This window comes from Lampetra fluviatilis, chromosome 7 (genome assembly GCF_964198595.1).
Source record: "Lampetra fluviatilis chromosome 7, kcLamFluv1.1, whole genome shotgun sequence".
NCBI lineage: Eukaryota > Metazoa > Chordata > Hyperoartia > Petromyzontiformes > Petromyzontidae > Lampetra > Lampetra fluviatilis.
Window position 1 is genome coordinate 5,743,967 of NC_136281.1, and position 126,246 is coordinate 5,870,212.

The 126,246-nt window shown below is 45.8% G+C and overlaps 1 protein-coding gene across 2 annotated transcripts; it reads right to left on the minus strand.

Annotated features, from left to right (window-relative positions):
* Window positions 1-32,512: 32,512 nt before the first annotated feature.
* CRIM1 (cysteine rich transmembrane BMP regulator 1) lies at window positions 32,513-108,413 on the minus strand. Of its 2 annotated transcripts, none has more exons than XM_078858288.1 (17): window positions 106,645-108,413; window positions 97,670-97,846; window positions 72,611-72,853; window positions 66,391-66,517; window positions 65,232-65,353; window positions 64,278-64,460; window positions 63,334-63,531; window positions 60,244-60,372; window positions 57,859-58,018; window positions 57,116-57,237; window positions 55,454-55,672; window positions 54,505-54,723; window positions 43,194-43,421; window positions 40,046-40,237; window positions 38,528-38,644; window positions 37,031-37,224; window positions 32,513-35,984 (listed from the first exon to the last, which is right to left on the minus strand). In XM_078858288.1, the coding sequence occupies exons 1-17, from the start codon at window positions 107,066-107,068 to the stop codon at window positions 35,772-35,774; spliced, it is 3,267 nt and encodes a 1,088-aa protein (XP_078714414.1). In that variant the 5' UTR covers window positions 107,069-108,413; the 3' UTR covers window positions 32,513-35,771. The 2 variants fall into 2 exon arrangements, with proteins under 2 accessions (XP_078714414.1, XP_078714413.1); XM_078858287.1 differs by having other exon boundaries at window positions 97,670-97,849.
* Window positions 108,414-126,246: the final 17,833 nt, after the last annotated feature.

Here is a 126,246-nt window from a genome sequence, read left to right on the forward strand (position 1 = left end):
AGTCGAGTCGCAAGTCATCAAATTCATGACTCGAGTCTGACTCGAGTCCAAGTCACATGACTCGAGTCCACATCTCATAGGTGGGACAAAGTCATTGTTATGCAAGTCCAAGTCGAGTCGCAAGTCATCAAATTCATGACTCGAGTCTGACTCGAGTCCAAGTCTGCTTGAAACACCAATGGAAGTAGCCCAATAATTATATTGCATGATGGTCTATGATAGTGGTGCCCAATTTTTTCGAGTGTGCGAACCTCCTTTCAACCTCCAAACATGGTGTGGACCACCATATGCTACTACTGTAGTTTTTTTTACTCTTATATATATGGAAATCGAACGAAATAACAACGAAATAATATGCACTCAGTAATAATTTGTAATGCACACACCTGAAATTGTGAAATTCGTATGCATTACCTCGACAAATACATTTGTGAAGCGTAGCAATATATGTACAACGACGTATTTATATTGGGGAACTTAATGAGATGGATGGTGCTGTTTCGCTGACTTCAAGGACAGGGTGTCAGGTTAGAGCGACGACAGTTTTAGCCTTAAATATGATGCCACATTTAGCCTACTTCGGCACTGATTTTAATGCAACAAGCGTGGAAAATCCATTTTCACGCGCACACACACACACATACGTGTGCTGTGGCAAAAGAGCATCAGCTACTTCCCTGCCTTGTCGGACAATTCTGGGTACTTTGAAAGCAACGTGTAGCCAGAAGCCAGTCATGTACTTTTGTGTGAAGACCAGCTTCAAAGAGTTGTCACACGAAAGTTCAGTTCGGCTGTCTTGCTCTTGTGTGTCCACACCCCCCTCCCCCCACCTCCAAAAAAACCTTCAATAATTAAAAACAATGCTATATCAGCATACTTGTAAAATAAATAACAGTAGTAGGTCCATAGTCTTGGTTCTTTCGGTAAAGTCACGTAGATAGAAAATAAAAATCAAATTACAAATTATAAATAAAAAGAATACATTCAAAACAATAAAAGCAAAAAACCCCACGGCGTTTCGATCGCAACACAAGCGGTCTTCATCAGGCGGACCGCTGCTATGAATTTCTGCAGTCACGAAAGTTTTAAGTCAAAATTTTACAGTAGTAGGGATTTTAGAAATGATATGATTATTTTTAAAATCTGAAATTGTATATTCTGGTTATTTCAGTAGTCACGGAGATGAAAAAAATAAAAAATTAAAAGAAAATAACTAAATTAAATCACGAGGTTTCGAAGGCAACACAAGCTTGTGTCATCAAGTGGAACAGCCACAGCAAAATTACAGTAATTTCCACCTGATGACGGAAGCTTGTGTTGCCTCCGAAACGTCGTGATTAAATTTAGTTATTTTCGTTGTATTATTTTTATTATTATTTTTCTTTTTCACCTACGTGACTTTACCAAAAGAACCAAAGAGTATGGATCCTTGCAGTCACGAAAACTTCAAATCTATAATCTGAAATTGTATATTTCCTTGGCGAGGATGTTATTATTATATTTTGCGCGGTCCAGTTGTAGTAGCCTCGATAACCGCCAGGGGGCCACGGACCACAGGTTGGGAACAGCTGCTCTCTGGACCCGTGAGATTAGATTTCAACTGTTTGGAAGTGGCATTGTTTGAAATTGACATCGCGACAATTCATTAGGATCGCTTTCTCTTCAACATGTGCGCTAATGCACTGGGAGAACGATTTAGTTTCCGTGACACAGTTGACAGTTGCTGCCCCAACGGTCTGGAACGCCATCACCCCTCTGCACATTCGCAGGATCACCTCAATCGTCTCCTTCAAGAGACACTTTAAAACTCACCTCTACAACCACGTGCTTCCGAGTGACTCTGAGCTTGGCTCCGCGCCTCTGAGTTGCCGCCGTTATGTCCGCAAATTTGCGCGCGTTATAAATTGCATTATTATTATTGTTGACTCACATTCCACTGAGCTGATTGATACATTATACAAATGCAGTGAAGCGTCTGATGCAGTCTGTGTCAAAGATAATACTGCGATAATTTATGGTGGGAAAAATCCAGTAAAAGGCTATCAACAGGAAAATGCTAAAAACGGAATGTGTAAAATCTAGTTTAAATATTATTGGATGTTGTGGTACGTTTGGAAAGGCACGTGGGTGGATTGGCTCGAAAACGAGTAGAATTATAATTAATCCCAACCTGTCTCTTTGGGGACTTCAGGATGTTATTAAAGAGCAGTCAGAAAGGTGATGCAGGAATAAGATAGATAACACTATCCTGGAGCCACCTGGTAAAAATTGTGTTTATTTTTCTAATAAAATGTGGTTTATAGCGCAATAGACACGTGGGAATGAACGTCAAGTTGTGATGCCAGTTGGCACGTCCATAGAAATCTGGAAAACTTTCGAAGTCGTCTTTTAATCATGCACAAAAGGAGATTTTTTTTATGAATGGGAAAATGTAAAGACAGGGAAGAGCCTGGCTAAACATTCCGCTTGTTAAACGGTTTTATGAAAGCCAAAGTCGTGCTGCATGAGTTTGAATCACAACAGCTCTCCGATGTATTTTCAGGCTGTGTTGTTTTGCTGCACGATGTTGCCAGCAACTGAAGATGAAGCTCCCAGCATGTGGAGCGAAACGTCAGACATCACGCCAAAACCACCTGCGCTAACAACCCGCAAACACACCGAGACAGCCGTACGGCACAACTGCGCAAAATCCACACAGTAGCATTGATCCACGATTCTCTTTTATACGGAGGTGACATTAACTCTGCTTTCCAATGCCACGTGAGGTGGCATCTGTAGCCCTAACGAATGCCAGTCGCCCCTCAGATGCACGTGGTGTCTCTGCGTGAGAGAGACACACACAGGGCTCTGTTTCTTCCAAAGTACACGCCTGCTTTGATTTACTGCGAGTGGCAGGCGTGTGTTTTTGATCGCAGCCTCAACAGGAATGCTTATAGCATGGATTTGTATTATTCAAGGCTTATGGAATACATTTTTTAAATGGTTATATTCGGAATTGTCATTAATCAAAACTGGCTTGGCTTGTAACTTGGACTGAAGAAAATGATGTGCTGTGTTTAATAAACTACTCATTCGAGTGAATGTGCCTGCTTTTTCTAGTTGCCTTCCAGGCTGCTAAAAAACAAACCTGACCACATCGCTAGGCATCCCTGCCATCAAGTACTGGGAACGCTGTCCACCATCCTGAATAGTCTCTTAGAAGCGAATTTTAATACAATTACAGCAAACTAATACACAAGGTAACAAAAAAAAGAAACTCGGGGGGGGGGGGGGTACGATGCTCAGATACGATTCGCTAGTGTGGAAACAATGCGCTACGTGCACGTAGACAGAAGGAGACCTTGATAACCGTACGCGCCTCTGCTCGATGTCACGTACGATAATAAAAAAAAGAACCCCTCAAAAAAATGTTCGTCACCACCTTATCTTGCTCACACGACACGGAGACATAAAAGGAGATTTTCTGAGAGCAAATGTTTGGATGTGAACCCATAACGGAGCATTCCGGACCACAAGAGGGACCCTCATATAGCGCCCCCCACCCCCTCTCCCGTGCCGGCGTTCAGATCCGCGGCACATTCAGAGAGGCCAGCTTAAGCGCAATCCCTCACTCGCACTTATCGTCCCGTGCGTGTGGGGGCATCCTTTTCATCTCTGTCACCGTCTGCGTGTTGCCTCACGCCGACCGCCAGGACAACACCGTAGCTTTGTGAATATAATATTTCAGACAAACCTCCCCCACTACCCCCCTCTGTCGCTGTCTGGTTATACATGCCAGGGCTTTTGCCCCTTTGTGCTCAACGATGCTGTGGCAAAAGTTTATTTTAGATGAAAACCGTATGCACAGCCGTTCTTTAAAATAGCTCTTTGCTGTGAATTATAATATAAAGGAATGCTTTTGGTGGGCCTTTTTTGTGGCTTTTGGTATGTTTTTGTTAGAATTTGTTCCCCGCTCTTTAAAGAATACGCTCAATCATGACTCTGTTGAAAGCAAAATTGCAAGACGTTCGAAAATTGCGAAATGAAAAAAAAATAGTTTTTTACTTTTTCACACAGTTGCCTCACCACACACCCACTCCAGCTTTCACCCCTCCCCCCCACCCCTTATTTTTGATACACATAGCTTGAATTTTCGTACGAGATATTTTTTTTGTCGTTGGACAAAAAAAATATATTAAGATAGAAATTCGACTTTTCCTGATTCCCACTTTTTAACTTGGCCATGAAAATGTCCTAGTGGATCTGTCATTACGAAAAAACATTGATGTCACCGTGCCCCAGAATAAAAATTGAGAGTGCACATACATGTTCATTACTTTGAACCAATTATACATTTTTCGCAAGAAAATGTTATCACTGCTACGTGCGGTTAGCAGTGTTGCGGGCTTCAGCTGACCTAACCTCATTTGATTTGTTTATTTATCTCAGTTACAAAATTGTCTGTTCACAAATATACTACCGTTTTCAATGTTTTTCGGAGAGCCAAAAATGGATGTTTTACGTCTTAATCATTCAATCTCAAATAGTATAAACACGACAGTTCGGAGCTCGCATCGGTCGTCTGATCGTGTTTGGGTTTAAATGTGCAGCTGTTCTCTTGTAAAGCCCACACTAATCAATGCTGGAGATCTGTGTTTTCAGCATGCAGGCTCACTGGACCTGCCAGGATATTTTTACAGAAGATTGCGGTGATTAAAAAACATCCACGTTGGCTCCGATATATGCCCCGCAGCCCTACGGAGGCCAAAAATGTAATCTGCCAGTAACAAAGTTGGAGTATTGTGCAGTGCGCATAGGCCAAGAGCTTTAACAAGTGTGTTTTTAACTTCTCGACATTGTTTCTATTTGTATCAGTTGGGGGAAATATAAGCAATCAGATGATATATCGCTACTGTGTGTGTATCAGAATCACAGAAGCCATACGGGGCATGAATGAACCACAGCCCTTTCTCCGGCCACGGGACCCATCGTGAAGATGTCGAATTGTGGTGCTTGATAGGATTCTGGAACAATGTCCAGACCCAAAGAATATGAATTCCTGTAGTCACGAAAGCTTTAAGTCAAGAATGTCCATCCATTTAGGGTTGGAGGCCTATTAAAAGCTAAACATTGGTGTAACTGATAAACTTTAACGTTATTAATAGGATCATAGATATGAACATGATTTTATTCTAATCAGGTGAAACAGAATTATTTACTTTCTGGAAAGTAAAATGGACGGCCCCTCTCAACCCACTGCTTGATTAAGGCATTCGGAGCGTTTGACCATACTTCACCACACAGGTTGTCAGTGGTGATTGGTGGAATTTCTCGCCACTGATGTCACCTATAACTGGGACTAAAACTCAGGCCACCGGGTTCATAGTACACTGCACCATCGCTCCACACAATTTATTTACCTATAATTTCTTGACAGTGATGTGAAGTGAAGATGACTGCTAGAGAGTGACCTTGGCAGATGTAGTGTATGTGAATTAGGAAAGCCTCAAGTTCTTTTCAGGGGTGATTGGCATGTTTGGCTAATTCCTTGTTACGGAGCATTTTGCATCACGCTCAAATGGTCCTGAGAGAAAGCTCCTAAAGACCGTCCGGCATGGCGTAGCTTTGTTGCGGCCTTATGCTCCACAGGGATTGAAGAGAAGTAAGTCAAATGGCCCATACACACCAGGCGTTGCGGGTCCATTTGCTGTCCTCCCATCTCCTGGTCACGTTGCAGGGCAGGGGGGTTCGAAAGCCTCGCCAATCGGCGCGATCCATCTACCCTTGACTTGAGTGATACAATGCCCGACGCAATGCCCGATCCATACACACATGAAGGAGACATCACAGCGACACACTCCGCTGCGCCTTACGCGGCTGTCTGGCTCGACCGCCTGCCATGTGAGATTGTAGTCGTTGCTGACTTGAGCGCATGGCCACATGATGGCACCAGAGACACGGGGCAGTGCCGCCCCACCGCTGTGACCAACACTACTCTGCTGACCATCCCATTTGCCCAGTCCACGCCGCTGCAGCTGAGGCAAAGCTACACTGCGTCCAAAACAAACCCCCAAAAGCCGCGTAGGTTAAACATCCATTCTAGATTTGAAGCTTTCGTGACTGCAAGTATTCATATTCTTAGGTTTTTTCGGTAAAAGTCACGTGGGTAATAAATCAAAATTAAAAAAGTAAAATAAAAATCAACTCCGAAACGTCGTGATTTTTATTTTATTTTTATTTTACTTTTATTAATTTTGATTTTTTACCTACGTGACTTTACCGAAAAAAACCTAAGAATATGTTAAACATCCAGTTGCACGTCATATGACAAATGCTTATTAACACGTGCTACATTCTCCGGATGATGACGCACACTACCTCACACCCCCCTCCGCTTGAGAACAGACGGTTGTTTGCGACCAGATGTTTCTTTTTTTTTAAATGACTTTAATGCTACCGAGCGCAAGGTTGGGGTGCGTCTTGCTATAATCGTCAGAATGTGGTGACCGCGACTCCGCTCGACTTCCGTGCACACACGAGAAAGTGTGAATTGCTGTCCGCGTGGCTGCTGCCTTCGTGCGAGAGGTGTCGCGTTTGCCGTTGCGATTGAGCGAGGACGCCTGAGCCATACGTGCACGGGCCCTATTGTGTCTCGCGACTCAGCGATGTTGACGGTGCATCCGAATAAAGCTAGAACAAATCTGGTCACACACGTACACGTACCTGATAGCAGTTTATTGTAGTGCCACATCTCAAAACTAGAGATGCGATGAGTCACCCTGCAAGGTGATTTTAATGAATCGTCATGCTTCAGGGTCAAGATTCGATTCGAAATACAGGATATTATAATGATCAATTATTTTTTCTTTGCACCGTGGTAAATGTAACATGGCCTCACTTGCGCAGCACACACTGATTGACAAATGAAGATTATTCCGGAGTGATTCAATGCATCTATCGTGAGCCGAAGAGTTGATCAATATTATCGACGAATCGACGGATCGTTACACTCCTTAATTTTAACGTGTCTTGTGTGCAATGCTGGCTCACTAATGGGGGTTGGAGTGGCGGGGGGCCTGCGATGCTCTGAGTTATCGGTGCAGAGTGAGCCGTTGTCCAACGCCCTCACACCTTCACTACAGGACACTGGGATTGCTGTTAAAGAATACGTTAGTTGTACTTCGACATTAACCTAAGGCTCTTAGTTTGAATTGCCAACAAGTGTTGACCAGACCTTTGGTACTCGGGCTCTTGGGAAAAAAAAAACCCGTACCCGTTCAAGCCCGAGGGCTCTGTCGTCATTGAGCCTTGCTTATTTGGGTGCTTGTGCTTCTGGCGCGATAAGGCGAAGTGACTGTTTTCTTTATTCGCCGTATTTTCTCCACAAATCTGTCCTGGCCGAGGTGAAGTGCCCATTCCGATCTCCCCGCGGAGGAGTGGAACTTTTCGTGTTTAAGATCGGCCCATGGAAGTGGATGTCACAACCGCCGCCAAAATCCATCCAGGTGACCTCATGTTCACAACGTAGGGGAGGTAACGCTTTCCAATCCGCTGTGCCACTGGGTGTGCTGTTTGTCGCATGACGGTGAATCCAAAATGTCTCATTCTCAGGGATGGATTTTATTCAAACCGAGTACAGAACCAAATGTACTTGAAACAACGTCAGCAGAGGTTCAAAGGTTAAAATAAACTGGACCCCACCATCGGAATGTGGAATTTCAAAGTGCAGCTCAGAATCAAGAAAGTATGTAACGGTGCCTTCGTGTATTGTATAGCGACATCATGCTTGATGGAGTACACATATGCAAATGGAAAAATTGGCAGCTTAAGTGACATGATATAGTTCTACTATAACATAAGCAAATGCCATAGGTTTCATAATTGTCAAAGGGATCACAATCACTTTGAAGTATTCCTGTCCTGGAAAATAAATCCGTGCAGATGACGTGCCCCACTGCCGGGGAGCACACTGACCACGAGCGTCACCTCTCGTGTGTAGCGAGCACGTGGTTAGCAGCTTGGATTTCATGGGGGCTTCTCAGGAGATAAGTTCATTTGGCACAGCATTAAAACCATCCTGTCCAGTTAATGATGATGACGATAAATGGTTTTAGTGCGTTGATATATGTAAAAAAAACGATTCAGGTAAGTCACTGATGGGTTATTTAATTCAGACAGACATCCTTTACCTCGAACAGGTGAGAGCCCGTTGAGATTAAAAGTTGATTGTTCAAGAGAGACTTGGGCCATGGAATCAGTGCAGTATATGCGTGCATTATAGGGTCAAAACAATGCCCAGGATCAGACTGCAAAGCATAAAAACCGTAATGCAAACTATGAATCAAAATCAAAGCCTCATGCTTTTATATTAAGTTTGAAGTCAAGTTTCAATTGTGTTATGTTTAATCAGGATATGTTATTTGCAGGATTGGCCTGGATCACGACAAATTGCAAAAAAACAAAATAAAGTACAAACAGATATCAGGACAACCATGTAAATCAAGTTCACATTTTAGTAAAATACTTAAAAAATATATATAAGGCATAGTTCGTAAGGACTTGACATTCTTATTGTTAAGGACGGCAGGGTGTCAGAGTGTTAACACTTGTGCCTCACAGTAATAAGGGTCTCAGATTCTCGACTTGGGCGCCTTTCCGTGTGAGTTTGTGTGTTCTCCCCCTGTTCTACATGGGTTTCCTCTGGCTTTTCTGGTTTCCTCTTATAGCAAAAAACAATTAATCTAACTGGTATTGGCCAAAAAATCCCAATGCAGAAATATTGCCTGCAAATTACTCAGTTGGGACTACACACAGAGCAGCAACATTGCTCACTGCTGAGACAACTTGGCAAGACCCTCCTGAAACATAGTCTTGAGCTTCAATGAGGCTTTTAATGGCTAAACAAGTATAATAATAAGAACATTTACTAAACAACAGAGCTATTTGTCATTTCAATCTAAGTAATGTGCAATATCGTTCCATGTGTAGAGAATATTGCTGTCGAAAAACGTTTCAGCGTTTGTTGTAGAACTGTGTGCTTAGTAAGGATTCACTAGAGTCTGGTTTATTGCAGCAAGCTTTGCCATTTTCTAAACCCGCTTCTGGGGAGCTGCAGTCCAGTGGCATAGCTACTGAGAGTGCAGGTTGAGAAGCTGCACTGGGGCCTATGGGCCGGAGGGGCCCAGGCACCAGGCTCTGAAGAGGGTGGAAATTGAACAGGGGCCCCCCATTTTATATTCACCATGGACCATGCCAATCACGCTGCGCTGCGCCACTGTTGCTGCCCCCCTGCCTACCCTGCTGCGGTGATTGAGGCAGCCTGGAATGGCCCTGGGTCCGCTGGCTGAGCAAGGTATTGCTCCGTCCCAAATACGGAGCTCTGCTGGCGCACCGGCATAACATCCACTCGCTCTTGGGCCCCAAAAATAGCGCCGTTACTGGGCGCTTTGCCTGTGAACTAAGTTACATCAGTTGGGAAGTGACTTAACTTTCATGTCATCATTCCAAAGCAATTTCCGCAGCCAAACCTGGCTTCTCTCACCAGCAGCAGATTGCAGTACATATTTGGGCAGCGTTTACTTTTTTTTACGTTTCATATTAATGGGCACGATGATGTTGCCATTAGAAGTGATCCAGCAATGCATCTTCCTAACTGCCGCTAAGGTATGGTGTCCGATCGGTCCCTTTGAAACGACAGGAGAGCGCACGCACCCGATCGCTGCAGGGCTGTTTGTATAATTGCAGCAGCGTCTACGATGCACCCCTTTAGACCACAGCTGTGTGCAAGGTGAAGAATAAAGGCAGCATGTGGACTCGTAGCCACGGCTGTAAGCGGACGGTGTGTTTGCGGTGTTTTATGTGCAGCAGAGCCTTTTCTCCACTTGCCAAATAGAGAAATATTGCGAGCGTGGGAGGGACGAACATAAGGTTCAGTAAAATTTCTAAATAACCGGTCGTATTATTTATTCATAAAACGTATCCCCCCCCCCCCCTCCTGGAAAGCTGTTTAGGAAATTTTCTAAGAATGAAGGGAAGAAAATAATACCCAGCTTGTTAACGGCCACAGCCTTATTCTAAATTAAACGTGTAGCTTAATGATGTTGGAGGGTTTTTATTTACACTCTTGTTTTTGATGTCTAAACTTAAATGGAATCCAAAGTGCGAGTTAAATCCCAGAGGGATATTTGTTGTCATTTACACCTGCTCAGTGGGAGAGCCCTGATGATACCGTGTCTCAGGACGACGAATTATGCGCAAGCCCGGTGCGCTGATTCTAAATTGGGCTGATGTGCACCGACGGCAACGGAGCATTTTTTCTCGAGCATAACCGCCAGCCAACAATTTGAAAAGCTTAAATTACTCCTCGCGCTTCCTGTCATTAATAGGCTGGGAACATCACGTTGACACATCGTCGTTCAACACACCAAGATTCCACACCTCTGATTATTATTGAAGTGTCAGTATTTGGATATACAGTAGTAGTTTGTTTGTTTTTTTAAGCCGAGACCGTTTATCAACAGCAACATTTGGAAACTCTGGCTGGAATGCCGTGGCTGAATGATAAAGATGGCCATGTGAATTTAAGTGGTCGGTTATAGAAGGAGTTGTCTTGCGTTTAAACCGGTGGGGGCTGTTGGCTCTCTTCCAAGGTCCTTTCGCTGTGAGGGCCTTTGCATTTGGCCAGTGGCGTATCTCGCTAGTGTGTGTACAGGTGGTTCAACTGCATTGGGGCCCAAGGGCCGGTTGTGCTCCTACAGGCCTAATGTGCTCAGGCGCCAGGCTACAAATATGATGGAATTTGGACAGGGTAGCCCCATTTCGTTCTTGGCATCATCGGAAATGCCAACCATGCTCCTGCACCTAACGCTTTTGTAGTACCAGCCTCATCCTGTGTGGTGCACTGCAATCCAGACTGGAAGCCCCCAGAGATGAGCTCTGCATTGCAATCAATAGTCGTCGTCGTTTTATTAATCAGAGACGACCAGCGCTTGTTTCCCCCTCCGTGTGAACCGGTGTAAGCGATGCAAATTCCTTAGAGTAAAGGTTACGGTGATAGGATAACAGCAACGTTTATGGTATTGATGATGATGAAATCTGAATTAATGAATAAAGCATTTTAATTGCTGAAGGACATCGTGCACACATATTAGCTCAATTTATGTCCAGGTGAGCCGTTTGAGATAAGATAATTTTTTTCAAGTGAGACACCTGGGGTGCAAAGTACAGTCCAACATATCTCAGTGCAAGAAAAAAAACCCCCAATAAAACCGTGTTGATATATTGGCGAAAGTGACTTCTGCTTGTGCTGTCGGTTGTCTCACGCGATGCATAGAGATGGAGCATTACAACATTTACACCTACCAATACATCAATATTAATGTTACATACATAAACAAACACTAAACAATTTTTTTGTATTTTACCAGTTAAGGCCCACTGAGGTATACAGCTCTTTTTCAGAAGCGACATGGCCACAAACGAAGTGGCTTATGTGGAAATATATAGAATCCAAATACTCTAAACGCACGATTCTAAATGTGGAGGGAAAAACCGGAGGACCCGGAAAAAAGTCCACGTGACCACTGGAAGAACATGCAAACTCCAAATATACAGGCGTCAGGGTCGGGATCGAACCTACGACCATCCTGTATAGCAGGCGAGGTAGTTAACATCTCGCCACTATTGCACCCCGGCCATATTAGTGTTGTAGAGATGGCAGTAGACACACCACTTTTATCAAATGAATCTGCAGTCAGTTACATCATTTTCAAAAATAAAATAAAAATCACGACGTTTCGGAGGCAACACAAGCTTCCGAAACGTCGTGATTTGTATTTTATTTTTATTTTACTTTTATTAATATAATTTTTTTACCTACGTGACTTTACCGAAAAAACCTAAGAATATGAATCCTTGCAGTCACGAAAGCTTCAAATCTAAAACCTACTTGTCATTTAATAGTGGAAAAATATAATCCTTAAATATTATATTTAAGTAACTTATTTGAGGTGTACGGATGTCTACATTTTCAGAAGGTAATGTGATGGGAGTGGACTGTGTCTCCGTGTTTTTTTTTCCTGTGGGTCTGAGTTCTGTGGCGAGCGGTTAGCACGCTGCGCTTAGAACCCGGCAACTCAAATTCGATTCCCGCTCATGGCCAACACCAGTAACCATGATCTGACCCGGTCTTGGGCCTCCCCTAGGCCGACTCAGCCTCAAATGAGTACCTGGTGCGGTGTCCACATTGCCACAAGGGATACAAAGGCGGTCGGGCGTGGCCATCGCCGCTCACTCACTCGTGTGCCGTGAGGGCATTCATAGGCGCTCGCTAACAGCACTCGCTCCAACAGTCTGTTACAGGGGAATCTTTGTCTTTGTTTGTGAGTACAGTGGAGAGCAGTGGCGTGACAAAGCCGGCAATCAATCGAGGTTCAATACCTGCTAAGTGCCAATACCAGTAACAAATATCTGAACCATGTCTGGGCCTCTCCTAGGTTGACTCAGCATAAAAACGAGTACCTGGTGTTGTGTGTAAACATATGCATCGGGGGAGACAAAGCTGGCCAGCCGTGGATCCTGGAAACACCACCCCTCCCTCGTGCGCCGTTCTGGCCTTGATAGGTGCTCGCTAACAGCATTTGTCTCAACACGTTATCTAGGCTCAACGTGGAATCTTCGTCTTTGTTGGGTATGGGTCCGGAATGGGTTTGCGTGCACACAGTGGCCTGGATTTTGTCCTTGCCAAGTTCCTTCAATAACTTCCGTCTCCGGCCCCCCTCCAGCTGATGCTCGGAGCACGTGTGTCTCTTCGGAAATCTCGGCTGCACCTGCCGTGGCCTTTAAATAAGTTGGACGATTCCTTGTGCAACTTTCTGGGAAAACAACTCGCTTCAAACTATACTCGTGCTCAATGGTTGCCATTGATTTATATCGGTAGGGTTATGTCTAGGAGATACGGAGGCGTTGTAAAATATATATTTTTTTATCGATACAAATATTCAGTTTACCACGATATATGTTTTATGTTTTTACACGTTAGTTTTTTATGCTGGTAAATATGTGGCGGTCTCCCGTAACTCTATGATTAGCACGCGGCATCTATTTAAAAACAAGGTGCAAAATGTACAAGCAGTCAGTGGAATAACATGCACACGCAATTGTTAGGTGAGGCTATTGCCTAAGAAAAAGACGGGATTGTAAATGCAATAAATGCATTGTGGCACAGTGGTTTAGAATTCATATTTAAACGATTAAAATAATGTGCTAATTGCAATGCCAAAACTACTATACTAACAATAGTAACACTGTAGTTTAGAAATAGTTTTGTATGGATTGAGTTTAGAAAGTTAATTTGACTTATTTAATGCGTCTGATTGTGACATCTGTCACGGATCGTGAAGTTAATTGGGGCCCTGCCATGCGCTTGTTTGAGTGGGGAACCACTTCAAATCCGTTAGCCACGACTGCTGTGTTGGCAATTCCAACACAAAACAATCACACGGGACGATGTGTATATTACCAGCAAGAATGTAACGATGCATACAATCGTTGTGATGATCGTGGGAGCCAGGTCTGCAGTCCCAAATTGACGATTGTTTCGTGAGTTATAGCGTTGCTGCTGCTGCTGCTACAGGGAGCCAGCAGGATACGATGTCACTCACTCACAAGATACAGCTGGGTGGCTGGATGGCACGGTGGTAACACTTGCGCCTCATTGAAAAACTAAAAAAAAAGTACCTGGGCTCGATTCCCGACTCGGGCACCTGTCTGCGTGGGGTTTGCATGTTCTTTCCCTGTTCTGCATTGGTTTTCTTCCGGGTTCTCCTTTTTATCCCCCTAGTTATAAGCATCCAATGTCATCGGTGCTGGACTAACAGTCTAATGCAGGACCTTCCTGAAAAAATAATCTTCTGACTCCGTTTGGCTTTCCTGGGTAACGAAGTCATTATTGTTATACAGCTGAACATGCAAATGAGTAGCAGCACGAAAAGATGGTGGTGGTGCTTGAGTGAGTGCCTTTCGCTGGTGGTGCTGACCCATTCTGGGCCCTAAGCAGACGTTTTTTTTGGAGGTTCACCAGTTAACTTTTATAAACCCTCGTGAGATGACAGAAGAGATTTAGACAAGAGGTATCGATCTAGCGAGATGAGATAAATGTAAACAAAAATAGAGACGTTGTGAAGTGACAAAAAAAAAGAGTTGCAGACTAGATATTAAATAAGAGAGATGAACTGACTTGTTTATGTTAATTCGCGTGTTGAGTTTATGTGGATAAATATTGTGTATGTTGAGCTTCTTTCGCAACGTGCGTAGCCAACCGTGCTAAACAAAGGTGCGGGGGGAAGGACAACAAACGAAACACAAAATCCAGTTCTAAAGAAATTAGTTTTCAATCGAGATGCAAAAGTACATACCACCAGTGACTTCCTAATATCGGAAGGAAGAGCGTTCCAGACGGACGCAGAAGCTCAACCGAAAGCGCGTGACGCTTGATTGCACCCATATTTTTCTCTACCCCACGCAAAATCTCCTTCAGCTACTTGGGCTTCTACGCATTGACTTGGTTTGGTTGACGCTGAGTACCGCCGTTGGCTCCTTCCTCCCTGCGGGACGCGTGGCGAGGGCACAGCGGCTCGCCTTTGTCACACGCATCGCTCGCAATTGCGGGGCCAGTCGAGTGATCCGAAATAATAAACTCAATCGCCGTGGCTGGGAAAACACTTAAAAAAAAAACCTACTATTAATGACCCTCCAAACTTGGACGAATTCGTGCTCGAGCTTGCGCACAAGAAAAGAAAACCCCTCTGAAAAAAATGAAAAGTAAAAGAACGCAGAACAGAGAGCTGAATAGCATTGTTGGAAAAAGGCTGGCATTCCAAGTATGCGAAATCTGTCAATGGTGGGTTACAGTGTCTGTGGCAGCTCTGATTGTCCTCATTGTCTTCCAGGGTAATCAAAGTCTCTGGGGCTGGCAGTCAAACAATCCCCTGTCTTGTTTAGTTGGCGTGGCAGCTTGCATGGGAATAAAATGCTAATCACCCGCTCAGCCCAACGGCCATAGTAAAAGCCCTCTGTCCAAGGAATAGTGGACAAATTAGACAACAACTTGGCCTCCCTTTCTTTGTCTGCAAAGCAGTGGGAGCCCGAGATGGCTGGACAATTGAAAACTTGAGCAGGTTTTGTGCCTGCGTGCAGTGCTCTAGAATTTAAGAATTAAAGAAAAAGGGATTTAATTCTATGCAAGGGCTTTTACCCAGTTGCAAAATAGCGCTTAGACCTTCTTCCCCGTTGTCTTGGAGGTTGTAGTTTTTGTTGTTGTTGTTGTTGTTGTATTTGTCTGCCCCGAAAGTGCTTGCTCAGGCTTGGCTACAAAGAATGGCTCCATCTGTACCTGGTGAATGTGTAATACTTGCAGTCTCATGAATTCGCCATCATGCTCCACTTGAACAGCTTCATGGAAGTCTTTATATATTTCTCTCGACTGCGTGCCACTGTTAATTTGATCAAAGTCGAAGGAATTTGTATTCAAATTGTTAATATGTCAGATAGAATAGTTTTTTTAAGATTGATTATTCTGCTGTGTGCCTTAAATCTGGTTATGTCAGAGTAGAAAAATTAAGGTAGATTTTAAAGGTGACAGTAATTGTTGGAGCCTGTTTAGCACGTAGCTCACATATTTATATATATATTTTTAATATAGCATTTATCAAACGTCTTAAAATGTTCAGTATTTTAAACACAATGCTGCCAGTATGATATTTTCTATTGTTCGTTGCTCGAGAGGCTATATTTGGGCACCCATTTTATATGAAAGTAATGAGTGTGTTCCCTCGTTAATGTCTGCCGTGCAAAGAGTTATTTTAACCCGGATAAATGTAAAGCACACATCATATAAATGTTTTTAAAATTACTCAATTTGGATTACACATACTAGCAATTATCGCCTTCGACTGGCGAAGTAACGCTTGCCTGCACGCGAGGTGCTGAGTCATGTTGTTCCGCAAAGTGACAGCTGTTGCTGGGGGTGCCCTTTCCAACGTGTTGAGATGAGAAGCAATGTAATTCGCGCATTGCGTGCAAAGCGCTCTGAAACGCCCCGGTGTAACGAAGAAGTGCTCTATCACAAACCATTATTATTATGGTGGTGGTAGCGCGTTTTCCGCTCGTTTCAAAACGCCACGGTTGGAATCCAGCGGCCGCCCTGGTCATTACTGCGGGTGTATAATGAGCATAGTAATAACTACCACGCGTCGTCACTTCACGGTGGGCGTTAGAAATCCCCTGACGTCATTCACAAGAGTAGGAGGCCATTGTGTGCCGGCGTCACGGTCCAAATTTGCCAAATTCGAAAATTACCTGTGAATGGCTCAATTGGCGCTGTATTATTGTATCGTAATCATCGCCCCCTACTGGCAGAATAATGCTCCAGGTCACTCTTGAAAACGAGACTAGTCTGGTCTCTGGGGCTCTCACTTGGTTAAATAACACACCTTGAAGTAATATTGCTCTCTCGCTATGCACTAGAGGGAGACGTGATGCATCGGTTCCATCATTACGCTCAGGATACATCCACCAAACCGAGTGTAAAATAACACTTATTTGTTTTTGTTTGGTACTATACTCTTATATGTTGTATGTAATGAGTTCGTATGTCAGCCCTGCAGCCGTAACAGGCGCTGCTATTTCCTGAAATGATTGCAAACATAATCGAATATTGAATTGATCCCCGACCCTGAATCTCGATAATCCATGAAGTCGTTGGTGGAGTAACTCGAGGAAAATGTTTTAGACGAGGCAACATTTGGTTTCTAATTTTTGCGCGGTCAGCAGTCACCTGTCGTTACCTTCCAAAGTCGTTCCGAGCACAGTCAAGGGATATACGGCTACTGAGGTCGTAGCATGATCAATGTTTCGCATCAACTAAGGGGTGGCTCGACAAATCTTATTTGAACGTCCGATTGGGCACTCATTTAGGAAATGGTTTCCCCATCCGATTGATCATCAGCCTCACGGTCAATAATTATTTACATGAATGCCTCCCTCCCATGTGTTACATCTTGAGCTGTGGTGAACAGTGGCGATTTTCCCAGCGTTTCCAGAGTGCGCGTTCAGTGTGATTAAATTTTGACTTAAAACTTTCGTGACTGCAGGAATTCATATTCTTTGGTTCTTTCGGTAAAGTCACGTAGATGAAAAAAAATTAAGTGAATAAAAATATTATAAATAAAAAAAATAATAAAAAAAACACTAATGTAGACTGTAGCCTGGTTCTTAACCTCGGTGAGTTATTTCAGTAATATATTTTTTTTAATAACAAAAACACTACGTTTCGATTGCAACACAAGCAGTCGCCATCAGGAAAAGGGGGGTTAGCCTCTAAAGGCAAATTGTTTATAAAGGTTTAGAGATGGGCGTAGCCCAAGTGTGTCAACAGCATGGGCGGGGCAGCTAATGTTAATGTAGGAGAAAAAACAACACTAACGCAGCAGGTCTCCACCAATCAAAGGACCGCCAGGCAATCATTGCACCTCGCTCCACACACCCACACTGCTAACGGATGGAGGTTGACAAGAAAACACAAATCAAGCCATGACCCAAAGTGCTTGATGACATCTTTCCAATGATTGCTGAGTTTATAACCCTCCTCTCGGTTGAAATTGTGTCTGTGTCTGTATATTTGGATGGCTTAATGAACAAATATTTGTTGATAGCCAGTAGGCTTGCAAAGTACCATCGTCTTAGAGAAATCAATTTCGTGTGAGCCAGCCGCATTAAAATAATGATCAGTCATGGCAGAAGTATTGGTCCTACCATGTTTCAAATCTGCCTTATGCTCACGAACACGGTCCGAGACATGTCGCTTAGTTTCCCCATTGTAACTGCTGCCGCAGATACAGCTTAGTTTGTAGACGCCGGGATATTGCATGTCAGGAATTGTGTCCTTCACAGATGGGATCAGATCACGAATTTTCTGTACTGTATTAAATCGGACCTGGATGTTGTGTTTGTTCATGATTTTGGAAATATTTTTGGTTACCCCTGCTCTGTATGGCAGGGTGATGGTTTTGATTGGATCCTCAGACGGCTCCTTCCTCACGGTTGGGGTGATGGCTTTGTGGATTGTGTAGTCAGAATATCCATTCGCCTTGAGAGCTTGGTGTACATGTTTGAGTTCACTGGATAGGTGTTCATGGTTGGAGATACATTGAGCTCTGTGGTGTAGTGTTTTGATGAGGGAATTCTTCTGGGATGGATGGTGGTGGGAATCAAGTTTTAGGTAGGCGTCAGTATGGGTTACTTTCCTGTAGACAGAATGGCTCATTGAGCCATCTGGTCTCTTTTTGATTAGGACATCCAAGAAAGGTAGCATGCCATCCTTTTCTATCTCCATGGTGAATTTGATGGCTGGGTGTATGGAATTGATGTGGTTGAGGAATTTGTTCAGAGCTGGTCGGCCATGTGGCCAGATGACAAACGTGTCATCTACGTATTTTTTTTTATTCACTTTGTTTTTTTCTATATACGTGACTTTACCGAAAGAACCAAATAATATTCAGTGTGAACTGTGGTGTATCAGGGGTTCGGTGTGGTGGTGAACCCTGACTGAATCTTCTTTCCCTAACGGTGCCCCCTGCTTCCTGGTGAACTTGGCCTGGGCTCCATATCGAGCTCTGACTTTGGCCGCTCAAACGGGATCGCCACCTTAATTTGCAAGAGGGAACATTTGCGCTCTCTCTACATTTCTGCCAAAACAATTTACGTGATCGTCCAAGGACAACACATTAGTTGCCTGTGCACTGCGCATAATTTGCTGCGCTTTCTGAGTATTCGATCTCCCACCCCCCTACCACTTTTATCGCAGGTTCGACACGGCTAAGTTTATTTTTTATTTTAAATTCCGAACCGAGGCATCAACAATAAAGTGAGTTGCCCATGAGAATGTAAACACGCAAATATATTATCTGGAATTCCAGCGCCGTGCCGAAATAATCACGAGACAGAGAATGAAAGACGCGACGCATCGTTCGCGTGCCCCCTGCAGATTGTTCGCGTGGGCGTGTGGGGAGCGGTAGCGCAGCGGTGAGCGCGCTGCTCTGCAGACCGGGTGGCCCGAGTTCGATTCCCGCTCCCGGCCATCACCAGTGACGATTATCTGAACCTGTTCCGGTCCTCCCCTAGGTCGACCGGGCGCGAGTCTGGCCACTCACCCCCACGCGTGCCAAAATCGGCTTTCATAGCGCTAACAGCTCTTGCCCCGAACAGTCGACTGAGGCTATTCGGGGGACCTTTGTCTGTTTTGTGTGGGGCCGAAGCCACCACATGCAAGCTTTGGCAAGTCGCGCAGGCAGGGAGGGCAGGGTCCCCGCCGGCCGTGGGGGTGCCACTCTGGGAAACTCAGAGGGGCGTGTGATTGTTGGCGCTGGGGGCCGCATTCCTCGCATTCCGCGCGCAGTAAACACTGCGTCCGGCGCACGCATATACGCCGGCCCGAGCGAGCAGCAGAGTAAGCGGCTCTCAGGCCCCATCACTGGCCTCCTGCACCCGTCCCCCACCCCCGCCCCCCCACCGTCAATATTATCATCATCAACAACAACAATAACTTCACAATGGTGCAAATGAGAATTGTTCAACGGAGTGACCGGGAAGCGTAGAGGCAGGGCGACGTCTGATGATGGCGATGATGACCTGAGTGATGCCGCTCTCCTTTCTCCCACTGGTCGCCGGACGATGCTGCCTGGCCCAGCGAGCGCCGCGTGGCACGGACAGAATTTCAAATTTCCCCGCTCTTCTTGTCTCTCCCGCGTCTCGCCTATTTATATTTTTGTCAGTTAAATACCAATAATAATTCCCGTTATTTATTCACTGCGATGTTTTGCCATTTCTGTTAAGGAGTGGCACTGATTTCTATTTGGTTGAACTCTAATATTGAACTACCTTTCCCTGGAATTGTGTTAAACATTTTCGATTTTTCATTCAGAAATTGGTATACATCGGTAATTCTCATCAAAGGAATGTGGAATGTCCAGCACTACATGTGGACCAGATATGAGCATCAACCAATGCTCATTTGAGTATGGGGACCCTCTGTGAGTCTGTCAAAATAGCCAGAGGTTCCCGGACATATAATATAATGGTGGGTGGGACTCATTCTTTGTGTAGAGCCCTGAGCAAGTGGTGAAAATGTTCCGATGGCACGAATAAATATTTCGACAGGATAACCGCACATCATCCCGAGAGGGATAATGGGCCGAGACAAACTCAGATCAGGATTTGAACTTGTGATATTCTAATTACAAGCCGCTTACTAGCTACCACGTGTCAGTCTAACGTGGTACTGTTAGTGAAGCTAAAATAAGTATAAAGGTGCTGTTTAGGGTAAAATAAGACCCGAATTTGAACGTAACATCACACAAGGCAAGTTGAAAAATTATTGTTCGAAATACATATTTCGTCGTTCTATTATTGGCGAATTCAGTCCATAGCACGATGATTTGTTACACATTTGTTCCACACGTGCGCTCTATTTATACGGCGCTGATGGGGGTTCCGGGCGCAGTCTGAGTCGTGCAGACTCAACATTGGATGGGTGCGGTATAGCACCACGGTGAGCACGCTGCATCGTGCATACACCCCGCGACTACGGTTCGACTCTCACGGGAACCGTGTAATCATACAACTGAGTCGTTACACCCCTCCCACGCGTACACGTGTACATGCTGCCCCACCTTCAACAACCTGCACTGACCGTTGCGGTGAAGTATGGTTAAACAGCATGGGAAGTCCTTCGTCCAATGGTCGATTGACAAGAGGCGGGCAAGGTTTAAGTGAAGTAAGACCTCAGTGTCGGCATTGAACGTTTCGCGGTGTCCCTTGCGAGAGGGGGCCCTCCTCGTTCGGTGGGCTTTCACCTGGTTGTAAATAAAGGACACCATTACGACCGCAGCGTATACTCATTTCATTATTTAGAAGAGGGCTAAAGTAGCCATCATTACAACTTTCACCCCGTAAAAAAAAATGCTTTGCTTGGGCTTGGCTCAATTTGGGCTCAGCCCATCCAATTTACCGCCCGCTGTTTAGGACGGCGTAATCGCACACCCGCTGGTGACTTGTGTGACTTTTGTTGCAGCATTTTTCTTTTTTAGGACGGAGGCGGCCACTGTTTTCAAGCCCGGAGGGCACCGCATTAACAAGCCACGCAACGCGTAGCCCCGACTAACGGTGGGGGGTGCGTTCGGTGCCTGATTTATGGCAGCCTCGACGGTATGACATTACAGACGACTGTTGGCCTTTCGTGTACACACTCGTGGCACTCGCCACTGCGAAGCTTAAAACTTGTGGAGCCGTTAAGACGCAGCTTGTTAATCGGTCTCTGGAAACCTTTTGGCTGGCGGCGTGGGCATGCCTTTGATTTAAGCCCTCCTGATTTACGCCGCTGTTTTGCCCTGATATTTTTTATTTTGTTTCCCCCACTGGATTTTTTGTTCTATTCTGTTTTGTCATTTTGGTGAACCAGATACCACTCTCGCAAATTAAAGATTCTGATTCTCTTGGTTTCTCACCTGCCTGTCTTGTCGTATTCGTGGCTAAAGTACGTATCACTCTGCCTTGCGGATCAGGTTGTCTTGAACGATTTTTTGTTGTTGCCTCAATTCCTTATGACTGCCGAAATGAAATGCCTGTGTGTGTGTTGCAGAGGTGGTCACCTTCTGTAAGCAAACACCACCTCTATTTGTAGTGCAGTGAGACAGCGACGTTGTTGTGTGTGTTGCAGGTGATTGTAGAACTGTAGTGACACAGCGCCGACTGCTGTGCAGCAGCTGCAACTGCAGGTAGACACAGCGCACACTCCGCTGGGCACACACGCGGTGCATGTGCCGGCAGGGCGGAGGAACTGGGGCAAGGGTCACTATAGACCTCGTGGGGAAGCCCCTGGAACCCTCTGGTGGGTTCAAGAAGGGAGGCACGGCTAGGGCGGAGCCAAGCTGCGCCGAGGGGAATAAAAGCAGCGGAGAGCGGAGAGCTCCGGGCTGCCGGTTCTGGGAGTGGACTCGGCTCATTGTCGCTGCCGCCCTCGCCCGGGCATTGCGCGGCCGGACAGCGGTTGGCTGTCTCGGTCGACGCCGTCGGTGCAATGCGGACAGAGTCGTGTCTGGGACGGGTTGTGCGGCAGCGTGGTTGTGCGAGAGAGAGGGGGCGCGAGTGGTAACGTGAACTCAACAATAATAAAAGGGGAGGACGGTGCCTGCTGCGACCACCTCGTCTCCGAATGAGTGTGTGTGCGACGCACGCCACCCGCACGCACACACAAGCCTCGAGCGTCGAGCAAGAGGACGAAGAAGAGACGCACCGACGCTACAGAATTGCAGCGTTTCGCTATAGCTCGTGTGTTTACGTAAATAATGGTTAACAACATTATATATTTACATTACAGGAAGCTTTTATTTCGGTGTGTTACAGCACATCAATTCGTTCCTACCTTTTCACCACATTTGTCTCCCAACAAAAATGCCTCTGTTTATCTTCTCCATTGAGTGCCTACCCAGAACAGTTTTCTCATCGGCTTACCCGGTTAAACCCAGCGTCAAGCCCGAGTGCCATCCACATACCACTTGCCGATCCAAGTCTCCTCCTCCCACGCACCACATCCAGGTGCAATGCAGTCCAACACTTATTTTACTCTCACCTTTCATTACAACCCTCATCGACGTCCAGATAAAAATATAAGTATACCACATCACCTTGCTAAAACAGGACGTCGTGGGAGAATGATGACTCTTTTTTTAGTTTGGTGACTTCGTTTCCACCATCGTGAGCTTACGAATCGATATTGAATGATTAATCGATGCATCGTTACACCTTTTCTCATCTCATATCTATGATCCCATAATATTACATTGCTTTGCCACACAAGTTTATCTGGGTCGTGTGATCAGATCCGCACAAAGGCTACATAAACACACCACTTATCTCCCACCAAGATGTATAATTAAGAAACGTAGGGTGACTGATGCTCACAATGGAGCATATTGAGGCAGACTAATTGGATTGACTCTCCCATGTTATCCTTTGCATCTGTCTCCTAACCAGGTGGCAAGGCGCTGCTATTGATCGGATTTTGCTGCCAAACAGCTCCCTTAAGAAATCCCCATTCAGCTGGGAGGCGGGAGCCCTTGCAGCTGAGTTGGCCGAGTGAGATGGGCTTTACGCAAATTGGACCCAGCCAAGAGTTGGATAGTTCTCGGCGCATCGGGGTGACCTGCAACGTATGCGCAGTATATACGTTGAACTTCTTTTGCACCGTACGTAGCCAACCGCGCTAATCGGAGGCGCGGGTGGGAAGGACAAGAAACGAAACGCACAAAGAGCAGCAGCGTGGGCGTGCGTAGTTCCCCACGTGACCCAGGTAGTTCCCCACGTGACTCAGGTGCTGCGGGTAACGCTCTCGATGTCAACTGGCGCTGTTTTTTTTTACACGCTTTCTTTTAACTCTGTGTTGTTGTTGTTGTCGTTGGTGTATCCTCAAATCTTGTAACTCAATTTTAACCCATTTGCCAATGTGGTATCGACTGCAAACTTGGTATACTTATGCCATACTGATGACAATACTATATTCTATCGTAAACATTATTTTTAAACATTCTTTTTTTTGTTATGTTTCGCCTTGGGTCTAATTGTCCACGGTAAAATGACGTTGGCTGTAATGGCCCACGGTCCCTTACGTTATGGCAAGCTTCGGGGCCACTTCCTGGAGTCGTGGAGTTCTTCCATTACTAGTACATTTAATAAAAGCGTGTTTTAAAAAATATTACTTATTTCTTCGAGAACACCTCACCACCACCCATCTCCCCCCCACCTCACCACCCCAACTTCCCCGCCATCTCTCCCCCCCCATCTCCCCCCCCCCCAATCTCCCCCCCCTATCTCCCCCCCCCCATCTCCCTCCCCATCTCCTCCCTCCCCATCTCCCTCCCCATCTACCCCCCCATCTCCCCCCCCCCATCTCCCCCCCAAACTCGAACTGGCCACAGGAAGCTCTCGTGCGGGTGATTTGACGGGCGAGCACGCCGGCATCTCCGCGTGGACCCCCCCTGCCCGCGGTGTCTCGTGGAGGAGCCGTCGTGCGAGGGGTGCCATTCGCAAATCGCTCCCTGCCTTGAAGTGATAATTGCGAAGGAGGAATTAGTGGTGAGATGCAACAGCTTTCGCAGACACGTGCCAAATGGATGCTTGCAGGCGGGATGCCGTGGCACCTAAATTTCAAACATTCGTACGCCAGTGCCAGGAATTTGGGTGTACTGGCGATGCTTTGATGTTGCAGGCAGCTTTATCCAGTTCAGGGATAATTGCCCCCCCCCCTTTTCAGCTTGGATGAAAGCTTAATGAGGAGTGCCAGCAATTGAAATCCTCCTTTTAACAAAAAAAACACAATTTTTTTCCCCCGGTACCGTTCTCATCTTGACTTTGCCGTGACTGTACTGGTTTATGCCGGTTTGTGTTTGATCGAACGAGTGACAGGCCAGTGTGATTTTTTTTTTGCGGGGGAATGCGTCCGCATTACAGAACTTTAAAAACCACTTGAACCAAAATCATCAAACAGAAATTATTTGCAGAAGTATGGGACAAATAATTATAATAATTGTGCTCTGTGTCTATATTGACAAATTATATGTTTATATACTCTTTGGTTATTTCGGTAAAATCATGTAAATAGAAAATTAATAGATCACGACGTTTTGATCGCAACACAAGCTACCGTCATCAGGAGAGACAAACACAGCAGGATAACTGCTGTGTTCGATCTATTAATTTGCTACCTACGTGACTTTACCGAAGGAACCAAAGAGTATGGATTCCTGCAGTCACGAAAGCTTCAAATCAAAATTCTATGTTGACTCAAATTAAAACCTACGATATTGTATGTAGCACACGCATGATTTATGCCATCAACATTGGTGGCATTCATCCCATCGCTCATCTCCATATCCATCCTAAACCTTGTCAACCCACTGAATTTAATATCCACTTGCTCCTGTTCACGAAATCATAAACTGTAGCCGATAGGACAACGGACTGAAACATTTTATTTTTACGTGAACACACGGACCGGGGACTTGATTCACTATATCATACCCCGTCATGTTCCATAACAAAGCATAGCATAATGCACGGGCATAATATGACTTTCCACAAGTAGTGACTAATCCCATATCTGTATTTCCCATAAATATGCTGAATTCCTCTTGATATGCAAATTATTTTGTCAAGGAGCTCTTCCCCCTCCAACCCAGCTTAAATATACGCTGCCAAGCATGGTGGTTTTCATTCAGACGCTGTCTTTCCGACAGACCTGTTCTTCACCTGAGCACGGCTGCTTGCGTTGTGGCCGAAACGTCTATTATTTCCCTTCTACGTGACTTTACCGAAAGAACCAAGAAGATGAATCCCTGTAGTCACGAAAGCTTTAAATCGAAACATAGCAAGTGTGTTTGCAGATAGGTTAGATCAGTTGTCTTCAACCAGGTGAGCACTCAATGCGATTGCGAGTTTCATTTGCAGGGGTGACCTGGCTCAGCGAATCATCTTGACAGTAGCACGAGCCATCACAACATATGCTAAGTGTTGCAATGGCTTTCCTCTCTACATTTTAACCGATACAGTATTCTTAACCACAGCCCATTCATCTTCCTGGTTCTTTCGGGAAAGTCACGTAGAAGGGAAATAATAAAATGATGAAAATTATTATGTTTTATTAAAAAAAAAGTTAAAAAGTTGTATGCTGGTTATTTAATTATTTCCCTTCTACGTGACTTTACCGAAAGAACCAAGAAGATGAATCCCTGCAGTCACGAAAGCTTTAAATCGAAAAATACAGCCCATTCAATTAAGGACCTTGCCGTAGCACCACCATAAGAGTAGTAAAGCGTGCGTTAAAAAAACATAAACTCTTAAAAGTATGTTTATTGTTAATAACAATGCAATTTACAATGCGTGCATTATTTTACGGACATACATGACCTTGACTCGGAGGCGCAGAGCAAAGTTAAGTGTCACTTGAAAGCCAGGCGATAGAGGTGGGTGGAGCCTTTTGGTGTCTCCTAAAAGTCGGTGCAGATTGATTGCTGCGGGCGTGCAACGGGTCGATGATCGGCGCGTTGCAGACGGCGGCGGCTGCCACGGAGGAGTGGCAGTGACCACGCACCTCTTGCTCATTTTGTTATCGAAGAGGAGGTTGCGAGTCCCGCTGCGAAGAGTTCTGCCGTGAGCTGTTGTGCAGGGTGACAGGCGAGACTGCGGGGCAATTGTAAAAATGTGGGGGTTTGATTTCTCGTGATATTTGACCACACGGCACCATATTCTATTGAATAATAATAATAATAACAATCATGACATTTATTTACCCACGAAAGAATCACTGAGTCTGAAGTCTTTATTTTCAGGAGGGTCCTGCTGCACGAGGATATTTGGTCAATTCCATTAATGAGTGTTTCACTTTGTGTGGGTTAAAACCAGAAAACCTGGAGAAAACTCACCATGAATAGGGGAGGATTAAGAACATCACACATATCGATTAAAGAATCCATTGCTGTGCTGACCATCTCCTGGCTGTATATCAGAGCCTTGCCCTACAACATCTGGTATTCCCAGGTAATCCTCTATCCAATTACTGTACAAACTATGCTTCTGAGATCTGAAGATATCGGGCACACATTCAAGGTTATTTTGATTGTAGGCAACTACATACCACATCTGATAATTTAGCAAGACTGATTTAATTTTGCATGCAATACTTGCGCTGCTAGACTGCATTGTGGGTGCTGGCATCATAGTGCGTGGTCCGTCTATACATTTTCATTGTTGGTTGCATCTGGAAGTGAATGTTCAATATATTGCTAAATAGATTTTAAGTTGCACAGGTGTTATCTGTCGGGCTGCAAATCTTTCAATTATAATCGCACTCTGCTAGAGCCACCTAGGCTTTGCTCTAACCGTTTAAGACTTTGAAGTGATTGTGTGCCCTTTTATTAACAGAGCTTAACGTGCCAAAATGTGTTACATGCAAAATGAAAAAGCAAATTTCCTGGGATCCACAAGTTGTTCAGTCAGTTCTGGCTACCACCTGCCCATGCAGCTCGTCTCTGCGTAGGGAGAACTGGCCCTGCATAGTTCGATTGTTGAATTCTGATAGTTGTGGGGTTTGAAGAAATTGCGACAGACCGTCTGTAGAACTCAACGTATGATAGGCAAAAGCACAGTCGCGGAATGAAACGTCGTATCTCACATTTATTTGTTGATGTGAGTGCGCGTGTGCATGTTTGTGTACGATTTTGTCTGTTGGTGGAGTCGCAGCACAGCGGTTCGCACGCCCCCACTATATGAATCTGGAATAGTGAGTTTGATTGCTGACCATAGCTAACATCAGTGATGGGCAATTTCTGAACAGGCCCTATGCCTCCCATATGTGCTGGTGTGTATGTGTGTTTGTTTGTTTGAACCTTTATTATGTTTGTGCACTACGAACCCGGCAACCTGAGTTCGAATTCCGTTCACGGTCAACACCAGTGACGATTATCTAAACCGGTCCTCGGCCTTCCCTAGGTCGACTCAGCCTCAAAAGAGTACCTGGTGTGGTGTGTAAACATCGCCACCGGGGAGACATCGGTGGTGGGGTGTGGTGCTGGCTACCCTCACCCCCTTGTGTGCCGTTCCAGCCTTCATAGGTGCACGCTAACAGCACTTGCCCCAACAGTCTGTGAAGGCTATGCTGGAGATATTTGTCTCTGTATATTAATACCTGTGTGTTTGTGTATTTTCACTCCATTTCGCGACTTGTTTCATTCGGCCAAAATATTTCGTTCATCTGGAACAGATAATGAAAAGTGCCCCCAGATCTTCACCGGCAGTGGATAAAACTGGAGCGGTCACGGCAGAATTCAGTGGGCCCACATAGCAGCCAACAATCTCTTTGGCGCGTGTGTTCCACACGAGTGGACGGGCACTCGCTCGTAACATCGAGACGCACGCTTCTCCTCGTCGCTTCTTGCCCACACGCGCAACGAGGAAATGACAACCTCACCGGCTGTCAAAACGAAACCGGGCGACCGCCGCGAAAGATACCCTCGGTAAACATCGGTCCGCCAAACAAAAGGACGTGACTTTGGGCGGGGGGGGGGTGCGGTGACGCTACGTCTGCGAGGAGGCGATGGAGGAGAATGAAGAGGAGGAAGAGGAGGGCGCCTCAAGTGAAGGAGGATGCAGAAGATCGAAAGTTCAAAAAGCTTATAACAGGAAGGCGCACGCGCCGGGCAGGCGATAGTGAAGCGTGCGGGCGGGGGGGGGGCGATGGGGGGGGGGGCAGCGTCGTCGTTTACAATGCAGCTCGGAGGGAAGGAAGCGGCGGCGCTACGAAAGGGGTCTGATGGACGTGCGCTTCCTGCAGGTCTGTTTATTGGGTCCAGAAGAGCAAGGGTTAATCCGTCAACGACCTTAGGAAAACAGCAGGGGGGAGGGGGGGTTGCGGGGGGAAGAGAGAAAAACATATTTCAAGCTCGAAGTGTTCAAAACAAGAGGAAGTTTTGGAATGTTTGGGCCATTTTTTTTGTTTGGAGCTGTACAAATAAATAATAATGACGTGTTCTCTTGCTTGTTTTTGTTCAAAGTTTGACTTTGGATAAAATATGACCATGAGAATCACCGCAGCGAGAACGAACACCGCTATCCTGTGTCCCGTGCGTTATCAGCTCGGGGTTTGGGTCGTCAATTATTGCCACTCGCTGCTACACGGTATCTGGAACCAATACATTACTCGAAATATGCAAAATACAGGAAACCAGCAGTTAATCACTGACGTGTCCATTGGTGAAAATGCATTAGTTGGGGGTTTACCTTACAATTTGTAACTTAAGGGGTAAACAAGATCATACCGTAACACAAAAAAATCACGCACACCTTTTCCCCAAGCCCCACTCCTCTTATCCTGCTCCATTAACTGTCAATATTTTCGCGTCTTAAAATCTTTCGCTTTCAACAGAAATGGACATTTTTGTTTGAGAGGTCGGAAGTGGGGGGGTCACGTGACGAATGAGTGCGAGGGGACTGCACATTCAGAGCCAATGTTGTTGTTGTTTCCTGGCACACTGCTGTACACGACGGTGTAGTTGCCTAGCAGCTGCCAATCATACCTCGCTGAGCAAAACCCCTTAATACTCCTTCGGCAATGCATCTCTGGCATGCTTGATTGTGTGCGAGCGGACACCTAATGCACACATCCCATTACCTGATGAATTACTTATTGTCAACAGGAAATCCGGAGTCGTGATACCCATTGGATTTGAAGCCTCCCGTTTATCAATCGGCTAAACATCCACGCGCTTGACAAGAATTCACGGCGTCACGCACTTTACCGTTTGTCGGGAATGAGTTGCGGGCGCGCCGTAGGGACGCGGGGCATTAAAGTGGATGATGGGAGAATGTTTCGCATTGTGCCGTTGCCTCAAGGCACACAGGAGGCAATCCCAATAACCTCTCGCATTGCCACCGGTTTCAACTGCAGTAGCACGCGCGAGCGTTTCAAACGGATTCCACGCGGCAAGAATGTGCGCGGGTAGGCGGATAATTATCTCCCACGTTTCATAACTGTCACTTTGACATCAGGGCCCTTTTGATGATGGCTGCGTTGGCCTCATTTTGTAGGATTTTTCTCCCAACCAATAAAACCGCACGATGGGACCAGTGCGTGACACTGCCACATTTCAGAGCGACCGACTCTGCGCCTGTTACCCTGATTGCCTGCCAGTCTTCCATCACGCGGCGCGGCTCGTGTGGGTCACACGGGGATAGAACAGTTAACTTCACGGCATACTTTGGCGCGTCCTGACATGCCACGCTCCTGCACGCCAACGGCATGCTTCCTGGTGCTAATCAAAGCGCCCAATTAATGCCACTCATTCCCCAAGCCGCAATCCGCGGATCGCCTCTGGCGTATGTACGGTTCACTGGGGAGCACTTTTACGTGTTCCCCGTCAAAATACGGTTCTTTTACAGCTTCGCGAGTTCATTGCACGCGGCTTGAGCCGCTACTGCAAGTGTTACGCGACTTGTTGTGCCGAATGGTGTTGTAAGCAAGGCGGAGTCACTGTTCTCACCGCCATCACCACAGTCGCCTATTGTTCTCCGCTTTTCCTGCCCCATCCTTTTCAGACAGAGCTGTTCCAGAGTGCCTGGCCACCAGCTCATGGGGACAGTGTCGGGTCGAGGGGGCAGGGTCTCTCGTCTGTTTTTTTATTCCGTCGAAATCATGGTTGAAATGAGTTTGCCAATGTTGTTTTTTTATAACCATCTGCCAACACGTGAAACAGGTGGAGGGAATGTGCATGATCGCACATATACTGTGGAAGAAAAATGTTCTATTGAATTGCATCTGTCCGTAATGCAACCACTGTGGAAAACAATATTGGACAAAAGCGCACTCATGCCATGCAGATGGCTTTACGACTCGGCTTTGACCTTGATTTTGGTTTATCGACTGCTTTCAACAAGGTAGAGAGAGAGGGAGTGGTGGACCTTGAGATTTGTTTTTCTGACCACGGCTAACATCAGTGGTGAATGATGTCTGAACTGGTCATGCCCCTCCCTTCACCCCCCCCACTTCACCAACTCGCACTGAGCAGCGTGGCGGTGAAGTATGGTCAAACACTCAAACGCCCATAATTGACATTGCGCAGAGGAGATGGTTATCCGCTATGGAATTGACAAGGAGCTCTTAACTATCACGTTCATGGCACCGGTGGGTTCGTAAGCAAGTCAGACACGAGGACAAATCAACGTGAGTTTTTGAGAAGTTTATTTTTTTTTATATTTTTTAATGTAAATGATAAAGCTGGAAGCAAACAGTTTGCGACCACAAGTCAGATAAAGAGAACAAGGCCGTGCATACGCATGTCCACGCGTTGCGTGAATCAAGTGTGGACACGCGTCCCGTGTATGTACAAAACGTGCGTGTGTCGGATGCCATGCAATTTTACCCACTAATAGTCGCCCAGCGCGAGCGCATTGCGTGAGAGAGAGGAAAAAAAATCAGCGTTAGCCATTTACAGACGGACGGGGGGAGGCAGTCAGCGTCATCCCGCGGGACACCCATAACGCGTGGCCTGGGGGCACCGGGATGGCCAAAAACGCTGAAACAAGTTTGTACAGCAGATTTTGGTCACGCGCACGGTGATCCTACCACGAGCAAAAGGCACACATCCCCCGTATAGCCTTAACAGACGTTTGTGGCAAGTGCTGTTAACGAGGCCGGAACGGCACACGAGGGGGTGGGGTGGCCAGCACCACGCCCGGACCGCCTTTGTCTCCCTAGCGGTGATATTTACACACCACGCCAGGTACTTATTTGAGGTTGAATCGACCAAGGGGAAGCCCAGGATCGGTCCAGATAATCGTCACTGGTGTTGGCTGTGAGCTGCAACCGAACTCGGGTCACCGGGTTTGTAGCGCAGCGCGCTAACCACTGCACTACCGCTCCCCACCACCGACACACAAACACAAATATCCCCCCGTATAGCCTTAATAGACTTGGGGCCACACACACACACATGCATGCACACACACACACACACATGGGCAATTCCAGGTCATTTTGCTTTAGCTATCAGCATTCGTCTATAATAAATAGGAACGTTAATTAAAAATAAATTACAAAGCATCTTCGTTATTAGCACAAGTAACTGCGTTGACAAGTACTTTTCTTTACACTACTTTAAAGCAGAGCAGAAGCAAATGGCCGTTAAATAATAATAAAAAACACACAGACAATGTGGCGTATGCACTTTGCATGTTAAGCCTTTGTTAAACTGTAATTCACGGAGAAGCCAAATGTCGTCATCGACACTTCACTCGTGCCCAACACTGAGCTCTTATGCTCATCATCATTAGGCAACTAATGTCAAAAGGACAAAGCATGTTTAAAAAAAAACGATCAAACAAATAAAAACCCCTACGTAACAAACATTTATAATAAGGTTCCGAATAAAACCTCATCCATAATAAACCAAGTGCAGTTAAAATTCTTAAAAGCCAGCTCACGAAGTATGCAAAGGTTCTTACGGGTAAAAGTGTCCAAACCAGTAGGAAAACAAAAAGGATGCAAAGATATAAAGACAAAAATAAAGATATGTTCTTTGAACTTTTCCAAATAAAAGATTTTTTTTGTCTACATTATAAATACATTCAACAGTTAAACGAACATGGGAAAACTTTTTTTTTTACAGATGTACACACACACACATTTCTGATCGTATATTTACAAACATAAACGGTAAATAATAATAATAATAGTGCGGCGCTGGGATTATGAAAGCTGAAGTGGATTTTGTTGCGTTCGTTGGAGTGTGGCACCACTCTTCGGCTGCTCACACTTCTCATTTTGGTCGGTTCTACACAGTTTGGCCCTCTCTTGTCACGTGTTCCAGGACTTTCTTCAGACTGTGACAAGCTGACATCAAAAAACAACCCCCCTCCCCCTCCCCCCACAAAAAAAGATTACATACATCAGTGCATTAGTTGTGTGTGTTCGATGAATCCTATGCTGTGATAAGTTTTGGGCAGAGTTAGTTATCTTCTGAATTTTGTATATTATTTACCTTTTGCGGATTTATTTTATGACTATAAATCATCGCCACATCACCTGGCTTCAATAAATATTACCCTAGAGAAATTACATTGTTAAAATAATAAATAATGTATTTCTGTCCTTAAAAATATACGACATTTATGACAGCTTATTTGTAATATTTCAACTCAAATCATGAAACTGTGGCATTAACATTTTTTTTGTGTCAGCTTTTCTCACTCACCACCTACATCTCTTGAGTCCATGGCTGCCAACAAAGTGAAAAATGGAATATGATACATTGTTAAAGTACACATATACAAATCACATTGGCATTTTTCACTCAAGTGATGGAAAAACCCTCACTTGAAAAAAAATACAAATTGTGATGTTGTTTGAATTGCATTTTTTTTTACCGTTTACTAAATCAAAATAACTTAAAATGGGTTTATTTAATTAAAACATTCTAAATATACAAAAATAATAATATTGGCTCATACTCTGCGGTAATTTAAACATGCGGTTGTTTTCTTTGCTTATCTCCCTTGCTGGCTTACATGACTTTTATTATTTTAAATCAAGTGTGTAGACTAGGACATGACAATCACGAACATCCTCTTGGAGTCTGCAATGTTGCAAGTGTCATTTTTATAAATGTCTTTCTGCTCATTCCAGTGATCTCGTTTGCCACACTGTACATGGTTCCTTGCCATTTGTGGTTGTGACAGTGCTCAACCTTGAACCGCTATTTGCACCGATTGCGTTGATTTTTTGCGGTTGTGCTGTCCACCTCTCCGATATGTTTTCTGGCCGTTGCCGTGTTGCGAACAGCACGCAGAATCAACTCTGAAACGCATCGTAGAGTTATGTTTAAAAAATAATAATATTTTGCAATTTATGTTCCAGTGGTTAGGTTTTCAGGGTGCGTGCGCTATCGCGGCGCCTTCAGTCGACGCGTGACCCTCGCTGGCTCGCACTCGATCCGTTAAACTTAAAGCAACAATCCAGTTTTAACTGCTCGTGTCATACACTGTGATTAACAAAGTGCGCTAAAGTGAATGGGCTGAAGGCAGTCCTGTGAAAGTGAAACTAAAATGAATCAGAAGACCATTTTCATTCTTTAATGAGGGGCGGTGTCTGTGGAATAAGCCGGTTTCACAAGAAGGTTAACAAATGTTACCTGCTTTGGGTATAGCATGCTGCAGTAACATCGATAAAAAAAAATTATGAAGGCATCTTAGCATCACTTAACATGGGTTTACGGGAACAGAAATGTAACAACGAAAATATGTTCACGATGCGCAATGTTTTAAAGATGAAATATATTGAACCGGAATCCATCTCTGAAGTCAATAATTTCTGCATGCTGCTATGGGTGTATTCCACGGTTCCAAAAGCCACGGTACTGTATATAATATACAATATATACCGGAGGAATACAAATTTGAAATCGTCATAAATAAATACACTTCATTATTTGCGACAAAACTTGGCAGCGTCATGTTTTTGGAAATTTGCAGAGCGACAGTTGTAATAGATCCTCCATGCGACGATGTGAGACCCAGAGACACAATTATATTCATGTTTGAGACAGCCACACCCCAGTCAGACCAGTGAAAAACCAACACCACCCCCCCCACCAAAAATAAAATCATGGATTTTCTGTCCCTTGAGTGTTGTGCACCTATATCATCAATCAGTTACACGTGTATTAATATAAACCTTAAATTATATCCACGTGGGCCACTTGTGCAAAGTATGAATTTGTAAAAAAAAAAACAAGAAAAATATTGAACTTTTTAGTTCTTTGTGAACGTCGTGTTCTGCAGCCGGCAAACTGCAGGTTTCCGAGATTCCTCCGCACCCATGCCGATCGAGCGCTCCGCTTGGTTATCGACAGTAAATTACTCTCTTTCACACACGATATTTACACACTACTCTTCGTGGAGCTATCACTAGTCAATCATTAGCAACGCGTCTATAGTCCACGAAACAACAACGATATGTCACGACTCACATTGCATTGACACCTCATGGCACTCCATTCATCCTCCCCTCCCGTGTTAGTCCTGAACTTCTCGACGCTACTCAATGGCACTCGAAGTGTGACACTCACTCTGGCACGCCAAGGCTGGGGTGTGAACACGAGTGAGCCCACGCGCTAAGCAAATATCTCCAAACGCGTGCTTCTGTTGATAAACCACGTGTCCTGGGAGTGGTGGTTTCCATGCACGGTACTGCAGTTTCCATAGCCCGCTGTCAAATCAACGCGACGGAAACAACGATATCCTCCAATAGCTTTCCCACCGCCTTCGACAAATTTCAATTGCTCACTCACAACTGCTCAGTGCTCGTGCAAGTGAGCAATGCCGGCCAAGTGATAGCAGAGCAATTGTAATTTTGTAGCAATGGCAAACGTACAATAAGTGCACACCTTTAAATGGAGTGAACATTTTGGGTTTAGACACGTAAAATAAATAAACATTTAGATGTATTTTGAATGATTTTTTTATGTTTTGTCATATGGAGTGGATGGGAGGCATTGAGACAACTGCACCTCCCTCTGCATCTCATTTTCAATGGCTTTGACTCTGAGATCTGTTCCTGCCGTGGAAATACAAGCACACAGAGCACTGTCTGCTAACATGTGTCCGCGTAAAGGATCCCATGCCATTGTTTTAAAGAAACAGGCCACCATGACCCAGACCCATGGTCAAACCGCTAAAGTACAAAGCTTACCCTTTGCTACGTAACGTGTGGGAACTTAACAGAAGTTGTCTTACGGAGAGAACGTTCCCCATGATAGCAATATGATATTGCTGCCACGAGCTCAGGGCCGCCGACAGAGTTGAGTGCTGCCCCAATGCTCATTTGAGCATGAAGTCACTTTAACTTTGATTTACATGTTTTTTTTTCAGTGTAGCTCTATACAATACAATAGTTTGGCATTCTTTGGTGGGAGACCACCACCTTACGTAAGTTCCGACCGGGACAACCCTGACACAGAAGTCTTCGGTAAGATCCCGACTCGCAAAACAGAACTGGACACCCCAGCAAAAACGTGGCGAGAGCGAAGTGAAAGGAGAGGGTTTTGCCGAATGCCCCAAAGCTTCAAGCAGAAGAAAGGCAAAAGGCACACACACAGTCGCTTTTTCGCTCGTGAGACATCGCTCATCCGCGCCACTCAGAGGGCGTCCGTGCACTGGGCCCCGGCCTGCGTGGCGACGCCGCCCCCACCGGCGTGGCCGTTGGGCGTGGAGAAACAGCCGCTGTATCGCGTGTCCTCATCCGCCAGGCGCTTCATCCTGTGGGGGCTGTCCACCTGCACCTTGGTGCCCCGCTCGCAGTCCACGTACACCACCGAGTGCGTCTGCAGCTCGGGGCTGAAGCACGACTCCTTTGAAGGGCAAAAGGAAGGGAAAGGTCAGGGAGTCGGCAAGGTCGGTGCTGCCGTTGCCACCACATCTCGGCCCTTCCTTTTTTCCTGCGTTCCACTAGATCCTGCATCTGTCGTAAAGTCGACGCTCAAACTTTGCAGACCCGGCTAACAGTTATCGACCGTCTGGCTTTTTATCTCTACCTTGATTACCCCCATCTGGGTGCCACTCGAGTGCCTGTGTCAGTAACCTGCCCTCCTCCATCCTGGACACGTGTCACATCTAATGCAAATTCCTCTTCCTGATGGCATCTACATTGAAATGTTCTATTACCAACTTCTAAGTCACTTACTATCTTCTTTTACGCAGTTCTTCGCATCTTCCACATGCATCTGTAATCAAAGCCCAGAAGCTTCTATTCTGTTTAAAGACATAACTAATTTTATGGCTGTTTCCAAGCAGCAATTTTTGTTATTTTTATTTTACCAGGTAAGGCTACTGGGCTATATAGCTGTTTTTCAGAAATGACCTGGCCACAAATGATAGCTCAACCAAGTGGCTTATCATGTAGAAATGTACAGCAGCCAATACTCTAAATGAGTGTTTCTAAACGTGGAGGGAAAAACCGTAGGACCCGGAACGTGAACCGTATTAAATTAAGTTGTATGCTTCATTAGACCTCCTTTGCAGGTACCAAAATATAATAATTGGGTTTTTCCCCTTTTTTCTGGCAACAAAACTGAAACCTTTTTACAAGGATTCATGTCTGCATTAACCACAATACTTGCAGTCAAAATGCAAACAAAAACACACTATGGTGTGGACCAATCAGTTTCAAGGACAATGCATATATTATCATAGTGTGTTTTTATTAGCATTTTGACTGCAAGTATGATGGTTAATGCAGACATGAATCCTTGTAAAAAGGTTTCAGTTTTGTTGCCAGAAAAAAGGGGAAAAACCCTATTATTATAAGTTGTATGCTGTTGGTCCACAGGTTCCCCACGAGTGGGCCTTCACTAACATCGCGGCAGTTCAGGTGCCAATTTGCGCAGCGTACACTTGCCTTGCCGGGTGGCTTGTAGGCCGGGCTGGGGATCCAGCGCTTGTGGCGGTGCTGGTAGAGCAGCGCCGCACCAATGGCCACCACAGCCACAAGGGGCACCAGGGCCAACCAGGCGAGGTCTTGGGAGCGCGAGGCGTGAGACGGGTCGGCTGGGGCCAGCCGCAGATGGGCCCCTGGGATGTGGTTTTCCAGATCTGAGGGAGATCGGTCATTTGCGGTTGAGTATAACAAAGAAAAACTAAAAAATCTGCCAGTGCCAAAAGGATACGTTTCAAATTTTAATATTTAGTATTATGGAGTTTTAAGGACAAAGTTTAATCTTTTTCCAGATTTTCAGACAATTTAGATGATGTAACAATAATCACGTGATTTTTTTTGTGCCAACATAAGTTATGTAACCCAATGCCATGTGACACCACTTCTGGCAGGAAATGGGTGAATGTGATGTTGTGTAAAGTGACATCATTTCCTGTGGCAGCATGTTTTCATATCAATATGAAACAAAACAATTGTATAATCCGTAATATCGTATATCTTGGGCCCTATTTTTCAGATTTTTCAGATTAATCTGAATATCAGGAACATTGCTTGGGTGCAGTAATTTTTCTTTATTTCGTTGAGCATATCTAGGAATGTGTACACTTTAGATTGCTTAACGGAGTTAACAACAGGGTCTTGGGGCAGCAAAAACAGTGAACACAATGAATTTTGTTACATAAACGCACGACCATACAACACGCTCTACAAAACAAACCCTGAACGTTCACTTAAATAACCGGGATGAAATTGCGCATACGGCTTATTCATTCTCTTAAAAACAAATAATTTCTCATGCCACAACTCCACCTTGTCTAAATGCACATGTTAATTGGAGATTTTGAACGAAATTGTTAATTGCACGCAGCTCATTGTATAGCCCAATCCATAAAGGTTTAAATATAAATGTCAATTGCTCACAATCAGTGTTTCCTCATGCTTCGTAAAAAAACGTCAAGATCTCAGTCCTGTTATGCAAAAATGTTTGATATACAATGTTTATACAGCCCTCATGCAGACAGAAATATGTAAACTGTGCATATAACGCAATCATTGAAAACACACAGCTATCTTGTTTAATGCAAAAATTATCTGGGATGTAAAAATCATACATTTTGGTTTGTACACCCGTAGGTATGGGAGATAATGCTCAGTCATCTCTGAGAAATGATGAGGGCCAGCTCATTTGTTTCCCTTATTAAAACAAGGACACGTGACCAAAGAAACTTAGCAGTTGGCTCTTTAAATAGCAGGGGGATTAATGAATAAAAAGCAGGTTATTTGAAATGTCGATAGAATCTTGCCAAGAAAATATCTCAACTCTAATGGTCCCTAAAATTATATCAATACAAAAAAAACACTTTTTTTTGTCTGCAAAGAGCACTTACCGAGTACAAAAATCTTATTAAAAGTTGCCTCTACGGGAAATGTATTGACATTTGGCGGGGGTGGGGGCAATACCGTGGGTTTCCTCAAGGACAGGGGTGGTGGGCAATGTCGCGGCGTTGTCTGGATCGATCTCATTCCACCGATCTGCCTTGTTCACGGGCACCGTCACTGCCGCTACCGTCGGCTCATCTGGACGGCCAAACGAAAAGAAGAGAAAAAAACCCACACGCGCACTCATGGATTCTGTATCGCTGTCCAACGCTCGTTCGGTCTCTAAAGTATTTATTAGCAGCGCACAGAAGATAAAGGGTAGCTGACACGGAAAAAAAACATGTTGGCATATTTGCAAAGTTATTTCGGCACTGGTTTGTGTCTGCCAGTTTTGGGCAATCAATTTGGCCAGTTATCTATAGGCTAGGTTTTTAATAGCAAAACAACTTTATACAAAAGTTTTATTCACGTTTGATCATATTTTTTTACAAAAGTTATCACGCACTCCCTGTACAGACACCAACAGAGGGACAGAGTGAATGGATAAACGCATTCAACTTTAGTTGTAAAGCATTAAAAACACCTACATATTAAGCAGACTGCTTTTTGGGTTTAGTTTGTTATCCTTCCACCGCACCTCTGCTTAGCACAGTAGGCTACGTATGGTGCAAAATAAGTTCTAAATACATAAACACTGCAAATATCTCCGAGGCGAACTTTGCCAAATAAAGTGGACATTTCAGGCCATGACAAATGTGAGCAATTCATCTTTACACGTACACCACACATCGGTTCACCCCTCTCTTGTGGCAACAAAGTACAATAAAACCTTGGATTGCGAGTAACTTGGTCTGCGAGTGTTTTGCAAGACGAGCAAAATGTTTAAATAAATATTAATTTGATAAACGAGCGAGGTCTTGCAATACGAGTAGTACGTGTATACGCTTTGTCTGCCGAGCGTCACGTGATCACAACTGATATATGAGTGCTTTGATATACGAGTGCTTTGGATTACAAACACGTTTCCGGAACGAATTATGCTCGCAATCCAAGGTTTTACTGTACCTTAATCATAGGGCAGAGGCTCTGGGAGAAGTCGGTAGATGGAATAGGGAAGTGTTGGGAGGGCTGGAGGCTAAAGAGAGTGATGGAGAGGGAGAGGGGATATCGATTTAAGAGGTGACGGAAGGTTTGAAGAAGAGTGAAAGGAATGGTTGTTAGAATGGGGAATGAGAAAGACATCGAATTGCATCTCCCACATCGTTCGTAATGCACAAGATAAAATGACCGAGCCTTAAATATTCGTGTTCGATTAACAGAGCCGAGTGCTGATGAGACTCAAAAAGTTAAACTTGTCCAGAGTTCACCTATTTAAACAAATGCTGCTGAAAAATATTTGTCCAGAAGGCAAATTGACTGATGAACTAAAATGCTACTTTCATTTTGCACGGGACAGAGGGACTGCTGTCTGTCTATTTATTTTACTTCATTATTTGCGACCCACAATCCTCCACGACGGTGGATAAACGCATTTCCGGTATCGTCAACCCGCCTTCCTGACGTCTTAAACAAAGCTCCCCATTTGCAATGGTGCAATACCTGGGCAGAGGGGGCAGCACAGGCCCTCCAGGAAGAGGGGCTGGGCACACGTGAGGGTGGGACAGTCGTCCATGGCGCACAGCGTCTGGCTTCCCACGCAGAAGCAGTGGGTGCAACTGTCCAGTGCCCAGCGCTCGCCGTCGCCGTACAAGCGCCCGTCGAATGAGCAGCCCGTGCTGAAAGGTGGCTCGTCTACACATGCCGGACCAGCAACACGACGACGATGACATTGTCAACATCGGACGATAACCACATTGCGTGCTAATACACCGCATCCAAGCGTGGTGCGATTCTATTACGAGCGCGGTGCGATTATAATCCCGCACCTCTGATTATCGGAGTTGGCTACGTACGGTGCGAAAGAAATTCACATACATGCATCTATACGTACAACCGCTACGTTATTTAATTCTACAGCAGTCGTACAAGTGCACCTCTTTTACGGCTCTTTTGTGCCAATTTGACCCCGGGCGGGCTCTCTGAAAAATCGAAGCTCGTACAATCAGCTTAAAGGTCGGCCGTAAAACCCACAAGTGACGCTGGACCCTCACCTCGAGCGCCTGCTGTCAGCATGTGGCACGTTAACGTCACAGTCGGTGCTGTGAGCATCAACCAAGCTTCTAGAGCCACGGAGGCTCACGGCGTTGCGCCCACTCTCGCACGCACGAGCAGATTTGCACTCCAGCAGTGTTGGAACTTCATATGTATTTTATCCCTCAGTTACATTTCAATTTCGCTGAAGGTGCCCTGTTATGAGATGAATGGATCTCCACAGTGATCTCTTATCCAGCACTAGATGGTGCACCCTTTCCATGTCCCACAAGCGTTTTTTGTAGCATGGCAAAACAAGCGTTTTAGTCCTCAGAATTAGAAACTTCTGCAAAAAAAAGTCTTGACTTAAAGCTTTCGTGACTGCAGGAATTCATATTCTAAAAAAAAAACTTTTTTTTTTCTTTGAACCTATCTACGTGACTTTACCGAAAGACCCAAGAATATGAATTCTGAAAATAGGTGAAAACCCAAAATGAAAATACTTTTTTGTTGTGGTGTGCAATAATTAGTGATGAGGTTCAACCCACCAACTTGCAACACTTGAAACCCCAGTTTAATCACAGTTTGCTGGTTGTAAAATAATACTTCTCATCTCAATGGGTCCTGAGCTGGCTTTAAATAAAAGTGTCTGTCCAGTGGTGTGTATTCAGTGCAGGACAACCCAGCAACATCATACCCCACGCTCTACCATGCGGCGCATCATCTAGGCTGGGCTGTTCACGTGAGTATGCGTGGTTGGCATAGGTGACGAGGTTACAACAAATCTTTCAAATGCCTTATTTTCTTGACAAAGAGACATTATCTACAACAATAAGCACGACTGCTCTCCCAATAGAATGGCACGTTGTTAAACCACAGCAATCAATGCGTGCCTCAACAGGTTCCAATCAGTGTGATGTCTTGTTCTTCTTACAATTAACATTATTATGATGCTAATTTACCCATAAAAGTCTCACGATGTTGACATTTCCACAATTCTGCAGCTTGAACGCCAGCATTATACGCAGAGTGCTCTCTACATCGCATGCCTGCACACATTACTGGGGAGGAGGGAAGGAAAAAAGAGGTGTTTGAGAGGGCGGCTTGTGAATCCCGTTGAGTGCCTTCAGAGTGAGCGCTGGAGAGGGACGTGCTCGCGTTTGGAGTGCACACTGAGAATGGCAAGACGCAGGCATGCGATGGCCTCTGCAGTGCCAGGTACAGGTTCCCTGCAGTGCAAGCAGGCACATTTTTTTACACTCGCACTCTGGCAAAGCATTTTTACAATGTTTACTGGTGCCCTTAGCTCCGATGAGTGCTTCGAGCACTGGCGAGTGCATTCTGCCCGCTGAAGGAAATGGAACTCTCCTCCGTTCAGAAAAGCAGCGCCTCAAACAGGCAGCAGTGGGATCGCGTTTACTTAATTAGAAATGCAGTGATGAAAAAAAAACCCGTCTATATTGAAAACTAATTTATTTAGAACTGCTTTTTGTGTTCGATTTGTTGTCCTTCCCCCGCACCTCTGATTAACATGGTTGATTGCGTATGGTGCAAAAGAAGTTCAACATACATACACGCATGCAACCCAAACTATGGACCATATAGTAAACCACCGTAGTCTGCACTCCTTCCAACGGAGGAGAAGGAATAGCAAAACGACACGGACCCTCTCTCGAAGCCCTCTTGTGCCTAGCAGACCTCGACATTGGCATTCAGCTCTTGAACATATTGCTGCCGTGCACAAGAACAGAACATAATTCGAAATGCTTTTGCCCTCCACAACCGTGGCTCAAATCACCTTGGGATATGTTGACATTTTTGGCCACAGTAAATGAATGCCCAATACCTTGTGCGGCAATCTCGTTTCAAATGAGTCAAATCTCCATTCATGTAACACGTGAGAAGAGCCTACTCAGGCTAATGGTTTCTCATGCTCAGGAAAGCCGGGTATAAAATATACAAAAGCAAAAGGAACAAAAACACAGTAAAATGGCAAAACATGTTTGTGCTGTTTAATTTATACGGGACATCAGTTAATTATGGCTGGGGTGGCAAAATGATGAGCCAACTGCACTATGAACCAGGCAACCTGAGTGTGATTAATTATAATTAATCAAACTCAGGTTGTTAGCCATGGTTAATAATTATCAACCATGGCTAACATTAGTGATATCTGAACGGATCCCGGGCCCTCTCCTTCACCAACCCGGACTGATGTTGAAATAAAGTCAAATAACGCCCATATTTGACACAGCGTGGGCTGACAAATGATTTAAAATTATTTTGTATCAAATATTTTTTCTACGGTTGAATGTACGTTCACATTAACTTATGATATAAGCAAGATGAAATCTAGGTGACATAGAAAGCAACGATCGAAATAATAAAAATTACACCTCGAGTGATGTACGAAGCCACACATTCCCTACAGAAGACTTTGATGGGAAGTTTTATATATATTACATCACGGTTGCTGGACACAGGCCCACATCTACTACTGAATGCCCAGCAGCAAACCGGATCGAGCAAAGTTCTACAAAAACGTGTCAAGGTTGCGAGTCGTCAAGATCGTTGTTAAGCCGAGTTGCCGGCAAGGTTGTGACATCGTGCAACTCACCCAGGCAGTAGGGGCAGCACTGCCCCTTGCGCAGCACAGGCCGGGGGCAGGGCAGCGCGGGGCAGCTCTCGTGAAAGCAGGCGATGTGGCCGTTGCGGCACATGCAGCTGGTGCACACGTCCGGCTTCCACGCCTCCCACGGCAGGAACATGTCGCCCTCCTCGGAGCGGCAGTACGCCGTCACACTGTCGTTGCCTGCGGCGCCACCCGGATGGCTCTCTCCATCTTCTGCAAGAGGCAGCAAAGCCGCGCATTGGAACCCATGTACCACGGTCAAGGTTGGCGAGATGTTAACTACCTCACCCGGTACACAGGAGGTCGTAGGTTTGATCCCGACCCTGGCGCCTGTATATTTCGAGTTTGCATTTCTCTCTCCCCATGGTCGCGTGGATTTTTCTCCGGGTACTCCGGGTTTTCCCTCCACATTTAGAAACACGTGTTAAAGTATTTCGCTCCTATACAGTTCCACGTGATAAGCCACTTCGTTGAACTATCATTTGTGGCCAGGTCGCTTGTAAAAAGACCTCTCTATAGCTCAGTGGGCATTACCTGATATGAAAAAAATAGTTTATTCTATATGCACGTAAGTGCAAATAAGCTGCTCATGGGTGTGTAAACGCCATCGGAGATGGGCAGTGGCTATTTACACGTGACTTAAATATTTAATTTCATCACATTTGTATTTAAACCAAATTGCTCCAGAAGTTTGGAGGCTGCATTTTGTCCCTCTCTGTTAAAATGGTCAAGCACAAAGACACACACACACGGCCGTCAGCAAATGCACGCTTGTGCATCGGCGAAAATGCGGTGTAACACTGTGATTACAGTAAACAACAGATTTTTTTTTCATATTTGTATACGTTGTACGTAACAGGTTCACGTGACTCCTGCAGCCACTAGAGGTCACTACATTAACGCTATAATGCAACAAAACATGTATGCATTGGATTGTCGATACCCTTAAGTGTGACAATTCATCGCATGTGAGAGGAGTTCAATGTTATATGACTGGCGATTACAAAAACACATTAGTCTAGAATTGTTTATTTATTTTTATTATATATGTACACATATGAGTGCTGTGATGATGTAAAAAAAATTGTGACACTCGTACGAGTTTTACAAATGTTTTCAACATTCTCTGCTCAATTGCCATTCCTCCATAATATATTGCAGAGAATGCTGGTGACGTGAAAACAAATATTCTCAGTTTCTTTGAGCGTACTTCAAACTGCTGGCATCGGTTTCCACGTGTTGAATGAAGTGCACGCCAACTTTGATAACGTGTACAAGAATTTAACTTTATTAGTCATTTATAGTGAGAAACTGTGTGTCGAAAGACCCCACCCCCCACTATCTTATGAGCAGTTTAACAACCATCAAACGTTCTGCATCAGTAGGCCTCGGCAAGGTGAGGTAAAAGTTAAACGGTAAAAAAAACAAGAGAAACTTTACCCTACCTTTTACCTTACCACAATACAATCGCGCTACCCTACCTTTTACCCTTTAGCAGGTAAGGTAAAAGGTAAAAGGTAAAAAAAGAACGAGCTTACCTTTACCTTACCTTTTACCCTTATCCCATACAAATTTCGCGATTACAGGGTAATTACTAGTTATAGCGCTTTATTCATTTTTCGATTTAAAGCTTTCGTGACTGCAGGGATTCATCTTCTTGGTTCTTTCGGTAAAGTCACGTAGAATGGAAATAATAAAATAATAAAAATAAAACATCATAAAATAATTCTCACGACGTTTCGGCCACAACGCAAGCAGCCGTCCTCAGGTGAAGACCAGGTCTGTCGGGGAGACAGCGTCTGAATGAAACAGCACCATGCTTGGAGCGTATATTTAATCTGGGTTGGAAGGGGGGGAAAGGGCGCCTTGACAAAAGAATTTGCATATCAAGAGGAATTTAGCATATTTATGGGAAATGCAGGTATGTGATTAGTACTACTTATGCCCGTGTATTATGCAGGATTAGCAGCATCAAAGGGAGGGGATATGGGAAATGCAGGTATGTGATTAGTACTACTTATGCCCGTGCATTATGCAGGATTAGCAGCATCAAAAGGAGGGGATATGTGGAATACAGGTATGTGATTAGTACTACTTATGCCCGTGCATTATGCAGGATTAGAAGCGTCAAAGGGAGGGGATATGGGAAATGCAGGTATGTGATTAGTACTACTTATGCCCGTGCATTATGCAGGATTAGCAGCATCAAAAGGAGGGGATAGGGGTAGCATTAATAAAGGGAAGGAGTGTTAATAGTATGTAGCTGCAGTAACTAAAACCACCACGTAAACAACTAAAGTATAAACTACATAGAATCATCAGTATACTAAATATACTCTACAATAAGCTGAGTTACTAACAGTAAGTGATACATTACAATTCTACGTCGTAAAAAATATAATATGCTTCCATCTAAACTTTATTCTCTTACATCACACGAGTCTACACCGTACTATATACTGCCAAAGACAAACCCAACATTAAATTATATACTGTATTGCTATAAACACTATGTATTATTCTACCCACCCTAATGTATATCACACTGCTGTATATGCTACAGTGTTTAATAACAAATAGTATAACATTTATATGCTTAATACAATGTACAAAGTAATATATAGTATCGTAATTGTATAGTGAAGGATATAGAGTGGAGGTTGTCTGGTGCATGGATGTTGAGTGGAGTTTGTCTGGTGCCAGGATGTAGAGTGGAGGTTGTCTGGTGGAAGGATGTTGAGTGGAGTTTGTCTGGTGCCAGGATGTAGAGTGGAGGTTGTCTGGTGCCAGGATGTTGAGTGGAGTTTGTCTGGTGGAAGGATGTTGAGTGGAGTTTGTCTGGTGGAAGGATGTTGAGTGCAGTTTGTCTGGTGCCAGGATGTAGAGTGGAGTTTGTCTGGTGGAAGGATGTTGAGTGGAGTTTATCTGGTGGAAGGATGTTGAGTGGAGTTTGTCTGGTGGAAGGATGTTGAGTGGAGTTTGTCTGGTGCCAGGATGTAGAGTGGAGTTTGTCTGGTGCCAGGATGTAGAGTGGAGTTTGTCTGGTGGAAGGATGTTGAGTGGAGTTTGTCTGGTGCAAGGATGTAGAGTGGAGGTTGTCTGGTGCCAGGATGTTGAGTGGAGTTTGTCTGGTGCCAGGATGTAGTATGGAGTTTGTCTGGTGCCAGGATGTAGAGTGGAGTTTGTCTGGTGCCAGGATGTAGTGTGGAGTTTGTCTGGTGCCAGGATGTAGAGTGGAGTTTGTCTGGTGCCAGGATGTAGTGTGGAGTTTGTCTGGTGCCAGGATGTTGAGTGGAGTTTGTCTGGTGCCAGGATGTAGAGTGGAGGTTGTCTGGTGCCAGGATGTAGAATGGAGTTTGTCTGGTGCCAGGATGTAGAGTGGAGTTTGTCTGGTGCCAGGATGTAGTGTGGAGTGTGTCTGGTGCCAGGATGTTGAGTGGAGTTTGTCTGGTGCCAGGATGTTGAGTGGAGTTTGTCTGGTGCCAGGATGTTGAGTGGAGTTTGTCTGGTGCCAGGATGTAGAGTGGAGTTTGTCTGGTGCCAGGATGTAGAGTGGAGTTTGTCTGGTGCCAGGATGTAGAGTGGAGTTTGTCTGGTGCCAGGATGTACAGTGGAGTTTGTCTGGTGCCAGGATGTTGAGTGGAGTTTGTCTGGTGCCAGGATGTAGAGTGGAGTTTGTCTGGTGCCAGGATGTAGAGTGGAGTTTGTCTGCTGCCAGGATGTAGAGTGGAGTTTGTCTGGTGCCAGGATGTAGAGTGGAGTTTGTCTGGTGCCAGGATGTTGAGTGGAGTTTGTCTGGTGCCAGGATGTTGAGTGGAGTTTGTCTGGTGCCAGGATGTAGTGTGGCGTTTGTCTGGTGCCAGGATGTAGAGTGGAGTTTGTCTGGTGCCAGGATGTAGAGTGGAGTTTGTCTGGTGCCAGGATGTAGAGTGGAGTGTGTCTAGTGCCAGGATGTAGAGTGGAGTGTGTCTAGTGCCAGGATGTACAGTGGAGTTTGTCTGGTGCCAGGATGTAGAGTGGAGTTTGTCTGTTACCAGGATGTAGTGTGGAGTTTGTCTGGTGCCAGGATGTAGAGTGGAGTTTGTCTGGTGCCAGGATGTAGAGTGGAGTTTGTCTGGTGCCAGGATGTAGAGTGGAGTTTGTCTGGTGCCAGGATGTAGAGTGGAGTGTGTCTGGTGCCAGGATGTAGAGTGGAGTTTGTCTGGTGCCAGGATGTAGAGTGGAGTTTGTCTGGTGCCAGGATGTAGAGTGGAGTTTGTCTGGTGCCAGGATGTAGAGTGGAGTGTGTCTGGTGCCAGGATGTAGAGTGGAGTTTGTCTGGTGCCAGGATGTAGAGTGGAGTTTGTCTGGTGCCAGGATGTAGAGTGGAGTTTGTCTGGTGCCAGGATGTAGAATGGAGTTTGTCTGGTGCCAGGATGTAGAGTGGAGTTTGTCTAGTGTCAGGATGTAAAGTGGAGTTTGTCTGGTGCCAGGATGTAGAGTGGAGTTTGTCTGGTGCCAGGATGTAAAGTGGAGTTTGTCTGGTGCCAGGATGTAGAGTGGAGTATGTCTGGTGCCAGGATGTAGAGTGGAGTTTGTCTGGTGCCAGGATGTAGAGTGGAGTTTGTCTGGTGCCAGGATGTAGAGTGGAGTTTGTCTGGTGCCAGGATGTACAGTGGAGTTTGTCTGGTGCCAGGATGTTGAGTGGAGTTTGTCTGGTGCCAGGATGTAGAGTGGAGTTTGTCTGGTGCCAGGATGTAGAGTGGAGTTTGTCTGGTGCCAGGATGTAGAGTGGAGTTTGTCTGGTGCCAGGATGTAGAGTGGAGTTTGTCTGGTGCCAGGATGTTGAGTGGAGTTTGTCTGGTGCCAGGATGTAGAGTGGAGTTTGTCTGGTGCCAGGATGTAGAGTGGAGTTTGTCTGGTGCCAGGATGTAGAGTGGAGTTTGTCTGGTGCCAGGATGTAGAGTGGAGTTTGTCTGGTGCCAGGATGTAGAGTGGAGTTTGTCTGGTGCCAGGATGTAGAGTGGAGTTTGTCTGGTGCCAGGATGTAGAGTGGAGTTTGTCTGGTGCCAGGATGTTGAGTGGAGTTTGTGTGGTTTATAGCAATACAGTATATAATTTAACGTTGGGTTTGTCTATGGCAGTATATAGTACGGTGTAGACTCGTGTGATATAAGAGAATAAAGTTTAGATGGAAGCATATTATATTTTTTACGACGTAGAATTGTAATGTATTACTTACTGTTAGTAACTCAGCTTATTGTAGAGTATATTTAGTATACTGATGATACTATGTAGTTTATACTTTAGTTGTTTACGTGGTGGTTTTAGTTACTGCAGCTACATACTATTAACACTCCTTCCCTTTATTAATGCTACTCCTATCCCCTCCTTTTGATGCTGCTAATCCTGCATAATGCACGGGCATAAGTAGTACTAATCACATACTGTACCTGCATTTCCCATATCCCCTCCCTTTGATGCTGCTAATCCTGCATAATGCACGGGCATAAGTAGTACTAATCACATACCTGCATTTCCTATATCCCCTCCCTTTGATGCTGCTAATCCTGCATAATGCACGGGCATAAGTAGTACTAATCACATACCTGCATTTCCCATATCCCCTCCCTTTGATGCTGCTAATCCTGCATAATACACGGGCATAAGTAGTACTAATCACATACCTGCATTTCCCATAAATATGCTAAATTCCTCTTGATATGCAAATTCTTTTGTCAAGGCGCCCTTTCCCCCCCCCTTCCAACCCAGATTAAATATACGCTCCAAGCATGGTGCTGTTTCATTCAGACGCTGTCTCCCCGACAGACCTGGTCTTCACCTGAGGACGGCTGCTTGCGTTGTGGCCGAAACGTCGTGAGAATTATTTAATGATGTTTTATTTTTATTATTTTATTATTTCCATTCTACGTGACTTTACCGAAAGAACCAAGAAGACGCTTTATTCATATAGAATACTCTCAAATCGGGCGTTTAGGCTGTCGACGACACCGTCCTCCATAACCTCGTCCCAGTCGTCTTGGTCGATGGCGATCTCATCAACAACCTTGGACGGACGACAGGCAATAAGATCCTGCGCCGCTCCAGCCCAGTTAGACGGAACCGTCAGGCAGCCAACCGTGATCCATGAGCGCAAGCACATGGACTTTATGAAGAGCGTCGTTGACAGCGACTGGCGAACGCATGTGAACTCCCGCCCGGCTCCGCTATTCGCACGTTCACAGGGAGTTGACGTGGCCGGCGCTCCCAAGTAGTCGCAGGCCATCTTGTAGTGGGCGGGGAGCAGCTCTTTGCGGAGAAACCACCACTGCATTATGTCAATGAAGGCGCTGGCGGTGTGACGCCCATGCTCAGAAAACGATCGACTTCATCGCCGTCGTCTATGGAGTTTCCGACGTTGCTGAACAGGGTGCTGAACAGCGACCGCTCCTCCATATGGGCAGCAACTGCCGTCGGCGAGATCGTGAGCACGTCTAAGTAGCGATGCTGCAGGACAGAGCGGATTGTGGCCTTCAGTGTAGCCAGCTCGTCTTGGTCTGTCGTTTTCGGCAGCTGTGGATTCAAGTAGGATGCCACAATGGCAGGTTCCTGAACCAGTAGGTGGCGGTACCGCACCAGTTCGGCCTTCATCGCCGTCGCAGTCAAGGGCTCATCGATCGCTCTAAGGGCGGCTTCACCGTGATCGCAATGACGGACGAGGTGCTCCATCGTCACCGGCACGAGATCCAATGTCGAATTGTGGTCCGCCGACAACGAGGCCATGACCTGGCGCGGCATTCACAAAAAATGCTGTCACGCCCTCGATGTTTGCCCACTGCAGTTCAGATAAAGCACCGACACCGATTACATCCTGGAAGCGCGCCATGATAATGTCCAATGGGACACGCTTCTTGATGGCGTCGTCGCCCATGTCAAACGTCGAATGCCACCTGGTCGGCGAGTCCTGGTGCGTCGGCTCCTCGCTGGCGAGCTTGGCGATCTCAGCCTCGCGGCGGTACGACTGCCGGACGACCTTGCTGCACCTGATATTGACGAGCGCCTTGCGCAGTTCGGCATTTGTTGACTTGATCAGTTTTAGAACTTGGACGACACCGATCTGGACGGAATGATCCACACATCGAATATGGTGGCAAGCCCGCAACTGCTCATATCCGGCGTCCACATTGACCAGGGCGAACAACGTCTTGACAGCACTGTTCGCATCAGAGCCATTGTGGCTGGTGACAGCGAGCAGCTTGGTCGAGATATTGTGCCCGAGGCTTTGGAGGTGCTCAAACAGAGCGGCCCCAATGCGCTTGCCGACACCCCTTCCGGACTGCACATCGAGGATTGTCAGCAGCATGGATTTTGACGCACCAGATTTGCTGTCGATCCAGTGCACCGTGACCATCCAAAATCCCTTCAGGTTGCGGTTCGACCACCCGTCGATGGTGAGCGAGATGGCGACGTCCAGGTTGGAGAAGATCGCCCCGACGATGGGCAGCATAATGGCGTGATGCTCGACAATCCTGCGAATGATGGTGCTGGTCGATGGGCCCTCGTATCCCTGTGTCAATGTGTTGACCAAGGTCTTGAACTTGTCGCTGCCGGCGGCTCGCAAAGAGATTGCACCTTGGATAACAAAATCCACCACCGTGTTCTCAAACTTTACCAGGAGGCGATCCGGGATTGCTGGCCGGCTCAGCGTTTGCTGTTTTAGGCGGCTCGCCGACGCCGACGTCCCGACCTCGCTGCCTGGGGCGAGCACGTTGTGTTTCTTGAGTTGGGCTTTCCACCCCGACGCGTTCGTGTGGGTGCAAAACCACTTGCGGCAGTGCACGCACTGCCGCTTCCCTTGCTGTGCATGCGGATCACCCTCCATCCAATCGTGTGTGTGCTCCCACGGGAACGCATACCGCTGCCTCTTTCGATTGCTGTTCGCAGAAACCCCAAAAAAGCCGTTGCTGGCATCCTCGTCCTCTAGTACCTCGACCTCAAGAACGTGGACCGTCTCCATGTGCTCCGCCATCACTTTAAAATGGAGGCCACGGACTGCGTCACTGCGCACGGAACTTTTAGCAGTAAACAAGGTACTGTATTTACGGGGTAATTATTCGCCCTACCCTTACCCTACCAGGTAATTCTTCTGAGCTACCTTTACCCTACTCTTTACCTTACCCCTTGGCATGTCGAAACCTTTACCCTTTACCTTTACCCTTTTACCCGGTAATAAAGGTAATTTACCTTACCTTGCTGAGGCCTATGCATCAGAAGCAATTTTTTAAGTTATCCAGACCATATTGGAGCATTGCCCCTCTCCTGTTTACAGCCTTCATAACCAGTGGTAAAAATTCCACATTTCTATTGTGGGGGGGGGGGGGGGGAGACAGTCTATCCTTAGGACAACGAACTGCTGACTATTAAAAAAGTGGTAGTTATTTTATCCACCCCAGAGGCAAGAAGGGCTGCGTCAACCACCGATGGAGGATTTTAACTCACCGCTCCTTTATATTGCGAGCCGAGCGCTCTAAACCGCTGCGCCACCCGGACAGAATTTCTGACACCCGCATATAGAGTTACTGTTAAAGGAAGCAAGGTAACGACAGGAGATGTGAGGCTTGCCTGCTCCATGTAAAATTAGTGACAAGGCACGGCACGTGGACAGTCGCTCTCTCCCACTGTTGCTAGCCGAGCTCCGATTAAAAATGTCCAGTTATTTCCCCAATCGTTACGACAATATTTATGGGCACAGGGCAATCTAATCTTATTGCTTTATTTTGAGAAGTCACGCAGTCATGACATTTTATTTCTAACCTGCGGACACGGATTAAAAACGCTTGGCAGCCAGATAAACGTAGGGCACACGGCAACTCTAAACTTACGTAGACATGCGCCTCGCAATTTCTGTGGCTACAGCTGTCATGGCCTTGCTCCATTGAGTAGGGAACTATATCAGGAGGTATCACCGGGCCTCGAGTCTCACCCACGGCAACTTCTCCTGTCTTATCTATCCAAAGGGCTTCTGTATAAACGTGTAGAGGTGTAGTGGGTGACATCACGTCACGCGCACCCTTGGAGAAAGTGGCGTCGCGGGACGTGACGTCAGGCGGGCCGTGGGGGACAGTGACGTCATGCCCCCAGGGGGGTATTTAAAGGGGGAGCCGGGATGTAACCGGGGTTCGTCGGGGGTAGGAGTGGGGACTCGGGTAGTTGGTCCTCACACGAGGCTAGGGGAGGCTACTCCGCCCGACCGGCCGAGGTTGGGGGTAGTCCCGGAACGGGGCAGGGTGGAGAGCCGGGTTAGCCGGGGTGTAGGGATCCCAGTACCCTGTCTCCTGGGGAGTTATTGGCTAGGGGGGTTTTGGTTCAGCACAAGCCCTTAACAACCTGGCGTAAGCCCTTAAATAAACGTGGCGTGAGCCCCTAACAGCAACCTACCTCGGAGTCGTGAATTGCGCTACAACAAACGTAATTGAGAAATGAACTGATCTGTCATTTATATGTGAAGTGGCCAGGATAGGACATTCTTCAGTGTTATGCACCATATGTATAGGTTTTCTCTGGGCACTCCACTTACCTCCCAAATGCCGAACAACTAATTTCATAGTACTGAGGTTTTCCTAGGTAAATAACGGTCCCTATTATTATTATTACAATATAGTCGTACATATGTATGTATGTTGATCTTCTTTGGCACTGTATATCCTCAACCACGCTAATTGGAGGTGCAGGGGAAGGACAACAAACTTAATGCAAAAACCAGTTCTACAGAAGTGAGCTTTCAATCTAGATTTAAAAGAACATAGCTCCAAGTGGCTTCCTAATATCGGAAGGAAGAGCATTCCAGATGGCTGCAGTGACTGTCTTTGTTCGATAGTGAGCAAAAAGCCGCTGCGAGCATAACCGGAGTTTGCGTAATAGTGTATCCCCCTTGACGAGATCAGCAAGGTATTGTGGTTCATTTGTGGCAAGCACTTTGTGTGTAATGAGTGTAACCTTAAAATGTATTACTTCGGCAACCGGAAGCCAATACAGCTCAGCGAGCAATGGACAGACATGGTCGGATCTTGCATTACCGACATGAGCCAAAGAATTTTGTACACACTGCAGCTCGGTAATGTTTCTTGCCAGATGTCCCGTAGAGAAGTGAGTTGCAACAATCGAGCTGCAGTACCATGAGAAACATATTCTGCCGACAGTAGAAATACCATGTTCTGCTGGGTTACTGAGCCTGGAGTTGTAAGCCGCTCAATGAATTGTAATCCTGATAATGTAAAAGTGCTGTCCTTGGGGCTTGGTGTGCCATTGTTCACACAACCCGTCCAGATTGTACAATTAGCCAAATGCGTTCGGCCGTGTAATGACGGCATGTTGGGACCACTCGCATAAATCCCACATACTCGGCCACGCTCTCCCCGTAGGCCCGTTGCATGAAAGATTCAATGAGGAAAAACACAGGAAAGCACTTACATAAAAGGGCACAACTTTATAGTTCAACACATTTTAGTTATTTAGATATGACTACGAACAGTTATCAATCAGTGCATAATGAAACACACAAGCAAGTGCTGTTGCTTGTTTTCAATGTAATAAAATACATTGATCATTTTAGTGCCAGATATGCATGTTGCCTAAATGGCCAGATGCATTGTATTTATGATTTTCCCCAGTGTTGGTGATAGAGACATTGCCACGATTTTTCATAAAAAATCTGAGAGAAAGGAACATTTTTCAGTAACGCTTGATTTGTGCTCTCTATTTAATTCACTGCTTCGATGCATGGGCTCAGGTAGAGCTGGAACACAAACGACAAAACCCCACATATCTGTTCCACTCAGTGTTGTGAGATAATCAGGGGTTTCCTGGAAATGCATGAAAATCCACATTCCCCTTCACCGCCCCCCCCCCCTTTCTTTTAGATAACCTAACTTGGTATTTTGTGGGTTATTAAGATGTTTTTTCTCCCAAAAAAACACTTCAATGTTCAAGTGCCCCATATACATTTAATCAGCAATTCATAGACAATGTTGCAAACAAGATAGTTCTGTACAGAAAATATTTTATGGATGTGTAAGAAGGACGAGTAGGCGACAGACTGTACATGGTGATGGAACGATAAGTAGAAGAAGGCTCAAGAGGATGTGTGGCAGACCTCGCATCAGAGCAACATCAAAGAGTGGACAGAGAAAGAGCGGAGAGAGATCGGAGAAGTAGCGCATGGAGCGGGCAAAAGAAGATGTGCCCCAACGATCGCGAAGACCAAGGGGTCGATGAAGAATAAGTGAGGCCGAGCGATTGATAACGAGCATCATCCCACCTGGACAGTGAGGGCAGCAGGAGTCGGGGGTTCGCACGGGGCTGGCGCAGAGCAGCGGAGGGCACACCTCGCTGTCGCACAGCACGCGCCCGCCGTGGCACGCGCACTGCGTGCAAGCGTCCATGGGCCACGTCTCGCCCTCCACGTAGGACTGCCCGCCCGGCGAGTGGCACACGGCCGCCTCCTCGCTGGGATCCGCCTCATCCTCGTCACTGCCGTCTGACCGCAACGCACGCCGACAGCGGGACGTGAGCCGCGTGCTACCACGTGACGTTGGCCGGCTGCTGGGGGGCATCGCTCTTGTACAGCAATGGCGTGCGGTTGACCAAATAAGGCACCGTATGCTCTGTGTTGTACGTGAGATGCTCCGGAAAGTCAGACGCATAGACGAATGTGTCCCCGGCGCCCGTGCGTTGTACCGGATTTGTGTACGTACCTCAATAAAAACTTTCTATATAAAAATACATATTTATTGTTTACCGACGTCAAATTGGGGTGGATACGCAAGGTGTTTTGTCTGTTTTTACTGTTCTCAAATAATTTGGTTTATTTTCTGACATGTCCACGGTCACATGGGCACTGACCTCGGACGAGTGAGCAGCAGCTGATTCTTCAACCAATATACCGTGTAAAATCCACCCACAGATAATCGAGAGTTGTCTGCACATTGTCAGGGTTGTCCAGGATGGATGTGTGCTCACTCGGCAATTTGATGAACGTGCCACATTTCCGCTGCATGTCAAGCCAAGTCTATCTGTTTGACAAGATGGCAACTCAAAGAGGCCAGCCTGAGTCCCATTCGCAAGAGTGACTGGGATACTGCCTGGGCGAGACTTTGCTCTTTAGCGATCCGTGTGACTACAGCAATGGAATCGCGGCACGTTGTCGTACGTTCAACACACATACACATACATACATGCCGTGGCAGCAACACGCGGTCAGCACGTACCGTGACACGACGGGCAGCAGCGTCCGGGCTTGAGCGTGGGGTTGGTGCAAACGGGCGCTGGGCACGCGATGAGGGAACACATCTCCCGCCCGGAGTGGCAGTAGCACTCCCGGCAGCCGTCGTGCCAGGCCTCTCCATCAGATCGACGGCGCCCGTCCATTAGTAGACACGAGCCAGGGCGCAGTGGGGGCAGCGTGGGGCTGGGCAGCACTGGGCTGTCTGGAAACCACACACCACACAGCAGTGGTTAGCGTGGGGATGTGTGAGTTGGTGTGTGTACCGGTTAAAAAAAACAGTACGACATACCGCCAAAAGAAAAAATGTAGTGTAAATTAAATGCACTCGAATGTAGTATATAATGTTACGTAGGGTACGTTGTATATCAGAATCTTTATTTAGACGGGAGGAATCCGATGAGCTATAAAGCTCTTTTTCCATAATCAACTGGACCAGAATACTGTTGTGTCGTATACAAAGTCTACATTGAATTCAATAGAACACTATCACGTGGTGTATTCTTCTGATACACCTACAACCCTATTAAAACCACCTTACGAGCCATGCACTGTGGTGAGTTGGGTGCGGGAGGCGAGGTCCTGAGGGAGGCACGTGGCAGATTGACCACGTGGCCTCTGAACTAAGCACCCTGAACGCGCTCGATCTTGTCGGATCTTGGGAGCCTGAGAGTAGCATGTGTGTTGTAGGGGTTGGGCTGTGGAGTGGCCAAGATGTGGCACTCATACAATGGCATTGGCCAAACATCCCAATGCAGAATAGACGTTATGTCTCCGAGACCAAAGAATACTTGTACCTGTGCCTAACTTTGTTCTGGCATCTGTTGCTCCCACATGTTTGCACTGTTGTTTGTTCGATTCACATGCGTTTTGTCACTGTTAGACTAGAATATAAAGCTTACTTGCACATGTTGTCATACAATTCTTGCACTGTTTTGTTCTTTAATGTGCGTGTGTTTCGTTTATGGGCATCAAATATTTCGTTTGTTAGTTGTTCAACATGCCTTAAGGACCCTGCATTGGTTCTCTGCAATATTGATGTTTTTGTCTTTAAATTTGTGTAGCTGCTGTGCTCATGCACTACGAATCTCCCTTGTAAAATAGCCGGGCAAACTGGCTAAACGGGATAATCCGCAACAAATAAAATAAACTCAATCTCAAACAGTGAGAGTTTCCTAGATAAATAATAATTATTATTACTATGCTGGGAAAAACATGGGCCACCTTTCAACCCAAACCAGGGTATTCTGGCAGATGTGGAGCTAAGAAAAAGAGCAAAAGAATTTGAAAATAGATGCCGAGTTTACTGCAGAATATTTTTCTGGTAAGAAACACCGCTCGTACCTTTTAAACCTGAGATACTGTCGACGAGCGGGAATTTGCTGTGCGTGCGATAGATTTTATTCCAATAGAACTGGTTTTCAGCGTAATACTTTTTTTCCCCATACAACCAGTTTCAAAGCACCAAAATTGATTGACAACGCACTTCAAAAAAAAAAACCCGGCTACCGAGGTTCCACTAAAGATGTTCCAAAAACCACTTCATGCGATGCCACTGCGATTTGAAGAAAAAATAAATAAAATAATGTTACTTATTTTCACGTGTGCGCGCTCAGCAGTTCTTGGCATTCCCCGCGTGCGATCGCACCTTTGCACTTGCAGACCTGGCAGCCCTTGCTGTTGTGCTGGAAGCCAAAGAGGCATTGCTTGGTACACGCGGAGGGAGGGCACTTCATGCAGCGGCAGGCCTCGCAGCCCTGCTTGTTGGTCCTGGCAAAGAGCACAGCCGTAAACCTTGGCGGTGACAGCACTGCGGCGGCCGCCACCACCGCCACCTGCTCCCTTAAGATACCGCAGCGCCGCCGGGCGATAGCTCCGGATTTCTTATTGCTCGTGCGTTTTGTTCATCCTGATAACCGTCGGGGCAGACAATGGGTAAGGCGTTTCCTACTTTGCATATTTTGTTTCGGTTCCTATGCACCGCAACACACACGTTGAATTGTGTGCGGATTTTTTTTATTTATTGATGCTTATGCTTTGTGCAATTGATATGCCGATGATATACTAGTTACACGTTTGTGTTCACGGTGCGAACAAAACTATACAAACCAGTCGGAGCTAAATTAAAAACAATGCAGGCGAGACGGTATAAACGAGAAAAAAGAGCATCGCCACAAGTTGAAGCATTACGCGCTAACAGTGATGTCCACGCATCCGCAGAGAGTTTATCGTTCAAAAACGCCGAAACCCACATCACGCACAATATACCGATCACTCAGTAAATATCCTACACGTGTCTATGTGGAACGTGGTTTCATAATATCGGACAAATCAGACACGGACACAGTCACCGCGAGAGACTGACACTAAAGCGCCGGCGCTGTGCCTCACATGTATCCGTAGGGGCAGTGCTTGTCGCACGCAGTGGGGCGGCACTTGCGGGCCTTGGCACGGCACTGGCAGCTCTCGCAGCCGCTCGCGTCGTCCAGCACGAAGCCGAAGGGGCAGTCCAGGGTGCAGCCCACCATGAGCCCAGCGCACGCCTCCGCTTCTACGCACAGAGCCAGGAGGCACACCGCGGTTCATATTCGTTTGCAAACGGGAGAAGGTGTGAAGGTGCCATCCTGCAATTTCCCGCTCCGCTGCTGCTGCTGCTGCTGGTGGAAAGGGCTTAAAAATAAAGGAAGCGCTAGATAGCCTCCCCACGGCTGCGTCGGTCATAGGGGGTTCTTTGACAATACTTCACCATGTTTGCCAGTGGCAGATGGGGAAAAGGAAACAAACGGGTTCAGGTGTCACTCGTCGCCCATGTTAGCCATGGCCAGGAATCAAACACTTTGGGTCACTGGGCTCGCAGCCGAGTGCGCTACCTGCTATGCCACCGCTCCACTCCTCTGTTTACATGAAATTAAAATGTACTTTTTGGAGTTTAAATAGTTTTGAAAATTGGTAATAATTTTTATGTCTTATTTTAAGGTATAACCAAAGTGGTTTCAACGAATTGGTTTATTTTAAGTACAAGGTGCTAGCGTTCAGTTTACAAGAGGTTGATAAGTGTCCCTCCAGGACGATATGACATTGCTGCAGAGATATATAGCCAGTGTGTTGGCGTGGTATTTCCGTGTATAATTTAACACATTCCATTTATCTAGATGCCACATAAATCAAAATGACATTATACTTTTAATGCCCACATCATTCGCTTTAGTTACATAAAACGTAGTCACAGTATATAATCTGTCATGCTGGTTGGCAATTTATCCTCACTTCATATTTGGGCACTTTCCCGACGACAACGCACGACGAGAAGTTGCTCTGATTTATACTCTTGGGCTCAAGATCACACAAACGAAAAGTTCCCCATTATACGATCCACACCCTTTTCCTTTGATGCTAAGACAAGAGGTCTGTTTCTATTTTCCCGTCCTACTTAAGGTCAGTTTTTTTATAGTAAAATAAATAAAAATGCGGAATTTTGGGCATTGCGATCAAAAAAAGGCAGAGGCTTTGGCAAATTCCAAACATTATGTGTCTACCGTACGCAATCGCCAGCGGATTAATCTAGCTACCGGTGAGAGGTGGGTCCCAATCGCCAGCGGATTAATCTAGCTACCGGTGAGAGTTGTGTGCCTGCGACGTGCAAACGACGATAACATCGTGGCATTTATTTGTGATGTGAATTCTTGCGCAGTTGTCATCGCACACTTGTGTTTTAATTGTAGAACCATGGGTTGTGACGAATTCACAATGTGGGCATGAGGTGGAACATTGCTGTGTGTATATCGGTGCGTTACGGATATATAAATACGCTGCAGTGTACAGATCATGTAATCATTCAGTGCTGGCAATTAAAAATAATTGTCATGAAGAAGGGGCCATGGTTTGATTTGTGGATTGATTTGTTTGTTTTCAAGATATTTTGTTTGGTTGTGTTTTCCATTTGTTCTATCTCATTTGTCCAGCCCCATTCATCTAAGCGTAACATTTGTAACTAAATGTGTGTACAACTCCCATAATAAACACATTTTGTAAACAACAGGTGCCTACACACATGATTGGGCATGTATACTTTGAAAGTAAGAATAATTTGTTATTGATGAACAATTTCAGGCCTTTTTTTTCCAGCCTCTTTGTCAATCCACTGCTGAACAAAGGCCTTCCCACACTGTGTCAGTCATAGGGGTTGTTTAACCATACTTCCCCACGCTGGTTAGTGGGGGCTGGCGAAAAGGGGGACCCCAGGACCAGTCAAGATATCACTTGTGACTAATGTAGCCATGGCCAGGTATTGAACTCAGGTGAGTGTGTAATATTACACAGGGCTGAGCTGTGACATGGGTTGAGGCAGTTGTTGTGCATTTGTGTGCGTGGTGACAAGTGGTGTGCTGCGCGCTTGGCAGGCGTGCACGGCACGGTGGGCCAGGGTGGTGTCATTCTGCGTGCCGTACTGCGTGGTGTGTGTGGTGCGGTGCGTCAGAGCGATGCTCTGTGATTGCGGTGTGGTGCTGTTCTCTTTGAGCGCGGTGCACTGTTGTGGTGCGTGCAGTGCTGTGGCATGTGCGTGCGACGCGATGCGGAGTGCGGTGCTGTGGTGTGAGTGTGGTGCTGTGGTGTGTGAGGTGCGGTGATATGGTGTGTGAGCGCCAGTGTGATGTGGTGCTGTGTGAGTGCGGTGCAGTGGTGTGTACAGTGCCGTGGTATGTGAGTGTGGTGCAGTGCCATGGCATGTGCAGTGCTGTGCTGTGAGTGTGGTGCGGTGCCGGCCGTGCATCGTACTCGTTTTGCACTGGCAGAGGCGGCAGCCGTGCGAGTCGAGGCGGAAGCCGTGGGCGCAGTCGGAGTCGCGCAGGCTGCAGTTCCCCACGGCCCGGCACACGGGCGGCACCACGGTGATCAGTGTCGGCTCTGCGAGTGGAAGAGTATTCGTCAATACATTCATCTATGCATCGTTACATCCCTTTACATACATGCATGCATGCACGGACTTTATAAGCAGGCAGGAGCTTACTGAGACAAGAGCCTTGTTTAAAAACGGCGACCTACGTATTTCAGCGCAAGAAAAACAAACCCAGACAAATCGTAAAAATCAACAGAGATTTGAAAAAAAAAAGTAACTCAGCAAGATAATCGCTCCTGCCGTACATAGCGCGCAAATAAATTGCAATGGATCAGTGAGTCCTAAGATAATCATCTCATGGCACCACAAAGGCGCGAGCGTCTCCACGCGCACCGCTCTCTCCGCACCGCAGTGCCGAACGGAGATAGCAAAGCGCTTCAGCAGCACCACGCTCGTAATAAACGCAATGGTCAAGGTTTTTTTAGGGGGGCAGGTCTGGGGGCGGGGGGGGAGAGAGTCAGCCTGAAACACGACGGGAATGATGAAAAGCAGAAGCTAAAGGGCAGTCTCACTTTCCGGCGCCAAGACCCTTAAGCTCATTATTTCTCCCCACCAGTTTTCTTTCTCCTTGCTGCCAAAGCAAACTCCTGCTCGCGGGGCCCATCAGGTTTACACATAACTTGCGCGCTAATCTGCTCCAGCATTTACCAGATTAATATCTACCGCCTCCCACACATTCCGGCGAAGCTCAACGGCCCGAACGCTTCAGCTGTAAATAACAACACTGACTTCACCAGCAAACGGGGCCCACATGAATGTGCCGTACGCGGCCAGACCTGCGCCCGATAACATCTGTTTACTGGATTTTCGGCAAATTGCAGTGAAAACACGACGTATTCATCCCAGCAAATGGGCGCAGGCACGAGCAGCACAACGCTTATTGAATTACGGCAATGACTTTTATTTGCGGACGGGATGAACAGGAAGGAAGATGCTCATGTATTTCATTCAGGTATCATCATGAAACTATGTTAGAAACAGTTTCCAATTTTGTCATAAAATTGTAGAAATGCATTCCAGCTGTTTTTCGCCATGACTTTTCTCTTGAGCGCTGTTTTTGCCGAAGTGTCCCGCGATTGCATTCCTGCGCGCTTTAACATCGAAATCCACCGCAGGATTGCTGCTAATAGCCTTACGTTGTAAGCCATTTACCGGCCGTTAACTGACTAATTAAGACTTGGCACTGCAGGCTACGTGCGGCGGTCAGAATGGCCGTGTGTAATCCAGGTGAGGGCTCTACCGAGGCGTGAGCTCGCCACAAAGATTCTGATGCGACGTCAGATTTCATAACCTGGTAACGTCCCAAAAAATCTATGGCCCGGAGTAATGAACTTTAAACAACCCTTCTGCGGATTACACACCGCGTGACCTTTCCCTGCTGTTCCCTGACCACATGGGTGAAATTTAAATCCAGGCAGACGGGATTGTATTCCCAAGTTATGCTTTTATGTGCCCTATGCTCAAGCGACCACGGTCTTGTCTCAACGACCCAGTCATCCTCCATTCGATGGCAAAGTTGATCCCTCTGTGCAGAAGCCCCACATCAGGGCCCTTTAATGCAACAGGCACAGTAGGCACTGTGCCTGCAGGGCCTACAAAAAACTAAAGGGCCTACGAAAAAAAACGTGACCATGTATTTTTGTTTGTATGATAAAAAAAATGTAACCAATATATCTTCTAGAATACATATATGTATATATATATTTAGCAAGTGTATATACAAAGAGGCAGAGTCATGTCAATATCAAACGGTTTTCTTTTCATAAGGTGAGAGAAATGAACACCGGAGATGAACTTTTGGAGATTTTTCATTGCAAAATTATGAATAACATCTTAAAATCGTGTTTTTTCGCAAAATATCATTCTCAATAGAGAGTAGTGCAAGGGAAGAAAAGGCGTTTTTATCCTACGCATGAAACAAGCGGAGTGACAGCGGCGGTAGTAGTAACAAGGGGCAGCAGTACTCACTGTAGAAAGTTATGAATGAAAGGCCTATGAAACAGAAGTGCCTAGGGCCTACAAGAACCTTAATCCGGCCCTGCGCCCCAGACCCTGGAATTCAGTCCTTCGGCCATCTACACTGCGGGATCCCTGATACACTGCCCAGGTTCAGGCTCCAGACCTTCCTCTTCTACTCCGTATATGGCTGACTGCCTCTCTTCTCCATGAAATGTCTTGAAGTGGCACTTTACCATTCATGTCATCTCGCTGCCGTACAGCATTCTGGCCCCTCACTCACTGCCTTCCGCTAAAAAAAGTGTGCCCTACTGTTCCCAAACGCCACTTGATATGCACATCTCCGTGTTGTGTACAGCGTCTTGAGACTGATGACAATGTAGAAATCCAAATCGTACTGGATGGCACTGTGTTTCATTTACAAAACTCATGCAAGGACGAATCAGGAAAAGTAAACCTGAAAATAAATAAGTAGTATAGGAAGTAATCGTGATGGAAAGTAGGTAAGTCCACCGTTATTGTTTTTTAAAAGTAACCCGTGCTTCAGCTTCACTGGAACACTTTGCAATCCACTTTTGATAGTTTTTTCATTGCTTCATCTCCCCACAGACAGCTGCCCAACGAACCTAATAACTCATTGATTTCATCCAATTCAAACAATAAAACCTCAGCTTTCTGGACAATAAGCTGTTATCAAGTAATTTTTCCCAGAACACTTCTCCATTGTTGTTATATCCCTATACTCTGTAGTGTATCTAGCCAGAGCCATACACACAGGCAGGGAGGCAGGTAAGGGTGCAGATGGGCAAGGAGATAAGTGGGCAGGTGAGCGGACAACTACGTTTTTAGTCATAAATTTCAAAAACGGTGGCCGCAAAAAAACACCAGACAGCACAATCTGAAAAGCCACTCGAGGATTGGGTCCCTCGCCCATCAACGGAAGCACCGCAGGGCACGCTGCTCAACAGAGACGGGAGCAGTCGTTGGGCGACGCCATCGGACCAGCGCCTGACCTTCGCAGACGGGGCAGCACTCCCCGGGGATCTTGACGGGGTGCAGGCAGCTCTGGCCGCACGCCGTCGCCGTGCACTGCGGCTCCCCGTCCACGCAGCGGCAGAAGGTGCAGTCGTCCTCGCGCCAGCGAGCGCCGTGCGCCCGGATCTCCCCCGCAGCGAAGCAGCCAGCCGGGTTGCTCGGAGCCGTCATGGCGTCTAGCGTGCGCGGAGGGGCAGAGTAGAGCGCTTGGGATCATCGCCGGCACGATTGTCTTCACCATTGTTGTCAATATCGTAATCGTCGACATTGACAACAATCGTCGTCATCATCAATCATCGTCATCACCAAGATCAATTGTGGCCATCATCATTTTCATCACCATCAACAGTCACCATCATCGTTGCAATTGTCATCATCATCATCGTCGGGATTGTTATCATCATCGTAATGATTAATCAGCAATAATCATCATTGTTATCATAATAATTGGCATATATTATCCTCATGTTCAGAGAAAGCTTGGGCAGTTTTGGTGCATAAAAAGACCCATAAAATGAGTTATTCTATAAAAAAATAACATTAAAATAATAATCCTCATAATGTCAGATATCACACGTGACTTATCGATTTCATTATTGAGACTTCACGCATGCCACAGAAGCGTCGCGAACATGTTCTCCCCGTGGTGTGGTCGTGTGGATTTTTCTCTGGGCCCTCGGGTTTTCCCCTCCACGTTGAGAAACACGTGTTTAAAGCATTTGCCTGCAAATAAATGTCCGTGTGATAAGCAACTTCGATGAGCGATCATTTGTGATAGCCAGGTCGCTTTGAAAAAAAAAAGAGCCCTACAGCTCAGTGGGCTTCACCTGCTAAAATAAAAAATAGTGAAATCGCATTTGCAAAACCCGGCATGCGCCACCTCGTGTGAGCGTGCGCGGCGGTGGCAGCGGCGGTGGCTTACCCTCGCACACCGGGCAGCACTCCCCAGGCGGCGTATAGTAGCGCTGGCAGCGCAGCTCCCCGCACTGCGCCGCGAAGCAGAAGGACACGCCGGCGCGGCAGCGGCAGAAGCGGCAGGCGTCCAGGCGGTACGTCTCGCCGTCCGCCAGCTCCACGCCGCTGAACGCGCACGTCCGCCCCGTGCCTGCGATCACCGTCGCCACCGCGCACACGAGCGTGAGTGACGAGTTCCCCCCCAGCCCTGCCAACCCCCCGCTCTCCCCTCCCCTTGTTTCCCCTCGGACAGACTGCTGGGAATATTGCCGTTCGCTGTAAAGTGCTTTTAAATTAAAGTAAGTAGATGTGTAGTAAGTTTTCATTCATCTGTGTTCGTGGAGTGATTGGGGGTAGTGTTAATCAACGTATGTCGATAACACTGATGAAAAAAAAAGTGTTTTTCGAGACACAATCTTATCTTGTCGAGTGTCGCTGCGCTGTGTGAAATAACATTCAATCTTTATTGATGAGCAAAAAAAAAACACTTTAAAATCAGGAGGATGCACTCATCATCATGTACCACCCCAGTCATTTATGATATTACATCCCCACAGCGCTGACACTTAGGGCATATCCGTGATTTTCATGCATGTTTCTTCTTACATGTGAAGCTTTAAACTTGTATCATATAATATATATATTATCCGGTTGCTAATCTATAAGATAACAGACATTGTTTTTCATTCCTTTAACCTGTTGATGCCATCGACTACACCCAACAATCTTTGCTGTTTACTCAAGCCCCAGCACACGGAATATTTTTCCTGCTACAACACTCCTCCAGATTAAACCGCTTCGTTCGGCGAATGCCTTCCTGCCCAGCGGGGATCTGTAAAGCGAAGGCAACGGCTCCGCTGGGGGTGATCGAGTCACAGGCTGCGGACGTGAGTCAGTGGCGGAGCTCCGGGGGAGCCGTTACCTTTGACGCACTCGTAGACGTCGCAGCACTGCCCCGGCGTGCCATCGCCGCGGATCAGCAGCCTGGCCACGGTCCCCGCCTCGCACTCAGGCTTGCTGCACTCCGAAGGGCCGCACACGCACCTGGGTGGCGCGACGCGACAGGACAAGGGATACGACGAGGCTTTGAAGCCCGTGTTTAAAGGAGCGACGCGGCTCAAAACAAGCACACGGTGGATGATATGATGTTGTTCAATGCATGTTTGTGTGTGGAAGGATTAACTTAGCAGTATGAAAGCTGATTCAAGGATGTCAGTTGCAAAATGCATTTTGCATATTTGAAAATAGTCAGTTTTTTGCTCTGGTTTGAGCCTTCAAAGTTTAGAAAATCCTTTGATCAATGTAGCCAATTTACAATATGGGCTAGTCCACAACAGAAAAACAACTTGATACGACACTGATTGATATTGGATGTTCTTGATGACATTTAAAAATGTCCCTCCATTATGGTCAACACAGTTAATGCACAAATGTGTTCAACCATAGTGGGAGGAAAGCCTTACACGAAAAACACCAGGTCTTATTGTTGCTGCAGCTGCACACTTGGGGTATATGTGTGTGTGTCCCCTGTTTTATGACATGTCCTCGAAAGTTATTTCGGGAGAACAAATACTTTAAAGTGCGACTTTTATTTTAGCATTTCAGTGACGTCATTGGATTAATATAATCGGAAACGTATTGAATTGATGTTACCGGAAGGCTATAATGATACACCTGGCAATATCAAGTCTCTTTTCTAATCTTCAAGCTCATGTCGGCTAGCTAGGAGTTGTGTCTTTAAACTTGAACTGCAAATGGTGACCATAACCCTCTCCACAGGGAGTACAATTTTCATTCACATCACAATTAATAAAATAATTACGTAAGACTGCCCACCAGCAGCAAAATAATGAATCAACAACTTAAACACAAAAAAAATCTGAATGTAAATTAGGTATTGAAAAACAGCAGTCTTCGGGATGTCAATTACACATCCCAAGAGAGACAGAAAGAGACACGGCTGCCAATGTTGGATATGCCACCCGGGAGGGAGTAAAGTGGTGACTCATTGAGTGAGCGAGCGTAAGAACTGGCGAGTGAGTGAGCGAGCAAGTCAGCGAGCCACTGAGCGATCGACCTACCTGAGGGAGTCGGGCTGCACGCAGCATCCGTCCCTCGTCAGCTTGCCGGGCGTGGGCTGGCTGTCCAGCGGGCAGCTCACGTCCAGCACGGGAGGGCACTCCACCCCTCTGCAGTCCGAGTCAAATGCTGGAGGAGCCCACGAGGCAGATCGCGGCAGAAGGGGGAATGCACGGATAGAGAAAGGCAGAGATCCTCCGTGAAGGCTTAACAGACTGCTGGGGCAAGGGCTGCTAGCGAGCACCTATGAAGACCGGCCGGGCACATGAGGGGGTGGTGTGGCCACACAACCCCCACCACACCCGGCCACCTTTGTTACATGATCAGCCACACCAGGTACTCATTTGAGGCTGAGTCAACCTAGGGGAGGCCCAGAACCAGTTCAGATATTCTCCACTGTTGTTGGTCATGAGTGGGAATTGAACTCGTATCGTTAGGTTCATAGCGCAGTGCACTACACGCTACACTACCGCTCCTCACAATACAGACAAAAGACAAAGACCAAGATCCCCCATATAACCTTGACAGACTGTTGGGGTAAGTGTTGCTAGCAAGCACATATGAAGGCCGGCTTGTTTCCCCAGCGGTGATATTTTTACACACAGCAGCAGATACTCGTTTTAAGCTGTGCCGACTTAGGGGAGGCCCAGGCCCGGTTCAAATAATGGTCATTGGTGTTGACCATGAGCGGGAATCGAACTCGGGTGCCCGAGTTTGCAGTGCTAACCGCTACACCACCGCTCCCCACACAGTACAAAGATACACATGCGTGCACACACAGAAACACACACGCATGCACGCAGATATTTGCGCACAGGCACACATGTGCAAGCAGACTCACACACGGATGGACACATACAGAGACATGCACGTACAGAGACAGATGAGCATGTAAGTAAAATAACGTATAGCCAAGTCATTTTGTTTACGCGAGCACACATTTTACACCTTGCTCAGAAAATTCAGTCCCACCAATAAATTGGAGGTTTGCATATACAGCAATGCATCAGGGCTCCTTGTGGATTTTGGTTAAGGAATGTTATCAATAGGTGCATGCTTTAAGTTATGGCTTAATGTTCTCCACGTGTGGAATAGAGTCCATCATTGACAAAAACAACCGAGGGCCGAGAAAACACATTTTTACAGCTCTCACCCACGAGCACGCCATCAACCGACAATCTGTTTACTTCCAGCGCGCACCGCTATGAAAAGCACCATGTGCAAAAAAATTAGAAACACGACCCCTGCGTGCCAGAGCACATGGAAAGCTACTGTGCGTGCGCACGCTCGCTCGCCCGCACTGGGAGAGGGGGTGCGGGGGAGAAGAGCTGGACCCGTAAACATCCTCATAGCCCCCCCATCTCCTGCCCTCCATTCCCTCCCCCCCCACCGTGATCCCACACTCTCTGCGGTTCCAGTTTGCAATCACTCTCACCATGGCGGTGGCGTGCCACAATGCCACCGCGATGTGATGCACAAGTAGCACGCATGATGCCTAAATGGCTAAGAGCATATACAGCAATTTGACTGAGCAACCGCGGTCATCGCGAGAGGCATACTGGAGGCGATGTGCAGGGTGCATGGATATTTTCCGGGTCGCTGACCCAGACAGACCCAGCTAAAATTAAGCCCTGAGCACACTCGCCACGAAGGAGTGCGCTACCGACGGAACACTCTGACCAGGGAACAAGCACCAAAAATAGTGCAGTCGTTTTTTTTTTGCACGACAATTTTTTTTGGTTGTTGTTAATCTATGCAATCGGCAAGTGGGCAGGTTGACTGCCTTCGCAGTAAGATTACTCGCTGTTTTTTTAAGTGACGCCTAGAAACCTGAGAATCAGCGGCCGCGCATTTCGACGCACTGACGTTCTGTCTCACCAAACCACAATCTTCACCTTCCAGATAAGCGAGTGGCAATGCACTCGTTGTTACTCAAGTGGCAAGAGATATGCTCTACATTTTATCTTTCTCGTCTTCCACTGCGATTCCCCCCTCTGTCTACGTTCTCCCCATTCTGCTATCAGTGCACCAGTTCAATGTTACATCATGAAGTAAAACACGTTTATCAGTCTATTATAACTATTTTTTCAATGCCGATAACAATGTGTGTATAGCAATTCGAGCATTAATCCTAATGTTGCTGGAAAGCAAACCCGGTAAATCACAGGCTCTCAAGTGACTGTGCCTGATGTGACTCGGAAATCGGTATAAACACACTGGGCCACTGCCAAGTTCAAGACCAATTTGAACGTTCGTCCTGGCAATTTTCTCCGCTTGCAATCTTGCCCCGGCACTTGAGTCGTGATCCAGTGGGAAGGGACCCCGCTTAAACTGGGCTGACCCGTAAACTACCAGCTATGTACGTTTTAAAATAATGGCACCTTGCCAAGCACAGAGCAGAGGTATTTGTTATTTTATACAGAACTACGTGGGTGTCATTCAAGGTCTAGCACTGATATTGATGTGGGAGAATGACCTACAGTGATTTTAAATACATCCATTTAAAATAACATCGGAGGATTTTATCTCACGAACACGAGCATATTATCGCGTCAAGTTTTGGTGTTAAAATACTGAAACACATTTGTCGAGTATTTTATTGCTTAGATGAAGTCCTCCTAATGGGCGTTGTTTGACAATACTTCACCACGTTGGCTGGTGCCAGTTGGGGAAGACGGAATGGGACCCGAGACCACTTCTGATAACACTCGGGACTCAATAAAAACTCAACACATTCATCAACAACACTGTGGCCTTAATTACATAAATATAACAGGCGGTGTTTCGGGAAATGGCCCTTGCCTATTATATATATTTTTAAAAGACACAATGTTGTTAGAGATGAATGTGCTGAATCTATGAATTGTGCTTGTGCATCATTGCCAACGCAGCAGCATCGCCAGCTACACTCGAACTCGGGCCGCCTCGGCACATCCTTCCAGGCTTACCGATTGTCTCTCTTCAAATGCAATAAGTTGTTACACACTGCACGTGCCTGCTGATTGCTAGACATGTTCCAAATGGTGCTCTTTACGTCACGCGGGGCACGTGGCAGGTGTTTAGTGATCATCAGGTGTGCTCAGTGTGTAATCGCTTCATTTGTGCTGTAATCTAAATTGATGAACTTGGCAAGATGCATCAGGAGTCCGGGAGACCCTGCAGCAGCGTTAAGGCTGCTGCCTCGCTCGTCTTGCCAAGGCCCCCGTGCCCTGCCACGGCTCAATGCGTGCCACGTTCTGGCGCGTGCGAGCTGTGCGTGTACGTTGAACTTCTTTCGCACCCTGCTAATCGGAGGTGTGATTGCATAATATTGATGATGAGGATGATGCATTGATTTGTCGATGAAACAATAAATTCCTACACTCTCATAACACGTATTGAATCGTGCGCGTAGGAGTTAACAAAAAGAAATGTGTGCCAAGTATATGCTAATTATATGCGAATGTTACATTTGTATTCATGATGTGAACACAACTGTACAAATGATGTAAAAAACTGAAACAATAGCAAGATGATGCAATAACGTGCAGAAGATAATTTATTCCAGAATCGAATCGCGACCCCAGTTTGTGAAAATTCAACCAATATGTTGGAGGGGTGAATTGTCACATTTCTAGTGGGCCCTGGAAACTGTTTTCATCCTCGATCCCCTTCTGGAACCTACACGTACCAGTGTGGTGAAGTATGGTCTAACTAGTTCTGTGACGGAAAGGCGAAGGGAATAAATAATTACAGAGCTGTACATTACACATTTTTAAAAAAGTATTCTAACAAGATTACAGGACTGGGCACTCATTTCATTCCGAGCTGAGATGAAAAAGGGCACTTTGTAGAAGAGCAACGGCTTTCAGACCCAGTCAATTGAAGAAAGCCCCACCGATACAAAACCAGATGTGAATAGTTCATACTTGTGGCGAGGGACTTTTGAAAGCTCTCAGAACAAAACAAAAAAGCAAGAAAGACAATGTGGAGCTCTGAACACGGTGTGGTTTGCTAGTAGCATAAACACTGCACCCTTAAGAACATCCCACATGGCTCGCAACTAAAATAAATAATTATAGAAACCATATTGGCAGATGAAGTCTGCGAAGCTGTTAAAAGCATTTTGAAATATTGCATATCACAAACTTAGAAGTCCGGCAGTAATTCAAAACAGATTGTCTGGGGGGGGGGTGGTAGTCATAATGCAGGGCACTGGTTTGATATTCATACCTAGCACTCAGTGAACTGGCCAAAGGTATCGGTTAACATCTCGACACTCCAATCAGTTTATTTTTCGATCATTTACCCCTTCTGTTTAACCGAAACAAAGAGGTAAAAAAATATTTTGCTCGTCTGCCACAATAAGGTTTCAAAATCCTTTACATCTCATTATAGCTAAGGCTGACAGGAATGTTATTTTTTAAATCAAGAGGATTACGGTTTAAGCCTCCACAAAGCAGCACTATGAACTATAAACAAAACACCGCTGTTCGTAGCTTGCATTTTGCAAACACAGCTGCGACAGCAGGAATGTGAGGGTACATCGGTTCAATGATCAATATCGATTCTTCAAGCTCACGATACAACGCCGTGTGCAGCAATCGATATGTGTTGTTGTGTGCAATGGGTTCAAGTGACTCGCACCAGCAACAAGAGGTCGCTAACATTCACTCAAATGTTACAAAAAGAAGAACCCATTAGACCACTGGAGAGAGCTCATTCTGGTAATCTCATGGCGAGTGTCGTCTTTCCACTGTCTGTCTGTCGGGAGTTGCATAAGACCGTCGACTGTTGGCATTGACAATGTGAGCAGCATAAACCACTTTATTATTTTGGGTTGTTGACATCACGGTTTCTCCAAGCAAGCTTGTACTGTATACGTGACAATATCAAACCAGCTGTTTTTTTATTTTATGAATCACTGGGGCAGGGTGTTTTGTAACGTCTACAATCGCATGTATTCAATGAAAGATTATTTTTTTTCAAAATATATAAAGTGGATGTCTTCTTGTGTTCCGACTGGCTTTATTTGGCAGGATTTTTAGTTGTAAACATATATATATACGTAAAATAAAGAGTTTGTTTAAAAACTATCTCTAAAGTGCTCGCGCTTGCACTCACTGCTGACTCGACGGACAATGACAAAAACACGTGCGGTGCCCCAGCATGGCACGCCGCCCAAAAAGCGGCGCATGTATTTTTAATTTTTAAAAGGCACACGAACGATCGCACAAGTTGTAACCAGAGGCAATAGTTTCCTGGCCTGTGATGCCTTTTGGTGTAGAATATCTAACATGGCACGTAATGGTGCCAGCTAGAAGCTTACCTAGAAGAACTGTTCTGGATAAGTTTCTCCATGTGTACTATTACGTACCTTACAAATATTAACTTTTTTAAGTGATCACAGCTGGTTGGAAGGATTCCCTGCTTACTGTTGATTCTAAAGCTCACAATACATGCTTTGCATATCACATCTAAGAGTCAATGTTTAACGATGTGCCTCTAATGTATGTAAATGGGTTAATATCACCCCTGCAATCAAAGGAGGAGTTACTTAATTTGTATTACTATTTAATAGATGTGTAATCTGAATCGAAAAAGATATCATCAAATGGATTTAGGTAGGGTTGGTAGAGGTAGCTCTGAATCGTTCCACTCCTGTGCTTATTGAGAAGTGATAATACACATAAATGCATTAATCTTGTGCAGATAATTTGTTTATAAATAATTAATCCAGAGAGTATAATTGGTTCATAATAAGTCACCCATGACCAAAAGACCCACAAAGTTTATTTTTATTTTGTCCATATTATTCAGTTAAAAGTTTAGGGAATTTTCACAATGACCTAAAACCTTCACGGGAAATGGAAACCCCCACGTGCGTTGGGGTGGGCAGCTCGCGTAGCCACCGAATTCTCTCGGAGTCCCACGCCAAGGACGAAGGAGGGAAACACAATTGCACCTGCGTGGAAGGAAACAGGCATTTTCACGCCACGTGCAGGGGGCGTATCGCGCTGTTGGCATGGGTCCTGGCGCAAAGAATGACATAGGATCCCAATTCGACTTTCTCCACTCTGCATAATCTGGCGCCTGGGTCTCGGTGCAGTTGCACTGCCTGCACACTCAACAAGTTATGCCACTAACCATGGCATTGAATCCGACGGGGGGCTAGTCGAGTGGGGGAAGGGGGGGGGTGGTGGCAGGTTGCGGGAGGAAGTGGATGCGGGGGTGGCCACTCACTGCGCTTGCAGTCGTAGACGTTGCAGCACTCTCCGGGCCGCCCCGTGGCCTTGCGCATGAGCGTGGCCTGCGAGTCCGAGGGGCAGGCCCTGCGCACGCAGCCCGCTGGGCGGCACTCGCAGCGGCTGGGCAGCGGGCAGCACAGGCCCGGGGGCGCAAAGCCCTCGATGAGCACGGAGTCGTCGGGGCAGCGTGGGGAGAACTGCACGACGCAGCGCACGCCCGAGCAGTCCGGCTTCTCGTCTGCACGCGAACATGAAGAGGAAAGACGAAGATTCTCGCTTAGCGGCATGGCACGTGGATGTTCGCGAGCCACCTGTTAAGGCCGGCACAGCGGTTGAAGGGGTATCTGGTCGACACCAAGCCTGGCTGGCCACCCCATTTCTCCCAAATGCTGATGTTCATATAATGCACGGGGTACTCATTTAAGGCTGAGTCAGCCTAGCAGAAGCCCAGGACCGATTCATATAATCACCACTGAATTGAACCCAGGTCACCAAGTTTGTAGCGCAGCACGATAACCACGGTGCTACTGTATTTGCACACACACGCGCACATACACACACGCACATACACACACGTACAAAGACACCCCTATAGCCTTAACAGACTGAAGGAGCAAGTGCTGTTTAGCGAGCACCTATGAAGATTGGAACGGCACACGAGGGGGTAGTGGCCAGCACCACGCCCGACGGCCTTTGTTTCTACAGTGGCGATGTTTAAACACTGCACCAGGTACTCATTGGAGGCTGAGTCGACCCAGGGGAGGTCACACGCACACACACACACGTGCGCGCGTACGAGCGCACACCGCAAGAGAGAGAGGCTCCGGCACCTGCTGCTGAAAACACTGGCCACCCTCACCCCATGCTGACCCCCCTCTCTCACTTCCTCGCTATTCCTCCAGCTGCTTCTCTGACGATCCATCATGCCCCCTTCCTCTGCTCAGACATACCAGTCGGTTTTTTTTTGTTCCTGGCTACGACACAGATGAACTTAAAAACTGCACTGTATGGAACGCGACAACTGGTAAGTCGGCTCTTAAATGGATACACACGTTATGGGTTTTCAACAGTTGACAGAGGCAAGATGTGGTTTTTATATATTTTTAAAGTTCTGTTTTACTGACTTCGGCATTTAACATTTTTTTCCAGAACGAAAAACACTTTTGATATGCGGTGCTGACGAAAACAACGTTTGTTTAAATTTGTCTTACTAAGCGTATATGGTGCAGTACATCAGGGCTCATTGGAAGTGCTGTAAATAACGGGTGAATTCTTGACATTTGTTGCCACTTTAAATTTACACAATGACGAGATGACTTGGGAGTAGGAGGGAGTCTTTTTCGTTCACGTCCAAAGCTAATGTTGTGCGTTAACATTTACCCGCGGGTATTTTCTCACAAAAACAGGCCACTAGCGCACTATCAGTTCAGTACACATTTCGTCAAACGATGACTGCAATCTGCGTGCTTGTTGTTGAAACCGTTTTGCTTGTGCTCTATAAAAGGCTGGTGTGTCCCCCAGCTTGTCGTCATGGGTATAAGTATTCTCAATGTTTAAACAGAAACGCTGTGCGATGCCACCTGTCATTCCAAATGCTGGGGGAGCATGCGGTACGTGCACAGACCAACCCTTGGAGCGCCTGTATGCATAACAACTTGTACATTTATTTTTGACCTCCAAGGCTGGGTGAACCGGGGACACCCTGATATAACAACGGAGCGTGTGCATTAGTGCTGTGTACCCAAGGAGTCCAATTTACAACTGGAAAGCAAAACAGCGCGTGCCTCGGCGAACAAAAGGCACAGCGATATCTACTTATTGCAATGGCGCACAGACAACTTGTACAACACAAAAGCCAACATTTACAACCACAACCTCAGGTCACTTAAATTCCCTCGCCCTGCTTTGAATGGCCTGGCCATTGGCAAAACACCCGAGCTTATTTATATTCTTTCAATTACAAGGCAGCGTATCGACGACGGCGGCGGTGTTACCGTCGCTAAAAGGGATGGCGGCCGGTGCTCGCGAATAACGTTGAAGTGGCGGACAAGAGGACGTCTGTTGCAGTTGATTTATCGTGGTGGACGATGGTGAATGATGACGGTGGAGAAGAGTATTTAACTTAATTCTAGATTTGAAGTTTTCGTGATTGCAAGAATCCATACTCTTTGGTTCTTTCGGTAAAGTCGCGTAGGTGAAACAATGAATAATAATAATATAATTTGTATTATTATTTAAATTTTTATTTTAGTATTTACCTTGTTCCTATAAATCACAGCCAGAAAAGTTCCCCAAGTTTTATCAAATAAAAAAACACAAAAGCAGTGTTCCTATAGAATATAGAACACGCTGAAATTGCGCAATCATTTTTTTTAATGTCACCACGCAAATGTCATGGGAAACTTTCTTTTAAAACATGTCACCTTGTCTTACTGTGTACGTTAGTGCACGCAGACTTTATGGTGAAGGAGCAGCCCTGCAATTGCTGGCTTACGCTATTTCTAGCAGAGAGGCTTTCACCAGAAGAAGGCCTAGAGAGCCCATCTTGCGGGTATTTGGCCTACTCTTCCACACAATGGCGGAGCCAAGATTTTCAGGAAGGGGGGCAACCCCTCCAGAAATGAAAAATGATAGGAGTTGTAAAGACTTGTCCCTTGCTTTTTATTCGACGCGTATGCGGCGATGGCACAGCCATCGATCGAGGGTCGAATTCGAACCGCGTTGTGTGATCGGAATCGCGCTCGCTGAAGGTGTTGATGCCTTCAGGGAAGTCGTGTCCTGTATACGCAACTGCGCCCAATTCTGTGAGTCACTTATAACCGCTTTGCCGTTACTTATTGCCAATTATGGACTCAGACTATTGTCCTATCATCTCATAGAGTCCCTGGCACGTAATAATATGCTACACAGTGGCAGTGGGGGTCGCAAAATGCCGATTTATTACTAACAATTAACCCAAATGATCTGATCGAAATTAGGGATTTCGATCGGATCATTGGGGGGAGGGCACGAGCCACCCCCCCCACTGGCTCCGCCAGTGCTTCCACACTGGTCAGACACCTTGAATGAGGTGAGAGTATTCACATATATTACCCCACCGCACGTGGCCTGCCGATCGAGTTATACTGCCGTGTGGACAAAAGCGTCGGAGGGGGGGGGGAGATTGTTCCGTACGATCGTAGCAGAAACATCCTTCAAGTAACGCCGCCGTTTAAACGCGTCGGGCACGGCGATGTGACGAATTGCGTTTTTTTTTCACTTTCTAAACGAAGAGGAACGACACCAAACCAAAAACATTTTGGGTCAGCAAGCCGGGGGCCCCTCGCCCCCGCACACGCGGCCACGCCTCGGCCAACTCGTCACACGGAGCAGCTGTCATCGGCGCTGGCTATCGGCACGACGCACACGCTCCTCGCGCGGCCTGCGATAAAGCCGCAGCAGTGACCCCTGTCAGCGGCATAACGTGGCGCTCCCACGCCTGTCCACCCCCCCACCACCACCACCAGCTGCCCACCCCCCCCTCCCAACCCTACCACACCACTCATTCGCCTCCCATCTGCTGGGGCGCACAGACACATCGCGCCCACCACCCCTTAACCACGCCGAACTTTATCAAGGGGCTCGCAGAAAAAAACAGCTGTTGGGCAGAAGACTTTGGCCCTGTGTGTGTCTGCCCGATAACCGCGTGGGCAGCTTGGAGATTATCTGTCCGGGCACACCACGCACAACAGGATCAAGACCCCCCCCCCCCAACTTAAATGCAGATTAATTATATTGTAAGTGCCTGCACACCACTCGTCATCGTAACAAAGGTGAATTTCTGTCATGAGCGTTTAAACTAGTAAATGACAGAATACGTGCATTATACGGTTTGACTAGAACAATAATGTATACATCAGTACTAAGCATTACTGTTTATCGCCTTCGGAGTTTTTTGCCAATGGTAGAGTACGTCACTCATTTGTAAGTTGACAATATGGCATCTCGAAAAATAAAGTTAATAACAATATACGACGAATATCATTGCCACAGATATGAACATCGATTCAGAACAGAATTATCGCGGTGAGAAATTCGGATGGGATACAACACCCCATTGATTTTTGAAACTGCACTCAGGCAGTGTTAAACAGTGTCGTTCCATTCGACGAAAGAACACAGCGGAGCAGACTCGCAGTTCACAGGTACTGCTCATGTCAGTCGATTGTTTTAAGGTTGACGTTTTGGAACACGGACTCTTGATGAAAAACACAATGTACCGAAAATTAATACTCCCTTTTTTTCGACATATATAAACATATTTTTTTTCCTTTCGCTCGTCCATCAGAAATCTTTCGAAAGTGAAGTTAATCCCTGAAAAAAGAAAACGTCACTGAGACGTGGCGAGCCCGCAGTCATTCCAACGGCTCGACAGGCCTGGGTAGCCCACAAATAAACTCATTTCACCCTCCTCCTCCGCACAACCCGCCCAGCTTCATGCGCTCACATATTTCCATTTCTTTTATAAAGTTTGGTGACCGATGAAGCATCCCGCACGAATTGTGTTCTCGGCCACACGCTTATAAAGTGATAAGCTCAGACCCCGCTTGCTTGCCCATCGCCACATATATAACCTTGTTGTAACTGCACTCTCGCTGGTTCAGCGTTTCCACTGCTGGATTATATTTTTTCCGCTTATGTTGCGATCGAAACGTCGTGATTTATTTTATTTTATACCGAAAGAACCAAAGAGTATGGATTCCTGCAGTCACGAAAGCTTCAAATCAAGATCAAATAATGCTATTTAATCGCTAAGGTGGATTGGCGGCGAAGTGATTAACCCGCTGTGCTATGAACCCGGCGACCTGCGTTACATTCCGGCCATGGTTAACATCAGTGGCAAGTGAGATCTCAACCAGTCACGCACTTCCCCCTACAGTCCTCGACGGCATTGGCTCTTCATTTATGGTACTTAACTCGTAGATGTTTAGGAAAATAATCCCTTACAAAACTACGTAAATCAACTCATGGATGAACGGCATCCCGACGCCATATCAGTCATGGGGGTTGTTTGACCATATTTCACCACTCTGGTCAGTGGAGGTTGGTGAAAGGAGCGCCAAGAGGTGATTCACAGGTATAACTTGAAAGTGACGTCAGCCGTGGCTGGGAATGAAACTCAGGATGCTGGGTTCATAGTGAAGTGTGCTAGATACTGCTCCCCCCACAAGGACAAATTTGCTCTCAAATTTAACTTCTTAGGGATTTTAGATGGGGTGTGGGAGTATGGGAATCACATAGTGATGCACACGTGAAGGTCTAGAGCTCTGGACCTTCACAACAATAACCACAAACACATTCCTGCAGAGGGACCTGGTAGTAACGTTGGGTTGCTCGGTCAATGGCCAAGGTCAATGGCGGCGTGGTGTATTCCGCAAATATGCCCGACTGTGAGGGCGGGCACAAGACGGCGTGAGTAGGTTAAACGTTGAGTTTTATAAGGGCACCACGGGGTGACCAGCCCCTACCCACCCAGCCCCACCCCTCCCACCCCCCACCCAGCCCCACCTTCCCCACCCAGCCCCTCTCCACCCTCCCCTCCCCACCCAGCCCCTCTCCACCCTCCCCTCCCCACCCAGCCCTACCCTCCCCACCCTGCCCCTCCCCTCCCCACCTAGCCCCTCCCTCCCCACCCAGCCCCTCCCCACCCTCCCCTCTCCACCCAGCCCCACCCCTCCCATTTTTGATGCACGACGGACGGACAGAATAATCTCCTGTGGGCTGGTGTAACCAGGAGGTTACTACCAGTAATATGTTTCGTTTAAATAAATGGGTGCAGTGAGTTGAGCCTGGTACTAAACAGGCTCACATCCTTCTTGACTTCTGAGATGGCAAGATGAGGAAAATCTTAGGAAGATTGTTGATATAGGCACTGGTCTGCCATGTCGGTTGTGATAAGTAGACGAGTGCATGACCAAATTATCATCCCAGGCTTGACATTCGGCAGCTCCCTAATAAACACATTTATACCGGCTATGAGCGTAGGAAGGTGCGTGACAATCCTCTGAATCATGGGTGCTGGTATCTTTCACTTTTGGAAATATATCTAAACCGTAGGAAGTGCATGCATATGGCATCATTATTTTCCATGAAAAGTTCTTATTTTTAGTCTTATCTTTACTTATGAGAGTTAAACATTAAAAAATGTTATTTAAAAAAATACATTTATGTATTTCGTAGAACATGATACCATTTAACAGAAATTAGCCTTTACTACAACCCCATCTGTTCAGGCTCAAAATGTTCAGCCGGAATGACATTTTAAAATACACCTACGAAGACACATTCCTCGTAAAATCTTATTTGGCAAATGTCAAAGTAGACTCAGGGAAATGAATCATACTTTGCTTGTGGTTAGCAGAAAATATGCACTTACATGAAGTTGGCCATATTTGCATCTAGGCCTCAGTCAAATCACTGCACTCAAGAGATGGCTATCGGGTGAAAAGGAAGTGAAGGCTGCGCGATTGTCTGACTGATACGGCCTGCAGGCATGTGACTGGCGTGCTCGCTTGGCACCACGAACGGAGCTTTGCTTTTGTGACTGTGCAATTCTTTTGGCTTTTCACGGCCACTGCCAGAGCGAGCTTCCCGAGCACTGATCCACATCGAGAGCCACGGTATGCCCCCCATGCCCCCCATAAACATTTAAAATGCCTTTTTCCCCCACCCCCGAATTGCGAATCGGTAAGCATTTGTGCCAGTCGATACACATTTCTCGTGAGAAATGTGACTCTCAGCCATTTGGCATATCTGCCGTGATGTAACCAACATTGTTGCTATTTGCCCTCTCAACTATTTACACATACATCGGCCCTATCTCGTGCTCTGCATCTCATTCCATTAGCCATAACCTGCCTTGTTTGGCAGGAGGCTATGCAGGGCAGAGAGCTCCAATTTCAAGCCTTATCAGACGCAGACAAAAAAAACCTCACCTAACACTAGAAGGAGGGGCAACGTCTACTGGAAGGAAACCACTCCAATGACCCCCCCCCCCACAGCCTGATGTTTGCACACCGGCAATGCAACACACACGGCAGACCGTGTGTGTTGTTGTACTATATAACCTTTTGGCCACAGTAGGGTAAATCAAACATTTAGAATCCACGGATAAGGTAGAGGAGCAAATGTCCCTCACAGCCGAGATGTGTGTGGGGGGGGGTGTACCGATTACGCACGTGGGCGTTACGAACTAAACCGATTTGCAGAAGGAGGGTGGTCACAGGTCTGCGCATTGTTCGCTTAAAGAGGGCTTGCTCAACAACACACACTGCCTCGTACCTGCGGATAGTGTTAAAAGGGTCACGTGCCACACGACTTGGGGTTTGTTTAAACATCCACGCAAGCATTTCAGCATGCGCATTGCTTAGCACGCCGAGAATGTTCTACCGTATACACATATAAAGTCGTGCAATGCGAGGACAGAGGCCACACACATGCAGCGTAACTGTGATGCCAAGCACATCACACAGCATCGCGGTTGGCGTCACTTAATACGGTCGAAGGAGAGGGAGAGGAGGAAAACGTCTTAAACATAACAAACCCCCCCCCCCCGACCACGACTAAACAGCTGCTGTAATGTTAGACGTCAACAGACGTGTCCAGGTGTGTCTCGCTGGTGCCAAAAAAACACGAAGACGGGGAGAATTTTGGTGGAGAGGTTTTGAGAGAGAGGCAAGATGGGAGGGGGGGGGGCATCGTTAATGGGAGGTGGCCGAGTAGTGTAGTGTGTGTGTGTGGAGGGGGGACACAATTGCCCCACTGTACGTGGTCAAGCGAATGCCTCGTTCATCCGCTCAGAGTAGCGCGTGTCCACCATCGCCTCAAAAAAGAAGAAATACCTGCAACCCTATGAAGTTTTCGATAACGCACATTTTTCCACCGAAACGCTGACAAACGTTTTTCTCGCGTGAAACAAACAAACCAAAATTCGTCCTCGTTTCGGAGGAATTTCCGTGTGCAGCGGTGTGGACATTTTGAACGGCTTTGTTAAAAAAGGGAAAGAAAAAGCAATTCCCATTTCATCGCGGAAACGTGAACAACCCCTCTGAGCCGCGCGCTCAAGGAGACACCGACTGTAAAGACTCGTCGTGTTGGTGGTCAACGCGTCGGTCAGAGGCACATCCAGTGGCCGATATGAACTGTCTGTGCGCGCAAAAGCAAAACAACGTTGAGTAGTCTGGGATCCCCGGTGGTTGGCCCGTCACCCGTGAGTAACGCGCCTCTTTGTCGACGCCAGACGCTAACAATGCCCGCGACAATTCACCAAAAACAACAGGAAGGTCCGCGGGCTCTGCGGCACAACCAGCGGGGACTTTAAAACTGTGTCCTGAAAAAAAAACAAATCACCCCGCCAGTGTGCGCTTTCATGCAACTCAGCACTTAATCCACCCAACATTTGCATTTTACGAGCCGTCGGTGTCACTGTCAGTGTGCGTGTAGGTCAACTGCATTAAATCGTACGGGTATTCGTTATCTAACCAGATTTAACAACGGGGGAAGGGGTGGGTAACCTGTGTTTTTAATGCCAAATTAGGCACAGAAGTAGTAGGCTGCTGTGCTTGCACATTTTACCCTTCAAGGAAGACTCCAGTGAAGTGGATTGGAGCCATGCGACCAGGATATCAGTGAGAAAACACTACGTGACGTCGAAATAGATAAGTTAACCAAGGCCCAAACACAATAGATCGGCCACATTAAAATGGCCATTGCATACCGTAGCCAGTTGAGTCCTGGGAATGAGCCCAGAGTGTAATGTTTCTCTATTTACGAGGGAGTGCATTGTTATTGGATTAGCAAGCATCACTTGCACAAGTGTGAGCACTTGCAGATAGACAAAGATCCCCCATATAGCCATACGAGACTGTTGACGAGCATCTATTAATACGAGGGAGTGGGTGGCCAGCACCACACCTGGTCACAATTGTTTCCCCAGTGGCAATGTTTATACGTCGCACCAGGTACTTATTTTAAGCTGAGCCGACCTAGGGGAGGCCCAGGCCCTGTTCAGATAATCGTCACTTATGTTGGCCGTGAGTGGGAATCGAACTCGGGGTGGCAGGTTCTTAGCGCGGCGCGTTAAAAACAGCACGATTGCTCTCCACACACACACATACTCGTACAAAGACACGCTCTCGTGCATTTACCCTCATGGACACCCGATTTGCCATAAAATCTTCATGTCTTATTGTTTACAGTAGCAGGTTACAATGCATATAAAGGTTTAGTATCATGATCTGTGACATGTCAAGAGGTTTGTTCATAAATAGCATGATTTGTGGCGCTCACAAAATTTAAAGCCAGTTCAATATAGCTCATTTAATCACTGACACATTGTTTTTGATTATTGCAGTTGGCACATACTTTTATTGGGCAAAAATCTCCACTGGTCACAACTCACTACCTTCTGGCATGGAGTTCTGGCATTTATTGTGTGCAGCATTCCTAGGAATAACAGAAATCCTCTTGAGTACACAGCGAAGTATGACTAGGCCACATTCGTGGCTTAAAGGCCTTGATTTTAGCCCAGGGCTATGGTTGCTCGAGTCGAGCAGTGGTGCAAATGATGAGCACACTGCACTTTAAATCTGACTAACCGAGTTGTATTCCCAGCCGTAGTTAATGTCAGTAGCAAATTATATCTGAACTGGTCCTCGGTTTCCCTTTCACCGATTCAACACTAACCAGTATGTTGAAGTATGGTCAAGCAACCCACATGGTCAACACGGCATGGGGAGGTCATCATCCAGCAATAGTTTGGCAAAGGACTGAGACTTGATTTGACTAAGTTCTACGGTCACTGTGTAGCAGGAAGTACACTACTAAGACTACCAGTGTTGTGTTTAAGGGACGTGTGTCATCATCGGCTTTCAAATAAATGTGCAGAATATTTTTTATTTCGCACCCAGTGTTCTTCCTACGCACATACTAGGGCTGAACGATTAATCGATTTCAAATCGAAATTGCATTTTGAAACAATGTGATTAGCAAATCGCAAAGGCTGCAATTTTTTTGCGATTTGAAAAGTCCTATTACTTTCTTATTGGAATGGTTTTATTTTGTATTATTATAACTTTCTTTTTTTAACTTAACAATTGTTCAAATTCTTAGGTTTTTTCGGTAAAGTCACGTAGGTAAAACATCAAATCTAGAATTAACAATTGTTCTATGTTTGATTGTTCTATTTCAATTAAAACATTTTAATAAATACATGTTGGAAGCAATTCATATATTTTAAGTTATCGTCCTTGCATTATAATATATAAAGCAGTTCATATGTTGATGGTATCACGTGGTAATGCTCCATCACATGTTTTAAATCTATTACACGGTGAATATTGAAATTAAGCTTGACTTAATTTTTTTATCGCAAATCAAATCACAATATCTGTCAGAAAAATCGCAATTAAATATTTTCCCCAAATCGTTCAGCCCTAGCACATACCCATTGTGCACCAGTGGGATGATCAAATAATCCACCTGCGGTACAGCCAAAAATTCAGCTGTTGGTGGAATGCAGCTCTTCAATCCAGCTGTCATAATGGATTTGTTCGGTCCCATTGGCACCCACCTGTACGGTCTCAGCATTTACGCCAAAGCGACCGTGATAACTTGAGATGGTGGTCGGCCATAGGGGGCACGCACAAAAAAATACTGTTTTCTCTACATTATCACATTCGACTGTCATTCATACAAGTGGCATGAAGATTGTATGACCCTCGTGCAAAGTGATAAAAAAAAAACAATCCCACAGTCCATCAAGGAGTGAAAACGCAATAAATTAGTATTAGCCGGGATGTTCTGGAGACACTGACCACGAGGACACTTTGTTTACATTCCTTCATGTGATTCATTAGACGTCCAGACCAAAGACGTTGCTGTAATTACGTGTAAAAAAGAATAATAGTGTAGGTGCGTCCTCAGCGTTGAGGTGTGACTGTGCGTGTGCATGCGTGTGTTAACCCACCTGGCCCTACTGGAATTCCAGCTACTCTCTTTCTTTCACCGCGCACGCTCCCACCGTCCGTGGTGGCGTTTTGCGGCCGGCCCAACCCCGCTCTTCTCGCCAAAACTTCGCACGCAACCCAGATTCTGCCCCCCGGCCACACGTTGCTCAATGCCCCCCCACATGAGAAGTGCCGAGAGAGCGAGACGTACTTAACCCGCCGCGGTGGCGGCGCTCCACGACTGCACCCAAACTATTCCCCCCCGCGACCCGCTGACATCTTCCTTCATTCGCTGTGCCCCCCACCCACCCCCTGCCCGCCCGACCCCCCCCACCCTCCCCAGGCCCCCCCCCCGCACTCCCCATCCCAATGTGCTCGAAATGTTACTGCAGTTTTGCGGGGAGAAAAAAACAAACTTGCGTGCACACAAAAAAGGCACCGTTAATGTCATAGGATTTCAATGGACTTTGAAATGCGTGTGCGCAAAACAACCTTCGCGTTTGTGTACGTGCCGCGCATCAGAGGTTGCTGTGTTTGTGTCGCTTGTTTTTTTTGGACTCACTGCGGCTGTTGCCAAGGAGGTGCCCCATGTTTCTGAAGGCCTTCAACTCTAAATTGCTCAAATGTCATTTTGGGAGATTCTACCACATCCGATATTAGAAGAGACAACCCAAAACACAAACAGCTCTTATCCTCGGAGATAGCATATCTGGCTTGACCTGTGTGTGCCAGGTTGTAAGACACGAACTTTAAACTTTGTTAATGAGAAAAAAAGATCTTAATGTCATGGCCAGGCATACAATTATAGTTATATTTACATCAAGGTGACCTCACACTCCGATACATATCAATGCGGCTTAATGAAATGTCAATGCAGTGATGTCACGAATGCCATCACTTTCATCCATCTTTCTCACAACGAAGCTTTAAGGTCATAGTCGTATTGTTTGGCACAATGTCCAACGCTTCGCTCTACACACTGGGAGCATCAGTTACTGAACAACCTCCCAGAACATGGGGCCTATCTTCAGACATCGTGCGAAACAACACGTGGTATAACTCTAAAACATATCGGAGAGCTGTACAGCACAACTACGAAAACCAACCCACGTAACACTTCAAACTAATTTTGCACAGGCCAGTCAACACATAATATCCGAGGATCAACACAATTAAATGCCGGTTATTATCTGTTCCACTTTCTTGAATCATCAATTTATGATTTTTAAAAAAAATATACTGCATGGTCATCTCCGTGTTAAACAAAAAAAATCGCACAACTTTTGCAGAATTCCCAAAGCTGCAATGTAAAACAAGCAACTAACGCAAAAAAAGGCACCCACACAATGCCAGGGAACGAGTCTCCCTAAGTGAAGCAGTTGCCCAATGTCACGTGAGTGATTTTACCCAGGTGGCACAAGCATCTCTACAATGGGAAGCCAGGCATGTGCAACTCCATTGTCTCCTCGTTTTGACCTTGTAGGCGAGAACATTTTATTTTTTGTCGGATATGTTTTGCAGTAAACAGCCCTGCGCGGTGTTTATTGGCCTGTGAATAGGAGACTGCGCCCAAGCCGCCAAGGGTGTTGCTTGTGGGTGTTTTCAATGGGCTGGCGTAAACGATATATGGGACGGTTCCCATTACGTGATAAAATAAATAGCTCAGTGTTTGGCTTTGTACATAATATGACTTGTTGCTTGGAGGCATTAGATAGCAAATAAATAACGCTGTTCATGAACGTGCAAAGCATTGTGATTGTTGTGTTTTACAACTCTTTAGCATGGGGAAACCCCCATGCCTAACAGTAATTCCTTTCTCAGAATGTTCACTCAAATTTAAGCTCAAACGACTGAACGCACAGATGTACACGGTACAATCCACTGTAAACAAGCTATATAACCATAAGGAGATGTCATATTCTATACAGGCAGGGTTGATATATGTTAACAGTTTGAACTCAAAGCACAAGTGACAGAAATCATACCACCAATCCGAAGCAATATTCTGTACACGTGCATCCATGAATTCTTGGAAAACTTTGCACAACTTCACGTATGCTTGTAACGTCGTGTGACTGTTGAGACATCTTCCAAAACTGACTTGGCTCTCTTATAGCCGCGTGCCAGTGGGGCTTAAGAAAGCACGCTTGCTGGCCGCACACACAAAAAAAAAGACTCGCAGAGCCCCGCGAGCCAGGTGCATCTTCACCGGAGGACCACCTCAACACCACACCGCACGCATATTCAAGCAATCATCACCACGGAGGTGCAGAAAATCACTCAGCACACACGATGGGTACAATGCTCCTCTGCCGGCGTAACGTCATCGCGGAAAACTCCCGGCCCCACGTCTCCCGCTGCTGCTCAACGTTCACTGCCATCGATCGGCGCGTTGTCCGCTGGAGCCCCCCCCACCCGCGCAGCAAGCAATAAGCGCCCCTCTGCACCGGCTGGTTGCACAGCTCAAGCGCAAAATCCGCGGGCTTCTGCCGGCGCCACGCTACTCTGGCACCGATGTTTACACTGCTCTCCGCCTAGTACCCCCCCCCCACCACTGGCTCCCATCCCATCCACCCCCCCCACCACAAATTCAGCACCGCTACTGGCAGAGGCTGGCCTAGTCTGCTTTCTGGTGCCCATTCCGCAAGCATGCGTCACAGGACGTACTCGCTGACTTCCTCTGCGTTTGAAATTGAGGAGAGGGGGGGGATAAGTTTGTTCTGTCTTACCCGACCGAGAGATCGAGCGGTTGAGTAACGGCGCATAACAAATAACCCGAGGCTATTCCACCACCCCCCCCCCCCATGGCGTTCGGCGCGCAGCACGTATTTCAGGAGGAAGCCCTTTGCAGCCACCACGTGCTTCAACAAGGGCCACATATGCATCACAAAGGGCAGCAGCAGGGGTGCTGTTAAGGATTTAGCCTCGTCTATTTACTTTCTTCTCCTGTCTTATGGAAATAGCAACGATTACAAGTGAAGATCGATCTTAGGTATCCCCGTCGAGAACATCATGGGTATGTTTTGACTTAAAACTTTCGTGACTGCAGGAATTCATGTTATTGGTTCTTTCGGTAAAATCACGTAGATAGAAAAAATATATTAAAAATTATCAAATAAAATCATGTAGATAATCAAAATCACAATAAAAAAATAAAAATAGTGAAATAAATTTCGAATTAAATTAAAATAATCAAAGCAAAAAACCCACGACGTTTCGATCGCAACACCAGCGGTCTTCATCAGACTTTACCGAAAGAACCAAGAACATCATGGGGATGCTGGACTGAACGTTTCCCGTCCCGCCGGGAAGTGAATATAAGCAGCAATGCGGTTCCATTGTTTGAGTCGAAGTGCGGCTTGTCATTTAACCATCGCCACTTGTGTTATCAGACATCAACATCGCCCCTTATTTCCCCGTGGTCGGTGTGTGTGCGGGCAAATTCGTGTCGTGTTCCTATACCGATCGAGTTTTCCCCGCTCGTGTTGCCCGTTACAGCAGCAGCAGCAAGTAGCGTTCCTTCCATCTTAGACCGTCTGCTGTAAAACGAACCGAGAGCCCTTATGGGTTGGGTATGTTTGTAAACCAAAATGTTTGCCCATAACCGTGTTAAATTACAGAACGCGCGCTTTCGTAACAGTTTCATTTAATGGTTACATTGCGACACGCACTGCGACAGAAAATACGGCTCTTGCGAGAATGATGTGGCTGTTACCATGACGACTTTGAAACATTTTTATAATTAACATTTTTGTAAAAAAAAAAAATATTTGCACCGTTTGCACTCGTGTACAGAGAGGCATATGGATTCACGTGTGGATTCATGCGCCGATATAAAGGTCTGAGGGTGGTGCGGAGGTTCAACGGTTCACACTGCGACTTGAGTTTCATTCATGGCCATGACTACTCATATCAGTGGCGACAGATACAAAAATCATCCCCCCCCACCCAACCCTCAATGACCAGCGTGGTGAAGTATGGTCAAACAACCCCTACGACCGACATTGCCAGGGGTGGCCTTCATCCAGCAGTGGATTAACAATTGGCTGTGAATTATTTAGTTTATTGATATTATTACTAATTCCACAGTACTTGTTGCATGTCTGCAGTACTATATATCAGCGGCATAGATCTCTGGGAGGTCACAATAGTCATGCACGTGAAAATACTTTACATAAATTATTTATTGCATTGAATGCAATTAGCTGCTGTTGAAAAATATATTTTACCTCGAGTTATTTGTCTTTCCATCATGGTTTCACATTTTGTTTGTCAGCTATGATTTACCTTGCGCTGATAACAAAATTAAAGATAATCATAATGTTACAAATCAATTGCAAGCGCCAGCAAAAGTAAACCTAGATTTTCATAGGTGCCCAAATGATTCGATTTGACATTGGAGAATTCAATGACCGATTATTTTATTTGTTTGTATAATCGGATAAAATACATTTGTTGAAAAGTCATTTAATGATGAATGCATCTCGGCAATTGCCTTCAATAGAAGGCTGCTGTGCGCTATTATTACTTTGGCCAGCAATCGAGGACTGCTTGGCTAAAATGTAAACGGATACGCCGAAGCGCCACTGGGTTTAACAGAGTACATTTCTCGAGAGGTATTGCTGCGTCCGTATTCTTACAGCGCAGCATTTTAAAGATAGACGCTCAACCTGTCACTTAGGGTTAATTTTGGGGGGGGTAGGGGGGTGTTTGCATTTTTTTTCCAGGACTTATTTCCCGTAACTCAGGAGGGAGACACACACAAACACCTTTGGGCTGCTACGGGCGAGTCAGACGGGAGCGCTAATACCGGCAGATCTCGGTGATAACAGGCAGCAGAGGGTTAATACAGGACACAAGTTGCCACCCCCACCCCCGCGTGAAATTACCAGTGTGGTTCGCGTATTGATGGATCGGACAATACGAGTCGCATTATGAGATCTGCGCGCGCCATAACAACTGCGCGCGCAAATTCTCACGCGGCGGACGCAACACGCGAAGCCCACCGCCGTCGTCGTGGTCGTCGTCATCGCGATCAATCGCGGTGAGAAGCAGAGAGAGGGGGGAAAGGTAGAGAGGTGGGATCGGGACAACCACACCCCAAACCGTCACATTCCACACCTGGCACCACAACAGCCGAGCAGAGCCACCCGCGGCCGAGATGACTTCGCGCAACTGCTGCGAGACAAAAGAGTGGCTTTTTGGACGACGATGCCGCCACCCACCCCACCCACCCCCCACCCCACCCACCCCCCACCCCACCCACCCCACCCACCCCACTCAGGTTTCCAGCAAACACTTCACCGTGCAGTACAACTGCGTAGGTAGCCGCAGCTGTGCCGTACGGATATCCAGATTTATTTTCGGGTTGTACCCAGTGGTCGCTGCAGAGCATTCCTGTGGCTTCGATTTGAAATCTAAAATTTCCGAATCGTTACAATGCATGCACAGACTGAAGGGGGACGCGTGCACGCTAAAGTCGCTGCACGTCCTATACCCTTACATTGTCTCGTGTGATGAATGGTGTGGCACTAAAATATACAAGATTACAGCGGAAATCTCGCATGACCGATGATAATAAATATTATCGCTGAAATGTAGATGCAAATGCCTCCCCAAGCCATTCCCATATATCTCTATTTAGCGATAATGATCCTTCTAAGCAACTGTGCACGTGATGGCTTTGGGAAGCTTTCATCCAGCCGCGGATAGATCATAGCTGAAACTGATGAGATTTACGTGGCAAGGAGAGAGTCTAACAGATGGAGATGTAGTGTATAGATGTACAGGGGTGTGGGCAATAAGTCTCGATACCCCTGTCTTAAAACCCATTTTGTCTTGCAGAGGTAAAAGGGGTACAGGGACTTCTCATTCACCATGTGACCGTGGCTTATGCAAGGCTGGTGTCGATGCGAAAGGCAGTGAGTTAGATCCAGTGGTGAAGGTGCAGGATGGTGAGGAGGTAGTTAAGCAGATGATGTGATGGTGGCATATACAATGAGGGCTGAGGCGGAGAGAGAGAGGTGAGGTGGAGCCGTGAGTGCGGAGGGCCGAGAGGCTTGTAGGGCGATGCCTGGGAGATGGCAGGCACAAATGCGCTGACGCCTGCCCCCTGCGTAGCAGCACAGGCGCGCGGTGAGAGTCAGCCAAATGGAGCAGAGCGTGCAGCTCCTAGCACCGTCGATGAGTCCACGATGTTCCCTCATTACGATGATTGTTGTCGTTGCATGCATCGGAGATGTATAATAGATGAGAGTAGGTTTATTAGGTGCCGTGTAAAATGAACAGGTCAACAAGAAAGAATGCTGTTATGAAAGCGATAATGTTTTGCTTATTTCTGTCAGTCCATTGGCCATGGGAACGACCCGCAGTGACTAAAACTCGTGGGGAGGGTGACAAATATGCAATCCCTCGGTTAGTTTGTTCCAATGACATGTGCTCATTTTAACAAAAATGCCACTGCCCTCTGGTTGCACAGATAATTCAAAACAGTCAGTTGAATTAATGCAAGCAACACGTTTGTACCATCTTTCCGATTTCATGGAGCAATCCAAATACATGCTGATTAATAAAAAAAAGCGATGAAATATCCGTTAAAGATCGCCACTCGGTTATTTTTCGGGAGGACTTAAATCCCTAAACATGAAGGGCGATTTAAAATGTCATCGCAAGTGATTGTGTTTTTAATGCACTATACTGGAAGCTAACAGCGCCATGTAAAAACCATCTGAAAACAAGCTTTTGAAAACGCACCGCTGGCCTTTTCTCCGTGGGGCTGCAATAACTGCCGCTTCTGCCAAACACCCGGCATTCCTGCCATTCAAACGCGGTTCACTGGTGTTCTGCCAACTCTGGTTATCAACACCACCGAAACGCACGCAGCAACACAGCGCAACCGCACCACCGATGGGTATACGCACAAGGGAGCCTTTCAGCGTAAAACCATCTCCTTCCTAACGATGTGCAGGCTACGTTTACGCCCGTTTGTCCCTATGCGATCGTCACACAACATGCGGAGAAATGGATAATCCAAAATACAGGTGGAAAAGAAACGCACACCACTTAGAAGCGGCTGTAGCAACCCGAACTGCCATCAAGGCAAGAATTCTGTTCATTTGACTATGTTTTAAACAACACTGTCATGGTTTGTTTTATGCTAACACAGGATTGTTCAATGTATAACAAAACCTCTATAGTATACAAGGCTATGTTGGGTTTTTTGTCCGAGGGGGCGGTGGGTGGTGGAAGGGAAATGACTTTTAGAAGGTGGCTATTTGGCTGAGTCTCAAGCACACAGTGGTCTACATTTGCAAAGAGTACGCTTAGTCAAGCACTACAACACAAGCCAACTTAACCCTTCTAGAAGGACCGGACCGTCCTACAGAAATGAAAGGAGTCAGGACTGCGTATTAAATTGGTGATCCCAGGTCTCACAATGGTAGACCTCTACGTCTTCCTGGAACCAAATTACAGCGTACACTCATTACGCGTGAATGACGAAATAACGTTACTTTGAGAGTATGTGACATCGGTAATTAAATAACAATGCAGGAAATGTTACTAAACGCCAAGCAGTACTGACAGAGTATGGAGCCATCGCTGCGATTACATGCAACCATATTACATTCTCAAATTATTATTATTTTTAAATCTGCCACCCTTGTTACACTTGAACTTTTTGTTTCATATATGTACACTGTGTAGTTATGAAAACGCAACTACCATATTAATATTACCATATGAACAACCCATCACAAAACCAAACACCGTAGAATAAATTCCCAGGGCGTATCAATATTAATGAACTGATTTATTACACAGACGGCCACAGGAGGCTACCACTTGCCCCTTAAGTTGCAGTAATGGGGCCACCTGACCCACAGTTTGTGAACCACAACATAATTAACATTTAAATTTCAGAGCACGCACCCATGCAGGCCTCTATATGCCAGGTCACCCATCATAAAACTTCCACGGAAGCCCACCCACAACATCCGTGCCAGTCCAAATGAACATTTGGTTCCTCAAACTGGGCAACTATTTCACAAATAAGTTTGGAACGTGGCCTTAAACTTAAGGTTTTAGTTGCAAATGCAGGGGTATAGACTTGAAGGCAAATAAAGATTACTGCGTTACAACAACAAAGAAGTTGGCACACATTTTTCGGAATAGGGACTAACATTCCTGAATACTGGTTCCGAGACGGAAAGAAAATTGAGTTTCTGCGGAACAAATATTTGGGGGGGAGGTGGAGTGGAACGTCTATGTTCTCTTACGCCAGTACGACGCAGTGATAACACTCACATAGAACTTCCAGACAGGCATCCAATGGCAGGAGAGGCATATATATGTGCAGCCTGTGTTAATGGTAATCCACCCCTCCTCCACCCAAACTTCCCAGTCAGTTTGGAAGAGGCAGCAGTCCGCACATGGTGTTTCATTCAGAAGGGCAACCCCCTGAAATCCCCAGCTCCCTGTTAACAATGCCTCAATACAGTCACTCGATCGGTTTTTTTTCTTGTATTCGCTGGAATAGCAAGCGGTTTAAATCACATCGGAGAGAGTTTTCATGAAGGAGACGACAACGAATCTGGCCCACTTAAAAGCCAACTAATTTCCTGTTTCAATAAACACGATATTTGCCACTGCGGAAATATGAGTGACGATCACTCTACCATGTGTTTACATACATATAGTGTCACCTCTTAACCTAGAAACGTGTTTCTTGGCGGAATGTATACGGCAAGCTTTGTGTCCAAAGTATAATCTGCAAGGACTTGTGCGAGTCTCGAACAATGAGCGGCTTTTGATTGCGAACATTTGAGCTCACAGCCGCATCAGCGAGCTTCTCTCCGCCAAGAAAGCGGCTCCCCATCCCCATCCCGCCTGCACGCTGTGCAAAGCAACGCCATGGCAGACGTGGCGTGACAGCAGTTGCTGAAAATTGGTAAATGAAGAATGACTCGCGACACAGGGAGCATCGGACTTGGCAGTGATAGAAGGAGTTTTTGTTGTTTGTCTTAAGAATGACGAGGGGTGGCGTTAATAAGGAATGCGTGCTTGATATAAATCATCGTCAACCATCGTTGTGCGCTAGGGGCACGGTGTCTCGGTAAATAGAGGGCAATGTCATAATCAATCAGGCGGCAATTGTTGTCAGCGTCATCTTACTGCTACTGTCATCCATTATGGTGGGAGATGGTAGCCTTCTCGTGGCCCACCTGTTAAGTGCCTCATCGCACGACTAATACCATCACGTTGGCCTAGCTTTCGCATGGCTCACAGACTTAAGCTTGGACGTGTGATTTGCACAGACTTGCCATAAGCTAGAGCTCACAATACTTAACAGGACTACCCAGGGAAAGCCAATTAACATTGCCCTTGTGATTTGAAGTTCTCTGCTAAATGATAATAGGAATGTTACACTATGAGACCTCCTTTACCAGTGGCAAAATATAGTAATAGGTTTTTACCCTTTCAACTGGTATAAAAACTGACACCTTTATACAAGGCATCATGTTTGCAATAACCACAACACAAGCTGATGCCTTGCATAAAGGTGTCAGTTTTTGTACCAGTTGAAAGGGTAAAAACCTATTACTATATTTTGCCACTGGTAAAGGAGGTCTCATAGTGTAAATGCTTACCCCGAGCTCTCAATACTCTTGATAGTGCGCTGTCTTTGAGTTGTACGCCTTTTGGCGTCATCTGGTCCAACACCAATGGAGACTAGGCTCTAAGAAAAGCTGTCTCGGGTGTGGACCAATCAACTTCAAGGACAGTGCATATCATTATCATCATCAGAGTTGTTTCTTTTTGTTTGAATTTTGACTGCTTGTGTTGTGGTTATTGCAAACATGATGCCTTGTATAAAGGTGTCAGTTTTTATACCAGTTGAAAGGGTAAAAACCTATTACTACGATAATAGGAATGGTTTACTACCCCTTTACAAATACACGAGCAGATGATGAAGGCCTCTCCCATGCTATGCTGACAATGAGGGTTGTTTTACCATACTTCACCATGATGAACAGCGAGAGTTGGTGGAGGGGACGGGGGGATGCTCAGGATCAGCTTAGATACCTCTGGCCACTGATGCTAGCCGTGGATGGGCATCAAATTGATGTCACCGCCCACTCCACCCCCAATCATCCGTTACATAAATGCGCCTTACTTATGGAAAGGTGACAGTGAACATTGCACTCAAAGTGCTGACCCACCCCTGCTGGACATTTGTGAAAAAGAGCTTCATATCTCATCAGATTCCTGCAGTCTAAGTACAGATTCTGATTCTGACTGTAGTGGGATGAAGAATCTGACCATGTAATGTACATTTTGTAACGATCATTACACTGCAGAATGTAACTGACAAAATGTCTTCAACAAAATAAACAAACGACTGCCCAATATAGATCCGTGAAATGAACATAAATTGCCTCGGGTGCTCAAGCGCCCCATTAGCGGTCGAAGGCAATTATGTCGCTTAAACAACTGTGGTCTGTCTGGTTTACTTAATATATTAATTTATCCAAACAATGCAAATGTATGTCACGCAAACGTGGTCTAATGCGGCGTATGAACATTTTCCATCAATGGCATGGGTCCTAAAAACACAACAAAAAAAACTTCGTAAGCGCCTGTGCAGTACAGTAGTTTCGTGTTCGCTATGCAACAACGTTGTGATGGCAGCCTCCCTCTGCACGAGGTAAAAATAAAAGTACAGCCTTTCGTCAATCGGCTCCTCGATGCTCTACCCATGCTGTGACTATCATGGGGGTAGTTTGACCATACTTCACCACACTTTTCAGTGTCGGTTGGTTGGCTCAAACGCAGGTCACCGGGTTCATAGCGAAGTCTGCAACCATGGCGCCACCCGGCACAAAACAAATCAGGTATGACATTCGTGAGGATAGAGGATGAAGTTGCTCACTCTCCTCCAGCGAGCGGTGGTATAAGATGACACACCGTCGTGTCGAGTACACCCAGCTCGCCGCTTGGTTCATGACCTATTACACCGCTCACTGGACTCAAATACTGTACATTGCAAAACAAAGCTCTGCTGTAATAGGGGAGATGAACGTACAGTGCATCATGAAAAAGCCAGAACATTTTCCCGTTAAGCATTTAATGAATGTTTGCTATTGGCACACCGTACAAACATAAGCACAAATACTGTGCAACCAATTTTTATACTTGCAATGGTTTTTTTCAGCTCACAGTTTAATAAAGGTCATTTGCCGTGGCTCCAACATGCCCCTCTTCTCCAGACGTTCATGTTCGTCAACGGCATAGAGGTCTGCGCTCGGTGGCAAGCATGTAAAAACGCCTACGAATTGAAGGTTAACCACGTCATCGTGAGCGGCACTCATAATCTCTCTGCCATTTGAGTGGCGTGTACATGTTCGTGATTGCCTTATGGCCACACGAGTCGGGAAAATTAGACTCTGTGAGGAATTCAGCTTTGGGGCGGTGTGTTGGCCACAGTAGCCGCCTTAGTAACCGTGTTCATAACTTCAGCAAACACAGGCTAAATGGGAGCCTAGCGTTGCATGACTTTATTTATTCATTCACTCATTCATTTTTGTGTGAGCCCGGCAGTTTCTAGGTGATTGCCTGCCGGTTCTGGTTGCCGGGGCCAATGGTCGCACGTCAATGCTTTGATTCATCGTCACGTCACGGGCGACTCAATCCGTTACAGAAATGCTGGTGCAATCGCCGATGCCACCACAGGAGCCCTTGTACAGTCAAGCCCACAACAGACACAGCATTTGACTGGCCTTTAGTCACTAGCCCTGTCTAAATCAAGAGGCCCCATTGTTGGGTTACGTCGGCAGTAAATTTGCTGATGCGGGAACATGGACCCGGTTTTTTTCTAAGTTGCAGATATGTTTTAAACTGCTGTGCCATTGACTGGGCATGTATAAGTGAACACTTTTGTGTTAATTATATTACAGTCCTTCATGTAAGACTGCTTTAGCCATAACAACAACTATCGGTTTTGCTAGATATTCAAAGCCAAAACCACCACTGGAAATTAATTCCTTCATGGAAAAATGCATGCATAAACGCTGCCCACTTTACGAATGAACTCCTCTACGTGTAAGAGCAGTTACTCAGCCATGCGCTATTGTGTCATTACAATTCAGGCTTTTATTTAGTTATTTATGCCTTAGCTGTTAACCCCTCACTGCTGGGAAAGGCCCTCCACTCTGCTATGCCTTCCACTCTTCACGATCTCTTGCCACCTCCATCTTCTGGTGCGCTCATCCAAATCGTCTGTCATCCCACCATCTCGTTTTTGTCTAAGTCTATTTTTCCTTCCCTCAAGCACCCTCTATCATGTTGTTTATTTTGCCTATCTGTCAACTGATGCCCTACCTAGTCACCCCTCTCAAGTCTATTCCAGTTTCTTTTTCACTTTCTAAATTACATTTACTCCAATGAAATCTGTTAACATGGTTATAATTACAATACAACTACAAAATATTTCGATTTGAAGCTTTCGTGACTGCAGGGATTCATCTTCTTGGTTCTTTACCGAAAGAACCAAGAAGATGAACTACAATATACATATACTATCCGCTGCAGTGTAAACAGCTCATGATCAAATCACTCGGAATAACTTTGATTCTATTAGACCACAGAAGCTGAGCAGATTTGAGCCTGGATAGTGCTTGATTGGGTGACCACCATGTGTAACACAGGTGCAGTAAGCGTTGTGGGCAGTAGAGGGCAGTGCAGAAAAATCCACTGTTATTCTGCCCTCCCCCCACCATCACCAACATGCAGTCACCAACAAGCACTGACCAGCATGAAGTATGGTTAAATAAAGCTCGCAGCCAGTACGTTGTTGGGATGCCCTCATCCCCCAGTAGTAGCTGCTCAACCCAAGCTATAAATGCTCCGATAATGCATTGTCTTTGTACTTTTCCCACCTGATGACGGACGCTTGTGTTGCGCCCGAAACGTCGCAATTTATTTTATTTCATACCTACGTGACATTACCGAAAGAACCAAAGAGTATGGATTCCTGCAGTCACGAAAGCTTCAAATCTAGATTGTCTTTGTGCTGTTCGCCTTTTGGTATTCTCTGGTCTGACACTGGTGAAACTAGGCCCTAAAGAAGGCTGTCTCTGCTGTAAGCCAATCAGTTTCAAATAAAATTCAGATATTATCAGAGCATGTTTGTTTGTATGTATGTTCACCAGAAATACGTGTGGTTAATGTTAGACACGTTGCCTTGCAAAATGTTTCTATTTGGTGTTTGACCATCATAACACCTATTTTATTGCCAGAAAGTTTAAAAGCTATTCTTATTTTTATATATATTGAAGTAGTGTTAATGCTGGTGGGCACAGTGGCTTAGCACCCGTCCGTGTGCCATTCCGTTTTCACGCCCAGTGTCCAAACAGCCGGCGTGCCAAAGCTCACATGCATGCATCCATCTCTCTCGCATGTGCCAAGGAATATTTGGCTATCAGCAACACAATATGATGTTCATTTTCATACTTGGCTTCAATTCCCAAGAGGGCAGAAAACATTATAAATGCAATGTAACTGATAAAATATATTTTCCAACTGTGAACGCCATTGCTTTGCACAAAACTAAGTGTATTTCCATGAAGTGAAATACAGGCTGTGGAGTGCACCAGCTGTCATAAAACACACCAATATTTGTCCCCCCCCACCCCCAAAGAGGGCTGCTTAGTTATTATTTACACAGACCTATTTAACCCAGTGCTATATTGACAGTAGAATCTGCTTACATGAATTTGAAAGAAATTCCACCACAACAACAACAACAATGGACGTCACACACAGAACCCCCCCTCGCCCCCCCCCCAAAGACGCACTTCTGGTAGCCGCGCAGAAGCCAAGGTCTGCGGTTTGCATTTCTGGCCGGTTATCAATGTGGCGCGTGAGCAGACACGTCGCCGAGAATTATGAGCGGCGCAAACTTCAAACGCGATGAGTCAGCCGCCCAACCCTGGCGGTCGGCAAGCCAGGGGGTCAAGGTCGGGCACCGTGCGAATGTCCCCACTGTGTCGCGCGGGGGGCGCGGGGGGCACCTTCGATGCGGCGCAGGGCCTGGGCGCAGGCGTCGAGGTCGGCGAAGGAGAAGGGGTTCCCACAGGTGCGCGCCTCCTCGCAGACGCACTGCCCCGCGCGGAGGTTACAGCCCGTCACGAGCTCCTCCAGGCACGGCTCCATAGCCAGGTACTCGTCGTCCGCGTAGTCCTCCTCCGCTGCTGCCACCAGACACATGGAGACGGACGTCACGCGGCGCACGCACGAACACGCGCACGCACGCATGCACCGCAGACAGGCGGAGATGGCAAGGGATGAACGCCGGCGGTACAATGCACGGTAACAATGCATTTGTCCCCGCATGAAAGGTGGACATTAGAGGTATAACAATTCACTTGGATGTGGCGATTTGTAGAATGGTTATGATTCAGAGCTGCAATCGGATTTCAGGAATCAATATATTTCTCTTCTTGGTTCTTTTCGGTAAAGTCACGTAGAAGGGAAATAATAAAATAATAATAATAATAAAAACATAATAAAATAAAATTCTCACGACGTTTCGGCCACAACACAAGCAGCCGTCCTCAGGTGAAGAACAGGGCTGTGGGAAAGACAGCGTCCGAATGTCTTTCCGACAGCCCTGTTCTTCACCTGAGGACGGCTGTTTGCGTTGTGGCCGAAACGTCGTGAGAATTTTATTTTATTCTGTTTTATTTTCATTATTTTATTATTTCCCTTCTACGTGACTTTACCGAAAGAACCAAGAAGATGAATCCCTGTAGTTACGAAAGCTTTAAATCGAAAATCAATATATTTGTTTTGCCATAGCTCATTTTCACTTTCTCATTAGTATTGATTTTAAAAAAATAGTCTCATTTGTACATTTTTGTTCACTCCCTTTCCCCTGAATGTTATACGAACATGTAATTGTATATATCTAATAACAACAATTATTATACAGGTGATTAGATGCATGCATTTATGAACCTCTAGATGTAATATTTTCACCACGAGGAGATTTGAGTTGATTCAGGATTTTTTTTTAATATCACGATGAATATAGCAGGCACGAGTGGAATCAAGAGTCACTTGATCCCATTACAAAACAATATAGTATGTATATCGAACTTTCTTTTGCACCATACGTATCCAACCACGCTAATCGGAGGTGATATGATAACCCCTTTTAACGCTAATTTGATTAGCGCTCACTTCTACAGGAGGTCTGCTTGTATATGAATGGAAAACCATAAATTCTTACACATGAGATTAGGTGCATCCATCATCAGCCTTAATTTTACAAAAAAATGTTTATACAACCCCTTGGGCCTACGGTCTTCTGGGAGTGCATAATTTGAGCAGCATTGATTCAGGACAAGCAATTTCACTGAAATATAGGTCAAGGAAGAGCAGGGTGGGCTTCCCCAGTTCCCATGTGTTAATGCAATGAAATACAATTTGGCTTTACACGGCACCCAAATGTAGTCGCACGTTGAGACGCTGTGAATAAACAGCGGGCATAGTTATCTTGTATAAGGAAAGAGAGCCATAGGTATCTCTGAGTTTTTGTGAGTCTGTTTCACTGTGTGATTCTATGGGTCTCAGTAAACCCATGAGAGTCAATACAATAAAATTTGGATTTCCATACCATCGACATAAGACCGCATCTCCAGACGCTGTACAGAAACTGCAGCCATTTTTTATTTAATGGAGACAAAGTGACAGTAAGTTATAGGCAGAGGAAATACAATCAAAGTATTGAGGCCTGGACTTGAACAGAGTCGGTTAAGAGAATCGACAGCACGGATGGATGGGGGAAGGGAGTTCCAGACTATGGGGGGCAGCAGAGGAGAATGAGTGACCTCCTGCTGCTTGCTTTCCCTGCTTTCCCTGCAGGCAGCGCACGTGGTGCGGAGCATTCCAAGCCTGCCGCAATAGTGCAGCCATCTCTAAGCAACAGGCTGCTAGGCTGCAGAGAATGCATTCTGTTCAAAGTGTCTGAGGATCGCATTGTTTTTAATCGCTTGAGTGGGAAGGGTATCGTTTTTAAGATAGTTACGGTCTCGTTTACCGACGTAACCCGATAGCTTGTTTTTAACGATTAATGTCTCAAGTTGTTGGCTATTAAATATCAACGTTTTTTTTCATTCAAGATCTCACTTTATAAAATATGTTTGTTCGTGGATAACAAGTAAGGATAAGGGTGCATTTTTGTTTACATGATATGTATTGATTCACATTTTTATTTTCATGATATGCGCATCAATAGATGCAACTCATGTGCTAATATGACACACTTCACACACGTCACAGAGTGGTACAGAACAATAAAAACGAGATGGAAAAAACAGGACGTACATAAAGGTGAAGAAAATTGCAATACTGAATCAGGACAATTAATAAAATCACAAGAGGGCAGAGGGGGAGAGTAAATCAATATATGCCTCTTGCACATTCAAAAGTCAAAGTGCCCTCCTCAATTGAGCATCGACTGTGCTCATTGCCTGCTCAAACACCGGAGGAGTCAACTGATGTAAATTCCAAATTCCTACGGGTGGAGGTGAGTCTATTCAAAGGAGACCACCACTGTTGACTTATCTACAAAATGGTACTTATTTTATCTATCCCCGGAGAGATGATGGTCTGAGTCAACCACCAATCAGGATTTGAACTCGCAACCTTCTGCTTGCGAGTCATTCGCTTTACTGCTGAGCCACTTGGCTGGATATTGCACGTAAAAAAGTAATAGCGATGGCAACATTTTATGAATAAAAATAACCTCCAAATTAAAGATCGATATGAAAATAAATACATTCAGCTGAGGCAGAGGATCAATGTATGCAACATGATGGGACTGCTACTCATCCTGCCTGTTAATTAAAAAAATGAACTAAATAATTTGTCCAGGCACCCATGATGTTATTTATCACTGCTGTAGCCATAATCTCCGTCGACACTTCGACAACCGCTTATTCATGCATCAGAAAGCTCAGATAAATTCCTCCGCATAAAACATCTCTTTGATGCATACAGAAACGAAATTTTGTGTGAAATATTAACCAGTATTGTATAAAGTACATCTAAAACCTGTTTGTGGACCTACGGTACAGATAGTAATGTGTACTCCAGCCAATTCATCAATCCACTGCTGGATGATGGCCTGACCCACTCCGTGCGGGTCGTGGAGGTTATTTGACCAAACTTCACCACGCTGGTCAGTGCGGGCTGGTGAAGGTGTATCCTTTGTTTACGACAAACAGGTGGAAGGTCATAGAGCCGAAAAAAGCCTCTTTGTCAGGGCTGACCTGGGCCGATGGTCAACGTGGGCACATCACACATCGTAAACCTGATATCAATACAAACATTCAATAACAAACACTAATGCAATGCAAATGAAAAGTCTTGCGAATAAATGGATACATCGATCGGTTGGTTGTTGTGTCACATAATTGTGAGAGATGGCAACGGTTTAGGGAGGCCTTCATTCAACAGTGGATTGATCATGGCTTCATGATGAAAATATGAAGAAAAAAAATACGCAGCTTCATTATGAGCCATGGTCAATCCACCACTAGTTCACGTCCTCCCGAAGCCTTCGCCATCTCTCACAGTCCTGTGATGCACTAATCGAACTGGCTTGCTGCACAATAACATATTTCATTGCTCCATCTCTGTGGTAGACGTACTATTGTGCGGGATTCCATCTTTTGGCTGCTACTCCATCTTGAGCATCGGCTATCATCCCTTCCTGTGACGTATCCTGCCTTGGCTCCACTTTTACTTTACCAACAGTCAATACGATGTACATAAGTTGCATATTTCTTCTTAATTTATACGAAGATGCATTTTAGCTGGGGTGTAGGGTTTACAATACAGAAGTTCGAAAGCAATTGCATTCATACCGGCCACGCAACAAATGCAATCTTAAATTAAAAAAACTGACTGGGAAAGAAAAACTGAAGTTCAGGAATGCAGGAATCCAGACACATACATCCTGTAGTGGAAATGACTCATCACGTAGTCACAAACTGCATTAGGTGAGTCTCAACAAAACAATGCACCATCTTTCATGTGGCACATGGCGAACTTAACAGCACACATATATATGTGTCGAAGATGTTCTGGCTCACAAAACCAACGGTTCTCTTGAAACAATGTGACTGCATGTGAGTATAAGGGACGGCAGGCAGCCAACGCCACCGTACGCTATATTCTCTTGCACCAGCGGTCCAATTAAGCCACCCGTCCCGTCGTTAAAGAGAGTTCTAAACCACAACAATGCCGACAGGCAAACAACGTTAGCTACGGTTTAACCAACCTGAACGACCGAGATTAACCAAATTAAACCGAGTGACGGCACACCGCACAGGGCCAGCTTCGTCCGCGAATACAAAGGGTCATAGGAAACGGGAAGAAGTCGGGCCACCGTCCCACCGCGAACGAGCAGGGCCGCTGGAAAGGGTCCATTTGATTAAGCGTGGCGGAGTCGATGCGTGGCAAACCAAGACCTGGACAGACGGGGCTTTATTTCCACAGTGCGGGGAGAATTAAGTGACACCGCTGCGAGTACAGTGGACCGCGGCGTGCGATACGCGCCGCGGTGGTGCCGGAGGCCAGGGCGACTGAGCCCTTTTCGTGGTTATGCAACTCACACCATCCACATTCCATCCCGTGACAACAACACCCGCTTCTGCACAGCCCTCCCAGGCATGCGAGGTGGGGGCACGATTTGGGGGGGGGGGGGCGCGGTGAGAGGAGGAGAGGGGGGGGGTGCTTACAAGCATGTTGTACAGCTTAACCCCTGCACTGACATAGACCTTCACGTAGGCTGCTCATGGCGCGAGAAGAAGGAATCCATCAATATTGCATTACGTATGTCAATTCACGATCTAGGCGAATTAAAGACAATCGTGCTGGATGAAATATAAAATATAAACGAGACATTACCGGTAATATTACCACGATAATGTGTCAAGGTAAAGGCACAGGAACTGTGATTTCTTGCTCATGCCTCTGCCGGAAAAAATACCTCCACTCCAGCGAACTCTAGAGAGGGCCCCCTCTTAGAGAGAATTCTAAGCGAGTTATTTGGCCGACTTTTCCACTCTGACGAGACGTCTGGGTAGAAGTGTGAGTACCCACACTCGATCCCCCCACACACACGTGGAACCTGTCAATCGACCGTGGTGTACCCTCTGGATTGGAAATCCAATGTTGGAACCACTACACCCACGGCAGCATCCCAAAATGTGTAGTACATATTAGGAAATATACACTAACAATTTGCAATTCCTTTTTTCAGAAATCATGAAAACATACTGAAGTACACGACAAGTTTCACCTTTATCTATGAGAATGTGCTGATCAAACATGCTCTCAACACACTGTGATCCTAACTCCTGTGAGCTTTATTAAAATACTGCGTCCAATAAGAAGACAACCGCTCCAGCCAACATCGTAGCTGCTTGCTTTACTGTTGTATTCCTAATTGCATTATTTATACGACCAACTCTCCTCTTTCTTGTTTGAGCTCATATGACGCTGGGAAGTCCTGCAATGTCACGACAAATCTCGCTCCTTCGCACGAGCGGACATCATTCTTCCGCCACTCCTGGGGAATGTTTCCTCTTTTTGCTCCAATTCCATCAACAGTCTCGTTCATCTGCTGTCATCCCTCCAAATAATGCATCCAACATAAGCCCACTTACTTTTAAACAAGATGTCTCTATAATGTGTGTCTGCCCTCTGATCCACGTTCCTTTTCCTGTCCCTCAGTGTAATTCCCAGCACGGAACTCTAAAAAGCTTATTCTTGGTTTTTTCGGTAAAGTCACGTAGAAGGGAAATAATAAAATAATATAAAAACAAAACAATAAATATTTTCACGACGTTTCGACTGCAACGCAAGCAATCATCATCAGGTGTGAAATCCACAGCAAGAAATGTTGAGCCTTCGTATCCCGGAGTTTGTTGAAGAATCTCAAAGCTATGTGGAGACCCTTCCCGTAGAGGCGGTTAAATTTTGATTTAAAGCTTTCGTGACTGCAATTTAACCGCCTTTACGGGGAGGGTTTCCACATAGCTTTGAGATCCTTCAACAAACTCTGGGATAAAAAGGCTCAAATTTTCTTGCTGTGGATTTCACACCTGATGATGATTGCTTGTGTTGCAGTCGAAACGTCGTGAGAATTTTTATTGTTTTATTTTTATATTATTTTATTATTTCTATTCTACGTGACTTTACCGAAAGAACCAAGAATATGAATCCCTGCAGTCACGAAAGCTTTAAATCAAAATCTAAACACCTTCTTTGCGATGTTTTGAAATTCTTATTTCACGCTCTTCGTCACAGTCCATGTTTCTGATCCATACGTCGGTGTTAGACAATTGGTACCGATTGAAAATCAGAAGCATTCATGGCATGGCAAGGCGCTATGATCGTGAAGGAATGGGATGCTCACGTGTCCTCACGAGCCCTTAAAAGCCAGGCACTCAGCGATTTGGGCAGCTGGTGTACGGGGCAGGGCTAAGAGAAAGCGACGCTGGCCTAACAACAGAACGTCAGCTTCCCATGGGTGCTTTAGCAGCAGATGCATCTCAACAACCAACGGCCACAACTGTCTTTAACAGCCCACATGACATGCTGTAACAGTGGCCAATATGGGGCACACATTAAAATAAAGCATTCCAGAGGGAACAACAGCAATGCAACTAAGAAGAATGTGCCACCTGCCCGGGCAGATATGTGCAGCTCTAATTTTCAGCGATGAGATTTGGCGCAAATCATTACAGAAACCGCACTCATTAAATGCCGGCTATTCGGTTGATTAAGCATTCACTGGGATGCTGTCCCATAGCCCAAGGCCATGGTTTTGACGTAAAGGCCATGTGCGTGCAGTCAAGGGCTGTAAATCTGCTCTTCATCAAGGATTAACACATGAGCAATTAGCGGGTAAAATATTGTTGCAGTGATGAGACTGAAAGGGGCTGTGGCACGAGCAGTGAAACCTGTTGAGTGTGCAAGTAGAGTGGGGGGTGCCCGATAGCCGGGGCATGTTTGCCTCAAAGCGTTAACTAATACCACCGTGTTAAATTTACTGAACTGAGTCAGCAGACAGACAGGGAGGGGAAAGAGTGTTTTACAAATGCCATATTTCATGTCACTGGCTCTTTGTGAATGCTGTAACTACGCTACGGAGAGCTTCAACGCAAGACGAATATATCAGTGGATCACGACCTTATTGAATAGGATCGCGAGACCATTCTCGTTTGATCAGCCAAACTACTCTGAATGTAAAACAATTCGGAGAGTAATCACACGGGGCACATTGCAAAAGGAGGTCGACTGCGCTGAAGGCGAGCCGTCGGGACTTGTCATCCGTGCGAGAGCACAAACGATGGAGGCGATGGCGGCCGGTCAACACTTGCATTTCTATAATACACCAAGGTGTGTGGCAAAATATATGATCACAATACCTGCGCTGACATTGACGTACGCAGCTGTTGCCCCATTGGTCAGGCGTGGTGAAAAGCGCACCACACGCAATGATAAATTTAGTGGAGCTCACGCTGCGCCGTTCGCTGAAACCCTAACCCTTCTTACATGCACGCACACCGACCCTTATCTCGCATTCTGAAAGTTCATCTAAGTTGGACAATGTATGAAAACACTTGCAAATGTTCCTGGGAGGGCAAAAACAACCTCACCTGCAGTACTTGGCTAACTGCTGTGGACGTAACATGTTGCTGAAAGGTGAACTTCGGTACTAATGTGACCGGGCTGTTCATTCACTGTAAAAATGTGAAGTTTTTTTTGTTTAAACGATCGGTGTGTTTTTACGAACCCGTGGCTTGAGCCACGAGGAGCAGTAATGAAGGGGCTCTATATAAGGCGCACTGCCTGATAGCGATCTAAAAAAATGGAAAGCAAAAAAACCTGCGTAAAATAAACACCGCTAGCGTTCCATTTCATCGATCATATTAAATTAGAGTTTTACAACTAACGATTTCACAAAAGTTATTATACGATCCTTTGGGGAGGGGGGCGGTTCTGGAAGCCTGCTTCCCGCCACCAACGACCCACGCCCAATTACCACAAATTAATGACGCGTCGGAGAGGTTCAGCAAAGTGGTTCGCACGCTGCTGCGCTCTGTACCCGGCGACTTGAGTCTGGTTCCTGGTCACGGCTATCATCGGTGGGGCGTGATACATGAACTGGTCCTCAACTTTCTCGCCCTTTACCAACCCGCACTGAAACCACGGTGGTCAAGTATGGTCAAACAAGCTCCCAGTTCACACGAAAAAAAAGAGACCATTAGTGAAATGCCAAAAAGGGCAGTAAATTATTGTTGTTTTAAGATGGGAACCCCTATTTAGAGAATATTTATTACAGCTCTAATAAATTGCTCGTTTGACCTCCCGCAGGATGGCTCAGCGTCAACACGTGGTACTCACCGATGACTCATGATGGTGACAACGATGACAACAAAAATGCTCTGGCGGTGTTTTGCAAAGGAAAGCCCCGAGCCTTGAATTCACTTAAGGAGGCTCCTGCACGGATATGTTTGGCCAATTCCATTCATACACATTACGTTTTGTGTAAGAGACAACTATAGGGGATAATGCTAAAAGCTGTGTGCACATGTATTCAAGTATCCATTACTGTACCTTTAGGTCACACACTAGCCCAAGCCTTCATCACCTGGTGTTGCCAGGCAGTCTCCCATCCGAGTACAAACCACTCAATCCTGCATAGCTTACAAGATCAGCCAAGATCACATGCATTCAGGGTGACTTTGTCGATAATGATTGACAAGGATTATGTATGATGATGAATGACGGTGATTGTGATGATCTGAAGTGACCTCAGCATTTCAACACCACCACATATCACAGCTAGACATCTGGAATCCCGGGGCCACATCCTAAGCTAAATAGATCTGGCCAAGCGACGACGCAGCAATATCCTGCACCACATGGACACAAACCGCCAACACCACTAAACTATGAATCTCACCTTTGCAAATCCCGACCTCATCTCCATTCCAGTTTCTCTGCGCAGCTGGATCCATCGACAACGAATACGATGACGCCGATGCATTCGATGCGTGGGCAGTATCACCAGGAGGAGGAGGAGGCGGTGGAGAAGAAACGACGAGGCAGCGCAGACCCAGGTCACACTGGCCCACGATGCCAAAGGGCCCCCCGCATGGTTCTCCCAGCTGGCGGGCGCACTCCTCGCAGCAGCCGCACGGCGCCGTCACGGTGTGGCCGGGACATCGCAGGTTGTGCTCGCAGCGGCTGCGCTCGCATGGGAGGCAAGAGAGGGCCGACACGGACACCGGCGCGGACAGCCAGCTCGGCGGCGGCGAAGACAGGAGCAGCGACAAGCAGGCGATGCACGCCGCAACCCGACCGCCGGGCCGGCCTCCGCTCTTCATGACGCTGTCGGTGGTGGTGGTCGCCGTGGAGTTGGGGAGTTGGGATTGGTGTGTTGGGATCGGTAGGTGAGGTTGAATCGAGTGTTGCTGTTGAGGTTGCGTTGGAGTAGTGGTTGATGCTTGGGTGAGATGTTGGGGTTGATGTTGGCGTAAAGTGTTGGGGTGATTCAGGATTTGGGTGGTGGTGTTGGGGTTAAGGGTTGGGGTAAGTAGGGGGTTGGAATTTGGGTTAGGTAGGAGTCGAGATTTGGGTAGGTGTCGAGATTAGACTCCGGGTAAGTGTTGTTGTGGTTGTTGGTGCCGGGACAGGTGCAGAGGATAGTAGGGATGGGGTTAGGGTCGGTGGGGTAGGTTGGGAATCGGTAGATGTCGTGAGGAGGAAGTCGGCAGAGTTGATCCTCCCGATCGCAGCACCGGCTCCAGCAGCAGTCGGAGGAGGAAGAGTTTGACGCAAAACTATCTGTATCATACAGCTGATATATATACAGCACGATCGGATGTATGCTGTCTGTAGACGAGATGATAGATGCGTTTTCTTCGCAGTGTTAAGTTTTTTGAGTCTTCTTCTTCTTTAAATGAAGTGTCTTCCGAAACTGGCAATGCTATATTAATTAGCGGGGGGGGGGTCCCAGAATCAGGTAGGTGTGCGGTGTGGCGACCACACGCGTATGAGGGCCATGCGGCTACCTTGCAGCAAAAGCCAGGTACACCACAGACACACGCGGACACACAACACCTGTCTTACCGGCCTGTCTCACCTGACAGCCACACCTGACTGCCTTACCTGCCTGTCACTCCCTTCTGCTGACCGCAGCAATCCGTTTAGCTGTCCTATCAACCTGCCAATCACGCCAGCCTCCCCACCTTCATCATCCAGCCGTCTCACCCGGGTCTGTCTGACTATCTATCAGGCCAGCTAGCCCAATCGGTCAGGTTAGAACTACAGTCGAACCTCACATCTCTCTCTCTCTCTCGCTGTCGCTGTGTCCCAGGCAGCAATTAAAGTTACAGCAGTAAAATCAGCAGCAGCAGCAGTGGTATAAAAATGAAATACACGCTGACCGATCACACTGCAGTCCTGACCGAGCCGTGAGCCGCCAATATCCACGCTCACAATCAGCGCGCACGGCTCTCGAAAAACGAAAAACCCTCGCCGAACTGATTACAGCTTGTTCTCTTGATGTAGCAACCTTGGCCTCTCCGATGAAGTTACGGGCGTGTTCCGCGACTCTGCTGACAACTCCGATGGACCACTAGAAAGTGTCCGGCAGCAGCAGCAAGCAGCAGCAGCCACCGCGAACTGTGGCGTTCTGCCTCTGCTTCGGGAGCCGCCGTCCGCTTCTACATCGAGTTGAGCTGTCAATCAAAGGCGAGACACGCCCACGTCCGTCGAGACCACGCCCACATCTTCCCGCTTGTCACGCCCATCTCCCTCTCTGGGGCACGCCCACCACGCGCGTGCTTGTTTTTGGGGTGGCATGCGTCTTGTGTGTGTGTCTTTTGTGTGCCCTAATTGTGTCTTTGTGCGTGTGTTTGTGTGCCCAAATACGCGGTGGAAGTTAATGCAGTGACTTGTCGCGACGATTCAGGATGTCCGGAGAGACAGTCTCTGATGCTCACGGAGCCAAATGGAACAGCCTTAATTTAATGGCAACATTGCATTGTCATTTCATTTTAGATTTTATAGACACAAGCCCCAATTAGATTTTTTGTTTTGCAAGACGGGCCACTTTTTTCAAGTTTGGTTCGGGTGACAGTCATGTCTCATATTTAGCCTTAGAAAATGTTGTCATTTAGCACAAATAAAGTGCGTGAATAATGATTCATGTTTACAGATATAGAATACATAGAATCAATCACAATTTATTATTTTATCCAACCTATAATTTGCCAACTTTATTTGCCCTCTAAATAATGACTGCTAAATGGACTTGAGTAATCCCTTCCTGAGCATTTTTAAAGCTTTTTCTCTCACCTGAGGTGTGCCATTATTTTCCTTCTTAACACCAATTACAAGGAACAAAAAGCACCGGAGGAAGTGAAGTTTGGAATTCTTATCCCCACCACCTGCTGCTATGAACATTTCCTGCAATCAAGCACTGTTTGCTGTCCAGGAAGAGGTGAACGTGGTCACGACATGGCTCAGCCAAGGCTGCGCCTTTGCTACCAACCCTTTAAATTCTCCATTTACAAAGTCTCGGACTACAATAGCGCTAACAGGAAGGGCAGCTCCAACCCTCAACCGCAACGGAAACCGTGCCAATATTGCTCCAAACAAAAAAGAAAACTCGAAAAGATATATTTCGACAATTTTTTGCTTTTCCCCAGCATGCATAGGTTAATTATTTATTGCAAAAAAGTATTTTGCGGAACGAGAAATGGGCTGCGGACAGCACACATTGGCACAACGGCAAAGCGGGCGTGTGTGGCTCATTTGCTGCATGGGGATAGTGGGCTCAGATCCATCGAGGGTGGCTTTGGTGGCACCGGGGTGACAGCTTCGAGTCAGATTATTCTTCCAGAGCAGAGGAGCACTGTTCACCAATGCCTGCAGAGTTTGACACATGGCGGCGGAGAGCATGCCAGGGTTATGATCAAAATCCTGAGGCATTGCACGGTACCGAGTTCCGACCAAGTAGGCTGCAACCAAGCAGACCCTTCTACAGCGCTGCGTGAATCTGGCACAGAGTAACCTTTACACATGTCTTAAGTAAACACAACCGTCACAATGGGCACTAATAATGTCCATCACATAGCAATCGACAATTATCATGAAGGGATTCGCCACCATAAGAATGTGGCATTGGTACGACATTAACGATTGGGGAATATGACATTTCATTTGTTATTTTTTATTGGAAGGCACGTCAGCTGTTTGGAAGCCATCATTTGGGAGAATGGAGACATCTTTTCAACGTTTGATGAAGTGAAACACTGTACAGTGGAGAAGATTTTTGCGGGCTCACATTATATACAGTTGCAGCGTCCAATGTAAGCAATTTCCACTTGTGTAAAAACGTGACGCGCCGTGACTGCCGCATAAAAAGCACGCGATCCTCACGTGATACTCTGTGAAGAGTACTCACAAACATGTTTTCCCTTTGCAACACTGAACTACACAATTCTACACAAAGTCCTAGCCGTAATATTTCAAACGTTTCCCATAAAGGGGGCACCCTCACACTGTCGGCCTGTACTCGCACGGTTGGGTGCCAACGAAAGTCTTTTTCTGGGCGCCATAAATACACAATAAACGCCGCAACGAAATTCTGCAACAATATTGTCTTAATCAGAACGCAACCCGATCGCGTGTGTGCTTTTGCAATGCTAGCGCCAAGCCTGCCCTGCTCTGCGTATACGCGACGATCAGGTGCCGCTCACCGCTGCTTCTCAATCTTGCAATCGAAGCGACGAGGGCTGAGGTGCTGTCAACAGGACGGGACCGGTTGGTCGCGAGCAGGGGGTTGCCCAGGGATTGTGCCCGGGAGAGCCAGGCGCAGCGCATGCTTGGCTTGTGTCCAGGAGGACGCCAAAAATACAACACACCTGTAGTGGTATACAGGCAGGCCTTTCTTTCACGAGCACATGGCACTCTCAAGGACCAAATTGGCAAAAACAACGCACGCGTTTGTGCGAAAAGTCGAACGGAGACCACGTTATTGCTTTCCTTTTTGCTGTCGTCGTTAGAACATCTGTGCTCATTATTGCAATATAATATTGTCAGCGTGCGTATATTCGTTGATTTCATTTAAATTGTTGTTTTGCCCCACCTGCTGCATCTCGCCAAATGCAGCCGTGTTTCCTCGACTGCCATTGTTAATTTAAAAGGCCTCTTGCATAAGGGAGGCTCAGTGAGGAATGGGTGCCCTCTGTTGGCAAGCACTTCCACTCACCACAAACAAGAGCAGTCCACTGAAGAGCAGCGGTCAGAGACAAAATGCAGTACAATACTGGGAATCACTCAATATTACTATAATATTCAAATCAATCATTTGGGGAATTCGGCCACTCGAGCTGCAATTGGCAAATTATTTTTTTTAATACGACCTTTTATCAACTTAGTACTGCATGAAGGATTCTATGTTTGCCACAGCGGTTGTTCGACCATACTTCACCAGACTGCGTATTGTGGGTTGGTGAAGGAGGGGGGGAGGAGGGCTGAGGAAAATCAAGAATCGGTTCAGATGTCACTCACCACCACGGTTAGCCATGGCCAGGAATCAAACTCGGCAGGTTCATAGCAGCGCAATGCAGACCGAGCGTACTCTGCTAAAGTGTTTTTGAATAGAGAAAATGTATTAATTTTGGCTCAAGCCGTGCATCTCATAGCACAGCAATGATTTGCCTTTGCAATGGAAAGTTGTGGTAATTTGCATTCACTGCGTGAAGGGTGTGGAGTGAGTCCATCAGGGCATTAAAACGCCAGTACGTTCATGTTTTTCATATGCTCCGTATTATTTGTAATAACAACAAGTGTACCTACTGAAGTCCTCACACAAATGTAATTTATAAAAGTTGAGACTGTTATTCCGCACTAGAAGTTATAATTCACGAGCTGTAAAAGACATTATTGTAAAAGTCTTGCAATGCATTCTAACTCAATAATTACACATAATCTACTGCCGAACGAGGGCTTCCCCATGCCATGTGGGTCATGGAGGTTTAATCTTGATTTGAAGCTTTTGTAACTCCAGGAATCCATAAAGACGGTCACTTGTTGTTGTGATCGAAACGTCGTGATCTATTCATTTTTTCTACTTAGGTGACTCTACCGAAATAACCAAAGAGTCATGGAGGTTATTTTACCATACCTCACCATGCTGGTAAAATAATCTACTCAAAAAAGTTATCATTTATTCTCAGGACGTAAGACCCACATTACAAAGGCAAATACAAAAGCAGATATGGAGGAAGAAAACACGTGACAACGCTTTCAATAAACATAAACTTCGATAAATTAATCAAAACATTATACGAGACAGCAGTTAGGCATTGCACAGCGGAAAATATAGCACACATTGACACTGCAAGCAGCATAACAACTAGAGGATGATCCTGTGATGGAATGGTCAGCACACTGGACTTGCAATCCACAGGTTTCATGGTTAATCTTCTGGCGTGGCAGTTAAAGCAAAGTGGCGAGTTTTTTCAATCCTGCCACCTCTGTTCACCCAGAAATATAAAGGGGTTACACCAGAGTTAGTCAATTGGCAGGTTGCATATGGCAGGGTAAAGTGTGTGTACTCTCAGCTGTTGCAATATGTCTGATCTGCGTGTAATAGTAGGTCAAATCCCTTCTTACAAAGGGCCGTCTTGTGCTCCCCAGTCGTGTAGGCTGTTCACCCATCAATGGCTTGAGCAATCAATTTCAGCGCTGCACCTTTATCTTTTCTTAAATTTATATACAAAGACGAGGTAGTGATCAAACACACTTCAGTTCAGATTGCATAATCAATTAATCCAATCGAATGTAGAAACCCGATTGAAGAGGGAATAGATGATAAATGTAACATAAGTGTCATTTTGTTCCAGATTCAAAGACTTTTGTGAATGACTAAAAATTATCGGAATTTAGTATTTACTCTCAGCATAAAAACACGGTATAGGAATGGTGTTCCTGTTTGCACATTGGAAGTTTGACCAACTTTGTGGGTGAAACTAACTGAACAAAAATCACTCACTCCCCTGGAATAGGTGCATAACCGTCAAAATAAAATGCATCGTTAGCATCTGTCAGTCGCAAGGAGGTGACCAGCATGTGCTCCTGTCAGGCTCAATCGCGAACGCGTCACGAGGAACGATATATGTTCGTGATATCACTAGGCCTTTGTCAAGCAAAGTGGCAACAAATCTGACTGCAAATATCCTGTAAATTAAGCAGATGTGCGGGCGCTTTGGAAGAAAAAAATGGCATTTGCAGATTGAAAAAACGGTGTTTATAATTATGAGAGCACTGTACGTGGAAATGTTACAAATAAACATGAAGGCCGCAAAAATGTAAACAGCACTTAGCAACACTTGCGTTGGGCACTGGGAAAAAAGTTATTATTTGCTTTGTTTATAAAGATGTTGTTAACTGCAAGTTTTTTTTACAAATAAAACGGTGGCATTGAGGCAATACTGTATAAAATATAAAGGCGTTCATGTTTTGACGCGTTTGCCCATACATATTTTTGTTTATTTTATTTTTTTCGGGAAAGGGGGTCATGCTGAGGGTTTGGTAACATTGGCAATGTTAGTGGCAATCAGTGGGTGTAATATGCGGTGCGGAAACCCATTCTGCCAGAGACCTCCAGCATCAAGCACGACTCTCAGCCAGGTTGCATTCTCGAGTCAAATCAAAGCCACGCTTCTCAGGACACTTCCTTCATAGACTCGAGCTCTCTTCTGCAATTATTTGTGGCATATTCTTGGTTCTTTCGGTAAAGTCGTGTAGAAGGGAAATGATAAAGTAATAAAAATAAAACATAATAAAATTCTCACGACGTTTCGGCCACAACGCAAGCAGCCGCCGTCAGGTGAACGCTGTTCTTTTCGACAGCTCTGTTCTTCACCTGAGGACGGCTACTTGCGTTGTGGCCGAAACGTCGTGAGAATTTTATAATGTTTCATTTTTATTATTTTCCTTCTACGTGACTTTACCGAAAGAACCAAGAATATGAATCCCTGCAGTCACGAAAGCTTTAGATCGATATTTGTGACATGTGATGTAATATTGATGGATTATACTGAAGGATGTTGCCATGGTGTGCTGGTTAGCACGCTGGACTTGCAATCCAGAGGTCGTCGGTGCAATTTGATCTCTTGGGGTTGGATTAAAAAAAAGAATGGTGCAAGTTTCTTAAACCCCCTCCCCGCCTCTATCCACCCAGCAATATAAATTCGTAAACCACAGTTGGTAGACCCGCAGATCGCGTGTGGTGGATTGAGGTGTGGATACTCTCACCTCTTCGAAGATGTTTAGCCAGTGTGGAAGAGGAGACCAATTACCCTTTAGAGTAGAGGGGCTCTCCTTAGGCCCCTCTAGTGTTGCGATCGAAACGTCATGATCTATAATTTTCTACCTACGTGACTTTACCGAAAAAAACAAAAAGTATGGATTCCTGTAACCACGAAAGCTTCAAATAAAAAATAAATGAAAGTTTCGTTTGAATCACTTTGCCTATTCGCGAACTCTCTCAGACCAAAGACGGGAAGGAAGATGCAACATTTCACTTGTCCACAGCAGGGCAGAGGTGGTTTTTTCCCTCCACATCCAGCTGATGATTTACGTGCTACCACTGCCTTAGACTATGCAGCCACATCCACCGCAGTAATTGTTTTTGTGTTTAAGAGCCTTGAAGATCTCCGTCTCGCCAAAATAAACTGCTTTTGAGTTTTAATGGCTATAATGAAATGATTAACACTTGAAATGAAGTGTTTATTTAAAGTGACTCTGATTGCCTTAAAGTGTTGGGGGATTGATTATGACATAATAGTGCTGCGGCGTTTCGTTAAGTGCCGCTAAGAGAACAACAGTTGGGAACACTTTAGAATTCTCCATGCTGCACTTAGGAGCAATTTAAACACGGTATGCACTCCCCCCCCCCCGAACCTTCTCCACCACCCAACCAACCCGCAACCCCCCCTGCCGAAAGCCGGCGTAATTGGTGCAGTATGGGACACAGCGGCGGTGCTACATTCACGTTGTGCTGACACGTGGTCGAGTTGCGTACGTACTGCGTGGATGTACTTGAACTTTGTCCAGAACCTAACGCTGCCTGAATTTCGGGTTATCCAAGTGCATCTTCCCACGTGCCCAAGACGAAGAGGAATAAAAAAAAATCTGGAGAAATTATCTTGACACTTGTCTGGAATTTGGCCAATTGCAGGTAACAATTATGATAATCGAAGACATGAGTCCATCAATACAGTACTGCATTACTGAACACTAATATATGCCTCCATTAAGGATCTATTTTTTCCATCGTAATCATCACCATCAGCCAGGATCAATTACCTGCTCGATGAAGGCCTCACCAAGATGCTCCCATCTCTCACAATCCTACGATGCTATAATTGATCTTGCACCTGCACACGAGCTGATTTATAATGGGGCTTACATTTCGGATGTCCTCTTGGATGCGTTCCATTTCTTGGCTGTGTGAAAATATGCGACTGTGCATCTTGCTAGGGTAATGAAAGTATGTTGAAGAGCAAATGAACGTACTTTCAGGAACATGGACATAAACATTGCACATCTAGCCCGGTCGTGCAAGATATATAAGCACCGTGGTTGTATAGTCATAAAACCAGGTGCTCTGTCCTGTGGCAGATTGCTGAGGTAAAGTGCATTTTAGAGAACCAGCTAGATGCAGTAAGCACTTTGCACGTATGCCCTCACTCTGAGGATGTATATTCTTGGTTATTTCGGTAAAGTCACGTAGAAGGGAAAACATTAAATAATAAAAATAAAGAACCAAGAATATGAATCCCTGCAGTCACGAAAGCTTCAAATCGAAATTTCAATTCTGAGGATGTACTTCTATATTCAAGAACTGTAATTCGTTCTTCGCATTTACAAATTATGTCTGTACACTTGATGACATTTATGAATAAATGTACACGAACTAAATTGCACTGGGAGCAGTCACTTGGGGAAAACAAAACCCTCACATTTTACACCAAAGGTGGTGGGCAGGGCCTCATCAAGGGTCATAACGGCCTCCGAAAAATAAAACAACACAATGTTGACATTGTTATGATTCCTCCAGCGTGGGGTGGTTTGTTTTTATATTTTAAAAAATTGTTCCCTTAATTTTCCGTCATATGAACTGAAAAGCAGTTGTACGGCCAATGAGCTGCAAGGGGCCGCTTTTAGGGGGTATGGAGTGTCACGGGGGGGGGGGGGGGTGGTGCGTCGGTGGAGTGAGAGGAAGGAGGTTGTGGGATCGGACACAGGAGGACCAGGCAGAAGCCAGGGTCCACTCCGGGCCAGTTTTGATCATGCGGAATGTAATATGGGACTGGCAGCGCCACTCAAAGAAAATCGCACGGGCTCCTGACGGCACCCTTTATCGTGTCTCAGTGGAGGAGGCATGCGCCCTGTGATGAGAAGTCGTCTGGCCGTCATTAGCCTTCGCATAGCGTGTAATGTTATTGGTCACGCTGGCATCACGGCCACGTTCCCTGTGTAACACCTTTAGGCATCTCACCGCTTTGATTCCTTTCTTTAATAATAATAATAATAAAAGAAAGTAATGACCACAAGCTGCGCCTTGGGTTCAAGTGAAAATAAGTCTCTAGGGACTCGGAGACCCAAGGGCCCGGAGAGAAGATGAAACGGAGGTGTGTTTTAATGTATCGCACGAAAGGCAACATCAACGAGAGGGCGTCTTAGCGGAGAAAATGTGCCCATTGAGTCTCTTCACGCGAAGCCGAGCACATGTGCGGGGAGGTGGTTATATAACGCGGTGTGCATGCCCTCGCTGCAGGCGGTCTCTATTGGCTATGATATTGTGCGCGTCTCATTGGTAGCTGCTGCCTGTCAGTGCAGGTAAGTTACACTCTCTCAGTCGGTTGTCCGTGAAGACAACGCAACTTCAAATATTAATTAACGTCAACTCGTGCTTCATTGGAGAATCTTTTGCCGTAGCCTATATGGTTAAAAAAGTATAAAAACATTAACATCAATCCAATGCTGGTGTGTCAGTCACGTTGGCTGTTTGACGATTTAATTTTATACCTACGTGACTTTTCCGAAAGAACCAAAGAATATTAATGTTTGACTATTCTTTGACATGACAGTCAGTGCGGGTAGTAAAGGAGGGGAGGGGTGCAGGACCGGTTCAAGTATCGTTCACCACTGACGTTAACCGTGGCCAAGATTCGAACTCAGGTGTCCGGGCTCACAGGACAGGACTCTAACCTCTGCGCCTCCCTGTTCCATCACGTAACCTTTCTAGTTCTTATTATTTAAAATCACACCTCTTCCAAGTTCCCCACAGCACAAGTTATTACTAAAATATTTATTGTACCGTATGCTTCTGTATTGACCTTATCGCATTTTTTTTTTACCATTTGCACCGCAAGCATTCGTGGTGTTTTTAAAAGTCTGGCCACTTCACGCTGATAAGTCCTGCAGCAATGTTTCCAGAAGGGCATGTGTTGCCAGCAGACCCTGTGCGTTTCCCCTGCCACTGAAGCGAATGAATTCAGATAACCTCCTTGTATCAGTGCAGCAGCTGCACAAACGACGATAAAACACTCCTGGTCCTAAACTGGGTATGAACCTAAAGCCACCACAAACATGATTTTTTAAATTCCTGTTTTTGGCCACAGCATCAAGTAAATAACAACAACAAAAATGGCAACGTACCCATGGCATGGCATCGACTTAACTTGCACAAAAAACGCAAGTCACATTTTATATGAAGCCTGTTGACGTTTTCCTTTCCTGTTGACACAATTCTATGCTCAATGACGTCACAGCCAAAAGCATTTTTTGGCCGTAAGAACAGAATGAATAAAGGGTCCGTTATGTGTTGTACATGCGCTGAGAGAGATTCTACATCTCCATCGAAAACAGTGTTTTTACAGCTAAAACATGCGTGTAACACGAACGGAAAGTGAACTCAGAAAGCCAATAGCAATTAAGTGAACCAATGAGCCGTAACACGTGGGAACATCTATGTGCTAATACCGTCCGCGTCGCCATGTGTGATGGGAGAATCGACGCTATTATCGTAAGGAGAACGTCGGTGCGGGGGACGCTGCCCATCACCAAAAGAGCCTGAGTAGGTCACGAGATTGGAGCAGGAGATGGCAGCAGGTGCGGTGAGCCGGTGTGACAGGTGATCTCACCCCGATAACCCCGACCCGCTCATCGTGCGAGGACGACACCAGAGAGGAGTGACCCCTTAACCTCGCACATCATTTTTGTTCTCCAAAAATGTTGTCCCAATGGTGCTATCGGCCTCGCATGTCAGGAGATGAAGTATTCATTCAGATCTCCCGCAGAGCAGTGCAAGCGGACACCCCAGAGCTACGTCTGAGATGTCTTCAAGTGACCTCTGGCCTCAAGCGGTTACTCCCGATGGGTGCCGCCAATCGCAAGCAGCGCATCGCAGGGAGTCACCTCTAAGGACACCACATCATCATGCAAATAGCTTTTCCATTCCGTCATTACGTCTGAAAAGCCAGTGATGAGCGATAACAACTCTCTAGTTAGCACAGTAAAACGGAGTTTTCGGTCACAGTCGTTTAAAATTGTAGAGCATAAGCGAGAGAATGGTGGTTCTGACATATGCACAATGAATGTATTTTGACCAAGAGACCTTTTATTAGCAATAAATAATTTACCAACGTTATTTCAGAACACATGATAATTTAATGTGAACAACTAATAAAATCATAGCAAAATATAATAAGTCGGTCCAATTTTACAACCTACTTGTACTTAACTAGCAAATGGAAAAATGGCATTGTAGCTAGCTGGCTTGCTGATCAAATCCAACAAAATGCAGTAGTGCCCACATAGTACCATGCCTGGCATTTCTGCCAAGCAGTAACGATAAGCAGATGATGTCCTGAGTGTTTAACATTCTCTTCCCAGTGAAGGCAGCCAAGCCAAAGGAATTGCAGATGAAGTCACTACTTAATAAAGAATCTGGAAGCAAGACAGATGCCTGATGGTGAATGATTTTGAGAATTCACATCGCTCACTAACATAACAGTAGCTAACAAAAAAACTTGTTATGCCACTCCCAATATCGAACTGTGAATTTATGATAATAGGTAAGAACAAATTTAGATTTAAAGCTTTCGTGACTGCAGGGATTCATATTCTTGGTTCTTTCGGTGAAGTCACGTAGAGGGGAAATAATAAAATAACAAAATAATAAAAATATAAAACAATAATCCTCACGACGTTTCGAGTGCAACACAAGCAATCATCATCAGGTGTGAAATCCACAGCAAATTTTCTTGCTGTGGATTTCACACCTGATGATGATTGCTTGTGTTGCAGACGAAACGTCGTGAGAATTTTTTATTGTTTTATATTTTTATTATTTTATTATTTCCCTTCTACGTGACTTTCCCGAAAGAACCAAAAATAGATAAGAACAACTTAATGTTTAATCGATCACGAATGAAAATCGCAGGCGAGACAAACTCAAAGCCCAAAAAGCCTGGCTTGCACTGGTCACGCAAAAGAGTCTTGGTGAGCGGTCCAAAGGGGCCTTAGGTGGCGGCGAATTGAAATCCGAGTGGTGGCAGACAGCTCGCAGGCTCCCCCGACTTCCGCACCACCCTGCGATGGACTCTCACTGGTCACGCTGTGGCCCGGTGCGAGGTGATGTTGTCGGGACGGCGCTGAGAGGCCGTGCAGATTGGAGGAGTCCCAAGATGTGCTCCGTGTGCGCCCAGCGCTGACAGGTCGCAGATCCTTGGAAAAATCGTTGACGTCTCGAAAAACTAATTACGAGAAATGAATACATCGTAATTATCGTCAGATGTGATCTACCCACTGCAAGATGAACCCTGCGCCAAGCTGTCGCCATCTTTCATGTTTCATGTTTTCGCGAAGTCAAAAAAACTGCATCTGCCTCTTGGACACGTCTCTCCCGGGTGTCAAAACAGGAGCGTTCACGTCGTGCCCTCTGTCAGATTCTTTGTAATTTCCAAATCCCGCTGAACACTCACCACCAGAAATCATGGACACAACTCGTCGAGCCATCTCTGCAGTGGTGACCATCTGTCGTTAGTCTCCACCACCGGCCATCATCCCTTTGAGTGACACTTTTGACCCAAGTCCAAATCTACAATGCTTTGTTTTTACAATATATTTCTACAGTGAGCGTTTATTATTCTTCCCCACAAGCTCACTCATTCATATAGTACTTCAGAGGCTGGTATGAGTAATTTGTCCTCAACGCAGTTTAATTACCCCATAAATGTATATTATATAAATTATTGCTGCTTCAGTCGGTAAACACTGACGCATGAATCTATAAAATGTTGCAACTACTTACACGTACCGTGAATGCGAACGTGAACCGCCACATTTTTTTTCGACGCGTAATTTGAGGCCGCACATCACGTGTACGGCGACATATAAAACAATAGAAGCAACACGCTAAATGAATGAACGTTGTTTGCCATAACGAACGAGCGAACCAATCAATTAGCATATCGCGCATAAGCAATTGGGGGCCGTTCCACGCTTCGCCTCCTCGTTTTGCAACATTACGGCGAAAGTGTGCGGCGCTTGCTCCTTTACACACGGGGGAAAATATGACGTTGGCCCTATTCGGCATGAGGCTGAGCATAAAGAGTCATTCATGCCGTGGTCTGGCAAGCGCCGACGACCACATCTTCCCACTACCAGGTGGCGGAGTATGGGTCCAATGGTGAGGATGGGGGGGGTGGAAGAGGCTCATAATTTGTTTATAAATGACGATCACTGAGCACAAGTTCAAATGGTCCAAAATGTCAAGGGGCCCGGCAGCAACCGACCATGATTGACGTCGTAATAGATGAGCGTTGATGCGTATTTATGAATTGAACAAGGTTATGAGAACCATTGGGGGGGGGGGGAAAGACGATTGGAGGGATATTCCTAGGTTCGGCAGTGCGAGGGAGGAAGCAGAAAGAGTTGTGTGTTGGTTGAACTCAGTGCAGATGAGATTAATGAGGGTTAGGATGAAGTAGTGTGGAGTGGAGTCCCTTGGTCATGATGTTTTGAGAAAGTTCATTCACCTGAAACTTCTAGAGCTTCCTTGTCTCTCTGATATTTTATGCATATGTTGATATAAACAGCAAGTTGATGCTTTCTCTCTTTATGTAAATGACTTGGGCACTGAACTGGATTATTCCAGGGTAAATCTTTTTGCAGATGACACGGTACTGATTACTGCTGGCCGCTCTCCGGATGACGTGATTGCTAAGCTCCAGAGTGATTTCAACAAACTACAACATCAGCTAGTTGCTCTTAAACTAGTCCTAAATCCTGCCAAAACCAAGGTGCTATGCTTCTCACCAGGACTAAAGCGGGAAGTTATTTTCCCCCAATTACATTCCTTAAATAGATTAGAAGCTTTCGTGACTGCAAGGATTCATATTCTTAGGTTTTTCGGTAAAGTCACGTAGGTAAAACATTACAATTAATAAAAGTAAAATAAAATAAAAATCACGACGTTTCGTAGGCAACACAAGCCTCCGTCCTCAGGTGTACGGAGTGGTGGCTCTTGTAGTCTCTCATTTACTTGATGCAGCTGTCGTGGCTGTGGCGGTTCCACCTGAGGACGGAGGCTTGTGTTGCCTCCGAAACGTCGTGATTTTTATTTTATTTTACTTTTATTAATTTTAATGTTTTACCTAAGTGACTTTACCGAAAAAACCTAAGAATATGATTCCTTAAATAATGATCAAATAGAGCAAGTCAAGATCTATAAGTATCTTGGGGTCATCCTGGATTCAAAACTGAATTTTAAAGATCACATTGATTATATTGGGAAAAAGACAAAAATTAAAATTGGTTTTCTATATCGACACAAGCACTGCTTCCCCCCTATGTTCCGTTTGGAATTGATAAAAGCTACCATACTGCCTCTACTTGATTACTGTGACATTGTGTATAAATTAGCCCCAAGTACTGTACTGAAGAAGCTTGACTCAATGTATCACTCGGCCTTAAGATTTGCATTGAACTGCCCATATAGGACTCACCACTGTGATTTCTACATTGGGTCAAACTTAACATCTCTGAATGTTCGACGGCTTGTGCACCAGATCTTATTTATTCATGATATACTTGCAAAAGAATCCGCAGATTACCTGCTGGATCTCCTCTCTGTTTCAAAGAACAAATTTGACCTAAGGTCTACACTCATTTACCAGCTTCATATTCCCTATTGCCGTACATATACTGGAGGAAGGGCCTTTGCTATTGATGCCCCCAGGGTCTGGAATGCTGTTGCCAATAAATTTAAACTTGAGTCACTACCTATGAGATCTTCACTCAAAACTGCTCTAGAGGAGTTGTACACCCCTAGCTGCCAGTGCAATTCAGTGGCCTAAAATAAAATGTTTCGCTCCGGATGATCGCTGCAAAGTATGACCTGTGTTTTGATTTAGTGTGCTGATCTTAAAGGTGCATTGAAAAATAATAATACTCCGATTGATGCTCCTGCTGTTGTGGAGTGACTCATGCAGCCAGCTATGGCTGCTGGGTTTTGGTAGTACATGTTGTTTATGTCATTTATTGTTAAAATTCCGTCACAGTTCCTATGATCACTGTTTCATTGCTTTCATGGCTTCATTTTGGTGATTTCCAAAAGTGTATTGGTTTAGCCATGTTTGTTTGTTGTAGTACAGAGTTAGACTGATGGCCTTAATCTAAGTTGTCTTGTTGTTGTTGTTTGACTTGCATCCCACTGGGATTTTTGCACACAGCGTTGGTGTACGGTGTTTTTTCTGCAATATTTTGCTGTCTTTTCTTAGATTTTCTGTTTGCACTTAGTCACATATTCACTTTAAGATGTTTTTTGTTCATGTTTTTGTTTTTTGTTTGTTGCGGTTGCACCCGATTCAAGAGCCGAATGGCTCACAGGGCTATACCTAATAAATGAACTTGAATAAATGAACTTGAGCTTTATATGAAAGTACGTACACAGTTATTGCTTCTTAAAGTACCGTAGTTCATCGATTCACTGTATACATTAAATATAGCACTGTACAATATTACATGTTGTGGTGTTTAAAATAATAATGTACTGTAAATATTGATGATACAATTTAAATAACCTGTACTCATCAGCATTGTGATATAATATCAATCAACCCCCATGAATGACAAGGCATGGGGCTTAATCCAGCAGTGGATTGACAAAAACTGGAAGAAAACTAAATTATCTTCAAATAATAATAATGTAAAAATATAATTTCCAGCCAACGTTGTATTATTACGTTATATCTCATTGGAAAACCATCTAGACCACTTTTCATACATACATTTGAAAATTGTATTAAAATGTAAAGCTTATACAACATTGCAGTAACAATTGGCACGGTTGGCTACATAAGCTCAACGTACGTACATAATGAATAAATACTGCTGTGGGTTGACCTCTGTAAACAAGCCCTTTTACACTGGTTTATTGTTGCATTCTGTCACTGTTTATAAGACGTGCATTTATAAATTAGGTTAAGCTGGCATTGGTCGATTTAGTCAAGATGTAAATTCACGGCAAAGCAAGCATTGACTTTGATGCCACATGCCTGCGATTTAGTGTGCCACTTGCTTTTGTATTTGATGTCAAAACTAAGAATTACCGCATGCACATAATGTTAGAGGAATGTTAAATATGGTTTACAGCGAGGTGAGGGTAATTTACTCTCTTATCACCACGTAATAACTTTGACGCATAAAAATCTTAATTGTGAATACTATGGGACGTGATCATTAACTCTGATTATGTTGGGTTTTTTTTAATTAAAGGAATAAATTGCTTCGGAAGAGAGATATATTCCAATGCTGATATATCAAATGCAAATACCAATGACCATTACTTAAGAGGAATGAATATATCAACTTAATATGCATTAGAAGCTGCCAAATGTTATACGTAGCATTGAATGGCAATATTGCAGTCAGGTAACACGTGATTAGAACTGGTCTTAATTCTATCATCTCATGATTTGTGATCAAATGTCATCATTGGGTGTCAAATTTTGTACTTAATTAAATGCTACAAAGGTAAATTGCTGAGAAACCTGGACAGGGAGTCCTCAATCTGTGGGTAATGGACAACAGTGGAACTGCGAAGGTAATGGGAAACAGTGCAAACACGCGGGCAAAGTTGTTGGCTGCTTAGGGGACATTCCATCTGTTCAGCAACATCGCAGGCAGCGTCGTCAATAACATTCAATGGCTCATTATGACGTTAATGTTTTTAATTGCCCCAAGTATTTTAAATGTTCCCCTGATATTAATGACTCATTAACATCACATACGGTCAAACGAGGCCAGGCATTTAAATAAATGTTCTGATGGAATTGCCCCAAAAAAAACACATCTTCACATGGTCGACGTTCTTTTTTGTTGTTTTCAAAATATACAATCATAACATTTGCTCACAATTCTGCACTAATGCCATCCGAATGTGTGCAAATATAGGAGTTGACCAAAATTGTCTCTGGAATGGGCGAAGCATGCTTTTTTGTTTCTGCCGAGCCCCAGACCTCAGACTGTTTAGAAGCACGGATCAGTCCGACTGCACAAGCATTAGCGGGACATTTTTGTGGGAGAAACACCGCCTCTGGATAAAAAAAAAATCCCTGCGGCACATGCAAGAAATGCATACCGCCCAATAACTGGATCTGTTTATCCACACAGACTTCATAACTTGCTGTCAAAGCAATGGCTCTCTCTGCATATCCACACTGGAATCCATCCTTTCCATGGATGCTGAAACGCACCATCCGTGAAGCTGTCATTTATAGCTTATTGAAAGTAATTAAGCATTAATTTTATATCTCAAACCAATTTCAGCGCTTGGTAACAGTGCACTCTAGCATTCAGTGCACATATTCTGTTCTATTTTTGCGAATGGCAATACGATCAGGAGCTAAATACCACTGTTTTGGTCTACTCGCCACGAGAGGGCTTCAGTTTAGTGGGCATATTATTGCTGACGATGTGTCATCTATATTATGTTTGGGATTTTTTTTGTAAATATTTAGTTTAATTCAACATACTTTTTATGATTTCAGATCATTTAGCCTCTGTGGATTTTTTTCATTTTGCCCCCCCCCCACACTTTAGTGCACTGTCCAAACGACACCACATTAGAAGTGGCTACTGTTACATTGTGGGGGGGTGGGAGGGGATTCATGGTGTTGGGAGCTCCTCAAGTCGTCTTCGAGAAGTCAACGCATTTCACATTACAAAAAACGAAACGCACTTAGTGAAAACTATCTTGAAGCAGGTGTTTGCGATTGTTTTGGTATAGCTTTTTTTCCCGTCTACTATAATATTTTCAAATACACAACAAAGTTTTTTTTTTCAAAATTCGAACCACTTGAAACATGTTTTGAGAGTTTACTGACAATTTTGTTGATGCTACACAACCCCCAAATATTGAAGCAAATGGGAGCACAGAGAACATCGTGGCAATTGCCAAGCCTTTGGCCACGTGTGGGAAAATATAAGCTGTCTCCATTTCTTCTCTACACCAGTGTCCAGATGGCTCCGAATCAATTGCCCTCAAACCCCTCTCTCTCTCTGAGATCAAAAACTGGCCGATCCTTCTGTGCTGCACTAACTCTAAGAATAATTTACAGCCCTTTGTCATCGGTGGTGCAATGGGTTTTGTTTTACCATACTTCACCACACAGGTCTGTGAAGGGGTGGGGTGCATGATTGGTTCAAATATCACTTGCTATCGATGTTAGCCGTGACTGTGAATTGAACTTGGATTCATAGAGCAGCACTCGAGCCAATACACCATCGCCTTATATAAAGCAGTTTATGACCAGAACGCCAGACAGAGTGCATATTTGAAATCTGGTGACGTGAACGAATTGCACGCAGATGTAGCGCGTTAGATGTAGCTGCGTGTTAGTGCCTCTTGGCCTGGAGGAGTTTGTCTGTGGTCTCCCTCTCCTAATGGGTGTTGCGACAGGCGTTACAGCGCGACGCATTCCCCCCGTTATTAAACTCGCAACTGGATCCCGCGGAGAGAGTCATGCTTCTCCGTGGCTCTAGCAACAGAGCCTGCTGTGGCGTTGTCATAACATCATCATCACCAGCGTGTGTGTGTGTACTCGTCACCGTGGCAACCCGTCCAGCCTCTCGAGCATCCAGATGCGCGAGACGTCTCTATTAGTGCCGCGTTGCCGGGTGCGCGCCGTCGCGTGCTGCCCTGCCGCACGGAATAGCGTCGAGCAATGAAGAAGAAAAATATTTAAATCCGTGAAAAAACGCCACATCGTTTATATCTGGACAAAAAGCTGAGCCAACACGTGTTGTGTACCAGCAGGGCATTGTGCTCTCGATTCCATGCAAGCGGCCCGCGAGCGTGCGTGGCTCCTGCCGCAATTTGGCGGCCGGACTTCAATTTGTGGGGCCCTGCTCTTTGCGTCCCGACGCGCTTGGTGTGGCATTTGGCGGGCACATTTTTTTTGTAACCCTCCCT

Bases quoted from the DNA above. Each gene is read 5' to 3' on its own strand.
- CRIM1 (XM_078858287.1), bottom strand. From the start codon at position 107,068: ATGAAGAGCGGAGGCCGGCCCGGCGGTCGGGTTGCGGCGTGCATCGCC. The intron at 54,724-55,453 runs GTACGTGCTGAC...CGTTGCGGTCAG, and splicing joins CTGCTGCCCGTCGTGTCACG to ACGGCAGTGACGAGGATGAG. The intron at 40,238-43,193 runs GTGAGTTGCACG...CGGCATGTGTAG, and splicing joins GTGCTGCCCCTACTGCCTGG to ACGAGCCACCTTTCAGCACG.